This window comes from Chenopodium album, chromosome 3 (assembly GCF_948465745.1).
Source record: "Chenopodium album chromosome 3, dcCheAlbu1.1, whole genome shotgun sequence".
NCBI lineage: Eukaryota > Viridiplantae > Streptophyta > Magnoliopsida > Caryophyllales > Amaranthaceae > Chenopodium > Chenopodium album.
Genome location: NC_137836.1, coordinates 3,986,987 through 4,131,165, shown reverse-complemented (window position 1 = coordinate 4,131,165; position 144,179 = coordinate 3,986,987). Strand labels below are relative to the sequence as shown.

The window sequence follows — 144,179 nt, the reverse complement described above, 5'->3', positions numbered from 1 at the left end:
ATGCCCCGTACTTGAAAAAATTGTTTTGATTCTTGGTATTCGATGATGAATATTGTGGATTCGTTGGTCATGATTTGAAGTCTAATTGTTTGGATTCCTAAACATGCGCCAATTTTGCCCAACTACTTGTGAATATAGTGCTTGACTAGTTGATTTGGTTAGGAAATGTGTGATAGTTCCATAATTCCTGGTATGTCAATGAATTTGAGTATTGATTTGCAACTATGAGTAGTGTTTCATGACTTATTATTATGCACATGAGGAGGACGAAGGCGTTCATTCTTTTATGTAGCCTTCAGAGTATTAGATACATTTGTTCCCTTCTTGTTACCCATGTTATTGCTTGTGCCCTTTTATTGTTTATTTAGCCACATTACAAGCCTACATGAGCCCCATTGGTTACTAGTCCCAAGCTTGGCTTGGGGGAGCTATTAGTGAGTGAGGTGAGGGAGTTTGTAGTGTGCACATTATTTGCACAATTTGGGTGGGTTTTGAGAAGTAATTCATTCTTGATCATATTTTTGTTTTGTTGAGTTTAAAAGTTGTATATTTTTGAGAAAAATAAAAGTGTGATGAAAAAAAAAGAAGTTCAAAATAAAAAAAAGTGAGAAATTTGAAAAAAGGTGAACTTCTAAGAAAGAAAAAAATGTTTGATGTTCAAATGTTCTACTTGAAGGTTGTTCTAAGAAAAAAAAATAAGAAAAAAAAAAGAATGAGTTCAAAGTTTGTTTTTCACTCAAAGTTCTACATTATCATATTTTTATGAGTGATTGTTGTGAGTGTTAGGATTATTTATGATGATTAGAGTTGTATTTGGTGGTTTTTGTTGGAGTTGGTTATGTTTATGGAGATGTATGATCATTATTTTTTATCATGGGTTTATTAGGATTTGGCTCCCTTTTAGCATAGCTTTTCTCTCTCATAATCCCAAATTTATCCTACCTTTACCCTAGCCTTACATTACAAGCTTAAAGGACCTTCCGACCTTGTGCATAGAAGTTATGTAAATATGAAAGTATTGTTTATCAATGCAAGTTATGACTTGGCATATTTCGAGTCGACTAGTAGGATGAGCGTTCAATGTTTTTATACACACAAGAGTGTGAGTTGGGAGGGCATTGTTCACATCAAAGGGGTTGGTTGGAGAGCGATCGAGTACATTCTTTACTCGCCACATAAATGAGAGTTGAGTGTGTGAGCACTAGTCTTGAATTCTATATGCTCTTGTGGTTTGCTCTATTTGATAATTGTTGGGGAGGAAGGGTGATTAGATGAATAAGATTGATTGATGTTGAAGCGTGTTCATTAGATTTGCCTTGAGTTGTTGGTTTTTGATTTGATTATTGGGGTGAAGTATGTTTTATATGTTCATTGATGAGCTCTTTGCTTAGGGACAAGCAAAGGTTTGGCTTGGGGGAGTTTGATATGTCTAGTTTATATAGTGTTTTATCCCCGTCCCTTGGTCGTTATTAGTAGTGTTTTTGGCTCTTTCGGGCCACTTTTATTACTAATTTGTGTTTTCGTAGTTTTAGTTGTATTTTACAGAAAATTGCACTCTTGGAGCATTTTCCCGGGCCTTATTGGATCGACTACGGAAGCTAGAAGGACACGACCACTTTTGGAGCCCAAGATCGGTGAGAGCCGGTGATTAAGGGCTCGGTAATTGGGATCACGAGGCATTTGAACCAAGTATTCGAACCCCGAGAGGAAATATGGATTGGGTCGAGAAATCTAGCCCAATCGAAGTTCAAGCCTCGAAGAAGAAGACCGGGCCCGATCGGGCAAGCATACGCCCGATCGGGCGGATGCGCGCAAAGGCACCCTCAAGGAAGAGGCGCGCCCGATCGGGTGAGCTAAGCTCGATCGGGCGCGGCACGTCAGTAGAGGCACTGTAAAAAAAGGCGGGCCCGATCGGGCGGCCCTTCGCCCGATCGGGCGCGTGTTTTCCTAGAATCTGATTAGTTTAGTTTTAATTCTTGTTTTAGGAGAGGTTTAAATACGATTTGTACGGAATTATTACTTACCTTTTTCCTTAGACTTTCTCTCTCTACTTAGTATTTTTCTCTCTCTAAAATTCTCTCTAAACTCTTGTTCTTAATACTTCCTTTAATTCCAGATTTATTTTTGGTACAATTTCTTCCCTTTTTAATTTCATCTATTTTAATTGTTTTCTTGATTATGCTTTTAATTATTTACTTGATTAGCTTAGTTATGATGATTAGTGAGTAGTTCCATTCTAGGGTTTATGGGGATCCATAATTAATATGAAGGGATAGTTTGTTATTGTTGATTATTGATATTGCTTGATAATTTCCTATTGAATTGTTTTAATTCTTTGCAATTAGATTATGAATCGAGCAGATGTAATTTGATTGTGAATGTTTAGCAATATTGAATTGATGAATCGAGCAGATGTTGATTTAATATTAAAGGCTATTTTTAATAGGAACTTAGGTCTAGTAAATTGCGAGAGCCTGTTAGATCTATGTTGATTAATAAATTTCGAGAGCCTGTTAATCATGTTATCTATGCATTGTTAATTATTAATTACTTCGTTCTATCCCGGAATATTAATTATTGGTGAACCTGTGACCCTAGGTTTCCTTATTATTGATTCTTTTCTCCCTAAACTTATTCTTCGTAGTATAGAATTCTTACCTAAAAATATTGGTTACTTAGATAATTTAGAGTATAATAATTAATTAGAATTAAAAAGACCTGTTTCCCTGTGGAGTTCGACCCTACTTCCCTATCTACCTTAGTTAGTGATTTAGGTAATTATTTTTGATTAGGGGATACGACTTTACCCTGTCACCGAGTGTTGAGCCAGATTTAAAAAATGAAAAGTAAAAATAATAATGATACAAGTAAAGGGAAAGAAAGCAGGCGTCCTACCTCTGTACGTGTAGAAAACTTAAAAAGTCTTGAGGGCTAACCGGAAAACTCAAAAATGTACCCAGAAAACTCAAAGGCACGGCGGAGCTCTTGAAGATTCAAAGAAAATGGCACTTTCTCTCTCTAAAAGCTCTGACTTCTCTCTAGAAAATGCAAAGTTCCAAAGTGTGAGAATGAGGTCAAACCCTTTGTATATATAGGCAAAATTTATGGGGGTAAGATGGTAAATTCATCTTTCACGCCTAAAAAAGTTGAACGGTTATAATTGAAAATTTTAACCTAGAATTTGAAGGGGCAAAGGACAACGCCGTTAGAATAAGCGGAAAAGAAGACAACCTAATAACAGCACGTCAAAAAATAAACAGACGAGAAGACGGAGCTAACGCTCCCTTCTCAAAAGATAGACGTCCGCTTTTCTCCCAAAAATGAGACAGCCTACCGTTGTCCGCTCCCTCCGCAAAGATAGGCATTCGCTTGAAATTTTTAGGCCGACAAAAGCCGTCCGTCAAAATCATAATGCACCCGTACGCACTAAAGCCAGTAAAAGTCAGAGGAGGCGACCGATATCGTTTGAGACACCCCTTTTGAGGGGCAAATGTTTAGGGTAAAAATACCCCATATACGTGGACCAGTCCTGTAGCGACACGTGGCCCAGTGAGAGGGTGACACATGTCACTATGAGAAGGTGCCACACATTCAGGTTAAAAGCACTCAAGAGCACGGGCCAATCCTGTAGCGACACGTGGCCCAATGAGAGGGTGACACGTGTCACTACAAGAAGATGCCACGTGTTTAGGGCATATAAAACCCATGAAATCAGCACAAAAAGGGGCCTCATTGCATCATGGCCCAAATCCCGAGAGATATCCCTAAAAGCCGTAAAACGGCGCCCCCATGTTACACGTGGCATCGCGTGATTGCGCAGCCAATCACGTCACGTAATTTTAGGATACAAACCCTAAAAGGGGCACAAGTTTCCACCCCTATAAATACCCCAATCATTTATGATGGGAGGGGTGGATTACGACATTACAAAGAAAAGAGCATTAAATAGCTCCAACTTCTCTCTACTTTCTCTCTCTAGCCTTTTCCGTTTCCAATCACTAACTTGATCGTCGGAGGCGAATATTCCGACAAAGGAATATTCGTTGTTTTGCAGTTGTCTCAGTCTCGTAGCCAGGAGAACACGACCAGTATCCGAGGAAATCTAAAAAACACCCGAAATAATAATAATTTTGAAAACTGACAACTAAAAAGTGGAAACACTTTTTTCTTGTTTCTTTTTTTGGGTTTTCGTTTTCAAAAATACAAAAAACTGAAAACAAAAAACGATATAAAACAAGCCCTTAGGTGTCAAAATTAAAGGCATATTCATTCTCAAAACCAAATTAAATACAAGAAATTACGTATTGATTTTCCATCCATAATCCATATTACCTTCATACCTTGGTATTTATTTCGATATAAAGGCAATACGGAGTATCAATTAGCAAATTAAACTCCCACGAAGTAAAATTAAAATACTTCATTATACGTATATATATCAACTGTAAAAAAATTTAGATTTATATTCCTTTGCTTTTTATTAGTTGCAACACTTTTTATTGATAGAGTATAAAACATATTTTTGGGCTTCAACCATTAGTTTAATCTTTTGGTTGACTTGGTCCTTTAATATGGTGTCGGCGCCAGCGTGGCACAAAGTTTATGGGTTCAAATCTTATTCACCCCACACTTACAAGTGTAATAATTTGCGCAAAGTATGTGGATGACTCCTGTTGCATCCACATTTCAAGCCAAAGGGCTCTCATGTGAAAGGACGTGATAGAATGAAAAAATGTATGGTACAATATATTTTAGTAAGCTTAAATAACTTTCGCTTTCCTCTGTTCTATTTTCCTTGTTTCTTTCTCCTGTTTAGAACCTTCATTGGTAGATATGTCTCAGTTCATTAATTCAGTCACCTTCGTTTATCCGCACTATATAGGGGCAGAAGTTGAGTCCCCTCCTCCTTTACGAGACGACTCGTTTATCAATTGGGATTGTTGTGTCATAGGTCGCTTTTGGGATGAACGAGTATTTTCTGTTACTTTGGTTCAGAGGCTAGTTTCCAGGTTTTGGTACTTACGAGCTCCGGTTTTCGTTTTCCCATATGGTCAGCAAGAGATAGTGTTTTGCTGTGGAACTCTTGAGGATGCGGAGGAGTTAGCGGCTCGCGCCTGGGTTCACTTTAAAGGCAGTTTGGTGGTACTTCAACGCCTACTTCCTCACTCGGTTCCCCTGAATATGAATTTGCACCTAGCAGAATTATGGGTGTAGGTGGAAGGCCTCCCAATAAGAGCTTCCACATCTCGTACTACAGCCGGAGTTCTCTCACATGTCGGTGAAATAATCATGGAAGAAGATACGAATGGTCAGTTTCATGTTCCTTACCCTCGTGTTAAAATTTTGGTTGATTTGTCGTTACCTTTAATTCCTGGTTGTTATTTCCCCACGAGGGAAAATCAAGTCACGTGGGTTCGTTTTAAATACGAGGGTATATTTAGATTTTGTAAAAAGTGTGGTTTTGTCGGACTTGGTCGGGAAACGTGTACTCATTCTCAAAAATTTGTTAATTATCATTTGGAGAATCGTTTCCGACGTTTTCATGATCGAGGTTTACGTGTGTTATATGGCCCTACCGATACCAATTTATATTCTAATGCTATTCGTGGCATACGACCATATCCTACAAATTGGAATTTAGAATTGTGGTTTGGGTATCATGACGAGGATAATCCTTCGGAGTACTCGGCAGACTCCCACCCGTCTGACTATGACAGTGATGGCATGGGTTTGCCTCGATCTCGGATGTGCGTTCTGGTTCCTCGGGCTACAGTGGTCATGATCCTCCTATAGCAATTCCTGGGTTGTTTCCTCCATCATCTCCTGCGGCGTACTGGAGTACGGCTAATGAGGTTTTACGCCGAGATTTAGGAATTAATCGTGCAATTAGGGAGCAATTAGAGGTTCCTTCTCAACAAAAAAGAACTATGCCACGTGTCACACATGCAAGTGACACCGAACCCCCCTGGCAATTTATGGGGGGATGGAATGTTAATTCGTCAAATGCTATTAATGCTCCACGTGACTATCATAAGCCGGGTTAGCGGTCGTATTTGGCAGGTAATGCTTTTAGGGAAGGTGATCCTTATCGAGTTTTCTAGCAATTATCCAGAGACTCGGTGGATCAGAGTCAAGTGGGCCGAAATTCTGAAACTTGGGCCTTAAGTTCTAGAATTGTTTCTGAGGATCTTAACTCCGCCTCCTTCCCACATATCAATGAATATGGGTCGGCATATATTTCTGGACTGGGCCAACCCAATGTTCCTCAAGTTCAGCCTTACTTGTTTGATTTGAATATTTCGAATACTTCAGAACAGAGGGTGCCAGCTATTCCGTCGTCGATGCCATTCTTCTCTCCACCTCCGCTCGGGCCTCAGGGACCAATATTTGCAGACCCTTTTGGTGCCGGACCGAGCAACTGGGGTTCGTCGGCGGTTAATTCTCCCTCTCCGATTCAGTTTCTGTCGGAATCTTTCCCGGTAGATCAGTCTGAAGAATCGGGCTGTGTAGCCGACTCTTCTTTAGAGGCTTTCTCTTTTCACTCGCTGGAGGTGGTAGTGACAGCTGAGCAGCAGAATTCGGGTGTTCAGGAAATGACAGATGGTGCGGATTCGATGGAGGTTGTTCCCATGGATTGTTTGCCGCCTTATTCTCCGCCGACTTTGGACATCTTAGTCAATCATTCAGATTCTTCTGATCGAACTAGAAGTGATTTGGATTTTCAGAAAAAGGATTCTGGCTGTTCCCAGGGTTTGATAGGCAAAGGTAAGAACAAAGTATGTCAATGGATCAAGAATTCGTGCCCTGGAAAGCGTTCTTCAGGGGCTTTGGAACCGTCTGCTCCACCTCTTCCACCTTTACACATTGCTTCTTCTAGTGATATAGGGTGCCTATCATGTTTGCTTTCATATAAGAACAGGCGCAGGTCTTCTAGCATGGATTCGGTTTCTTCTTCGACTGAGGGTTCGGTGGCTGCCCGTGATAAGCCACCAGGTTCGGGATGAGAGTTGGTGCTTGGAATTGTAGGGGATTAGGACAGGCGGACACCCCTAAAATTCCTTACATTTTGTCACTAGTCCGCTCTTTCGGCTTGGATGTTGTTTTTCTTATGGAAACTTTACTTCCTGTAGATATTGTAGCTAGGAAGTTAGCATCTTTATCATTTTTGGGTAGTGTTGGTATATATGCAGTAGGTTCAAGTGGTAGTCTGTTTGTTTTTTGGTTTGCTCCGATGGCGTTGGTTCCTGTGTACATTTCCTCCAGTGTCATACTTTGTAAAAACGTAGTAGGTGATGCAATAAAATATTATATATTTGTGTATGGTGCACCTCACATTGCTGATAGATTAGAGGTTTGGATGTTAATTTCGAATTTGTTAACTGATTATCCAACCGCAGTTTAGTTGGTGACTTTAATCAAGTTGAATATCTGTCGGATAAGATCGGAGGAAGTTTGGATATTCCGGGGAGATGGGATTTTTTACAATGGAAAATGGACGTAGGTTTGATAGATGTTCCCTTTTCTGGACCTAGGTTTACTTGGACAAATAATATATCTGAGTCCGATCCAATTCTTGAAAGATTGGATAAGGCCTATGCCACGTCCTCTTGGTATGACATACATCCTCAAGCAACTGTTTTCCACCAGCCCATTTTATTTTCAGATCATGCAGCAATCATTCTATCAGACACACATTTCAAGAAGAAGTCTAAGCGACCGTATCGAGTTGAAAACTGGTGTTTGACAGCACCAGAAGTCTCTTCTCTGGTTTTCTCAGCCTTCTCGTTGTTCTTTGCGGGCTCACCTTTGTTTTCGTTGTCCAAAAAGCTTCTTTGGCTTAGGGATCGTTTGTTAGTCTGGTGTACTACTAATAAGAAACTCTGGGGAATTAATTGGAAGTCCTTGGTCATGGAGGTTAATCAGGAGACTTTTAGTCTAGATAGTAGGCTAGATCGTTGTCTCTTTATTTCAACTAAAAATGAGAAGCTTGCAGCGGCTCAGATAGCGTTTCAATTAGGGTTGTGCGCGGTGCGGTTTCGATCTCAAACCGCACCAAACCGCAAAATTACGGTTTGTGATTTTTTCAAACCGCACCAAACCGCAATTCTATACAAACCGCACCAAACCGCACCACAAAATACGGTTTGGTGCGGTGCGGTTTGCGGTTTTTCCATAATATCTTCAAAACTTGCATCTTCATAACTTCGATTCTTTTTCGGGAGAAAGTCGGTACCCTCCACAAAAATGACGGAAAATTTTTGCTTTTCTGCATTTTCGAGTCGCACGATCACATTACAATGCACACACGAGTCATGAGTCACACGTGTCATTTCACTTCGAGTCGAGTCAACCTCGAGTCAATCACATCGAGTCAAGTTTATACCTTGAGTCGTGTTAAGTTATTGAGTCAAGCAACATTAAACCTTAGGTCAACCCTAAGATAATTAAGCCTTAGGTCAACCCTAAGATAATTAAAGAGATTGGCAAAGTTTTATAATCAAAATAAATACAGGTGCAGCAGAACAGGGAAGACCCTATCACAGCGTTCGGCGACAGAATCAATTCTTTGCGCCAGAGATATTTCAGCAACGACAGAGCTCGAAGCCTCTCAGAAAGGTGATTTCGACTTCATACAGCAATTTTGGGTTCCTTGGTACGCCAGTTAGCCCCTATAAGCAATTTGACATGATTAAGTAGTCAGTTTGATTACAATTGCAATAAGTGATCGACCTGATGAAAGATCGTCTCGCTTAGCTTAAAGCGCCTAAGATATGGTTCATTACGGAAACACCGACATACTGGTTTTAGCGGAATAAAGTTCAGGCGAGCTTTAGAGATCGACAAACGTTGGCCTTCGGAAATTTTTTCTTCAAGACGTTATCGCAACAAACGTTCAAGTACTGAAGCTCTATTGTTCAGAGACGCGTGGACATTTCCTATTTTCAAGCTCTTCGTTCAGAGACGCGTGGACATTTCATTCAAGCTCTTTTGTTCAGAGACGCGTGGACATTTCCTTTTCAAGCTCTTTTGTTCAGAGACGCGTGGACATTTCCTATTTTCAAGCTCTTTTGCTCAGAGACGCGTGGGCATCCTATTATCAAGCTCTTCGTTCAGAGACGCGTGGACACATCATTCAGAAGATCATATCTCAAAGAAGCTCTTTGTTCAGAGACGAGTGAACATCGAAACAGCAAGGTGGCGTTCCCTGGATTATGGAGAGTTGTCACAAACAGCTGAGGATTGTTTCAAGAGAAGCAATCTTCGAAAGTATTCCCTTGGACGCGGAATATTATCAATGCGGATGGAGATTGTTTCAAGAGAAGCAATCTTCGAAGGTATTCCCTTGGACGTGGAATGTTATCATAGCGGGGAGTATAGTTTCAGGAGAAGCAATCTTCTATATTTGGAAGCAGTTACAGGCGTAGCGGTTTTCAAGCGGGATGGCATTCTCTAGCTTGCAGGAGGTCATCAAAACAAAAAGCAGCAACAATCGGTTACTTTCAGAGACGTGTGCTCGACGGTGCAAGATACGCGTTTCTTAACTCTCTTATCTGTTCAACTAACATTGGTTTGCAGGTATCGGCGTTACAAGATTGATTTAGGATCGCAGAACGCCCTAAATCATTCTCCGTCCCTATCGATACTTTGGCTTTCGTTTTTTCGAAACTTGCGTTTCTCCAAACTCAGTCAAAGTGGGGGCTTCTGTAGACACCCATTTGTGTCTCCCCAAAACCAAACCCGGTGATGAGTGCCTTTCACGTCGAATCATAATCGAATGAAACGAAAGTGTGGAAAGGTCTAGTGTTGCGGAAAGTTTTATTTCTTTTCTCTTCTCCCTGTTTTTGAAAACTTTATTTTAAGAAAACAGTCAATCCAGTTTGGTTGGTCCATGATATGGGTCCAATAGTGGTGTAGTTGGATAGGACTTTCAAAGACCTTTCCAACGATATATTATAAGCCCAATTCCGATGAATATTGAGGAAGTTATGGCCAATTTACTAAACTGGGCCTGGTTTGAGCTTTAAGTACGGCCCAATGATCTAGGGGAGGGCCTAATATAATTTATCATTCCTAATGTAATTAGGAATGGTTTTAGTCTTCTAGAAAATTCTAGAAGGTTCTTTTCATTCCTAATTCAATTAGGACTCTTCAGAGTTTTAATCAAGATCAAATAGCATTTTCGTTTGGAATTATATTATTTTATCTTCCAGTACAGGAAATTTATCAGATTTTCGAAAACGCGTGGAAAATCAGTTTGGCGTCCAACCCCAGGCCTTGGCGCCTGGAACCAAGATTGGCGCCAGGCGCTAGCCATTGGCGCCTGGCGCTAGCCATTGGTCCTGGCGCCAACTAGCCAGGGCTGGCGCCAAAGTGTTTTTGCGATCTCCAGACTCTGTTTTGTTAAATTATCTTTTTTGGATGATTTTCTCTATAAATATCGTATCTAAAACTCCGTTTTCATGGACCAAGAATCACCAGCTATCTTCATCATTCATCAACAAGCATCATCGATCACCAACTCTCTTCAAGATTTTCTTGATTATTTATTCAACTCTTTTCTAAACTTTGCTTCACATACAAAATTCCGCATTCGCAAGATCTAGAAACACCTAGCCATATTCGAAGTTGCCTTCGCCCTAGACGTGAAAGGTTTTAATTTCTGAGGGTTTGGTCCCAAACCTCTATTTCAATTATTTAATTTAATTGCTTTGATTATTATTTTCCTTGAAGTTACTAACGTGTGTATTTTGTTATTAGAAAGAGGTACGAGGCATCCAAGTAAGTACTTTAATTGATTTATTGATTTTATGATGTAGACATCATGTTTATATTGTTATTATGATTCCTAGTATCATGTCTAGGGTATTTTTAATATTGAATATGATTGTTATGATGCTTCCTATATTCTTTCTAATGTTAATTCATGTTAGTATCATGTTAGGGTTAAAGATTTGATTTTTATTTCTTAGTGACATGCTAGGGTTTGTTATTAATCTTGTTAGTATCATGCCTAGGATCTTGCTATTTTTATTATGCTTTAACATGGTCATGAATATTGTTATGATTATTATTTATGATGATTATTATTGATTATTTATTATGTTGCTTGATATGCATATTATTTATATTTATTGCTTGATCACCTTTTATTGCATGTTAAAAGGGAATTGGTATCTGCAATCACGCTTAATAAGATAATTAATAATCTTGTTAGGGTTAATGTGATTATAATTCAAGTGATCGCCAATAATAGATTTGTTTGTGCATTAAATTCAACCAACATAGATTAAACAGGTTTAGGGTTAATCTATTGATTGTATGTTAATTAAAAAGCGCACATGAATACGAGCAGAATAAAGTAGAGGCCTATTATTAGGGCAGGTTCAATCTCTTTTAGGTTGGATTTGTACCATCATCCCCGGACCCTTATTTGGTTCATGACCTTATGGAGTTGACGATCTCTTGGATCGTTAAGGGGTGTAACCTTCACCTCGTGATGGTTTACAAGTTCCTCAAAAAACTTGTTGGCGACTCTTTTGCTCTATCTTCTTCCCTTTTGGACGCCACCGTACTTTAGTGTATGATCACAGTGGGGTTCAAGCTAGTGGGATTTTAAAGGCTTGAAACTATTCCCTACACTAATCTTTCGGTTGATTTGCCTGATGATTCTTGGTGGGATCGACTTAATCTCCCTTCTCTGTCGGTTTCTCAGCGGCAGTTTCTTTTGGTTCCTTTTTCAGCAGAAGAAATACGGGTTGCCATGTTTTCGATCGCTGATAATAAAACTCCAGGTCCTGGCGGTTTTTATTCTGCTTTCTTTAAATTGCATTGGCCAGTGGTTGGGCCATTTGTGATCCAGGCAGTCCAGTATTTCTTTGCTCATGGCTACATGTTGAAGGACTGGAACCGCACATTTCTAGTTCTTCTTTCTAAGGTGGATAGTTCGGAGTTAGTCTCTCAATTCCGTCCTATATATTGTCTTGTGCAATGTTATTTATAAGTGTATAGCCAAATGTCTTACAGGACGCCTTCGTCAGATTTTGCCCTGTTTGGTCTCAGATTATCAGAATGCCTTTGCTCCAGGTAGATTGATTACAGATAACGGTTTTCTAGCCCACGAGGTTCTTTCTTACATGAATGCTTCAAAGGCTAAGAAACGCTGCTTTGCTGCTCTTAAGCTGGACATGAATAAGGCCTATGACAGAGTAAACTGGTCTTTCTTGTTACGCGCTCTCCAGGCTTTCGGGTTTCCTGCATACTGGGTTCATATAATTCATCAGTGCATCTCCACTGTTTCGTTTCAAGTTTTGGTGAATGGCAGTCCATCCCCGACTTTTCATCCTCAGTGTGGTTTGAGCCAAGGGGATCCTTTGTCGTCGTATCTATTTGTCCTTTGTATGGAAATTTTCTCGGCTATGTTACGGCAGGGTGAGAACTTGGATTTGTTCCGGGGTATCCAAATCTCAAGAGGTGACCCCTCCATTTCTCATTTGTTTTTTGCGGATGACTCTTTATTATTCTTCTAGGTGTCTCCGACAGCTTGTGATAATCTACGACAGGTTGTGCATCAGTTCTGTTCGGTGTCAGGTCAGATGATTAATCTCCAGAAATCTTTTATTAACTTTAGTCCCAGTACTCCTCCGGATTATAAGGATTTCTTGGCCCATAGTATGCGTCTGCAGCCTCACTCGACCCTTGGTACCTATTTGGGTCTTCCAGTGGACTTGGGTCGTAGTAAGGTGTTGGAGTTTGGTTTTTTGCTCGACAAGGTTTCGGCCCGTCTTTCCCAGTTTGCTTCTCTGGGCCTTTCAGCCGCCACTAAGTTGGTCCTTATTAATTCAGTGTTGGTGGCTTCTTTCAACCATGTTCTGTCGGTTTTTAAGGTCCCGTCTTCTATCTGCAGCCGCATTGACAGGTTACTTGCCAGCTTCTGGTGGCGCTCTTCCTCCTCGGTTAAGGGCATGGCGTTTCGGTCTGCAACTCTGTTGCATCTTCCGAAAGGTCTGGGGGGTCTTGGCCTTCGTAGCTTTTCTCATGTGAATACGGCTCTTCTGGCAAAGCAAAGTTGGAGAACTATTCATCACCCTCAACTCCTTCTTTCGAGGGTTCTTAATGCCAAGTACCCTTTCTTGGGTTCTGCTACAGTTCGTTCTTCTCGGATGTCCTGGGGTTGTAGGAGTTTATTGGAAGGGAGGGATGTTTTGAAGAAGGGTTTGGTTTGGAAGGTTGGCTCGAGTTCCCGGATCCGTATCCTGGAGGATGATTGGGTTCTTGGGGGAGTTCGGTTTAAGTCTTCGATTTCTGAGTCGGAAGTTCCGACTCAAGTTTCTTCTATTATTATTCCGCGCTCAGGCGTGTGGGACACTTCCAAGATTCATAGGCTCTTTGATAGTGTTTCGGCTCAGCGTATTCTTGCGTTGGAAAGGCCGCACAGACCTATGGATGACTTTGTTTACTGGAAGTTTTCGCGAGATGGCCGGTTTTCAACAAAGTCCGCGTATTCCTTGTTGGTCTAGCAGTCAGTCATCTCGATTGCTGGTACACCAGATACGGAGTAGTGGTGGAAGAAATTATGGGGTCTCTCCCTTCTTCCACGTTTCAAACTGTTTCTACGGAAGTTGCTTCATGATGCTCTGCCGCTTAAGGATCACTTGAATTCCCGCGGCATTCCAGTGGATCCAACATGTATTTTCTGTCGTCGGTCGGCCGAGACAACCTCTCATCTTTTTCGTGATTGTCAGGTCATTGAGTCTATCTGGCCTCCTCACTTGTTATCTCTGACTGGGGCTCAAGGAGGCCACATTCCTTGCAAGGACTGGATGATAAATGTGGTTTCCTATTACAGGCATTCCAAGGATTTGGTGGGTCTTGTTTCGTTTGTCTCGTTCCTTTGGGCAATCTGGATGGTTCAAAACAGTTGTGTTTTTCGGCAAGCGGTGTGGTCTCCTGCTTTGATTCACCATCTTGCTCAGGAATGGACGACTCGTGCCTCTCAAGCTCATGCTTATCCGCAGTCTCTGGTTTCAGCTTCGAGCCGTTCATATTTGCCTAAGCTTGATTGTACGCAGGTTGTTCTTCGGGGTGATGGTGCAGCCTGCCTGGATCACTGTCTTATTTTTTATGGCGTTTGGCTGTCTCATGATAACAGCGCTGGTGTTGGGTGGATTTTCCGAGAGATATCATCTGCATTGGTTCTCGGCGGAGGTGCGAAGGCTGCACATGCCACTTCCGCGTTTCAGGCAAAGTTGCAGGCTTGTTTAAGTGCTCTTCGTAATGCCAATCATCTGGGGTATCGTAGTCTCCTTATCTACACGGACTGCGCAGATTTAGTTTCGGCTTTCCGCCATCCTGGGACTATTGATATATCTTGTTTATATCTATTTACAGAGATTCAAGAAATGCTCCACAGTTTTTTGGCTTGCCGTCTGTGTAAGGTTCCGCGTGGTTGGGTCACACCTGCGCATTGGCTTGCAATTCGGGCTCGGAAGCGTGATTGTCTTTGTTGGTCTTTTTAGTTAGTTTTCGTTTTGATTCCTTGTTTGTTTGTTTGTGTTGCTTTTGTAGTGCTCTTTGTTAAAAAAAAAAAAAAAGGTTAAATAACTGACAATAAGCTAGAGTTACACAAATTGAATCACAGTTACAAACTTACACTAGGTTCATATAAATCCAGTAAATTTGTATAAATAAATTATGTAGGTTAGGTACTTAGGTAGGTGATAACATATTGTTTAAAAATCAATAATTTATGTAATTTATTGTTGAACTATTTTGATAGCGAAAATGTTTTCAAGATTGTAGCTTTGAAGATGAATGAAGATTGCGTATATTCTACTACTTGATTGATTTCTCATTTGCGAGCTCAAATTATAAGTCTTAAAACTATGCATTATTTGATTATACAGAGTAATATAATCAAATTAAACTAGTAATCTACGCACTTTGTGTACTCCATATATATATACTTCCTCCGTTGTCTTTTAGATACAACACACACTTTTTCACGGTATTTAAGAAATGTGAGGTTCACATGATATAATACACTTTAAAATGGGATGAGTGGTTGTTAGGAGTGTAATTTAGTGGGCCATGTGCTTTAAATAAGGAAAATAGTATAGTTTTTCCCTAAAGTAACTTTCCTTTTATAGTGTGTTGCAAGTATTGTGACATTTCCTTTTTAGGGAAGTGTTGCAAGTAAAAGAAAACGGAGGAAGTATAAAAAAAAAAATAAAAAAAAAAAACCTCTAAAATCATCTGGTGGACTTTGATCCCACAATCTTGTGGGTTTGACCAAGCCATTTTGGCATTTTGCAATCTTGCTTGATATCACAATTATTTGTTGACCATTCATACTATGAAGTACGAAGTATTTTTTTTCAATTAGCAGCCTAAATAAATCATAACCAATTTTGGAGAAAAACACCATTTATTTCCCAAAAAAATAAAAAAAATACAATTACACCATTTTGGTCTTTTATGTTTTTTATTGAGCATTAGTACGTGGAGGCAATTTTTAAGATTTGATGAATATGAGATTATCATTCCCCTTAAAGCGAAAATGAAAGTTTTAATATAACTGGCGCATCTAATGAGTGTGTTAAAACAATTAAAGTATGAAAATATTGAGAGTGAGGAAGAACTCAAGTGGTTAAAACTTCCCTTCTGATTGCAGGAGATTCTGGGATCATTTCTCATCCCCGTCCTTATGGCTCTCTAAACACCAAAAAAGTATAAAAATATTTAAATTATTTAGTTATTTATCATATTTTTCTTACTTATAAAGTACTCGGTATGATTATTAAATCGAAAATTTTGTGTCATAACGGAAAATTATGGTGCATCACCAATAATCTCTTGCAAAATCTCTAATTGTTTACAAAACTCAGCCAAGAAACATGATTGGAAAGCTATAAAACATTAAAATAACAAATAGGAGCATTAAATTTGATTATTTTTCTTTAGATTCTTCAGACCTTTCTCTGAATCTTCCACGGTTCCACATGTTGTCTCATTATCTTTTTTGTATATTTGTATAACGTAATATGATATGCCAAAGATATTTTGTTCTAATCTTAATACTAATATACTTCATATAATGTTGTCGTATAAAGAAAATGGACAGAACGATAGATATGTAACCTCGTGGTGCACGAGCTCCATTTGCGCATATGTTACTCGAGTAAGGCCTGGACTATTAAACCCAAACCATGAATTAATAATCCTATCATTTCATAAAGTCAACTTTTAATTTAAGGAAGAACATGGTCACTTGTTGGCTGGGATATATGTTTACAATAGTATTCTCTCGATTTCACAATGATTGTTCCATTTAAAAGTTAGCATGATTTACAAACTTCTCTTTGACCTATGCTTATACGAGTTTTATGGGCGTTTGTATCAGTGAAATGTTAATTTTAAATTGCAATTATAGACAAAGTAAATTATGCCGGATATATATTTCATTATTAGAGGGCGTTTTTTGTTTTAGTTACAAGTGATTATTCTATTTGACACATTATTATAAATGTCTATTTCATGTTAGAATTTTTTTTCTATTATTAATAAGAATAACTGATCAATTATGAAGATTCAAGAAAAAATTCAGTTATTATAGCATACATTTAAAAGAGCAATACCCAGTCAATTCCCCAAATAAACAAAATAAACAAAATTTGTTTATCTGGGGGTATAATTGTCTTTTCAAGTAACAGTAGAGGGGTATATGCGTCTTTTCATGTACTAATTGAGGGGTACATGTGTAATTTCCTTACCAAACAGTAAAAGCAAAAGGCAAATAGTAATTGGACAGCTCACCAAAAGTACTGAATAAATGACTCTGTTTTTTCAATATATTTACAAAAATGCCATCAAATTAACAAAAAATCGTTTATTTGGCATATTAACTTGTATTTTCCCCATTTCTAAAATACATTGTGTGCAACGGATTACTTTTACGTTTATATTTGGTTGCATCATTGGTTCTAATAACACTATCAATGTCTTTAACATTGGGTGAGTCCGTTTTCACCCATCCATTACATATAATTCTAAAAATTGATATAATATAAATGCTCAGTATTAATAACTTATATAAATTTTAAAAACTTATATGCAACATCCAAAAACTTATATTTAAATTTTATAAATCAAAACGTTCAAAATAAATTTATATCCGTCTCATCATAAGTCCGAACTCATACGATATACTCTTACAAACATTTTAATTTTGAATAGTACTTTCTCTATAATATGACTATTATCAACTTCAAAAAGAACATGTAATTTTAAATAGACTTCCATACCGTCAAATCTTACCAATTTTTAAAAGTTGTCTAATTGTCTTCCTTCTCTTGGTCGTGCTACGCCACTCAGTTTATAGAGTTTAATTTTCTTGGAAAATGCTATACATAGCCCTAAGGGCTACATATAAGCATTTAATTTACTCTTGAAAATTGTTTAAATTTAGAAAATCATGATAAAAACACACTAATTGCACCGATCTGCGCGTGTTTTTGTCATGAATTCCTAACTTTATACATTTTTCAAGAGTAAATTCAATGCTTATATATAGCCCTAAGGGCTATGTATAGCATTACCCTAATTTCTTTAATACCAGCCGTACTTCTAAAAAATTTTATAGGTGCACATTAAACCATGTGAGATTTGCTTGCTTATTAAAGTGTTGATTAGCTTAGAGAAATTCCAAAACAAATAAAGGAGCTTTATGTTGAGTTGGATACTCAATCCAATCATCAATAAGTTAAATTATAGGCACAAATTACAATAAGTTAGTATAAAGAAAATACATAATCCGTGCCTAATAAAAGATTTTTCATGGTATTTTTTTTTTTTTTAATTTTATTAATGTGGATATATATATTACGGAGTTGTAAAAAAGTAAAACAATGAATTGAAATACATCCGTCAAATAAAAAACTATAATATACATAATAGTAGAATAGTAAGAGTTGGATGAAATCGTAAAAGTTATTTATTATCGTTTTCTAAAGGAAATTTTGCATATAACCACCTTTTAAATTTTTTTTTTTTTTTTTTTTGCAAAAAATCATCTTTTACAAAAAATGTTGTTAAAGACCATCAATTTATAAAAAAAAATGTTGCAATTACCACCAACTGCCGAAAAGTGAATGTTGACCACTTTTTCCGGCGTTGACCCAGTCATGTGCCACCCCTCCCCCCCCCCCCCCTTCTTCTTTCCTTTTCTCTTCTGATTCCCCCTTTCTCCTTCAATGGTTCTCCTTTTTTTTTCCTGTTCTTTAGATTTCCCTCTTCTCCTCTGTTTCTTTTTCTTTTTATTCCTCCATTGTTGATTGTTGTTGTTGCTGCTTCAACTCTTATTGTTAGAAACCCTAATTATGGTTAATTGTTGCCGCTTCAATTCTTCTACCAACCATGAGTCACCCCCCACCCACAATCTCATCTCATAGGTCGCCCACCACTCATCACCCACTTACCCCGCCTCCGTAGCAAAACCCACCCACCCAACCGCAAGAACCATCCATTAAGAACAACCCACCATCATAACACACCCCCTTCTGAAACCCCAGATCTAAGCGGCGATTCAATGAGGGAGAAAAGGGGCGTTGACTTAAGGGAAGGAAGGGAATTAGAACTAAGGAGGAAAAGAGGGAAATTGAAAGATAAATTGTCATTCTTTGGGGGAGAATTAGGGTTCATTAAGGAGAAAATTGAATTCGTTTTCAATTACACGAATTCAATTACCAGAGAAGAGATCGATAAAGAAGAAGATGAACAGAGAAGAAAGAGAAAGAGAGAAAAAAAAAACTTTCTTGAGCTGTTAAGACGTAGCAGCAATAATCTACCATGGAGGAGGAACAAAGAAGAGAAAGAAAAAGGAACCACAAGAGGAGAAAGGGGAAATCATAAGAGAAAAGGAATAAAAAGATCGAAGGCGGGGGGGGGGGGGGGGGGGGGGGTTCATGTGCCACACACATGACTAGGTCAACGCCAAAATAGTTGGTCAAACATCCACTTTCCGGTAGTTGGTGGTAAGTTGCAACAATTTTTATAAAAAATGGTGGTTTTTAACAACAATTTTTTTAAAAGATGGTTTTTTTACAAAAAAAAAACAAGATTTAAAAGGTGGTTAAATGCAAAATTTCCTTTTTTTTAAAAAGTAACTATTGAAAGTTAAAAGTAAATGGTATGGAGTGATGGAGTAGTATCATTTTAGGTAGCTGTCTAATAAGAGAAGATAAAACTTAACTTATTTGTGTATGTTTTAATCAATAAAAAATAATTGAATTGTTATACTTTAGTTTTCAGTTGATAATCTATGAAAAACTTTTGAAATTATTAGGCGTGATTTATATTAATATATTTTCTCAATTTCCACAGATTTTCCATTTGAAGGGAAAACTATGAAAAGACTATTAAATGACAAAATTACTGTTGAAGCTTAAAGGTTTTGATGATGATTGACTTAAACTCAAGCCAACTTAACTAAAGATTTCTTTAAGTGTTTAACTAAGAACAGGTGAAGTGGACCTTGGTGGTGGAAGAGTAACCATGACTAAGAAGAACATGAAGGGAATACTTTAAGAAGGTCAAACAAGATAAAAGAAGAGTTCCCTACAGGAACTTAGTTCTCTAACAAGAACTATTTAAGTTCCCTAACAGGAATGTTTCTTAACAAGAACTTGAAGACAGCAGGAACTTGATCCTGGCATGCGTGAAGCCCAAACAATCTTCGAGTGCAGAATAAAACGGCGCAACAACTTATTTTAGTTAAGATTTTATCTTCTAGATTTGTTGTTAATTAAATATGTTAAGTAGGGTTTACACGAAACTTATTAGAAGCGTGACAAAGAGCTTGACAAATCTAATAAAAAGGGAAAATATAAAAAAATAGATTTTAGGAAAAGATTTTCTAAAAAGATAGTATTTCTTAAAATCAGAATATTAAAAAGATATTATTCTTTTTAATAATCTTTCTTTATCTTATATTTTCGAAAAGATTTTCTTTAAATAAAATTTACATAAAACCGTGTTTTTGAGATTTAGTTGAATTTAACATAATTATCTTTTTGAAAACCCTACTTGCTATACAAGTTAATCTTGTATAAATAGTAGAGATCTCATTCCATAGTTTTTGTGAGTTTATGCTTGAAGAAATCATTCGTACTTAATTGTGTAAGTTTGCCAAGCTTATCATTTTGTCATATTAGTTTCGGGTTTCGTGCATAACTTGCCTAGCATATTATAGGGTCATATATATTGTACTGCTTGGGTTCTTGGGTGAGTGTGTAATTTATATTTTGCATACAGTGTGTAAGCTTCTAGTGTAAGGATGAGAGTGTACTTTGGGAGTACAAGTGAATCTGAGTTTGGGACTTAGATTGGGTAGGATAGGGTCCTACTGTGTAGCAAGTTCATTGTGGAACTTGTGAGTAAAGGTCCGTGCATAATAGGTTGTAATTCGGTATTGCCCTATTTAGTGGAGTAACTTGGTTTTTGAAATCCCTTAGAAAGGGTCGAAATTTTACTTCCTGTTGGGCCCTGGAAGGTTTCCTCGTAAAATCAGTGTGCATTTATAAGTTCCTTTAAAGTTTATTTATATTCCGCAAAAATTAGCAGTAGAAACTCACATACAATTCACCCCCCTCTTGTAGTGTTCGTCTCAACTAACAACTACAATTACATAATATGGAGTATAAAGGATTTCCTTACACGTACAATTTTATGTTTAATTTGAGGATATATACAATTTTACACTTTTACTTACTTTTGCTAATTAGTGTTAACAAATCTTAACATGTTAAGTTAGCAAACACGTTCAATGTTTGTTATTAGGGAGCTGAGCAAGGAGCCTACATAGACACATAATATAATACATTGAATTTAAACCTAATCAAAACTACAATGATAGTTTAATTAGAATTTCAAGCTCAATAACTCCACATTTTTTGTTCTATACGTACACTTACGTTTAATGATTTAAATAGATTAAGAGATCGAGTACGAGATAACATAAAATAATTACTCATATTAGCCCCTAGTACGTACTTGCCTTGGACCAAGCAAATACATAACCTCAAGACATTGAAGAACATTGGACAATCATATTTGTTTATGTACACCTTTTCCAAGCCATTTGCTATTGTTTGTTTGTAAAAAGCTTGATTAAGCTTAAAATAAATTAAAGATGACATAAATGGTAACGGCCTTAGCCGACCCTTAGCTTTGCATTAACGTAATTAAACCTAATTTAGAGCAATTAGCCAATTATATACTAGTGTTATATTATAGTTATATTTTAAGTTTTAGGTAAACAATTAAGTCATTTATGTTGAAAAAGGGAGTTAACTAGTGGATCATACACTAGCTAGCTAGTAGCTAGAAACAACTTGGTACAAAATTACGCTCTAATTAAACAATTAGTTACTTAATTTTCAACATAGATAAGATATTATAAGTATGTTAGTCAATAGTTAGTATGTAGTATTGTGCATGATTATAAAAATACCAAGCAATGTGACGTGATTTTTAATCTGTCTGAAAAGGACTTAGCATGGTGATGACGGTGCTAAGATGTGATGTTAGTTGTCATTTGTTAATTTGGTGATGACGGTGCTGAAGTGCATTTTTGAGTATGCAAGAAAACTTAATCGGATTGTGGCATGGGATGTTGTCTCACGTAGATATATTTTTTTTTAATAGCAAAAATATTTCATTAATTAAAAGTCATACATCTACAATATAGATTCGACGTTAACAAATACATATAATATTGAATCAAATATAAGTTTCTTTCATAAAAACTACGATCGTCGAGTAGATCTTGCACTGTGGAACATCTCCCGTTTATATCGCTGGAAAATATAGCCTTGTTGAATAGACAATCTAACGATTCTTTGTAGCCGTGAGGATGTTTTTCTACTGATTCATCTGTCTGCATTCGAAAACTTGATAACTTTTTCACCAACGAAATAATTTCACGACAATCCATTAGATCTAATATCATGGATTCAAAACTAAGAAATTTATGGATTCAAAACTAAGAAATTTCTCGCGAAAAGAGGAGATAAACCTTGTCTTTCGAAGGAGGTTGAATAACCCTTGTCTTTCGAAGGAGGTCGGAAACCCTTTCTTTCGAGGGAGAAAAGTTCCTCCCAAAAGGAGGAATCATTATTATAAAACCTAAAAAAGCTTTAAAAAAAATAGGATTGGGGCTTTCCACCGGTTAAAACCGATGGAAGCCCCTTTAAAATTCAACAATAATGGAGGCTAGGATTTTGGAGAGAGGAAGGAGGATAGAGGAGAGAACGACTTTTTAATTTAAGAAATAAATTACTACTTCCTTGATTAAATCAAACAAACACCATGTCTCACATTGATATTAGGATGACATTTTATTGGGAAAAAAAAATTGTCAGAAACTACTCGTTTAACAGGTCAATTTGTAAACAACTTCTCGCTAAAAAAATTTTATCTTAAAACTCCAAATTTAAAAAGTTTGTATATAGCACTACCTGACCTATTTCATTTTCCAGCAACTAATTTCGGTGAGTGAGACCCATTTGTTATTTTCCTTAAAAATATATCACCGTCCTCGTATATATTAACCAATCTTCTTCCTCTTTACAAAAACTCAATCCAAAAAACCAAATATTTGTGAAAATAATTCAAATAAACCAACTATATGCTTTGTTTCGATAGAAAAATAAGTAAGGAGAGAAAGAGGAGGGAAAGAGGAGGAAGGGAGAAAAGAAAGGGAGGGGGATGTGAGCTCCATTTTCCCTCCAAATTTGCTTATTAAAGAGAAAGGGAAAATGGATCTCTCTCTTTCCTTCCCCCAATCCTTTACTCAAACAAGAGATTTTGTCCCAACTTCTTTTTTTCTTCTCTTCTTTTTCTTCTATTTCCTTCTTAAATGTTAGGTTAAAAAATAATTACAAAAACACAAGCTGATGATCCACATTATTATTAGAAAAAATGAAAACTAATAATCCCACATTTGCTCCATTTTCCATAAACAATCCCACCTTTTGAAATTTCAGAAACAATCCCACCTTTAATAGCGATCTTCCATTAACTCCTTGATCGTTTGGGTTGTTTTGTTAACCTATTTTCTTAGGTTGTTTGCCACGTGTCGGATTTTAATAGGTTTATTATAATTTTTAATAATAATAAAAATAAAAAACCCCGCCACCCCCACTGCCTTCCCGGCTCTTCCCCATCTTCACTTCTGCTTTCCCCGGCAACCTATCCCAACCTCTACTTTCCCCGGCAACCCATCCCAACCCCAGTCTTTCTCTCCCATCTCCAATCTTCAATATTAAGCTCACTTTCTCAAACATTATTTATCTCAATTTTGCTGAAAAATCATCACAATTACTAATATTAGTAACACCAAAATCAACGTGAACTTTCTGAGTTTAATTCAACTTCTGACGCTTTAACAATTATTAAAACACTAGAATTTGAAGATTGTTCTCCCAAAATGTCCGATGATTTAAATAGTTTTATTTTCAACTTTCTAAACGAAGCACCACTAGTATCATTCGTCCAAGTTATCGCGGTTTCAGGTGGGGTTTGTGTTTCGTTGATGGGATTGGGTGGTGTTAGGTATGTGGTGCTAGTTCAGGTGAGGGTGATGTTCATTTCAGGCGGGGTTAGGGGGTTTGATTTCGCTGATGGAGGTTGGGTGATGTCAGGTCTGTGGTGGAGCATTGGGTGAGGGAGGTTTAGGTGAGGGTGGTGTTTGGTTTAGGTGGGGTTGGGGGCTTTGGTTCGTTGATGGAGGTTTGCAGGCGTCAGGTCTTGGTGGAGATTTTGGGTGATAGTTTCGAGTTGGAGTGAAGGTGAGGGGGTGGTGGCGTGGTTTAATTTGGTGAGAGGGTGGTGGCGTGATTTAATTTGGTGGGTTTGTAGTTCGGTGGTGCTATGGTGCCATGGAAGTGAGGTGGGAGGAGATGAATTCAATTAAAAAAATTGATCGGTTTAACTGGTTACAGGTAAAAGGGATTGTTAGAAAAAGATTAGGGAAAAGGTGGAATTAAATCTGGAATTTTAAAAAGTTGGGTTGTTTATGGAAGATGGAGCAAAGCTAAGGTGTGATTATTAGTTTCCATTTTTCCTTATTATTATCCACATGCCTTTTTATGAACGTTTACTGTAACACTTTTCTAAATAATTTCATTTGAATTTTTTTTACACAAACTTTTAAAAAAATCCGTGATATTATTGTGGTTAGCAATGCATACTATGATAGCCAAGTCAACAGAAGAAATCAAGTTAAATAATCCAGATTTCATGAAATATTCTAATGCTTACTTTTAAACAAACCAAATCCATAGGATTTTAAGCTCTTATTAGATTCTTTAAAGCCTGATGGTTACATGGTAGAATTTAATGAATTTTGTGAGAGATTAGGGTATTTTTAGCTAATTTTATTACACATTCTAAAGATTATGTTATTATTTAGTTTATTTTAAATAATACAATCTCTAAGGGCCTGTTCTCTTCCGTAGAAATTCAGTTTAGTTCAGTTCAGTTCAGTTCAGCTCTTAATTTATGTCTAATGATATTGCTAATGATATAAAGCCAAATTTCATTCTTTTAAGCTCTTATTACAACGGCAACAACAACAACAACGACAACAACAACAACAACAACAACAACAACAACAACAACAACAACAACAACAACAACAACAACAACAACAACAACAACAACAACAACAACAATAACAATAATAATAATAATAATAATAATAATAATAATAATAATAATAATAATCAATAAGTAATAAATAATAATAATAATCATCAATAAATAATAATAACAATAACAATAATAATTGAAATAATAATACTAATAATAATAATCAATGAATAATAATAATAATAATCAATAAATAATAATAATAATCATCAATAAATAATAATAATAACAATAATAATAATAATACTAATAATAATAATCAATAAATAATTATAATAATAATAATCAACAATAATTAATTAATTAATTAATAATAATAATAATAATAATAATAATAATAATAATAATAATAATATTGATACAATTCATTGTTAAAGTATATTTTTCGTAAATATTTTAATATGTACATTTGTATATACACATATGTATAGTAATAAATAATCAATAAATAATCAAAGATCACTAATCCGTAGTTAAAAATCACTAATTAATAAGTTCAGTTCAGTTCAGCTCACTTCAGTCAATCGGAACAGGCCCTAAATCAATTTAAATATTGTGATTTATGCTCTACAGTTTGTTTGTTTTGCGTGCAGAATGACGACTAAAATTTTTGATAGAGCTAAGAAATGCATTTTGACATATTTTGTGAATAATGATGATTCATATGGAGTATATAATTTAAATACAATTATAAAAATTGATGGTCTAATTGTTTACCCTACTTTTTACAATACATCCGATTCATATTATTTGCAACTTTGAAATTTTTTATATTTCGCAAATATTACACCAAAGTTGCATAAAATAATACGAACCAGAGTTAGTAAATTGGATAAACATAGTTAGTTGAAGACATAGTAAACTCTTTCTTGATTATTATTGTTTCAATTTCAATCTTGATGAGTGCAATTAAATTAACCAATATGAATGATGAGAAGCAATGGTGGATTTTCAAAGGTCTTCTACCTAGTCTTGAAACTTAGAATAATTAGAAGTAGTGGTGGGAAAAAGAGCTAGATAAAATGTTTAGTTTGAGCTTTGGTGATTTACCAATAGTTTTATATCTATGATCCTCTCCTCTCTTTCCTCTTATCATCTTGTGCAAGTTGGGAGCAAGAAGATTATTAGCAACTAACAAGGAGACTTGAGCTAATGTTTTTTTTTTGTTTTTGTTTTGTTTTTTTTTTTTTTTTTTTTGACAGGGAGCTAATCTCAATGAGAAAGCCCCAGTTAATCAATTTGATATACAAATTTGTTTATCAAATGGCAAAATGGTAAATAAAATAACATAAATGCCCAGTCATCATGGCATTTCAGTAAATATATCAACAACAGTGGGGCCCATATTTAATAAAAACTAGATAAGCCTCGTGCGATGCACGACATAAAAAATTCTTTGAAATAAATATTTATTTTACATATGTCCCTCGTATGAGATAAAGTATTAAAACATAACCATTAATTGCTATGCTATTTAGATCTAACTAATCTTGAATAAGAGTATAAATTTAAGTAAATTATGCAATACAAATTAAAGTACTCTTTAACCGAGAGTAATTATATTTTGAAACCAATATATATATATATATATATATATATATATATATATATATATATATATATATATATATATATATATATATATATATATATATATATATATATATATATATATATATATATATTTTGAAACCATATAGTAACTCATAAATTCATCATAATATAATATATGGAATATAATATAATATATTAATTATTTTTTTTTAAAAAATATTATAATAATTTAAGGTAAAAAATAAAAATAAAAATATGATGTCAGCAATTAATTTAGACGGGAAAATTTATAACCACAACTTGACATGTGTACAATTTGAACAAATGATGATGTCAGCGGTTGTAGTTTTAGTTTATTTATAGATTTGTTGATTTATTTACAATTTTTCCATTTGATGAACAAATTTTGTTTATCATATTGATAAACTCGTATTTTCTCAATGTTAATAAGCAACCAATGAGATATTGTGATCATAATGAGCAAGCATTAATTTGCATGTATTGCAAATACTAGGACAATTCGTGAAGGTTGGTATGAAACTATGAACTATATAATTGTGTTTGGTAGTGGATGGAAACTATGTAATTGATCAATTCTCTCCAACAAACGAAATAGATCAATGTGATTATATCATAGATAATTAGATATCCCACGATCTCCTAAGGAAAATATACTACCTATATGATAATATCAACCACCAAGCCACATACACCGAATCAACTATAACAACATAAACTTATAACCACATATCATTATTGACTTCAAAGGTAATATAGCTTGGGCCTTTTGTGTCTTTGGGTTTTAAGTAAGTGCTTCGGTTTCCCTAACTCAATTCTGAGCATATAGAGATCTCAACCTTGATTACATTTAAACAAAGTGTGATACTCCCTATGTTCTTTTATTATCTTCCTATTTATTATTCATGTGTTCAAACTTATAAAATTTCATAAGCCAAGAGGGAAACAACCCAGATCGTGCGTTTAGGTCTCTAACCTCTTAGGTTTGAAAAAAAGACTCGATTATTAATGCTTAAAGTTGTACATGAAAAACCACTCAAATTCAAATGGTAAGATAAAATAGAATGAAGAGAGTATAAACTGTTTTATAGCAGCGTTGATCCCTTTTCTACTCTACTCCATCATTAGATTCATCACTATCCTTTGTAGTTCGTCTCGATCCACAATTCCATACACACACAAAAAAAAAAAAAGGGTACAAATGGAACATCCACATTTCCAAGGCCCAATCCATTGGCTTAACATACAATATTCCAATTCAAGGGGCATAATAAGAAAAGAAGTTCCTTATTCTAAGAGCCCAAATAAAGCAATCTAACATCTACCCAAAAAAAAAAAAAAAAAGGCTTAAACTTGACAAAACTCATCAAATTTACTGCTTTACAAAAATGAAGACATGTCAATTGCCTCGCCACTCAGCCAAAATTCCTGATTTTTAGGCTTCATCTTCATCTTCTCGAACACGCCATTTATTGTATTACAACCTCATCTTCTTCTTCACTGCTGTCACTTCGCGCGCTTACTCACTCACTCCATGTCTCTACTTCTCCCAAGGTTAGTCTCTTTGTTATGTACTTGATTAATCTTTTGTTTTGATTAGCTTTTCCTTTAATTTTTTATAATTCCATTATTTTTGGGGATTAATGATTTTGAATTTTGGTTTAATTTTTGTGAATTTTGGTAAAAATGATGATGATTTTGGGATATTTCGATGTTTATATTTTGTGGTTGTGTTTCGCAATTTGTTATGTAGAATTGTGGAGTTAATAATTTCGAATTTAGTGCTGTTGTATGATTTTTTCTGAATTTAAAAGAGAATTTGAAAATTTGTACTGTATTTCATTTTAATTGTTATCTTCGTGTTTGGCTGGTTTAAGTTGTTGTCGGATTTCTGAAAAAAAAAAAAAAGGAAAAAAAAAAAAGCGGAGTAATCAGTAATTTGTTGTCGGATTTCTGGAAAAAAAAAAAAGATAATCAATAAGTTATTGTCGGATGTCTCGAGCTTATTTTTTGGGTTCGGGCCTTGGAAACGAGCGGTTAAATTAGAAGAGGTGAATAGGTGATTGAAAGATCAGAGAATGTTAAAGCATTTCTGGATCATTGTTTAGTTATATCATATACTTATATTGTTTAGCTACTTAGATAGTTAGATCATATATTCTTTTTGATCATTATTTGGTGACATGAATGAGGATGCATTGATAGTACTAGTTAGTCTTTTAGTTCGTTACTTTACTGGATAGAAAAATGTATGTTGTGCTTGTTATGGCTTTGGTCGGAATCAAGACTTTGAGGCTTGATTGTGATAGACGAAAACAAATAAATTAGGGGTTGGCTTTTCCTAGTTGTTTGTTTATAATTGGCAATTATAATAATGACCACTTACTTAGAGTCAAAGTACAGGTGAAGATACTGATATAACATGTTTATATGATAATGTTTGCACTCACATAGTCACGTACTCACGTGTGCAAAGATGTGTACAGTCCATATGATGGTGGGTGTACTTAGTAATGGGTGCATAATATAATTTTTAAAAGATAAGGTAACCTTGGATTTTGCAAGTAGTACCATGCACAGGCTGGTAGGCAAACACACTTTTGCGCGCGGGGGGTGGGGGGTGGGGGGGGGGGGGGAGGGGTAGAAGCTGAGAAATTATATCAACTTTTTGATAACTTGTTTTTCCATTTAGGCTCCGTTTGTTTTGAAGGAAAACAATTGTCAGGGAAAATCACTTTTCAAGGAAAATAATTTTCAATGGAAAACATGATTTGAAAGAAAGTTTTCCTTTATTTGTCTGATTAGAGGAAAAATGAAGTAAAAGGAAAGGAAGGATGGGAGGAGAGTATAAGGAGAAGTAATGAGTGAAGAGGAAAATGTGGCATACCTTATTTTTCAAAGGAAAATGGTTTTCCTTTGCTAAAGTGCAATTTTCCACCTTTAGAAAATTTGTTTTCCATCTCTTATCAAAACAAACGAAGGAAAATGAAAAGATGAAGGAAAATAATTTTCCATGAAAATGTTTTCGACCAAAACAAACTGGGCCTTAATGAGTTTTGGTTGTGGAACATAAACTTCATTTTTTTTTCATTAGAGAAAGAGGAGTAAAAGAAACAAATAATATTTACAAAACTAGCAAGAGAACTAGTATTCACAAGATAATAGATTTAGATTAAGAGCATGACTCCCCCTATGCTATCATAAACATTGTCTCCAATGTTAAAAACAATAAAAGCGCATAAGAGGGGGAGAAAGAAAACAAACTCATGGAGGGTCACCTTGGGAGCTTGAATCTCATTTTCGGAAGTCAACTAACTCTGTATGAAGACTTTCGAATAAGTGTTCATTGTGGTGAAGGTCTCCGTTATGTCCTCATAAGACTTTTGGACGATGAGTCGGAGTTGAGTTGACCAAAGCCGGTTTGCAAACTGGCTATTTGTTGCTCAAAGGTGATGTATCTTTCACCTTTGTTCTTCTTGATGAGGTTGTGGTCGAGGATGAAGGTCTCCTTCTTCTTCTTGCCAACCATAAGTACGTGAGAAAGAGGAGTAAAGAAGCAAACAATATTCACAAAACTAGCATAAGGTGAACTAATATTCACAAGATAAGAGGTTTGGATTGCAAAAGGAGCAAACTTGGATTCAAGGGTTTTGGATATTAGGGAAGCACAAACAATGGAACATAGCATGTGAAATGACTCCCTTATGTCTCACTCAATTGTACAATTTCATATCTGATGCTCCGTGTAATGTGGTGGTTCTCTGAGTGCCTGTAGAGGATAGTGATATAGTAATTGTGCAGGCCAGAGGATTTGGGCTATGTTGCAGGGTGATGACATTGGGAAGCCGGGAGCAGGTTTGAATGAGTTATTAATATATTGGGTTGAGTTTATTTTTCGACGCAGTTATGTGAAAACTTCTTACAATAGGGATTGGACTAGAGTGGAAAAAGGATTAACACTGCTTCTTACCTTTGCTCTTGTATGATTTGCATAAATTCACATAACAAGTTTCTTGTATGATTTGCATAAGTTCACATAACAAGTTGGAGAGAGAGAGAGAGGGAGGGGGAGAGGGAGGGGGGGGGGGAGGGAGAGGGAGGGAGGGAGGGAGGGAGAGGGAGAGAGAGAGAGAGAGAGAGAGAGAGAGAGAGGTGATCGGAGCAAAGATTTTTAGGAGAGTTGATGAGAAAGAGGCTTTAAGGTAAAACAATTTTATCTCAATTTCACAAATGATACAATGAGAGCAAAAGTAATAAACAATTTCTAATAAGAAATACAAGGGGCTAAAACTCTAGAAAATATAATTTGTACAATCCTGAAACAGTATAGTACTGTTTTTGTTTCTCAAAACAGCAAAAGTGCATCCAAACCTATAGGCCAAAGCCATTCATAATTTCTCATGAAATGATATATGGAAAAGTATTTCTAGGAAACAAAAAACGATCTTCATTAGTGCCTAACTGTATAACATTCTTTTGGATTTTGCAAGTTGTGTCGTTTTGATTTCCTTTGTTATCTAGTGCTTATTAGTATTGTGTAGGCAGGTCACTTTATGTGGGAGCTCTATTATATAGTATTTGAAATGATGATGATTATTAATTAGTATGTCATTCCATATACATTCGTTTGTGATTTAAGTATGGCCCTTTTAACTGTTTCTCATTATTGAAAACCTACCGAATTTCTACTGTCAAAGATCATTAACATTTGGTAGCAACTTTAGTGGTTCCTTGAGTAAGAGCATCTCTTTCTTCCAAATATTTATTTAGAATCTTGGTCCACTTGAACCGAGAGTAATGTGTCGTGTCACCCTTGAAATAAATAATGCTTAACTTTGCATGTGTTCTTCATGAATTTACTGAATTTTGCCAATGGAAAAACAAGTAGAAGAGAGAGGGGGGATATTCAAGTATATGACGAAAAAAGTATCATGTCATGACCTCATGAGTCATAAACAAGTCTTTTGTCTAAGAGTGAACTAATGGAAATATAAAGGAAACTTTTACTCATTGGTAGGAATAATGGGATACATATACCTACCTGATAATTTAAGTGCCACTCATGAACAAATTATTGGTGATTGTAGATGACGTAATCAGAACTCTAAAGGATTGTTGACTGTGGAGGATTTTTTTTTCCTTAACATTTTTCTCATATATATCCATTGTTTCAATCAAGAAAGGAAACTGTTCTTTCTTGGAAATTTCCTGCACGTGACTCCCTTAAGAGTGAGAGTTAGGCGAGGATGTGAGGTGACTAATTGGTTATGGTTATAAGAGAGGTTTTTCTTTTTGAATTTTGTTGATAGGTTGGTGTGAGTGACATGATTTTCACTGTAACTTCTTTGCAAAAGGTTTTGAGCTTATTTTGACTGAGATAGAGGCCAGAATAACTGCAACCCATCTGCGTTGGTTGTGAATGCGGTTTTGCATTGTTACTGTATCCTGGATTTTATACCATGGGGAGTGGAGGATACATGTCTATTTCCGCTACTGCATTTCCTCTGTCTTTCTTTAGTTAGATAGCCAAGGCCCCGTAGATGAATATGACAAACCCTTTTTCCTAGATAGCATGTTTGTGTACGGTAAATACTAATGATAGTTTGCAATCTTTGACGACCAGTTTAGTGTATTGCCCTTGATAATTATTATTATATGTATTGTAGACGAGCTATTATCTCCTTTTGCAATATGAGGTACCTTGTTATGAAATTATTTGTTTCTATATATGGTAATTTAGTGGGGTTCTTCATCATTTCTTTCGGTATAATAATTTCTTGTACAAACTAATTCTTTCCAGATCTTACAACTGCAGGAGGGATTCTTGGTTGTTGTTACCATGTTCATTTTGCAATCTTATTGATACTATTGGATACAGTTGAATCTTTCTCATTTTCTTTCAGTGTTATTTCTATGTTCTGTAAATTAAAAACACATGCCCAGATGTGGAACTGGTTATGAATGATAATTTATATTAGTAGGTGTTAATCTCCTATATAAACGTATTGGACCTGTTGGCTAACTGTTGCCTTTTTTCAAGTTGTCATTCTATTTAAAGATCAACCAAAAAAGTTCTTTGTTTCTTTTCAAATTTAGGTTGGAAACTCATGCTTTTTTGTTCCTCTTACAATTGCAGCACTTCAGCTCAATGGGCTGCAAACAAATCAAGTAAAGTTCAATGTTTGTACAGAGTGGTAGACACAGATCACACAATATCTGAATGGGCTGGTTTTAGGAAGACTTTTTTGCAATGTACAGAGTTTGAAAATAGAAATAGTAGTCATAGTTGTAGGTATTTAAAGGTTCGAAACCATAGTTTATTTTCTCATAAACCAAAAAAGGCTCGGAACATCTTTCTATTCGCATCTGCTGATGATGGTGTGACAGTTAATGGGAGCCCTAAAGCTAGCACAAGTAAAGATGTCGAGGCAATGAGAATTAGTCTAGATCAAGCCCTAAAGAATGAGGACTACAAAGATGGGCTTGTCCAATCTTTATACGATGCAGCAAGATTTTTTGAGCTATCAATCAAGGAGCAAAGCTCACTATCTAAAATGTCCTGGTTTTCAGCAGCCTGGCTTGGTGTTGACAAAAATGCTTGGGCAAAGACACTATCATATCAGGTTATAATGAAATCTTCTTTAGATGCTAATTTCTTCTGCATTCTTAACATCTTTTAAGGTGATAGATTAGAACACATTACACACATTGGTTTTGAGCCTTATATCATGTTTAATTGACTTTGCCCTTGCTATGATCATTGTTGTTGCTGAAGTGATATACTCTTGTTTACGCCCCAAGATAGGCATAAGGATGCTTATTTCACTATTTTTGTTGTGAATATACAACAATACCAAAGCCTTAGTCCCAAATTAATTTGGGGTCGGCTAACAAGAATCTTTAGAAGGAACCATTCATGAAATAGAAAGGAACATAAGTACATAACAAGATAACCTTCTTGTTATGAATATACAGAGAAAGGAACATAACAAGATAAACTTCTTGTTATGAATATACTCAAGTAAATTGTGAGAGTGATGACAGTGTTATAATTTCTTCACCAATTGTTTCAGCTACATTTCTTATGAGAAAGTAACTGACCATACTTGTTTAGATGATACGGCTGGGATATGGAACTTGCTGTTGAACTCATGTTCTGTTTTATTTTTTTAGGCTATAACTTGCCAAATCAATTACTACCTCCGGTTTGTATTATATGCAACTTTGGTGTATTATTTGTGAGACATAAAAAAATCCAAAGTTGCATATAATACGAACCGGAGGTAACACTTTTTTCTGATCCAATGTTGTCCCTAAGTCCTTTCTTGCTTCTATGCTCTCTCTTATGCACTGGCTTTTCCACAACAAAGTTTAAAAAAAAAATAAAAATGTTGCTGAATCTGTATATCTATTGCCGCTGAATCATGTGACTTTTGCTAGAATGCCTAGTAAAGTAGCAATAAAGGTTTCTGAAGTACATGTGAACTTTAAGCAATATAGTTTAGAATTAACTATATTTAGTCTTATTAATTTTATTGATTACACATCTTTTACTTAAGTGTTCCCAAAACTTTCAAGGTCGCGTAGAATATAATCAATCATTTAATTTTCTCCGTAATTTCCCCAGGCTTCTGTATATGCTTTGCTGCAAGCTGCTAATGAGATCTCATCACGCAGGGATGGGAGGGACAGGGAAATAAATGCTGCTGTTCAGAGAAGGTAGATGTCTTTTGGCATAAAATGTTTGATGGTCGAAGTTGTATGTTCCCATTTGTTTTCAGCAAATCCTTTAAAAGTAAATATGCAATTATTGCAACAATAGTCTTTCCTGCACTATTTGGGCTCTATGTGGTTTAACTTTTCTGAGTATCACCAATGTGCATAAGTAAAACTTGTTATTGACTTTATTTTTATTCTCCTATCAGAGGAGAACGGTTACCTATTTTAGTTTTGCATTTTTCCCCATCTTCAAATCCTCTAGTTATAATTGCTGTCTTGTATTTTGTTTATTCTTGGTACTTTTTTTTTTTGGTAAGTTATTCTTGGTACATTATGCAAAAAGGGTAAAATTCAAATTTGTAAATTGTCAAAGATTGATCTACTCCCGTGTGATTTTATTGTATCTCAACTTGATTTTTTATCAATGAAGAGGAGAAAATACTTGTCAGATGAATATCCAAGGGCTTGCAGCACCATTCTTATTAGACGCTTTCATAAGTTATCACTTTCATCTAACTAAGACCTTGCTCTCTTCATCTTTTTTTGGCTGAAGTGAAATTATTTTTGCCAAATTTAAATTATTTTCTCTGTTGAAAAATTACTTTTATTGAACTTATTTTAACTGAACTTAACTTATTTTTACTGAATTGATATTATTTTTATTGATTATTATTATTATTTGATAAGGTTAAGAGAACTAGGCCTTAGTTGAATTTAGTTTTGGATACTGCCGCAATACTCAAAATGATATGGCATTGACATTTGTTGTAGAATTATATGTCATGTGTCTGAAACGCGCCATCCTGCCTTGAACCATCTTAATGTGTGGTAATTTCCAAGGACTCCATATGTAGCAACATCCTTTATGAGATATCTTGTTCATTTTATTGATTTTTTTTTTTTTGTTCATTTCCTTTTTTATTTATTTATTTTTTAATATATACTTTGGAGTTTGGACACTGTGTCAGCTGATGAAAATTGCCTGAACCTTTTTATGGAGTGTAAAAGGTACTTTGTACAATGTACACTTGATGTCAAAATGACAATCTTGCTTGGCACTTGCAATATGTGCTTGTTCCTAGCTAATTGAAGGCCTATCATATTTCTAATTGAAAAATCATGTTTGATTAAAAGGAATAGAAGTCTGTTCAATATGATCTCACCTAGGGAGAACTTAGCCCCTCCTCTCTTCTGGGAGAGGAATTCAGATAGCTCTGTGGTCAATGTGACTACAGTAGTGAATCTAAGGTCAAAGTGACTACTGTAGTGAAACTGTGGGTCAAAGACAGGTAGAATCTAAATCGGGTGATCTAGGTCACCAGGATCAGAGGGGATCAAAGAGAAAAAGGCTCAAGAAGATGAGGTCAGCCTCAATTCATTTTTTTCTGATCAGACTTCCATTGCAACAGATCTGTATCTGTTACAATCATGTAAAACTGAATGATCTTATTTGAGCATCAATATTACCATAGGGAACAATAGTCACCATTCTCATGATCTTATCACTCACCTGGTGACCCGGGGGATTGGCTCTCACCACTAATTTTTTGGTTTTATGTCTTTGAATGTTTAACTTAATCAAAATTGGGTGAACCGGTGAACCCTCAAAGATTTCTGATGTTGTGACTGGCCAGCATCCATTTTAAAAGTGGAGCTATATCACAGAGCCAAATAAAATTAATCCTAAAGAGCTACTGCCTTAGTTTGTTGAAGAAATCTTTCTTGAAGATCTCCATTATTGAATTTGCTATTCACTCTCCTAGTTTCGTTGTTAAATGTTCAATAAACCATTGATTTGAAACAGGTTTCTTGTAAAGCTGGTTTCATTACCCCGTGAGGTACTAAACAGCCACCAATTTCTAATTATTTCTAGTTGGATTTACCTCAATGTTCTGGTCACTGACATCTATAACAGAAAACGTCTAAACTCCTGTACAAGCTTTTATAGCTGTTTGCTGTCATAATTGCATCATTCATACGGAATAACTTCATATTTTAAGAATCCTACTGTTTTTTTTTTGTTTTTTGTTTTTTTTTTTTTTTTTTTTTTTTTTGGGAGAAAGAGGGGTGGGGTGGGGGGGGGGGTTCCCATCCCTATACCAGTGTTCAAGTAAAACACTTTGTTCTTATTTTATTGCTGCACTTAACTGTTTGCTTTCTGGTGATGCAGTTTGTTACGTCTTTCAGCTCCTTTGGAGAGTGCAATCAGGGAGAAGTTATCTGGCAAGCAGTCTGTACTTTTTGAATGGTTTTGGTCTCAAAAAATTCCTGTTGTGGTAGCAACTTTTGTCGATCATTTTGAGAGGGACCCACGCTTTAGAGCTGTTACCTTGTATGTATTTGTAATATTTTGGATGCTAATTTATTTGTCTATAACTACTTTTGTGTTCTAATCAAAACCCTAAATAAAATAAGTTCTCTTTTATTTCAGGTCTGGCGATAGAACGACACCAGGATCAGGTAATGCCAGTGATATATCACTCCTTGTGTTGGCTTTGGTATGTACTGCTGCAATATTAAAGCTTGGACCAGCCAAGATTTCTTGCTCACCGTTCTACTCCATGATCCCTGATATAACTGGTAGTTTGATGGATGTGCTAGTTGGTACCATTTCTATACATGAAGCTTACCATGCAGTAAAGGAAATTGGTCTGCCTAAAGAATTCTTGGTGCATTTTGGACCTCGAGCCGCATTCTGTGGAGTAACAGATGATTGCGAAACAGATGAAATGGTGTTTTGGGTGGATCTTGTGCAGAAGAAGTTACAAAGAGCTATAAGTAGAGAAAAACTGTGGTCAAGACTCACCACATCCGAAAGCATTGAGGTGAGAACTAATCAGACTCGTAATTATCTTTGAGTTTTGACCTCACTTAAAGTATATTTAATTGCTGCACATCTGGTCGAACGGTTTATATCTTCCTTTCAATCCTGTGGAGGAATAGTTTCATATTTTCCTTTCGTATATTTCCTTATGGGATGGAAAAAAAGGGCATGGAGTGTGGTAAAGAAGTAAACACAGTGCAGAAATAGGAGTAGAGAATGTTGAATTCTCTGTTTGTTTGGTTTTTGCATTTGCATCTAGTACACTGAAGGACATCAAAGATAACAGGAAAGCTATTTGTTTGTGTTCATTTTATATGTTTATCTTTTTACTCTCAAAACACTTGCAACAAAGACCTTGTTAAGATGGGATTTGTGAGGGTAAATGTTTTGCTGCTTGCTACTTTCCCTTCTTTATTTTGCTTCTGAAGACCCTTTGCAGATTTACTTTTTTTTTGGTAAGAAGCAAAAAGTATGAGTGAAGGGATGCAAGGAATCACTATTAAGAAGAGGGCATGTTAGTCATAGTCTATTATTAGTGACTTGGGGAATAAGTTAGAGGTTTGTTAGGAGAAATTTTCTACAAATAAGCCTCATTAGGAGGAATAAGGAAATGTGGAATGTTGTGAGGATTGTTATTGGGAGAGAGTGAGCCTCTCGAAAGCTCATACTTGGGAGAGAATCCACCTCTCGAAAGTGGAATTATCATCCAAACTAGTGTAATTCTCATGTTATCAATATCATTATCATTTTTATCCCCTAATTTCTACCATTGTTAGAGCTTTAATGATGTCAGTTCCTAGCAAGGGAGTAGTTTGCACACAGAAAATAGCAATAATATGTCGTGTTCAAAGCAATGTTTATGAATTAATAGAATATGAGCATTGCATCTGCACTCTATTTGTTTGATCTTTGATTGATAAATAACTATTTAATTAATTATTGTCTAAAACAAATTAATGATTAATACTGTACCAAACAGCTAATAGAAAAGTCCTGATGATTACATGAATCACAAATGTAATAAGTGAGGCAAATTTTCACAATGGGCTCTTAATGACTAAAATAAATAGAAATATTGGGTGTACTTTGCTGCAATATTCGTTGAGAAAATGGTTCTGGCCAGGGTTGCTGACAATGGCTCATGAGCAAGTGATTTAGTACAGGGATCCATGAATCTAATTGAAGCACCATTATTCCAGCTATTTTTGCAAATTTAATAGATTATTTTACTTGGTTCAAACAAAATTAAATTTTTATAAAAAATAATTCACAGTTGTAGCTGCAATCATGATGAACAGTCACATTGTCATGAAAGCAGTATCAGATGGGTGTTACATTTCACTTAATGTCATGTTAAGTCACATGGTTGTATCTGCAAAATGACTTAGCTTAAGCTTGACTTAAAATGTTGACGAGTCAAATTGAGCTACCCCAAACGCAGACTTGACTCGTATCATAATGCAAGGAATCGATATTTAGGGAGGGGCATGTTAGTCATAATCTTTTAGTAGTAACTTGGGAAATAAGCTAGAGGTTTTTTAGGGGGGATTTTCTATAAAAAGGCCTCATTAGGAAGAATAAGGAAATGTTGAATATTGTGAGGCTTGTTATTGGGAGAGAGTGAGCCTCTCGAAAGCTCATACTTGGAGAGCATCCACCTCTCGAAAGTGGAATTATCATTCAGTCTAGTGTGATCTTCATTTTAATGTATAATCGTCATTGTACTTGGTTGTGCTGATGTATCAATGTCCATGGTTACATTCATATATCATGGGGCATGGAACATAAGGATTGAGACATTAGTTTTGTAAGGGTAGGCTTCCAGAGGTAGATGATATGTAAAGCTCTCTGTTATAGGGAGACTAGGCAGCACTAGATGAGGGATTGTGATTGGCATTGTCAATTGTACATGCATGGTTGAATGTATGCGTAAGTGCAGAGAACTTAGGCTGGTTATTGAGGAGGAAACAGTCACTCACTTGTGGAGATTTAAGTTAACAACCTGTAGACGTAGTGAAAAGTGAAATTTAACATAGGAATATTGTGTCTTTTAAACAGAAATGAAAACCATATAACTTTATGTTAGATTTAAGCAGAAACTTGTATGCTTTAATTTTTTAGTACTCTTAAGAGTATACGGTTTGTTATTATTTTGAAATTCCAGTGCACTCAAGTGTAACACTGCTCAAGTCTTTGGCATAAATAAGCATCTTTTGCAATTCTCATACTTGATGGAGACAAACTAATAATATAAAAAAGGAAAGAGCTATTTGTGACGAAGTTGGTGGAAATGTTATTTATTGGGAAAGATGGTGCAAAGGTTTCTATATGATATTTAAGAGTATAAATGAAAAGAAGTGGATTCATAAGCAATTTTAACTAATTCAAAGAGGACTTGATAGATATTGAGATTTTATCAAATATTTTTGCTGAAGTAGTTTAGATTTGTTGATTGGTTTATTTATTTTCATTGTTGCAACATTGCAGGTATTGGAGAAGGACCTAGCAATTTTTGGATTTTTTGTTGCCCTAGGTAGAAGTACAAAATCTTTCCTGGCAGCAAATGGTTTTGATAAAATTCCTGTACCAATTGAGGGCTTCATCAGGTAGTTCTTTTAAAATACGTAGTGTGTTGCATGAATCTCTACCAGTTTCTTTTTGTGGTTAACTTTTCCTCTGTACTTAGTATCTATTAATTTCTTGCTCACATATGTAGATACCTTGTTGGGGGTTGTGTGCTGTATTATCCACAGTTCTCTTCAATAAGCTCTTATGAACTTTTTGTTGAGGTAAGAACGTTGTGATCTTATAAAATATATATATCTAGTGAGTAAAAGTTGTATTTATGTAGGTAATGATTTGACAGGTAGTCTGTGAAGAGTTGGATTGGCTTCCTTTCTATCCTGGTTACAGTAACACCATCAAAGGCTCACTTGGGCATAATAACAAGTCTGAATTGCCTCCAAATCCAGAGGCTGTACCACAAGCACTAGATGTTTGCTCACGTTGGATCCGAGTGTTTATTAAACACAGTAAGTGGGTTGAGAACCCTTCCAATGTGAAAGCAGCATGGTTTCTTTCAAAAGGGTAAGCATTGTTTGGCCTTTTTTTGGAGGCCTTCCTGCTGTATTGCTATACTTCTTCATTTCTGCTCGCTAGTGTTGACATATCAGTTTTCTAACAGACTTCACAAGCTTGGGAGTTCCATGGAGGAACTGGGGCTGCTAAAGTAAGTTCTCTCTTTTTTCTTGAATATACAAAAAGGTTGCAAGGGTTCATGGGAAGTTAAAATGAACTGATATAAATCTAGAGTACCTTTGCATGGCCTGGAATCTTCTAATTCCATTGTGGGTTTCCTATGCTGAAACATCATTTAGGTCTTACTGTTTCTGTAGAGTAATAAAAGTAAGCGTGCAAGAGTTGTCCCTGTGGCTTGATATTAAATGTGCATTTAGGATGTCCATATCAAAGATACCAATCAAGATTTAAAGAGCTTGTGCTTTTGTCAAGCCAAAACTGGTCTAAAATTCACCAAAATTACAAAGCGCAGACTTGTATCTACTAGGGTGATTTGTTGATGTGTGGTCAATGTGTTGATGTAACTTGAATGGTTCAAATTTCCAGTATGATCCCCTGCACCCCTGAAATTACTTATTAAATTAATTTGTTTCATACTTTGACTCAGGGATGAATTATCCAGGAGTAAGATTAAGAGATCTGTTGAGAGAGTTGAAGCTAATTCTAGCTTTAATTCTAGGGAGGACCCCTATTCTTTTGACCAGGTATTCATTTTTGTTTTTCTTTTTTTTTTTTTGTGTGTATATATTTTGCATAAAGAAACCATGATTACAAAGGCCACTGGAAATTTCTGTCTCTCTTCATGGAAAGGTTGTCTTTTCAATTACATACTCAGCTCCATAATAATGGCAACACTTCTCTTTTATAAAAGTTTGAACTATATCACAAATTCACAACAGTACTTTGTTTGGTAACTGACTCTCTCTCTCTCTCTCTCCTCATCAATCAATCAAAGCCTTAATCCCATAAGTGGGGTTGGCTACATGAACCCAAAAATTATTATTCCGTATAGTCATCCACAAAAATGTTCCTCCTCCATCCCTTACGATCAAATGCCTCGTGCTCATGTTAATCCATGTTCTTCATAACTCCTTTCAACCATGACATTTTTCGATCTCCCTCTCCCTCGTTTAACCCCTCCATGGTCCCACTCCTCCACTCCTCGTACCGGTGCACCCTTGGGTCTCCGTGTTACATGTTTGAACCAACGTAGGCGGCTTTCCCTTAGTTTGTCTGCAATGCCTGCCACACCCACTTTCTTGCGAATAACCTCATTTCTAATTGTCTCTTACCGTGTTCTTGCACATCCATCTTAACATGCGCATTTTCGTAACCTCCATCTTTTTAATGTGCTCCTACTTAGAAGTCACCATAGAGCAACACTGGTCTTATGGCAATCCTGTAGAATTTCCCTTTCAATTGTAGGGGAATGCTTCGGTCACATAATACTCCCGTGGCCCCTCTCCATTTAAGCCAACCCGATTTAATCTTGTGGGCTATGTCTTGATCAATCTCTCCTGGTCAAATGAGTCCTATTTAATTTCTCTTCTCATCACGTGAGTTCCTGAAGTTTTGGCCTCCCTTCATCTTGCAATTAATATGGGATGAAGTATTATTATTTCATTTTCGTCGATAAGAAAATTTAGTTGCTTTCTTCGGATGGCTGATATTGGGGGTTTGTGTCAGGCACTGGAAAATGTTGAAGAGGCTTTAGTCAGATTGGAAACATTGATCCAAGAGATGCATGTATCCAGTTCTGGTTCCGGAAAAGAACACCTAAAAGCCGCTTGCTCTGATCTTGAAAAAATTAGGAAACTTAAGAAAGAAGCGGAATTTCTTGAGGCATCTTTTAGAGCTAAGGCGGCTTCTCTCCAGGAGGTATCTTTTATTATCTTTCTTATATCCTTATCTCCTTCCTTTCATTTTGTCTTGAAATGATCTATGTAACAATGGACATCAATCTAAGATTCCTTTAATGGGTCACAGAATTTTTCTGCCATATTCTTACTGAATAGTATAATTGTCCTCTCATGTGATTAAGTGGAAATTATATCATAACTAACCCCTACATCTACACCTCTGTACTTGGTATAGAAGTATATAAGGGTCACCTACTCAGGGAACGGGATAAGTCAGTCAAATCAAGAACTGAAGTTTCACAAGCTCAAAAATAAGCTAGTTCTAAGAGAATGATTGGTGATTAGCTATTAGATTACTAAACTACCAATATAACAATTAAAACAAGTTTGTTGATTTAGATCTCAACAATAAAAAGGCACTAGGGAGCTAGAAATTAGACTTTAACAGCACACAAATGAGTAACAACAGGGATTAAGGAAATTAAGGGGATGAAATTAAATTGGGACTTAGGTTTTTACCTCTATCAAGCATGCAAATTCAAGCAATAACATATTATCCAAAGCGAGTAGGATTTTTATCTTGATTTTGTTTCCTAACTACTCTCAAGATTAATAAGCACCTACTAACGGGATCTCTCTCCTAGTCAAGATTCAGATAGTCTCACTTGAAATAGGCTCAAGAGATAGGTAGAGAGGCAACAAAGCAGCCATTCATGTGGCCACAGTATATGCAAACAGTTTTCCAACCTGCAATGAATCAATCATCAATCTTATTCTACCTTAGGCCTTCAACATTAGGTCAAATAGAGCATTGATCTAGTTTTTAACCAAGCCCCCTAGCTAACAAGACTACTCATGATGCATGTTATCAATTTCTGCTAATAATTGAATAAAATCAAGCTTGATGGCCTTAAACATATTAATCATGGAAGGTTTAACACGATTACTTTAACCAAAAATATGAAGTTTTATGTTCAAAATATGAAAATCTACAAACCTGAAGTAAGAAATGAATAGATGAAAATGATAAATTTACAAACCCATATCAAACTCCTTACAACTAATAAGAACATAATTAAACTAAAAATAAAATCTAAAAACAAGTTACCACTTACCAAGTAAAATTAAAAATAATAACCAAATCAAAAAAGCTTGTAATTGCTTGCTGATCTGTGTAGTCTAGAGGGCTAAAATAATTTTAAAAAAAATTAAAGACTCGGAGTAAAACAACACTGTCAGGAAAAAATTCTGAAGCTGTAATTGAATTGAAGTGTAACAATGACTTCTTAAACCCTGAAGCTCAAATAAGAAAAATTGAAAAAAAAAAAAAAAAAATGAAGTGCAACAATGACTTCTTAAACCCTGAAGCTGAAATAAGAAAACTCAGAGTAAAACAACACTGTCAGGAAAAAAATCCAGGTTGCAGGACCATGCAAGGATTGCACTACCGGTCATGCAACCTGTAATTGCTTGCTGATCTGTAGTCTAGAGGGCCAGAACAACCTTTCGCATTTTGCCCGACAATATCGCTTGCTGGGGAAGGGCTCTGGAACTACTGCATGACAGTGCTAATTGCTAAAAGCTGCACAGTTGGACATGCAACAGTTGTTCAGAACAACCCTTGGGTATACATGGTCCAAAAACTTGAAAAAAGTATATGGGAGGTCTACATGACCGTGCAGAATGTTGCACAGCCAGTCGTGCCTAGTACAGACCTTTTGTTAATTTTAAATTTTAAGCTCCAATGTTTTTTCGAGGTGCTGCTACCTTCCCCAGGCTTTTCAAATCTTTCTTTGGAAACTCCATTTCTTTAAGCTTTTGCACCTTGTCTTCATTTCACTCAATATAGGAGCCATCCAACATGACTCTAAGGCCTTGAACCGGAAATTAAAAGACAAAACACAACCCATCCACCCAACAAAACGCACACAAAAAAGTGCAAAACTAAGCTAAAAAACGCCAAGTTTTGAGGTGATTTTGAATAATATTATTATGAGAAGTCAAATGTGTTGAGCTTTTAAATGATAAATATAGGGTGGAAGGACCCTACTTATACCTGAGTTAAGAATTTATTGGACATAAATGTTACTCATTATTATGCAGGTTGGTTCCTTGTATTTGACTTCTAAGAAAGGGTAGATATGCATGCTTATTGCTCGATCTCCACTTTAGAGTCTCTGCCCCTAGTCTCATGAGTTCATCTCTTATTTTATTTTTATACAATTAATTTGAGTCCATTGAAGCAGACGACTACTTTAAGTTACATGGATTGATTACAAAGTCAAATGAGCAATATTGTATCCTTTGGTGTTTCGATGCCTCAACTTATATACTCTTTGTTGTGTAGTCCCTCTGCTCCATTATGATGGTTCCAATTTTTTCACAATTTCCAGTGCACATCTTTAACTATCAATATCTTTAGTTACATATGAGTATTGATTATGAAAGTCGATTATTTGAAATTACACACTATGGTGAATCTAACAAGATCCCACATGATAATATTTTTTCTTGTATATTGATTAGAATGCATGGTCTATGTTTTGTCTCTATGACCAAGACATTCCAAATGGAAACATTAAAAGGTAACAGAGGGAGCATCCTACCAAAGGGGGGGGGGGGGGTTATTGAATCGAAACAAAATAGTAACCCAGTATTGAACTCTATGAGGGATTGGGAACATTTTGGGCCTTTTTGAATAATTCAATATTTCTCTTTCTTTACACTAAAATGCCATGCTCATCAATCAGGAAAACGATGATGTTAAATCAACTTCCACTGGCGATGGAAGCAGATCTATGAAAGGCAAAGATGGTGCTCTTGTGCTGGACAAGAACAACAGGTATGCATATAAACAGTTGGGAAAGCTTCCTGTTGCCAAATGTTTCATTATGATACTTATTGCTGTCATCAAATTTCTCCAACATATATGATGTGAGACTAATCTGCAAAACTACAGTTTTGGAGCTTTCAGTAATCTTCTTGGTTTATGGAACAGTTTATGGAACTTCCTGTTCCCACCTTCGGTGAAGAAGCCTGGCCTTGAATCTTCCAAGACTGCTGATACTACTGTATGCATCATCTTTACATAATTTTTCATCTGGAATTTCTTATGCTATTTCTTCATTCTTCTGTATACCAAGCTATGTTTCTTTGTGAGGAATTAAATACTGAGAGATAATTTGTTTATCTGTAGAGCTGTGTTTTACTAATTATGAATACGTCCCAGTATTGTATGCTATTAATTTAAGTCAATATCTACATGAACATTTGAAACATTAGAAACAAGTCATGATCTGGGCTGTTAAATTATTTTTATCAAAAAGACTGAAATTGTAGGTTGTGGCCATATCTTCTAGCTTTGGGGTCTATCTTTTGTTTTTTTTTTTGAGAAAATTGGGCTCTGTCTATCTAGCTAATGATCAGATGTAAAAATTGAGTAAAGTGCTAAACTAGGGTCTATCATTACATTCTCGATTTTGGTTATCAATCGTAATTAGGAAGACAGGGAAAACTCTGTTGCTATTGAGAAGAGCACATAGCGTGCCTCAAGCCTTCTAGGCGTTGTCATCTTAGCACCTCGGTAAGGTGGCTCGTGACTTGAGTTATGAAGGAGTGGGTCTTAAGAAGGGTTTTCTCGATAGGATTTGATTTATTGGTTAGTCATTAATTGTCAATCGTGTGGACATGTCTGCTGATTGTATTCTTTTTTCTTTTATGAAATTTCTTTTTTTTTATCTAAAAAAACCCAAAGTGTCCATGAAGTAATTTGTATCTTTCTATATTCTTCTTTATCTGAGCCTCAGGATGTTATCTTTGTTGTCTTGATTCTTATTTACCTTAGAAAATGCAGGGTAACAGATCCTTGGGTTTATCCAGCTTGTCAAGTGCAGACACTGGAAAGTCAGATTCTAATGAAATTTATCGTTTTGAAATCTTGAGGAGTGAACTCATGGAGCTAGAAAAACGAGTTCAAAGCAGCACTACAGACTCTGAAAGTGAAGAGGTACTATTATTTTCCCTTATTTTTGTGTGTGGTTGGGAAAAGAGGGGGGGTGGGTTTACAAAATAATATCTCAGATCCATATCTCTCGTGATTGGTGTTTAAAGCTATAAACAGACTTCATGTCTTTTTCCAGTAATACTGTTGCTTCAATGCCCTGTGATATCTCAGATCCATATTTTTTAAGAATGCTTTTTTTTTAAGTTTACTATATGTGATCTCTGGAGCGGTTTCTAGTATGTTTTGTCAGGAATATACTGAGGAGTTCATTCTTTGGCCAAACAAGAGAAGAGGCAAAAATCCAAAACCCCATTCTATCCATCAGTCTACCCAAATACCTGTCACAAAACCTTTTAGAATAGAGAGGATAAATCTAGCTTTTGTTACCCTTCCAAGCTCTAGCATATTCAGCATACATATAGTTTTCCATTATATAGTTTTCAAGAAGTTGTATTTACGTGCTAAATTAATTTGGCTTTAACATACTTTCTAGTTTTTGGGGTAGGTATAGAAATATAAAGCCAGAGGGAGAAGGAATAGCACCTTGAAGTTTAAATGTGCTACAGCAATCACATTTGTCTTTGACTCTTTGTAAACAAAATTAACTTGCTAAAGCAGTTATTTTATATACTTCTTAGTGCTTTTCCATAAGTAAGAATTACATCAAAAAATAATGAAGCTTTGTTTCAATTATCTCTATTCAGGAAACTGAGTATCCCATTGCAATAAGAGGTACTGAATTAATACAAGTGCAAAAGGATGAGAGCTTAATTGGAAAGTCATTTGAAAAGCTGAAAGAGACGAGCACGGTATGCACACTTACCCTATTAATGTATGTTTTGTCATTGTGAATAGTACAGTGATCCTGCATTAAAGTTGATGGTGTTAAGAGAAATGAAGACTAAGGCCCTGTTCTCTTCACCTTAAAAAAATAATTTCAATTCGGTAAAAAGAAAAAAAATCAGTTCAGTAAAAACAAGTTAAGTTTAGTAAAAAATAATTTCAGTTCAGTAAAAATCATTAACTATAAAGAAGAAATATAACAAAGAGTCGGTAAAAATAATTTCATTTCAACAAAAATAATTTCATTTCAGTAAAAATAATTTAAGTCTAACAAAAATAATTTCAATTTAGTAAAATTAATTTCAGTTCAGCAAAAATAAGGTGAAGTGAACAGGGCTAAGTGATTAATATAACACTGACTTGTTATATTCCATTGTTCTTTTTTGGAATTTATATTTATAGATCTGTTCTGCCCATAGAAATTGCATTAGGTGGTAAGATGTAATTGAAACTTTTACTTTCTCTGACTTAAGTTGATGCAAATTATTTTCACGATATGGTTTAATACATGGTTGGCCACTTTAAGTTCTGTGTGTAAACTGAGAATGATAGCTGGTAATACTGATCATTGAGCTTTCTTTTGATAAATCAACAAGACTACTGTTCTTTTCAGTAGTTGGGGCAAAATTTTTACTTTCCATTATTCCCTCTGCTAAGAAAAAATTTTGCATTTAAAATTGTGTGTCTACAGCCTTTTCCAAAAGGAAAATTTGTAAATAATAATCTCAACTTTGCTCCATTTTCATTTAATAATCCCAACTTTGGATTATTCTAGAATAATCCCAACTTATGAGGGTATTAACTTTCTTCAATCCCATTGACCGGTTACCTGTTGAATGGTTTTTTTTTCCTTTAACTGCCACGTGGCGCAATTTTATTGGATTAAAAAAATTCAAAAACAAAAAAGAAATTAAAAAAAGAGCAAAACAAACAAAAAAAACCCACCCAAACTTCACGCCCAACCAGAACCTTGACGCCACCAGAATCTTGATGCTGGCTGGCTGCCGCCATTCCCCCTTCCCTACGCTGGTTCCTCTCTCCGCGCCAATTTCCCCTTTCCCTCCGTGCTGGTGAGTCGATTCACCCACTCACCGGTGCCTTTCTTCCCTCGTTTCCGCCCTCCCCCCCCCCCACCACCAAATCTCCCTTGAAACACTCAAAACGCATAAAAACCACCTTCCTCACTTTCAAAAACCCCCATACACCCTTCCCCAGACCCCCACCATCGAAAACTCTAGCCACTAAGGTTTCGGGAGTGGAGGGGCAGATTGGAGTTTTTGGGAGTGGAGGGGTTTGCTTGGTGTTGCGTGGGAGAATAGGAGGGAGTTTCGGGGAAGGGGGAAATCGCCGGCGACGCCGGCAAGGGATGCAGTGGCCGCCGGAGGACTGGGCACTGGTGGGATTAAGGTGGGCCTGTGGGGGAAAGGGAGGAGTGTAGGTGGACGTGGTGGTTTTTTTTTTCTTTTTTTCTTTTTTTTTTTTTTTTTAAAAAAAAATGGACCAATTAGGACTTGACACGTGTCAAGTTACCTATATAATAGGTCATTGACTTTTATTGATTGGTTTGGGATTGAAGAAAGAAAACAACCCCCAAAGTTGGGATTATTAAAAGAAAATGGAACAAAGTTAGGATTATTATTTACAAATTTTCCTTTCTAAATAGGGGAAGCATATTTAATTAGTTATATGGCTGTCTTTGATTGCCTTCCATATTGGTCTTGTCTTTTTTTCTTTTCTTTTTTTTTTTTTTTTTTTTTTCAAAGGAGGTACAAACTGAAAGAAAGAAAAAGCAAAATAAAACCAAACAAATACCTACGGATGGACTAAATGTGGTATAGCCACACCCCTAGAATCCTCCTTTAAAATATGACTAAGCTCAACTGGAACATTATAAATATACTCTAAAGGAGAGTCATGATTCATGAACAACTTTGCGGTTGGCCAAACAATCCGCCGCTCTATTTTCTTCTTTAAACACATGTGCTACCTTAGTTGACCAGCTTGGATCATTGAGCAGCTTCTGACAGTAGGTGATATCATCGATGTTTTCTCCCCTTGGTACTTCCTTCTTGCTTAAGGCCTGAACACACGCAATATTGTCCATCTGGACTTCTAGCTTATCAATCTGCAGATTACAAGCTAACTCCAATCCTCTAGTCAAGGCCAGTACTTCAGCTCTGAATGCTGTGCTGTAGCCAAAATTCGAATGAAATGCTGCAACAAATTGCCATTATAATCTCGAATAATAGCACCTCCTACCGCTGGACCTGGCAACCTTTCACAGCACCATCACAATTTAGCGTATACCAGCCATAATCAGGAGCTTGCCAAGCCACAAATATATGTTTCTTCCTAATACCAGCCACCTGCTCTTCACCTAGCACCCCTCTTAGCGCTCTTTTGGCCTCTTCATATCGAACTTGTAAGAAAGCTACAAAATCGATGGGAAATTCATCCCGCTTGTTAAAGGTGAAACAATTTCTCCACCTCCAAATCCACCAAATGGCAATCCCAAAATAAGTGACCCAACGTTCTTCCTCATCTTGGTCCGGATTTTTCATATTTTGTACAATCCATTCCTATGTTGCCTTGAAAAATTTGTAGGCTTATCGAAGGGGTGAGGGTCTTCCTCCAAACTAATCTCGCGGTTGGGCAAGTCTTGGAGAATATTCAGTGCGCCACATATGTAGCACTTTGGATCGTCTGTGAGCTTCCTCTTGAACCTATTTAAATTCCCAAGCACCCTATCATGGCATGCCAACCATAAAAATGCTCGGATTCGTTCGTTGTTGGACCGGAGCTTTCCAAACTATATCCCGGCACTCATCATCATGATACAAAGTGGCTGATCGAATGGTGAATTTCCCTTTATTTCCATCTTTCCAATACACCAAATCACCCAAACTTGAATCTTTTCTTACCTCGTGGTTTTGGATTTTCTTGAGAGAAATCTCATCAAGGTACAGGCTGAAGATGTTCCATCTCTAGCCAATATCTTCTTCCCATATCACTTGGACCGTAACCTTTACAATCTCTTCTCGTGTGACAAGGTCTCTTAGGGGTTCGTCAGTGCACCATCTATGCTCCCAAAATAAGGTGTTCATGCCATCCCTTATTGTTGTTCGAACTCCTTCTTCTATAAACTTGGCATTTTCAGCTATACCACTCCAAACGTTGGACATTCCAGCCTTTGGTTTGAACATCTCTACATCGTAACGGCCTTTACAATACTTAGCTCGAAGCACTCTAGCCCAAAGGCGGATAGGACTCGCCACCCTAGCTTTGTGAGAAAGGCAGCATTCGCTTGCATAGCCGAATAAATCCCAATTCCACCTTGATCTCTAGGCCTTTGTAGAGTTTCCCAAGCTAGCAAATGCTTCTTTGTTCATCATTGCCACCCCAAATAAATTGGCAGGTTTTTTTATCAATGGACTCGCAAATGGACTTGGGTATCTTGGCCATCTGCATTGAATACATCGCCATCGTCGATAGAGTAGAAGTAGCAAGAGTTATTCTCCCACCAAGAGATAAATACTTTGACTTCTATCTCGACAATCTCCTATCTATATTTTCACAAAGATGTTGAAACGTTTCCTTTGTGGCCCTGCTTGTAAATGTTGGCATCCCCAAGTACATCCCAAGGTCTTCGGTGGGTTCCATTTGTAAAGCCGAGCTAATGCCAATTGGCTGCCAAATCCACATTCTTCGAAAAATAAACTCGTGACTTGGCTAAGCTCACTTTTTGACCCAAGGCATCACAAAATCTACGAAGACAATCATGAATTGCTTCGGGTTGATAGACACATGCCTCCGCAAATAATATGATATCATCCGCAAAGAAAAGATTAGAAAGCAATGGTCCATCCCTACTAGCTTCGATGGGCTTCCACTTCTTGAGAATGATTGCTTCTTCAATCGTTTGATAGAACCTTTCCATGCACATAACAAACAAATAAGGTGAAAGTGGATCCCCTTGTCTCACCCCTCTTAAAGGTTTTGAAACTTTGGGATGGGTCTCTGTTCCATAGCACTTGGAGTGAAGCCAAAGGGATACACTCCATAATTAATTCTGCCATAAAAATAGGTAGATTCATTTAAACCATCGTATCTCGGATGAAAGACCATCTCAACCTATCATAGGCTTTTTCAAAATCGATTTCAATTGCCATGTATCCTTTCTCTCCTTGTTTTCTTCTCATGGTATGGATGACTTCCTGGACAATTACAATGTTGTCTGTAATTTGACGCCCCGGAACAAAACTTGCTTGCGTATTTGATATTAGATGAGGGACAGAGGGAGGACAAGTTTCAACCGATTCACAATCACTTTTGTGATTACTTTGTATGCCACATTACATAACCCAATGGGTCGGAATTGGGATGCTAGTTCTGGATTTTCAGTTTTCGGAATCAAGGAAATGAATGTGTCATTTAGGTGTTCAGGCAACCCTTTTCCTTCAAGAATACATATTGAAGACCATGAAAAGTTTAATTGGTCTTGTCCTTGATTGGCTTCCATATTGGTCTTGTCTTTGATTGGCTTCTATATTGCTCTGCGATAAAATAGTATTCCATCCACAAATAACAGCCATATTAAACTTTTTATGGTCTTCAATATGTATTTTTTTACCTTACCTAGGTCTGATTGTAAGTGTTTTCAATTTACAGACTTAACTACTTTCTGAAATATATGTAATAATTTCTATTTTAAGTTTTATACCAATATATATTACGGAGTTGTTCCAAGTATGGCTAATTTTACAAAGCTTAATTCCAAAAGTCAAACATGAACTATATGTGGACAACATATTGTCCAATTGTTTTTGTTCCAATTAATGATCTGCTGAATTCTACTCAGCAACTGTGGTACTTCAAAAAAAAGTATTATGTTAATTATAATTATTACTTTTCGGTAGGATGTTTGGCAAGGCACTCAACTTCTAGCTATTGATGTTGCTGCTGCTGCGGGGCTCCTTAGAAGAGCAATAATAGGCGATGAACTAACTGAAAAGGAGAAGAAGTATCTTCGTAGAACCTGTACTGACATGGCGTCAGTGGTTCCAATTGGAGTTCTCATGCTTCTTCCTGTGAGTTTCTTAGCCCAATGTTATGCATGTTTCTCATGCTTCGTTTGACAGATTACAATGACTTGGGATCAAAATTTTGGCCCATATAGTATAAAAGACAAATAGTAATCATGTCTTTTACTTCCCATAATTGACAGGTCACTGCAGTTGGACATGCAGCAATGTTGGCAGCCATCCAAAGATATGTTCCAGCCTTGGTGTGTTTTCTGGATCTGTACTCCCAAATTTGAATTTTGTGTTGCAAAAAACCTTAATTATCGGTGTCCACTAAACTACATATATCTTGCAGATACCGTCACCATATGGGTCAGAACGGCTGGATCTACTAAGGCAGCTTGATAAAGTGAAGCAGACCAGTGCTGAGGATTCAAAGCTGGAGAACAATAATGTTGAGGATTCAACCTGAAGCTGAATTAGATCAATTCATCCTTCTGACTGCTGATACAAAAGGCAACTACATATGATTGACCTTAGTTTCTCTTGGTTCTAAAATCTTTTGCCAGCAGCTGCGAGTAAAGAAGTTCATTCCATATGTCTGGAACCCCGGGAAGACACCAATGGCTACAGTCTTCTATGAAGTGCTGTTCAGAAAGTGGCTCGCGATGGATCGATGGGTGGCCATCCATTCTAAACTCAGACAGATATGTAATATTCAAAAAATTGACCTTCATCTCATTGCCTTCCATTTCTTTGACCACATCTAGAACATATTGGTTGAATGGCGGATCTGCCTGCAGATTCTTTTTGCTCGTCTCAGGTGCCAGGCTATCTCTACAAGTACCTCCTGTATACCATGTTCCATTCCTGAGACACACATTCTTGTAAATTCAGAAACATAGCTTCATTATATTTATTCATGATAGTGTTGTCAAAAGTGTTACAGTAACAATAAAGAATTAAGTGCAGTGCCTGTAATGAACTGGAGCATAGCTTCGGAAAAAAATGTGGCTTCTTTGTGAATTTAACTTCTCTTCTGCCCATGACTTTAGTGTCCTCATCGACCTTCGAAAAGCTTCCGTGTAATCCATTGTCATATTTACAACCCCTCCTTCCTGAAAGTAAATGCCCCTGAAAATGAAGAATAGGTAACATGATCTTGTTTGCCAGTTTGTTTTTGTGTTTTTTTTTTTTTTTTAGTTTTATTAAAACAGATTAGTTATGAAAAAGAATGTTAGTGACTGCAATTATAGTGAAAAACAAATATATCAGTACATACGACCCAATAGTTTTCGCCTCATTCCACCAGTGACCATTATTGAAGACGAAAACATCTGCTCCTGGCCATTTCTCCGACCACCAGTGGAGCTTGTCAACCTTAATAGCTCCATGTACTTGTCCTGGCGAGTTAGGTGGTGGACGGCTTAGTCGTACAAGGAAGGGGACACGGTAATACTCAACACTCAAGTTGAAGTCTTGAAATATCATTGAGAAATAGCCTTTGTGCTTGGTTATAGGAACTCCATTTGCTTCATATATTAATGATTTGTTTGAAACTCCGGTTGATAGCATGCATAATAGTGACTCCCATTGGTTTCTACCTATCGAATCTCCGGCGAATATTATCCTTCCATTCCTGCTTCTCTCTAGAAAATCACTTGCATTGAATCTGAGACGCATAAATTTTAAGCACCTTAGCATACATATGCTTCATACATTGAATGACATAGCATGTTTTTTGTCAAAAAAAAAAAAAACATCATTTATTAGTGGATTAGAGGTACTTCTAATTGACCTTTACAAGAATAATGTGACATTCATAAACGTAATAGAGCTAAAGGATAAACTTCCGTCCTGAAAGAATTTTTATTTGTTCGTCTGAATGAGCCACAAGGACAATCCGGGCACATATCAAAATCGAACTAGTAAAAAAAAAATGGGAGAAAAAATCATTGATAATAAAAATAAGGAAAATTTGCGAGGAAGGTCCTTTTAAGTGGTCGACCTTATGAGAAAGACCCTTTTATAAAAAAGGTGGCACAAAAGGTCCTTATATCATGTTTGGATTGTGAGAAGGGTCCTTTGACCATTTTTCGGCATTGACTTTTTTATTTTCCGGCCAAAAAAAGCCACGTGTAAAGTACGTGACTCACGTGTAAAGCACGTACGTGACTTATTAAATTCCCTTTTTTCCCTATTTTCTCTCATTGTGGGGAGGATTAGCCTTGAATTACTTTGAATAGCCTTCAATTTTAATTTACGGGATTACAATTGAAGTTTTGGTGTTAATTGTTTTCACAAATTAGGGTTTAATAGGGAAAAAAGGGGAAAACGAGGGAAAAGAGGAGGGAGAAAAAAGAGAACTTAGATGTGACTTTTTTTGGCCGGAAAATAAAAAAGTCAACGCCGAAAAATGGTCAAAGGACCCTCCTCACAACCCAAACATGATATAAGGACCTTTTGTGCCACCTTTTTTATAAAAGGGCCTTTCTTATAAGGTCGGCCACTTAAAAGACCCTCCTCGCAAATTTTCCTAAAAATAAAGAGTACGTACCTAGGAAGATCACACCCATGAGGTTGCCATCGCCAATGACGGAAGCTTGTATTAGCACGTCCATTCTGATGACACCGGAACCCAGGATCGAGAAACCGGCAACTCTCGTCGTAGCTATCAAAAGGGTAGTTCTCATCCCACACCCATTCTCCATTGGAATAGTCACAAGTTTGTAGTTTTTGTTGAAAAGGAGAATAGTAACGAAGGTATTGGAGATCAAAAGGGTTTATGATATTTGATATTGCAAAAATTATTATGGCAATTAAAGTGAAAAATGACAAAATATAGGCATGTTTTTTTATGGTGATAGAATTAGTTGGTGTATATAGGCTTATGATTCTCTGTGTTTGAGTTTGGAGATCCATATCAAAAGGAGCAAATTATTCTAACTGTTTTTTTGGAGAGCTCACGTCGGTTAGGTTATTAACGAAAATAAAAAAAAATAAAAAATATTTTGGGAGAAAGATGAATTGTTTAATATTTAGCTGGTTAAATTCATATTCATCTGTATCAAAAATTAAAATTAAAAAAATTAAAATAAAATAAAAACAGCTTATTAATTTCATTAAAACTACTAGTAATAATTTTTGATAAGTAATGCCGTGGATTATCGGGCAGAAATTAAGCCATGAATAGTTTAATGATTTATGTATTTAATAATAGTTTGATCCAATGCATTTTTATCTTTATATGCACTCAATAATAAAGATGAACCAATATCTATTTTTATAAAATGCATGTTGGTTGTGCCCGCACTATCTCTATCATTGGTTGATTAATTCGTAAGTTAGGAAATAAAGAATGAGTTAATTGAATTGAAATGGTCTTGCATAGTTGCATGCACGCGTTTTGAGATTAAGCAAAATTTGGATCTAATTAATTGAAAATTTGGATCTAATTAACAAGATAGATCCTAAAAAAAAAAAAAAAAAAAAAAAAAAAAAACCAAAGGGTATTAATAAGAAATTATTTTTTCTTTTTTTTTTAAATAGAACTAGTATAAAAATGGGGGATGTTAAATACCGCCAACATTATTTATCAAAACCGCCAACATTTGATGTAAAGAGACAATAGTACCCTTACTATTTCTTTTTTTTTCCCTCCCTTTGACCATCCACGACCAACATTACTGTCACCAACTACCCACACAACCACATTGGGCAGAGGTGAAGGACAGCGGCAGCACAACAATGTAGGGAGGCGGTGGCGGTGGTTAAAGTTTTGTGACAGTGAAGGGGTTGGCGAGTACAAGACAGCGACGACCGCCAATACGATGGTGAATGTATTGACGTGATGGTGGGAAAGGGGATACTTTTTTTTTAATTATTCCGGCGTCATCAATCGGTAGTCAAAACTGGTGGACATCGCCGGTAACCGTGTAGGTTGTCCGGTTTTGGCCTTCGGTTGACCACAGTTACCGGCGTCCAAAACTAGTCAACCAGTACAGTAACCGGTTTTGAACGCCGATTACCATGTCGGTTGATCGGTTTTGCGCGCCGGTTGTGTTGGTCACCGGATTTAAAAAAACACCACCTTCCTGCCGACGAAGGAAGGTGGTGGGTCGTCGTTTTATTGATGGATGTTGACTACTTCTCTTGGGTAATATAAAAAAATATAAGACAATACCTCTTTGTGGTTGTGGACCTTGATGGTGGGTGCTGGTGGTGGACTGGTGGTCATGGACTTTTTTTTTTTTATTGATGGATGTTGACTACTTCTATTGGGCAATATAAAAAAAATAATAAAAATTAAAAAAAAAAAAAAAAAAAATACAATACTCAAGGAGGGGGCTTTTTTTTTTGGAAAAATAATCGGTACATAATACTAGTACTCCCTAAGGGAGTAAAAGATACATTTTCTTTTTAAATTTTTTGTGTTGTAATTATCGTTTAGATTTTTCAGTTAATATGATACAATCGGTACATATACTAATTTTTCCAATATCCAAAATCATCCATTGCATAACGGTTAAAATAATTATATATGCCCTACACTTGACTTGGATTTCTTTTTTTGAAAGAAACTTGACTTGGATTTCTTATTTTCCAATAAATTGATCTTAGAGCAAAAAAAATGAGAAACTTGAAAGGAACTTGCTGCAATCAGGGCCGTTTATGAAATTTCATTCGGAGGCCCTTGGGCGAACTAATATGTTAGGGCCAAATTTAATTTTTAGATTTTGTAATATAGGAAATCATTCTTTCTATTATATGGTAATTAAGGACAATATTTTATTATAGCTTCTGTGAAATAATTTAACAAAAAATCAAATTGCATGCAATGTAAAATTAATAAATAATATATTATACGATAGCATATAACATTAGTAAAAAAAATACTGAAATACTATTTCATACTTAATATAGAACTTTGGAAAATTTGTCAGAAACAACCTTTTAAAGTGTCCAATTATTTAAAACAACCTTTTAATTTTTTTTTTACAATTTCAGACCACATTATAAAAAAAAATTTATCAAAGACAACCAAATGCTACTTTCCGGCGTTGACTCTATTTTTCCCGATGTTGACCACAAGTGTGCAACGCACATGAACTCGTATATTGCTTAATACACCAATTTTCCCTCCAATTCACTCGTACTAAAAGAGGGATGAAAGAGAAGCAGGGGTTTTAATTGGAGGGAAAAGGGGTGCATTAAGCAATATAGGAGGTCACGTGACTCGCACACTCGTAGTCAACATCGAAAAAATAGAGTCAACGCCGGAAAGTAACATTTGGTTGTCTTTGATAAAAAAAATTATAATGTGGTCTGAAATTGCAAAAAAAAAAATTTAAAAGGTTGTTTTAAATAAAGTGGACACTTTAAAAAGTTCTTTTTCACAAATTTTCCTAGAACTTTTAAAAATTATGTATAAAAGATAATAACAATGACTCTATGTAGATCCAAATGTCTCATCTACCAAAACTAAAACAATACTATGATTAATTCTCTCCAACAAATGAAATTGATCACTAAGTTGCCCATAATCTATTACATCATTTTTACTATATTATGAAAAAAATTTGGATGCAACTATATTATTTTATAATATGAATATAATTACATATTGATCGAAATATGAATTAAGATTTCTTCCAATTGGATAAAAGTTCAAATACTTCGTAGCTAGATAGTATGTTGTACCCATTTTTTCTTTTTTTTTTTTTTTTTTTTAATAGATGTATCTAATTTCAATGGGTTGTTTTGTAGATTGGGATTTTAATTACAGTAAATAATGGAAGGAAATCTAATGGAGGGATATCATCATGAACTTCATATCTTTTTTAAGATATTGAAAAAAAAAATTATTAACAAAAATCCTATTTTAAGATACTGATCAAGAACCTGTCAGAAACGGTCTTGAGTCAAAACGGGTTTTGGGTCACAACTTGACAACAACTCTAGCCCCCCGGAATATTTGGTCGCATATCAGTCGTTCTTTTCACACAAAAAAATCAATCGTTCTCCCCACACACATACACAAAAAAAAAACAAAAAAAAAAAAAAAAAAAAAACTAAACTAATCTTTCTTCTCATCAAAAACTCAGTCGTTCTTCTCCCATTGCGAAACTAACCCAGCGTAAAAAAGTTTTTGAGAAATTAGAACCTGCATGCGTTAAGATTGATGTACCTTCTTCGGCAAACCATCAACTTGGTTCTGGAACGATCTGTAAAATCCGGGCTTTACTTCTTGATTTTGACATGTGGGCATGTCGTGATTTCTAGGTCTATTGAGCAGAAAAAAGGAAGTGGGATTGGTTTTGGTTATGACGAATTATTGGGAGACATGGCTTTTAGTTAAATAAATTCATTTTCAAAATCCGAAGAATTTGGGAAAGTTTATAGTTGTTCGTTTCCGTATGGGGTGGACCATACATTCATGATGGATGGAGCTATATCCAATTACAAAGTTATCAGTGTTGTTTCTGATTATGACATTGTTTATTATTTATAGATAGCGGAAGGATCTCGTGGGACATCCATTGTAAATGACAATTGAAATTGTAGGTATACATATTTCTGAGGATAAATTAGCGGTAACAAAGGATGACGTACTTGTATAATATATGACAACTTGTAGGGTTTGATATTTATTTAGTGGCATAGTAGGCTTTGTTATTAATCCGTTTAGTATCATACCTAGGATCTTTCTAATATCATACTTTGAGGATTTTATTATGATGATTATTGTGTCAATATATATATTCCCTCCGTATTTTTTTTTAGTGTTACAGTTTGACCGGCACATAGTTTTAGGCAATTGACTTAAATAAAATAAGAGGTAAGTGGGGTAGTTAGAGTATTAAAAAATTGTAAAATAAAGACAGTGATGTTAATAATTTATTGAAAAATAATGAATGTGAGAAGAAAGATATATTAAAAAAAAAGATACTAATGGGTTTGGGTGGGGACCATGAGAGGAGAGAGATACAAAATTTTATTGTAATTTTTTTTCCAAAAAAGGAAGTGTAACACTTATTAAAACACGACCCGGATTTGATAAGTGTAACATTTATTAAAACACGGAGGGAGTATAGTTTTACGCAGGCCCATATTTGACCCAGGACAGCCGGGGTGGCCGCCCAAGGCCCACGGACAGAAGGCCCTGATTCTGTTAGTACATTAGGCCTCTTTCATCTTTATAGAATGATTATTGGGAAATGTGAGCAATTGCTTACCATTATTTCGTGTGGCTTAGTGTGGTTTGTTACGTCGGATAATTTTTACCTCCTTAATGGGAGGGAATCGTACCTTAAAATAAGATTTTTGTTAATAATTTTTTTCCAATATCTTAAAAAAATATGAAGTTCATGATATCCCTCCATTATTTACTGTAATTAAAATCCCAATCTACAAAACAGCCCATTGAAATTAGATACATCTATTAAAAAATACAATAAAATAAAATAAAAATGGGTACAGCATACTATCTAGCTACGAAATATTTGAACTTTTATCCATTTGGAAGAAATCTTAATCCATTTTACATATTATAAAATAACTGAATAATCATCCTTTTAATGAACCATAATCATTTTTCATTTTTCTGTTTTTATGTAATATAATTGCATTCAAATTTTTTTCATAATATAGTAAAAATGATATAATAAATTACGAGTAACTTAGTGATCAATTTCATTTGTTAGAAACAATTGATCATAGTATTGTTTTAGTTTTGGCAGATGAGACATTTGGATCTAGAGTCATTGTTATTATCTTTTATACATAATTTTTAAAAGTTCTATATTAAGTATGGAGTAGTATTTCAGTATTTTTTTTTTTTTACTAATGTTATATGTTATCATATAATATATTATTTATTAATTTTACATTTTATGCAATTTGATTTTTTTGTTAAATTATTTCACAGAAGTTATAATCAAATATTGTCTATACCATATAATAAAAAGAATGGTTTCCTATATTACAAAATCTAAAAATTAAATTTTGGGTCCCAACATATTAGTTCGCCCAAGGGTCTCCGAAATCTCATAAACGGTCCTGGTTTTACGTATTTGTTAATTTACAAAGAATTTATATATAATTTGTTAATATGTCATTTTACTCTTATATGTGCTTGATTATTCACGATTTATTGCTATTGCGTGCTTGATCACGCCCTTTTTTGCAGGTTTAATGGGAATTTGTACTTGAAATCATACTTAATAAGATAATTAATAATTTGATTTAGGTTAATATGCAGGGCCGTATCTGGGGTGGGGAAGGTGGGGCAACCGCCCTGGGCCCATCTTTGTAAAGCCCAAAATTTGTTCAAAAAGGGCCTTAAAATTACAGAAAAATAATACCCATAATATGAAATAAGTTGATTAGTGCAATTTGACAGTTTTCAATGCAAATTAAATAAGTCAATTCCCTTGATTTTCGCTTCCCCTTTTGATGATGTATAAAAGTTAATTATCTCTTTTAATTTTTCCAAAGTCTATCCAAATTCTATTATTCCATATTTATCAAAAGAAATCTCTGGTAAAATCAATTAAAGATGGAAATTATTTTAAACGTTTATATACCTTTTTAGTTTTCAACGCTTGGCATATTAACTGTATCAAATACGAGTATTAATTATATTTAATCACCGGTGAAGTCCATAATTCATCGAGCCCTTTCCCTAAATAATGCTAGCAAAACACCCAATTCCCAAATTACGGTCTCTTTTACAAATATTCCCACTTTACCGTCCACGTCACAGGTTCAAGGGAATTTTATTATTTAATTGGAAAGTCGCTACTTGAAGTAGCGGTTTATAGTAACTAAAAACCGCTACCTCAAGTAGCGGTTTCTTGTTTAATAAAAATCCACTACCATAGTACCCTTTCTGGTGGTGCTCCTCCCCTACCGCCGCTGGCTTCTTGCCACCCTAATGCCGTCGTTTTAGCCCCCCCCCCCCCCCCCAACCCCGTATTGGTGCTGCTGTAAATTAGGGGTCATATGAAGACTTATTTTATATACCCTAATTTTGTTTTCACCTAATTAACTTGTTAATTTTGTTCTTATTTTCATTTTACATATAATAAATTTGACAAATAATAAGCATTGATTTTGGAGATTGTATATAATGGTGAGCTTATAAGAACAACAAGAATAAAGCTTGCGAGTTGCGACTGGTTTTCTTGTTGAAACCCACTACTTTGTTTTGACATAAACCGCTACTTCAAGTAGCGGTTTCTATTTTGAAAACCGCTACTTCAAGTGGCGGTTTTCTAATATATACCGCTACTTCAAGTAGCGGTTTATAGCTGAACCAACAAAAAAAAAGGTTAATTTATTTTTTCTTACGTGGACGGTATAATGGGAATTAATAAAAGATTGGCCGTAATTTGGGAATTGGGTGTTTTGCTAGCATTATTTAGGGAAAAGGCTCTAATTCATCTATATAATTTTCTTCTTCTTATTTATTTTACAAAATCTACTTAATTTATTGAATTTGAGTAGTTCTGCTCAACCATGACATTGTCTAATATTGCAAGGTTTGTAATCTTCTTCATATTATGTATTAAATTTTATTTATTTATTTTTTTTTTTTAAAAAAATAGATGTAAAACAAACTGAATTTATTACGGAGTAAGGTTTATGCTCTACGGTCTAAACTTTGATTAAGATTTTAACAATGAAACAAGAAAAGCATTTTTTTTAATAGACAAAAGCATTTAATTAAGATAAATGTGATGTTGCACTTATTTAGAAGTTGATTACACAAATTAAGGGTTTATTTTACTAGTAATTTTTTGAGCTTATCATACTCACGGTGTAATGAGTACCGCGTAGTAAATTAGTAGTTCGTTGTAATTTAGATATTTTTAAAAATTTAATTATTTTTGTAGTTAAACAAGCAATCTGATTTTTTGATTATTTTTTATTTTTCATATCGTTTACAACTAAATACTTTTTCGTAATTTAAAGATCGAAATATAGGCGAATTTTGTTTAAGATTAACAACATATAACTAATATGTTTTCATATTTGAAATGTAAACTTGAATTTAGAATTGCGGAAGCGAATATTTCATTTGCATACCCTTGAAACTAATAAAACAAAATTTGTGTCATTCATTAGGGCCCCAATCTATATGTTTGCCCTAGGCCACCAAAATCTCAAAAACGGCCCTGTTAATATGATTTTAATTCAAGTGATCACAAATAATATATTTATTTGTGCATTAACTTATTTTATTTGCAAGTGGGGTGTTTGGCTAAACTTGCCCCATGCTAAGTTTGTACCTGTATTTCATTACAAACTCTTTAATCTTCTTTCCAACAAAAAGTAGCAGAGTAAATAGGTCTTTACCAATTACTATATTTTTTGTTTTAAGGTGTTTCATGAACTAAATTCCTTAGTGTTTAAATGTTTCTTGACAACGATCGTGCAATATTGTGTGTAATGTACATCAATATTGTACGTAGAAATTCAAATGTTTATATTTGTAAAAAAAAAACGATAATACATGCAAAATTGTGTCTAATGTACAGCAACGATTTGAATTATCGGGTGCGCACAAGATTGTGTGTCTAGAATAGTTGTCCAAGCTCCAAAACACAAGGACAAGAACATTTTTTTTTTTTTTTTGGTATTTTTGGTGTTTAAAGAGCACACAGGCGGGGTGGGAATCGATCTTGAATCTTCGAAAATCGGAAGAGAAACTCTAACCACTTGAGCTATTGTAACAAGTTAATAACGACATTATATAGTTCGCTTTCGTAAGTGTTCTTAAACTTCTTACTCATGATAGATTGCTACTCATGCTTAAATTAAATTGCTATTCACAGAATATAAAGAAAAAATTATCAGGAATAATTCGACCTTTGGCTCATCCGCCCAAAATAATCCCCTTTAGAATATTTTTTAATAATCCGATCTTATTACTCAAACCGCTCCCAATGGTCCTAAGTGACTGGTTACCTTTAAAAAAAGGTTTTTTTTAAAAAAGTACACGTGTCATCAACTCACCATACAATTTGTCTGTAATTAAAAATCAAAAAATAAATTTTAAAAAAAAAATAAAAGAAATGGCAGGCAGCCGCCACCTCCTACACAGGTCCCAGCCACCTTGTCATTATCGTCCACCAGCCCCAACTATCAGATCGAAGCTCACGTCGTTATCGTCGTTAATATGGGTGGTATGGGCGACCGAAAGCGACGCAGGGGTGATTGAGGGAGGCCGAAATCGTGGCGGAGGAATGTGAGGAAGGTCGAACGCGAGCCGGGGAAAAGGGTGGAGGCTGAAATCGGGACGGGGGAAAGGGTTATCTACCGAAATCGGAACGGGGGAAGGGGAAGGAGCCGGGATCGGGGCGGAGCTGGGGTTTTCGAGGGTTTGGAATGGTTTTAATGGATGTTCGTGGGTTGATGGGTGATTTAATGGAGAAGGGGTTGAAATCGTGACGGTGGGAGGGGGGTTAGTGGTTCGGTGGAGGATGAAGGAGGGTGTTGGCGTTGAGGGAGGGAGTTTGGGCAGGGGAGTCCGTCACCTTGGCCGACGAGAACGGGCGGCGAGGAGGTGGCATGGGCTGGTGGGGGGCTTTTTCAATAATCAATTTTTTTTAAAAAAAAAACTTATTTGACTAATCACATGCCAACACGTGTCAAGTAACTTATAATAACCAGTCAGTTGACCGGTTGGGACCATTGGGAGCCGATAGGGTATAAAGGAATGATTAATCAAAAGTAATCGAAAGGTAAGTTTATTTTGGGCGGATGAGCCGATGATTGGATTATTTCCGACAATTTTTACAAATCTTAAACCCTCGACTATGCAAAATTATTAAGTGAACCCCTCTTTGTTTATCCTTCGTAATCATTTTTTTTTTTTAAGATCGCCATTAACTAATTCTTGCAAGAGTTGCAACAAGAGTAGAAATAAGTCAGATTATTGGGTCGGTCTTAATTACCATTTATCCATAATCATGGTTGAGCGTGAGTGATGAACATCATTTCTCCCAGAATTCATCCTTTTGCGCCTCAATTTGATAATTCAAAGAGGAATTTTACAAGGTTAAACCCATTTTATTTTATTTTGACTATTTCTTACTTTCCAGTTTTAATTTCAGTGATTATTCTGTTAGTAATCTAAATGGGGCTTCAATGATTTGATCTCACTTAGTTAGAGTAAAACCCAGTAATCATATTGTGGTTTGTATGTCTTCTGTGAACGATTGCATGCTAAATTGTTGTCTATATTATCAAGATTATGAAATGCCCACCACCTGTTTGTTGAAATGCTTGTCACAGTATCTATATATTTTTGTGCTGCTTTCATTCTGTGGCCTTTTTGGTTTGATGGTAGGTAGGGTAGATAATTTTTAGAAGATACAAATATATAGTTAATTGCGTTGCAATTGGAAAAACAAACAAGCAAAAGATTATATAGTAATTGAATTTGGTCAATAGCTAATAAGTACTCAATAGTCAATATTGTTATATTGATCCGGGTGTATCGTACACCCATGAGTATTTGTACTCATTTTGATGATGGTTTTTCATTTTATCATCAAATGAAGAGCAAAAACTAACCTTAGGTTAGTTGGGTGTATGATACACCCGAGTGTATATAACAAATTCTAACTCAATATCATGAATGGTCAAGATTGAGTATATTAAGAATAAATTGTATTAGTACCATGGCTACAAATTTTCACTAGATATTTTAAAAGTAGTCAATTACATGGATTAATCTTTATATCTTAAAAAAACCAATTACATGTTACATCGAGTTGATATAAAATGAAGTTAATTCGATGTTATGGTTAATGACTCAGTGATTGATGTAAGAAAGTGCTTGAATATCTTGGGAAGCTCTTTGATACTCAAGTTATGCTACTGTTTTCATTAGCATTACTGTAGAGTGTAATTACATATTGTGCTCTACTTCAGCTTAACAAAAGCTTGCAAATTCATGAGAACTGTACCTAATGGTGTGGTAGATAAAAAGTTGAATGTTAAGTTTTTGAAGAAATTATGTGTCTTTTTGTTTTTTGAAGAACTCATATGGTAACTTTCTATTCTTTTCAGGTCAATGTGTTAATATTCTTCAAATTTGAATATGAAGTTCAAGGTCGTGTGCAGGAAAATTAAAGATTATGTTCGTTATGATTTGAAAGAAATAGCATTTCCTTCCTCATTACCTGATCCGCCTCACATTAAAAAGCGGCGTAAATTGACTTGGAAGGAATCATATTATGTAAGATTTCTGTTGCTTCATATAGATCCTACTTTCATTATGGTGTCACTTATCTAATTGTTTCTTTAGCCGCTGCTAAATTCACAGAGAATGTGAGTATTCTCAGACACAATCTGTGAGTTTCAACTTCCAGTTTTCTTTCTGAAAATCGTTATTCAACTCCGTTTTACCTTGCTTTTTTATTTCTCTGAACTGTTTGATATTGACATATTGTCACCATGCGTAATTCAACTTTAAACCCTCTCTCTCCTATATATGTCTCCGCCCTCTTTTGTAGATAAACACTTTTAATTAGTTTGACTGCCAGAGAGTGTTGATCTATTCAATTTTGTACTGATTTGTACAATAAAATTTTACTAGAAATTGTCACCATGAATTAGCGTTAGATGTCTGAACATCTTAAGTTTGACACATCTGCAATATCTAAGACTTAAAATTACAAATTACTAGTACGTTAGCTTATTCTCTCAATCAAGTGCTATATATTATTATGCAACTCACTAGGTGGTTCAAAATTCTGAGCTGCTTCATAGCTTTTCATGAAATGTTTTGCAAATAGTATTATAGAAGTACTCGAACTGTCACCATTTTCACTTTCCTCCATCCCAAATCAGAATTCTTAAATCTATTAACTTCTGAATTTCCTATGCAGTTGTAATTAATATCAAATCATATGCTGGATAGACCATGTACACTGTACAGTGTATATATTTGATCTCCTACTTTCATTTTTTCGTATGGTTGGGAAGGTGGGGTTGGGGGTTTGAGTTCCTAATTGCTGGAACTAGCCTATTCCAGAAATTCAAATACACTTATGTAATTTTGTGTCCTCTCTCTCATGAGTAGCTAAGTAGCTTCCTCTTTATCGTCAATTTTTATGAATCTTTTTTAATAGCTACTGAGAAATGGTAGAGTAACTCTGTCTTAAAGACAAGTTTCTGCTATTCATCCTACCCTTGATCTTTCTTGTAAATTCTCCAGGTCCTGAAGGAGGCCTCCCGTCTTTATGCAGCAAGCTGGGTACGAGACATTGGTCCTGAACTCCGCCCAAATGATTACAAGAAGGAAGAAAGTGCAGATAAGAATGGATCAAATGAAAATAAGGAGAAAGAACCAACAACATTAGAGGATCTTGGTAATAAACCTTGTCTAAAAATAGATCATTTGGATATAGTAGTAGTGATGATCCTAGATCTGCCATTACATGCTCTATGGTATAAATTAGTTTTTTCTGCAATTTTGATTCACTGTGCATATCACTTTATGATTTAAAAATAATTGATGAGTAGTTTCTATTTGGTATGGTCTTTGTCTAAGCACAATTTTTCATGATAGGAAGAATTACTGCAATACAATAAATATATGTTATGGGCTTTATGGCTGTCGTTCATATAGTTTAGCACTTACTAAGTACTAACTTCATCACTTTGTAGGTTGTCAACTGTCTTTGACTGGAAAATTATACATAATACTTGAGCAAGTAACATCTATCTTTATAAAACTGCCTTGGAACTTTGGAAGTGCTTTGGTAACTAATTACAGAAGCTGGCAAATGCTTTGTTTATTCATATCAATTTGTAAAATGTCACTCTAGTTTAGAGCACTACCTTATTGTTGCATTCTCTATTGCTAAGTGTTAATAACTGAAGCAAACCATTCTATCAACACAAGAGTACATATTGTTTGCTAGAGTCGAAGTACTTGATAATGTTTGGAATAATGTCACTTTTATTTAAAATTGTTGGCAAATGTATATTTTTATCTTATCCATTTGTACTAATTTCTAAACAAAATATGGTAAGATTCTAACTGACTTTTCATCTAAAGGAAGAATATAGAATCCAAATGATAGGAAGCATGCTATGCTACTAATAATTTGGAAGCAATATTAGTCTTTTTTGTTTTTGCTATACACTAGCATAAGAGCTAATTATATAGTATACAAGTTCTTCAAATAAACCAGCATATACCCTATCTTTTAGTTCTGTTCTGATGTACTTTGCTTCTGGATTTCGTTGTCTTGATCTTGGAATTTGGTGGAAATAGCGGTTGCTGCTAGAGGAGGGATGGAGACTTTAAGACCTGCTCTGCAACGGTTGTACATGACCAGAGCTTCTGCCTACAAGGATGCTATGAAGAGTTTCATCGCTGGGTACCAAGAGGGTATCCAACAAGTTGTGGACAAGAAAGAAAAGTACGAATCTCAAAATCCCGAAGATGATTCAAAAAAGCCGTTCTAACCACAATGAATGTGAGTTCTGGTGCCGTTCTCCAATTTTGATGTTTTCTTGTACAGCATTTATATAGTTTAGACTCTTATCACTTATACAAAGTATACATATCTCAAGCATTAGTACTGCTAGTTGTTGATTTGATCTTTTTTTTTGGGACAACGAAATTGACCTTCTTGAAAAGAAATACTTGTTGCATTTTTCGAATTGCCAGGGACCCAGGGTTGAATGGATGCTCACACCCAGCACCCCAACTTCATAGCCTTATCATGTTCTGATTTGAACCCTTCAGAAATAAAATTATGAGGCTTAATACTTTTAGCAAACATGTACCCATTATATAAATTGTTCAGTGCCCTCGTTAGTTAAAAGACTACATATGACTTTGCTGTGATTTCCAACGAAAGCTCAATATACTAATTTTTTTTGTCTTAGCTGTTAATTCCTATATGAATAAAAAAAGAGTTTTCATTTTTTATTCTTGCTCGTTTTAATTACAGTAACCATCACTTAGCTTCTCTTTTCAAATTAGTAACGCAACATTCATTATATTTTTTACATGAAATTTTTTCACTCGATTTGATTCTAGTAACTCGCACCAATTAAAATCCTCGGCTCTCTCTACAAAGTTTTCCTAATAAAAGCCCCATTTCTAATTTAGAAGGATTCATCATTTGGAAACTTCTTTCACATTTGATGAACATGTTCCTTGAATCAGATGGTATTTGTTATTTAGGCTATGGGATTCTGTTTGGGACTAATTTTCAGCTTATTTTGTTTCAGTTTCCTCGGTGCTATATAAACACCCTATGTTTTATAGTAGCCATTCCCATTATTTTGTAATCTGTAATATCCTCGAGGTCAATAAAACTCTCATCTTACTTCATCATTAGCTAACCATGTAAAATATGGGTTCCTTTTATTTTTTTATTTTTTTTTTTGGTTGATTTCACTTATTTATCTTGTGTCTGTCATAACCTAACAAAACCATTTTTAAGCCCATTATTTTATCTTAGTTTTCCTATTAACAATTAACTGTTGCCGGGGCTTCTTTCTTTCTTTTTTTCTTTTTTTTTTTTTTTACCTAAATCAACACTACCCTACTACAAAACCTCTCAAAAAACTGTGTGCATACAAGAAGTAGGGCTTATTTTAATTAGGGACTGGGGAAGTTTTTTAAAAAAATCTAAACTCTACAGTTAGCTAGATTTATGGTTGTCTTGTGTAGATAACATGCCTGTTGTGATAAGTGACTTACTGCTTCGCATCAAATATTAACTGATCTATAGATCTGGGTTATTGTACAGAAATAGTGAGTGACTGAGAACAATGACTACTGATGTAATGGAACTGCTCTATATACGAAGACTGGAAACAACTCGAGGTATCATGTTTACAATTTTGTATCGCGGGAGTCAGCTGTCGGAACATAGTTCTAGACTTCTAGTGATTATTATTATCAAGTTTTCTAAGGCAGAAAAGAGTAGACATGTAGAAAGCAGAACCTAAGGTAGCATGCTTTGATGATTTTACTTGTTGGATATAGATACTAAGATGACACTTGAGGAAGGAAATGATATTTGAAGTTATTTTTTTAGGTTGGGCTGTATTAGTTATTGGGCCTTCAATCGGTTGAGCTATATGAGTATTGGGCTTTTGGTTATCAGGTACATTAAATTTTGATAGTATTGGGCTTTGCATTTGCCAAAAAAAAAAAAGGGGAAGGGGGGGGGGGGGCATACCGCATACTAGATGTAACAGACATGTAGCTATTTTTTTTTTTTTTTTTCGAAAAAACAATACGGAGTATGAAGTAATAATGATTAGTAAAAATGAAAAAGAAAAAATAAAGGTAATAATGATAATTAAAAGTCTTTACAATTTTTATTACAGTACGTAGTAAAATGTTTTTTTTTTTTTAAAAAATATGTAAAGACAATTTTACAAACATTAATACTTATTGATTTACTTAAATATTGTACTTTGTATATAGTAATTGATGATTTAAGACTTGACAACTTTTTACTATTCTCTAAACCTCACTATTACCGAATGTATCCGTCTCATTAATCTTCCTCCTATAGTCCTATATATGCTTACAAAATTTCACCTAGCAAGCCTTTGGTGGAATGGTTTATATCTCACAAGAGTCACAACTAAGGGCGAAACCAAGAATAAAAATCTATGGGGGTTAAGAAACGATAAAGTTAACCCAAATAAAAAAAAAAACAAAAATGAATAAACACTTAAAGTGGGGAATTGTACTTGAGACCTCTTCTGACCCAGCAAAGCTCCAACAAACCAATTGGGCTATCACTAACAACATGATATGTAGGACAAATATTAGCTATTTATTAGTTATTCTAGGGGGGGGCAAACTATATTTACATATATTACCAGTTGGGCCACGGGAGGCCGGGCCTCCACCAAGCCCCTGGCTCCGCCACTGGTCACAACCATAAAATTGTGAGATCTTGAGACCAAAATCTATAAGGGGAGTATTAGGTACTTATTGTTTTCCCTCACTCCCAAGTCCCAAGGGCTAACTCAAGCTAGGTTCATCTTACCTACCAAAAAAAACAAATCTCAAACCCTCACTATGAATAAAGGCAAAATTGATTATTTCTTTTTTAATTTCATTGAAAAAAAAATTGTCCTAGATAAATGGTATTGGTGTGAGTTCATTAATGTAGATGTCCATTCCATCAACACAATTCTAGCAAATTGTTAATGTAGATGACTCTCCATATGACAACATTTATGTCTCTAAAAAAAATTCTTTTCTACCACAAAAGTTATTAAATGGACTAATTTTCCACTTATTCTCTTATTTCTTGGTTTATGATAGACATACTCTGTAATAAATAGTGTGATATTTAAATAATGGAGGTAGTTATCATCTGGATGGTTTGAAATTAGTTGACTTGACAAGTCCTTTATTTTTCATAAATATTGATCTTCCTCACATTTCAAAATTAAACAAAATAATTCCTCATCCTCCCATTTGTCTTGTCATGCTAACCAGTCAAGTCAGCTAAATTTAAAACATCAAATTGATGGTTTAAAATTCATTGAGTTCTAAAAAGGGAATGCTATATATTAGACTTATTATTCCCTTGTGAAATCAATCAAATTTTTAGAAAAACATTGTTCAGTGAGAAGACCCTTGACCCCATCATCTTAGTTAATGGTCTACTTGAGTAGTAACATTACTGTGAGGATTGAGAAGATCAGATGGTGGCCTTGTGGAGAGGATATCTTGCTCAAATTGCTGATACAAACAGTGTCTTAAATCGATTAAGCGGAACATGACTACTCAACTTTTTAAGTAAATACTCCGTATTATTTAAGACTTGGAATCAAATACCGCGTAGGGTGTACATTAATGTCTTTTGTGGCTCTCTACTTCTCCAAATTGAAAAAAGGAAGCTTTTTTAATACAATGGTGTACAATAATAGTCCAGAGTCTTGAACTTTTAAGTGCTCTATCCAATGAATTTAATGGAGAATAGGGTAAAGTGAACTTACTTTATCCTATTACTCTCTAGGCCCTTTATTTATTCTTCCAACCCATTAAACTTTAGCTTCCCTAAATAGACAATCACCCATCTTTTTTCAACCTTATTCTACTTCACCCATTTTCACCCTTTCAAGAAAATCAGATAAGCTCAGTATGAATGAGTATACTATACACTCGGGCATGCCTAACTTTCAATGATCCTTAAAACGATTTTCTGCTCCATTGTGCAGTTAGAGCTCGTCAATAAGCAAATGAGCCAAAATATAATTTCAGGCGTACTTAAAACTTAGTTAAAACGGTGAATGGTATGCTTATGTCTGAATTTCATAGTCACATTATTAGTTCAATTACGCTGTTATTGAACTACAACGATTACATTCGAACGGGAGTACAAAATAATTACTGTTCTCCATATCCATATAATAATCCAAGATAAAGTAATCTCAGGAGAGGGGTGAAAAAAAAGAACTAAGAGTGAGACTGTGTTCACAAGTCAGTGTAAAACTAAATCAGGAGAATGCTAGTATACCCCTACAAAAAGTACTGCACATATTTACTTACCTAGTTACTTGATCAGATGATCAACATTGTACTGCTAAAGTATCCTAGTAACTGCACAAAATTGATGGAAAAACTTTGTATTTTACCTCAAAACTCTCAGTCTAACTCACAGTAAAATACAGAGTACTTTCCTCTTTTTACCCCACTTTTTTTACTTTGTTTGTGGAAGGGGGCAAAACAGGTTTACTATGATAACAAATGATACACTTCCTTAAAGATACTGAGAGTTTTTCATGTATTTCAGCTAACTGCATATTTTTACTTTTCTGACTATCAATCTTTGTTTGGTCATCATAGTATAAAAATAACTGTTCATTTTTGTCTAAACTTGTACAACAAATTCCTGCATATTTCTAAGTTACTTGAACAAACAGTTAACTGTACCAGAATTCAGGTAAAATAGATTTTTTTTTTTTTTTTTTTTTTTTTTGGGGGGGGGGGGGGGGTAATATTGTGAGGAGATTTTGTTGTAGTAGTAGTACAGTAGTGGCAGTTTAAGTGGGTGTTTTAGAAGTGCTAGTGCAGAACCGCAGCTGCTTTACTTGTGATCAGAATTTCTCCAAAGTCTTTTCAAAATCACAAGAAATTCAGTCTTTTTCTTTTAAATAAAAGTATATTATCTTCAGATTCCCCTTCAACAGTGACTCAGATCCTGTTTGTTACAATTACTACCCATCCCATGTTGATTTTCTACATTTCGTTTACCCTGGTCTATTAAATTGTTACTCCATCCGTCTGTTCTCGGCTGAACTGATGAGCTGAGCTGAACTGAACTGAACTGAATATCTTATAAGAGAAGGAAATTATGAGCTGAATTGAACTGAATTGAACTAAAAATAAATGTATGAGAACAGGTCTTAAGTCTTATACGACATTGGTTTTTATTTACGCCTTTAACACATTAGATCATTAGTTCGAATAATGGTATTTTTAACAAAAGAATCATTTGATGATTGAAGTATAGTGTGGACTGTGGTGTATATTTAGCATTTTGGTCATAGTTTGCAAGTTAAGTTTGACAACTAAAAGTCAAATTAGACAAACTTCTTTTGATTGAGGAGTATATAATATGGAGTCAACAAACATAAAAAGTGAAATTTGACTTTCTTGATGAAGCACTGGGAATTGTAAGGCAGATGTCTAAAACAAGGACAAACAAAAACTTTGATTCATTCAAAAGTCCAATTAGCACTTTATAAACAAAAAATTCATTTTGAATTGCTTTGTCAAAACATTTATTTCATAGTACTAATGTTATCAGCTGTCTCACTTTAGATACTATGAATTTTTTAATAGTAAATAACTAAATATAGGTTAATTTGAAAAAGCTTTAAATTTGAATACCAAGTTATAGCCAATAGATCATGATAAAAACATCCTATAATAATTTGAAGAACAATTATTTATTATGCTATTTGCACAAAAACATAACATGAGAAACTAAGACCATGCGTCCACGCTCTTTTGAATTGAATTATCTGATTAAATTTTAATTGTCTAAACTAAACTATAAACATAGGTCCAAAAAAGAGGGCTTAAGTAATTGTTTGTTCCCCTTTTAAAGTGTCCCTTAGCTTCGAAAAAAAAAAAAAAATCCGGACAAGTTTTTTGCAAATTTAAAATTGAACTTATTTAACATAAATCAAACATTAATAACCATGACTGATGTACATTTTTGTCATGCATCGTACTAATTAGGAAATATATTTAATTTTTATTGACGAAATATTTAAGCATTAGACATGTTGCATTATTCAATCCATACACATTTAAGGCTAAATTTTTTTTCCCCTATCTTATCCAATACAGTACTTACATTATTAATTATATCCAATCAAATTATAAAGTGTACAAATAATCAAGATATTAGGATAAAATGTACTACTAAATTAAACAAAATACACGTTTGTGAAGTGTAGACAAAATTAAAGGACAAAAAAGTCCATGTTGTTTGCGTCTAGGTTGAAATTGAGTAACGTGAAAGGACACCAGAAAACTAATTAAGCAATAAGAAGAAATCTATTTGTCTGAAACTATATAAAGTACTAAAGCCCTATTCTGATACAATTATTTTCAGTTCAGTTCAGCTCTAATAAGTACAGTTCAGTTCAACTCCTAATTTCCTTCTCTTATAAAATATTCAGTTTAGTTCAGTTCAGGTCAGCTCAGTTCAGTTCAGCTTGACTCTAATAAGTTCAGTTCAGGTGAGTCAATAAGAACAGGCCCTAAGAAATGGTGAAGACAGTAATCAATGAGTCATATTGTAAATTACCCTATTTATGCATTAGTGCTTGGGACATTGCACATAATTTATGAGGCCTTTGGCTTAGGTAGAAGAAAGCAAAATTAAAGGGCATCAATCTATACTTAGTATTTAAAAAAACAAACCATAAACTTTTCATATGACACATGGTATCACAATTCACAAGTCACTCATCACCCCATATGCCACATATTATTTCTCTTAATATTTATATTTAAGTCTTTATGCATTATACAACTAAGAAAATGAAGTGTTTAATTTCCACCATAATAAAAAAATATTTTAATTAATACATATTACATAAACATATAAATTATAATAAAAATTGTTTTTTCAACTCCTAGACTTTAAATATAATTTAAAATAATACTTCCTCCGTTATTTTTTTTATTGCACCATGAGGGATTTCACACTTCCCAACGCATTACTTTAGCTATTAATATCTTCAATTTTACTTTTGTAAAAATTATAAAAAATTGATATTTGAAAAGTAAATTTCGAGACGAATCTAACTAGATCCCATATGATTATGTTTTTCCTAATGAATAAATCACAAATGATGGTCAAAGAAATTAAGTGAATAGTGTAAAAGTTCTTATGGTGCAATAAAAGAAAAACGGAGGAAGTATGTCATTTTATATCCCACAATTTTTCACGTGTATATATCTAATAACGAACTAAATTCCTTCATCTTCTTTCACGGTTCTACCCTCTCTCTTTTTTTCTTTTAAGTTTTAGAAATGAAACAATCTTCCTACATATGAAAATAATTAATCCAAGTATTAACCCGTGCATTGAACGGGCCAAAAAGCTAGTTTTATTTTAAGCACCCCACCAACGGCTCCAACTTGTATGAACAGCATTTTTAGTTTCATGTAAATATGTAATTACACTCCGTTTCAAGTTAAATGCAACAATATCTTCTAGGTTCTAGGTTGTTGTCACTAATTTTTTTTTTTTTTTTAAATATCGCATTTAATTATTAACACATTCAGATTATGGAGTATAATTCAAATTATGAAGTATTTGATTAAGCAATGAGTATATATTTCATTTCATTTCAGTCTACTTTAGTTTAGTTCAACTCCTAATTTCGCTATCTCATAAAATATTCATTTCAGCTTTATTCAGTTCATCTCCAATCAGTTCAGTTTGGTTCAACTCCAATCAGTTTAACTCAGTTCATTAAATGTGAACAAATCCTTAGAGTCTGTTCACATTTACTGAACTGAGCTGAACTGAACTGAGTTGAAATGAATATTTTATGAGAGAGGGAAATTAGGAGGTTAACTGAACTGAACTGGTTTAAGCTGAACTAAACTAAACTAAACTGAACTGAAATTACGCTGAAGTGAACAGGCCCTTAATTGGCATCATAGTAGTTATACCATGTACTTTGTATTAATTTTGCCAACTCAAGGTCAAAATAACGTTTTTAATTCACCACTGTAAATGGCATCCTTAATCAAAATGGGCCCTCGTAATCACATGGCACTTTGGTTGTTGAACATTACCAACCAAGACACTAACTCAACACAGCTCAGGTTGTATGTGATTTAATGATTTTACAAGGAATTGACGTCTCTTTTTTATGACAAGATTATATATTACATGAAAATGACAATACCTATGGTTTTTCAAGTTTAACTTTGTTATTCATAGGACTTGAATGATTATCTTAAACTACTAGAACTACCATTTTTGTTATCACTACCAACTTGGTTTTTGTTTCCTCTTACTCCATTCACATCATTGCAGGTACATTTTTAGCCATCGACAAAAAGAAGGGAGGTGGAGGGTTTTGAAGGGGATACTACGTATCAATTATTAGTTGGTTCAAAACTAGTACGACATTTACGGTTTATGACACGTATATATACGTGATTGATATTTTGGGATCTCAGTAATAGCAATTGTCACCTGACACATCCAAGTAAATTATAATATACGGCAATAATTTTATTAATGGTCAAGGTTATTAATGATACAATGAATTAATTTCTTTTTTTTAATCATTGTCTATTTCAAAAATATATTGATAATCATAACTCAATACACAAGAGTTAAAAAAAAAAAAAAAAAAAAAAAAAGTCAATACACAATAATTTAGTACTTTTTGGGTGGTTAAAATGACATGCATAAGAATTGAATCAGAGTTTAAGATAAGTTTCTAAGTGATAGAATGGCTTTTAAGATAAGTTTCTAACTTTTCTTGTTTACGCAACATAACCAAATGATTGATAGGATAGAAGAACTCGCCAATTATCTGTAAAAGATAGCTTTTGGATTTAGAAGTATTTGTTTGAAAAGTACAATGCCCCACAGATTAAGAAATTGAAGTTTATAATACCATTGATCACGTTTTAGTTTTAATTTTGATAATTCAAACCATATTAAAAATTATGTAAAACATAATAATAAGATCATCAAATAGGATCAGACAACCAAACTTTAATTAAAAGGTCTAATCATGTTATTTCAAGTTTAGATATACCTCAATACATATCCCATTAAAATCCGATTCATTTAAGATAGTAACAATTTAAATAACGTAAATAATCCCGATCTGGTCAAACATTAGACAATCATCAACATAAATATATGTACACAAGTTACTTCTCCTGCAAAAACCATTGGTTTAGGATTCTTAAATCTTACAAATAACTTACAAAAAATGAATAAATCAACAAAAATTAATAAAAACATTGGTATTATAAAAACAAGAACAAAGTGAATCTACAAGATTACATCTCTTCTCAGTTCTGACTTCTCACTAACTAGATCAAGTTAGAAACTAAATAAAGGGCCTTGTAACAATTTTTTTTGGGCCTGAAATATTCTCTCCATTTTTTTTTCATCTCCTTAATAAAAAAAAATAATACAAGTAATAATAATTTGGAGAGCATAGAATATGTAAATATCTGACTTTTCTGTCATCAGCCAAATAGATTCTTTGGAAGGTATTGACCCAAAATGCCACGTGTTGGAAATGGGCAAATTGTACTTATAACAGCCCAAATACCCAAAAAACACAAAAGTAGGGCCCACATTTGGGTTGCCATACCTCTTCACCTCACCTGTGCTGTCCAGTCTATTTCTCCTCCATTCCTTTGCCTTTGGGACTCTCTTTTTCAGACTTAAATCATGAGCACTACTACCAATTGTACATCATTTTTAATTGATTTTTGGTAAAATATAAATATAATACTGTATGAGAGAATAATGCCTGAACTTATGGGATTTTCTACTCCCTCATTTAGTTTCATCATACAGTAATTAAACATGTCATCACCCTTCCTCAGTTTTGGGGTGCTTTTCAAAATCCCGGGATTAAATTTTGTTTACATCAGTGCCTTGTAAGGATCTACGACTCTCTTTACACCAAAAAAAATAAATTATCGCCCCGGATCTTTTTGGGTTTAATGTAATGTTGGTGTAGTAAGTTTGACCTCTAACAAGTTGGGGGGGGTTGGATAGAGGGCACGTCACATCTTGTGATCTTATCTTAGCCGATTATTACTCATTTGGTTGACATCTTGAGGGAAATTCATGTCCTGTTACAGCCCACATGGTGCAATTATTATTATTAGTGCCAAAAAATAGTAAAAAATAAATACATATAGCAATTAAAAAATTTCACATCATATAGTATATTAGTAGAAATTTTAATAAAGTATAAACAGGGAAAAACAGAGTGAAGCATAACATTTTGTCTATTCCAAAAGTTATGGCAAATCCAATCAAATATCATTTCAAAGTGTTAAAATATATACCCCCACTTGTATGCATGTATGAATATTCACCACTCCTAATTTTCAACTCTATATATATTTAAACAAGTCATGCATGTGCCAAACAATTCTCATAGGTCCACAAAGAAATTATAGGTATCTCATCTTGGTGCAATTCGAAATTTCAACTATCATTTAGGTAGTCCATTTCAAAATATTAGGCCACTTTCTATTAATAAGCCGAATGGCCTGAGTCGATATTATGATCATATCATTTCGTTAGACAAGACTAGTACACCGGAGTACGATGAAGTTAAACCTTCAAAACTAAGATCCGTGGAGTACTATAGTCGGAAAAGGACTAGGTTTTATCATGACAAACAACATGGTTTTCACAAAGGTTATCAAAGTTTCGAAGTTAAAGTAAGAAATTTTATTTGGCAAAGGAGTGGAAAATTCAAAGAATAAGCTAGAGAGAAAGATGTTGGGGCAATTTGGTGTTATATTAAGGTGTTAAAGTGACGTATCAACGAAAACAATCCCATAGATAATTACAGATGAGGTATGGAACATGTATAACCTACACAAATGTAGTTAGTGGACCACCTGGGACCAAGATGCTATACACACAAAAGTTGAAAACAATAATAATGATAATAATTTTAAATACTTCCTCCGTTTCTTAATATACGCAACAAGTTGACTTTTAATGAGCGTATTAAAAAAGTCAACTTGTTACATATAAAGTCAACTTGTTGCGTGTATTAAGAAACGGAGGCAGTATTATACAAATAGGACGTCAAATTAAATGAAATAATATTATCATTAATTGTGTAATAAACCAACCCCACTACATAAACTAGGGGCCATCTATGTATATGGTTCGTGGTCCATGGCTAAGCTGTACAAAAGAGGCACATGATTATGTAACCCCGCCATTGGTACGCGTGAATTTATAATGTCAACATTATCGCACCTCCCATTTTACTTGGAATTTCACATGCTTACAAAACTAATCCCCCTCACCTCCCTTACAACAAAACAAATGTTTTTAATTTGTTTTGTTTTCCCTCTATCAAGGGAAATTTGGCCCATCATCTATAACTACTAACAACTTGGATGCAAGAAAATAAAATATCACCTGAGATGTCATGCGAATGCAACCCTACAAGAATCCTATACAATTCATGGTTACATGTCTTTTTACTGCGTCTCGTTAATCTCTCAAAATTCTAATCGTGTTCTAATGTCATGAAGTATGAGTACTTGGCGAGGGTCAAGGTCAGAGAAAGATGAGAAGTTTATTATTAGATCCCTCTTTAAATACTACTCTAATGTTTACAAGGATAAAGATTGAGCGTTCAATTCACACTGATTGCCCTAAAAATCTTAAAAGGATCCCGAAAGATCCAACCCACCTCTTAACGGAATAATAGTACACTCTTAGATACCCAACAAAAAAAATAAAAGAGGGTAGGAAAATGCAAAAAAAAAAGCCAAGAAATGGAAAACATTAATTTCCTATCCCAAAAACACACTACACTCACTCCCATCCAATCTTAATCCTGTAATCTGAGGATGGACCCTGTAAAATGAGAGGCAAAGCCCCACAACCCTGACCATTCCCCCATCTCACCCATTGAAAATGACACCCCTCGATTCTTCCTTAATGTAGGAAACTCATACACGGCAGATATAATTGACACTTTCAAGTCCAACCAATGACTCACTATATACCCCCTTTCATACAAAAAACAAAATGTAAAATTAAACTCCATTTACTCCTTTGGTCCATCCCACACAAATCTCCTTATTCCGGCAAAAAAATACATAAAAAGTTGATATTTTAAAAACTTACATTCAATACTCAATACTATTCGTGTCAATAGAAGTAATCCGGTCAAAATAAACACACAGATTATACGAAAATTCAATAATACGAAATTTTCTTAAGGAACAGAAGGAGTATTTAATTTCGAGCGTGTATAGTAATAGTAAGATTAGTACTAGTAGTTGTATTCAAAGTTGAAAACCCTTGAAAACATTTGTGGCAAAATTCTCCTCGTTCAACGTGATAGCTCACCGTCCTTGACCCCTCCTTCCTTTCCCTTTTTCTTTTCCTACCTCTAATTTTATTCTATTTATATTTATTTTCTCTTTATCTCTCTAGAAAATACATATATTTGGTCCGCAAAGCAAGACAATGACAAATCCTCGTGCTAATCATACTAGTCCTAATCTTCAATCACGTATTCACGTTCTACCTTTGTTATTTGCAAAAATCTTTGCATGTAAGTCCATCCTTTTCAATTTGGGACCCTTTAAACTCACACTGCTATACTATTCTTCTACTCTAATCAATTAGTATCTTAACCATTTGTTTAATCAAATCATAACCACCTCGATAATTATTAATTAAATCTCCTTAATTTTCCGTTAACACGAGGATACGTACAAACACCCTTGCCCGCCCAGCATGTGGGATTAGATTTGGCTACGTACGTATACCTAACAACTCATGATTAAATAACTAGTAAGAGTAGTAATTTTCTTTTTCTTATTATCTGTCGACTTAAATTATGAGAATATTGTATTGACACGGAATATTTATTTCTGAGTCCAGAAAGGATATATTATTAAAACTATACTTGTCTAGAGTCTGAACAGTGATTGTATATTATTTAATGATTTCGCGATATTCAAGAGATTACGTAGACAGGTGCAGAGATAATGAAGACAGCAATACAACATTAGTCTACGAATAAAGTCAATAAATACATCCCCTAATGCACAGTATTAGTATTAGCAGTATTAGATTCTACATTATAGTAATACCATCTGGATTTTGTCTCATTAGTGGAAGCAAATAAATAGGGATTTGGGTGGGAAGATTCCAGGTTAATCAACATTATTTAAAATGACAGATTAATTAATTAATTAAATTAGAAAGCAACGTACCATGTGAGAAGGGTAATGTTGATTAGGTTGATAACCCATGTAGTCAAAGTAATTGTAGGTTGTAGGGCCCGTCGCCCCATAACCTGAACCGAAACCGGAACCTGGGTGAAGTTGAGCTTGACCTTGGCTAGATAAAGATGAGCCATCAGAAGTTTGAGGCTCTTCATCTTCTTCTAAATCATCATCAATTTGGCATTCCAAATTAACTCCAAATAATCTCACCCTTTTTGAATTACCACCGCCTGATTTTCTTCCCTTTTGCCTAACTTCTGTCCCTACAAAATCATCATCATTATTTATACTATAATTATATTTAATTAATGGCTTTAACTAACTTTTTGAAACTTAGACAAAATCATATTATTATTATTATTATTATTATTATTATTATAATCGTGTAACTGAATTTAATTCATTAATTAATGTTATCCCACGTGCCTGATTAATTAGTCCTTTTTTTCCCTGATATAATTATGTAGGTGCGTAGTACTTTAATAATTATACGTCACCATCTAACTATAAAAGTCTCATAGTATCATATAATTATGATTAAGATTAAGAGTATTATTAGAGTGATTATTATCTAGATTATTATACTTGTCAAACGAATTAGTTAGGCTGATTTCAGTGATTGAGTTTAGTCAAAAACAACTTTTCAGATATTTTTAACAAATAAAAATACATATAACTAATTTATCAGATCAGATTATTTTTGCCTGACTTTCAACATAACAAGTCAGAAAAATGTCAAGAATTTGTACTCTTTGACAGTACAACAACAGCAAAGTGGTTTACTCTTTCTCATTTACTCACTATCAATTTTTCCACATAATCTCTAATGAACAAATAGTTTAAACAAAACTCCGGAATAAATCGTTTAAAAGACGTGGAATGAACCACATTCCTCCTAAGTAATTGGATGGTGTCAGTCACGCACTCCAATGAGCGTAACCGTACATCTTCTTCTCATTTACTTCATAGTATTATTTTATTTAATTCAGAAAATATTTGGATATAAACGGATTTTTCGGGAAATAAACATAAAAGGGAAGAAATCATGATTTTATTTTATTTTTAAATAAAAATAAAAGGAAACACATGAAACAAAAATAAGGGAACAAAGAAACAAAAGAAGTCGAAACATCAACTTGATGATGAGTTTACGATTACGAGACGATATTTTTCTTTTTCAATTTTATTTTCATTTAAAATTGAGATTTTTTTATTTTTTATTTGGGGTGTTTATTTTGTTAATAACGAAAAAGTAAAGGAATAGTTTGTTTACCTGCATGAAGAGAGTCAGGACGGTAAGACGGAAATGAAGCAATTTGGTGTTGATGAGTCGCACCATTATTATAACCGTGCGACGGCGCAACGCTATAATTACTCTGATGATTGTTGTAACGAATTGGATTATTAGTTTGGGCCGGATGATGGTGATGAGGCGACGGGGCGGAACCGCGCCGTCGCCAACCGATAAAAAAGCGGTCGGATTCAAAGCGATGACGCTGAAACAAAACGACGTCGCCGGCGTCAAGTTTCTTCTCTTTAACGTAACGACTCCAACCTTTAGTCAACACATAGCTTTGACTACTATTCCAGTAAGAGTACCGAAACTTCCAGCACTTTCCAGACTCATCTTCGAACCCTAGTAGGACACCGCCGCCGCCTGCGACGGCGCCGGTGGTTTTATCTCCGGAAGAATCTGCGACGGCGGTGGCGGTGGCGTTGGCGAGGGGGAAGTATTTTTCAGCGTGCTGTTTCGGGATGACGAGACGGTTTAATTTACCGACGTCGGAAGGGGTTAAGGGTTTTTCGAACATGTATTCTTGGTCGGCGGAGGATGGGGAGGAGGAAGTTGTTTCGGATCGATCAATGGCGGCGGTGGCGGTGGAGGTGCTGTTGTTATCGGAATCGACATCGTCGAGTTTTGATGAGAGTGAAAGGGAGGAATGGTAGAAGAAGGGGAGGGGTTTTTGGTGGTGGTGGTCCATTGTAGTTGGGGTGTACCAGAGTGTATCGGATGAAGGGAGGTTTAAGGAGAAATGGCTCATTTGGGATTTGGGATTTGAGAGAGAGAGAGAGAGTGAAAATGAATGTGTTTAGGAGTTGAAAATGAATGAGTGTTTTTTGTGGGATGAGAAGGGGAGAATATATCTAAGGGGTGAGGAGAGAGAAAGTGAGAGAGATCAAATGGTGATTTTGTGTTTGATTTTGATTTTGAAAGGAAATGGGTGAAAATAAAGAACGATTTCTCATAATATTGTTGAAATAAAAATCAATTCCCATAATACATTGATTTAAAAATAAATTCCCTACATAGTGTCCATGTAGGATCGTTTTTTTTTTGCTTTTGGTTCAACTTAAAACCACTAATGGTAATAGCGGTTTTAAAAAAGAGACCGCCTCTAACAATAACAGGTCTCTTTGCGTCCTTGGTTAATTCACAAGGCATAGTCTACAGGAAAATTATTTCAAAGAGACCGCCTTTCAAAACGACAGGTCTCTTTGTGTCCTTGTTAATTCTTAACCCACAACAAGAAAAGAGAGCGCTGACAATTACACTTATAACTTCAAAGAGACCGCCTTTCAATAAAAACAGGTCTCTTTGACTTTATTTTACAAAAATTGCAAAACCGCTAATACCGTTAGCGGTTTTAAGTTGAACCGAAAACCAATCCTACGTGGACACTACTTTGGAAATTTGTTTTTAAAACGAAGCATAATGGGAATTAATTTCTATTTTAACAATATTAAGGGAAATCGTTCGAAAATAAATGTTAATTCAAGAGAGAGAGAATGAGTAAGAAAGAGAAACAATTTAAGGTTTTGGTGTAATCATCTCAAGTATCCTCCCTTTCCTTTTTTTTTTTTTTATAAAGTGTTTTATTGGGACTTTTTACGCTATTTATTTAACCAACGTTTGTAAATTATACACTTATGAATACATGTGGAAATTATTTCAATGAAATAGATTATTAATATTCCATTGTTATACTCTATATTATTTTTAGTAGTTAAACGTATTATTGGCCAAGGTTTCTGCATCTGCGCGTGTCTAAACTCTAATAAAAACACTTAAAAAAAGCGGAGGGGTTAATTTTTTTATTAAGAAGAATTGGCCTGATCTGACTAATTTTTATTTACTCACTAGCATTAGGTTTTTTTTGTTTGTTTTTTTTTTTTTTACGTTTTTTGTTTTTTTTTTAACGTTTTTTGTTTTTTTTTTTAAAAAAATTTGGTGATGTTATAGGATCTTTAGTAGGGTTGCGAAGAAGGTTGGAGTGATCTAAAATGAAGAAGTTGGTTAGAGTCAGATCTGTACAGATAAGAGTTATAACATAAGATATGATTAATTTGTTATATAAACATGCAATCGGATGAGATGATTTGCGATTTGTGGAGAATCCTTGGTGATACAAAATATTACTCTGATATGTTACATAATTTTAAATGTATCATTTTAGATCAGATTATATATTATAAATAAATAGGAGATTCGAGGTTTTTGAATAATCATCTCAAATCTTCCTTTTCTTTATGTATTTATCTTTAATTATGATTGTGTGGATAACTTATGTAAATATGTAATGATAAAGTTAGACAGTTGAGCTTGGTACCCTAACTAACAATGTAGATTGTATGAGTTTGATTGACAGTAGTTCGTGTCGACATATGAACATCATTACTAATGCGGAACAATATCAAATTTACTAATATACAATCATAATTTAAATTAATAATTTATGAAAGATAATAATTTTAATTGTATAAATTCGATGAAAATTACATAATTATGTTTTAATTGATCGATTTCATAGACAAAATAAATAATGTACTACTTATTTATTTCGGACTTAATTCAATTAATTGATATTTAATTTATGTAATTCTTTGCTGATTGATTAATTTTTTATTTTTCTTAGTTGATTGATTGATTTTTTTTTTATTATTTTTTATTTTTTACAAAAATTATCTTTATTTCAATTTCAAATGAAGAGGGGTGTTGTAATCTTTTATAGTGGACATTACAATCTCTCCCCTTTACTTATATAATAGAGATATGTATTACACATAGTCATGTTGAATAATTATTTTTATTAATAATAAGATGTTATATTATTTTTTAAATTAATATAGAGCTAAAGATAATTATGGTCAAAATTATGCATTTTTGACAAATTTGCACAGCCAAAATTGGAAGAACAAATAGGATCGAGTGGGGAAGTATTAATGAAAAATGGTTCAGCCTTAGTCTGTATTTAGTTCACCTTATTTTTCCTTTTATTTTTCTGACCCGAGATTTTATTTTTTAAAAAAATTTGATTTAATCTAAAATTTTTTGGATCTAATCTGATGGATTTGACTAAACTTTAATCTTATATCCACGCTAATCCATAACAAAATTAAAACATATACCACACAAAGTCTTATTAGATTTATATGAATGTGTATTTTCAAATTTATCATTTTTTCATTACGAAATTAAAGATATTAAATGATAAAAAAATTGCACATATACAATAAAGAATAATATGATTTTTTTTTTTTTCTGATATGATCTGAAATAAAAGTTTTAAGATGTTTAGATAATAAGATGAAGTAAACATATATGCCCTAAGTAAGAAGTTCGAGAGTCGATATAATTAACAGTATACTACCTCCGTTTTTTTTTTTAAAAAAAATTTATCATGCTTGTCAACGCACAATTTTAACGATTAATATCTCTTTTTGACATTGTAAAATTATAAAAAGTGGATATTAATAAAATATACATTTAGACAGTTCAAACACGATCTCACTTGACTATGTTTCGCTGTAGCTATAAATCACAAAAGCTAGTCAAAGTATAGTTTGTGAATAGTGTAAAAGTCAAATGGTGTCAACTAAAAAAAACGGAGGAATGATTCATTTTGAATTTTATTCATGTGTTAGGAGTAAACATTCAAATCTTGATTTAAATTTAAGAGGTTATCATGATTATTGATTGATTACTTAGATTAGGAGCTACACCCTCTGTCCTTAATTTTATGCCCCATTTGAGTATTTGACTTTTCACCGTCTATAAGATGGACGGAGAAAGTAGTTATCTAAGGAGTCAAAACCCTAATCAAATCACCAGTAGCGAGTGTTTGATTGGTTTTCTATCGAGGCATATTCATCATATATACTATGTGAGTAACCTTTGATATTACTTTCTCAGTTTTAGAGCTTCAAATCTTAAATTTTGATCGAGCTACAACTAAGGGCCTGTTCTGATCATTGACTGAACTCAGCTGAACTGAACTGAACTGAACTGAATTGAGCTGAACTAAACTGAACTGAACTGAAATGAATATTTTATAAGAGAAGGAAATTAAGAGTTGAACTGAATTGAACTGAACTGAGCTGAACTGAACTAAACTGAATTTCAACATAAGAGAACATGCCTTAATTTATCATGGACTCATGGTGAGACTCATGCTCATGTTATTTCCATTTTTTGTCTTCTCTCGTTTATGCTACGTTATCTTTCGAACATAATAGCCACAAAATTTAATCAATTAATTAAAAAAGTGAGAATGGCATTGCATTATCTTAAACAACTTATAAAATGGATTTTTCAAGATCAAGTGCACATTCCCCATAATAACATGAATATCAACTAGTTAGGTTGATTTAAAACGTAAATGCACATCAAAGCAATTAAATGGTTGCTATAAACGGCTAAACATGTATGCTCCTCTAGTATATATCATATTAAAAGAAATTAAAAAGATTGTTCATGAAATTTAAAGGGGTTAAAATTTGCTTTATCCTATCTAGGAAGCAACCCATGTTACTTCAAAAAGATCCTCACCTTCTTAAGCTAAGCTAAGGTCATTATTTTTAAGATCATTATTTATGTGATTGGTATTGTATTATATCAATGTATCTTGTCCATTCGTTTCGCATTGTTACATTAATTAATATTTTAACTTGATGTCATCCAACCGTTTGATATTTCCATGTAGTTAGATAAACCTATTATTAAATCCTAAAAGTTTTTTTTTTCTTTTCATTTATTTATTTTTTTAAGGAAAATGTTATACATAGTTTTAGGGCTACATATAAACATTATAAAGACTCTTGAAAATTGTTAAAATTTAGAAAATCATTACAAAAACACACTAATTACACTGATCTATGCGTGTTTTGTCATGAATTTCTAATTTTATACAATTTTCAAGACTGTTTTTTTTTTTTTTTTTTTAATGCTAATAGCCTTTTTTGGAAAATATAAGTATATAACTCATGTTGCATGTAATAATTAAGGTGAAGGAGAATTCACACATGACAAAAATAATTGCATTTTGTTTGCTCAACATTATTTGATTATTCTTGTGATATTTCAGGTTAGTTTTCCCTAATAGAAATTTCCTACCAAAAAATGAGCTAAATTAAGATAAAGGGACAATTTCATTATTCCATAATACATGCAAAATAAGCAAAATTGTAGAGAATTCATTACATTCATAATCCAAATGGTAGGTAGTAATTAATGTGATGATATTCTGTATATGTTTCTATATGTAGGTTCCATGTGAACTTGTTTATATCAGTATATGACATTGTAATTATATGTGGATTAGACCACTAAATTTGTCATATGTAAGTTCTTTTAATCAAACCCTATCTATTTTTTTACATTTGAGTCATATTTAAGTGTAATTAGGAAAAAAAAAAATTGCAACTTTCTCGTCAATATTGGACTTATTTGGTCAACATGAGGTCAAATGACCACTTCAGGAAACAATTATTACCATGGCTCTTTCATGCTCAATATAGTTATTTTCATTCCCTACCTATATAAGCAATATTCAAATTTATGAAATTTGCAACTAATAATGAGCCAAGAGCTTAAGAACTTCAATTGCTTTGTTACAATGTTTGAGTAATTGCAACTCTTTAATCAGTAAGATACGAAAGAGGGGGGTCCCCCACCCTATCACAGGAATGGAAGAGATCGATGGGGATCGAACCCCAACCATTTCGGAAGATATGGAGGAATTAACCATCTCTCCATAACCTTGCGAGGAAATTTATAAACAATCAAACCTATTTATCTTTACCTATAATAAAAGGTTTTCAATTTAATTAACTTTTATTCCAAAAAGTTATAATAAAAATAAACTCAATAATTCTATGTAAATCGCAAATGCATGCAATAGTCTAGTAAACCAGTATAACTAAGTTTCAATTAGAAAAAATAAATTTGAATTTGAATTTGAAAAATATTTGTAAATGTTATTTATTTCAGTTCAACAAAAGTCTATCAGATGTAAAGGACATGACCTACCGTAATCACTTAGCTTTAAAAAAATTTAATAAATTTAGCATATGCACAATATCATTATTCAAATTACTATTTACTTGTTCCTAGGATATTATAATTGACATGAAAATGTACTATCAATAAGCATATAATTTCTTTCATATTGAAATTTGAAGAAAGGTGGGATCACAATAATTATTGGTAGAAACTTAACTTAAAGGTCTACCAAAATATATTAGAAAATAGAATTAATTTCTCATAGCTAAGAGGTAGTAGCATTATTGTTGTTTGTCCATTTGTAGATGAAAAATGAATTAAACAAAATGGGTAGTATTGAATTATAATTTAATTTTTATCCCACACGTTATGGAATCACTCCCACCTCTTTCCCCCTTTCCCATAAGCAAATGTAATATAGAGAAAGAGATGAGATAAGATTTGTCCAATTGAGGGCTTTTTTTTTGGGGGGTCCAAACTTCAATCTGTCGTGTTTGAATTTCATCCCTATAAATAAATAAAACTATATACTTGTATTATAATTTATACTTCATATAATTATATATATATATATATATATATATATATATATATATATATATATATATATATATATATATATATATATATATATATATATATATATATATTTTCCAATTTGTTGGCCCTTTTTTAATCACTTGGAAGTCTTATCCCCTGCCTCATCTGGGTTATTTATGTCTCAAGGGCATATTCTTTTTATAAATGTAACTTAGAAATAAAATTGAATAAAAAATTCTAGATATTTTTACTATTTTATTACATAATGTATTTTTTTATGAGTATGATATGATCATGTTGTTTGCTATGAAGTTTGAATTGGGGACAAAAGCCCACCTCAAATTTTTTATTTTTTAATTATATATTATTTTTTTTCTTTTATCCAGGTAGATTCAGATACCCTTTTTTCCATGCAAAAAGGTGGACTAGTAATATTTATCTAAATAAATATCAGGTTGATAAAAAAAATGAAGAATAACATGCAAGTAGTATATATAATTGTAGGTTGTTCAATGTTGGATGCTTAATGTCATAACTCAAATAAGCTAAGGCACAAATGTACGGAAGAGTATTTGATTATGTCATCTATTTTAGTATCCTTCTAGATAGATCCTCCATTTGCACTAGTTTCTATGATAACTTTCTATAGATTATGTAAATTAAATGAGTTAAATATCTTGTTAGTTGAGTTGATCATTGATGGATTATGACAACAACGGTCTTATTAATTTGAACCTCAAACCACATCTACAAGCACATAATAAAATCATATCTAAATATGAAATACATGTTTTCAGTCTTTAAATTTAGTTTTATTTTCACATAGAATACAATTTAGTTACTTTGTTGTTTTAAAGAGACCTTTACACTAACTTTATTGTTCAATAAGCACATAGTGTAATTTTGGAGATTTGTAAAGCCGCCCTAGCCCTATAATCTCACATTGGTGCCTCAAATATGTTTGATTATGGTAAAATAAAGAATCTAATTATCAATTATCACAATTTGAGTTTAATGATTTGCGACTTCATGAGGCCATTATTATTCCGGCCTCTTGTAACAACTTGGTACATCATATCACATTGCATAGATTCAAAGCTCACTAATAGCTAAATTGTCACGCAATATATATATCAACGTAACAACTAATTTTGAAGAGAATACTTATTGCGAGGAGCCACATATGTATATAAGAGCATGCTTAATAACAGGGTAAGAGCTGAAAATTTCTAAAATCTGATCTTCTGCAAGGATGTTTTTGGGAGGGTGGGACTAGGATCAGAATTGCTTGAGTATTAAATAATTACTTAATCAGGTTAGATGAACAATCTGACAGGGGGTAATATAATTTGGATGTGTAAAATTCAGTGAAGAAAAATTGGTGACTTCTTGTTATTTATTGACCAATTCAAATACATATACATGTGGTAGATTGTAGGGGACCAATTGTATGTATGTATGTATGACTCTATTACTAGCCTGCCAGAAATTAAACAACTTTTATTTAATTAAAATAATAATTACATTAAATATAGGGGAGTATATGTATGTAATGCTTTGCATTATCAAACAACTTGGATTAGGTTTTTTTTTTAATTTTTATTTTTTTTGAAAGGAACTTGGATTAGGTTATTGTAGTTTATTTCAAGTAGGTTGTTTTTTTTTTTTTTTTTTTTTTTTTTTTTTTTTTTTTTTTTTTTTTAAATTTTTAGTAGAGTAAATTGTTGGAAATGAATTTATGATATCAAAATGTTTTAAATTCGATTAACTTTGTGATTGTTTTTATATACGTATTGGGTAGTTTCGGAATTCTATAATGACTTTCAAATTTTTTCAAAGGAATTGATTAAAGTTAAAGTAAACTAGTTTCTAGATATTTATGATTTTTTTTTTCTATCAACAAAAAATTAAATATTTAGAGTGATGATTTTACTCAAATTATTGAGTATGATCATTGTATATTGTTAACATAAACATGTAGTTGCTTCTTATATCCAAATCAAGCTTGGTTCAAGAGTAGTTATGCATGTACACTTCAACAAATAAAAATCAGTACATAATATAAATAATTAAATTATTCTTCATACAATACACTAGAAGATAAAATGCACCTATTGAAGGTCTAAAATAGAACATGGATAGGCTTTGAGTATCAATATATTTTTTTTTTTTGACATCAGCATATATAACACAATAAAATTACAAGTCTAAAGTAAAGCTAATTAAACTAGTCCTATTGTTGTTGGCCAGAAGTGTGCATAAAATGTCGATAATGAATCTTATCACTGTTTATTCCTTAAAATGCGCGATTTAATTCTACTTATGATGAATAATTTGTTTAGATCTAACACAATTTTAATAAGTTAGGTACAATGAATTGTTAGGTAAAGATTTGATTCAATTTTGCTCAATTTCAAACTAAGGTCATGTTCAGATTTGTCGTCAATTAGTTTATCTATCCATAATCATTATTTAATACAGAGTATTATGATTAATAAATAATCATATAACTTTTAATGTCTAAATCGATATTTAAATTAGTTTGAGTCGGTCCAGTTTAATTTAGTTGATTATTCGATATTTATTTTATATTTCTTCTGATAAAGTATATGAATACAATAATAAAAGAAAAGTGGGTCTTTTTTTGCTCTGATCATTAGATTCATATCTGGATTTTGCTCATTTCCCAAGTTAAAAAGGCCACACCTGGTATTTGTATGACCAAAAATCATGAAACGGATCACCATTTTAGTCCACAAATTCCATTTAAAAAACCCATTATTATAATTATAAAATAATTATTCAACAATCAACATTCAAAGCAATTAAAAAGATGAGGAGACAAGAAAGATTAAATAATCATATCATGACCAGATTAATTATTAATAACAGGTAAAAGTTCCCAAGAATGATCGTATTATATGATTGGAGGTATAAAAACATTGGGAAATTGCAAAACACCCTAAAATTAAAATGATTTTAGGCATTATATCTGAATTGTGATGCAGTGCAATGAAAGGGGTCCAATCAAAGAGAAGACCTGATCTGATAAACATTGTTAAGCGGTGGACCAAAAACAATGCACCCCTACCAATCTCAAAATGTGTTTTGATACGGCATCTAATTATAAAGTTATAAACTTACTCCCTCTTTTTCACATTAGTTCAATTTGGTGTCAGATATATTATTTTTTTTTTGAGATTTAACGATAAAAGCTAAAACCTTACAATAATACATAGAGTTTTTCTAAATAAAAAGTTAAATTCTTGTAATAGCATAGAGAATTTTCCATATAAATCACTCAATCAATTATTATAGTTTTAAAATATTATTCTCTTCATTTCATAATATTAGTAATATACATTTTTATTTTGTAACTATTTTTGCAATAGTTTTAACGAATTTAACATGATATGATAGACATATGAATCAATCATTTATTACACTCCGTAATTAAGAATTCATTCGTCATATAAAACAAAAGATTACATAATCATATAAAGTAAGGAATAAGGTTTCACTTAAGGTATTTTTTAACCTATTCAAAGTTGACACAAACACATTGAAATGATTATCATACATAGACTTACAGTCATCAAATTCAATCAAAAGTAAAAGAGGACCTTCACACCTCCCAAGTGGTTAGGGATTCGATCCTCATCCCTCAATTTCTGTGATAGGATGGGAGAACCCGTATCTTGCCGTATTAAATCAAAAATAAAATAAAGTAAAAAGTAAAAATTGAATAGATTAAACATTTCAAGTAAATGGGGGATTATGTTTAGAAGTTGATGGGTAATCAAATCAAAAACATTAAAAGTGAGGTGGGTATTTGTTAAACTTGTTCAATATACTGTATAAATTCAGGTAGAAAAGTAAAATAAAGATATTTTTAATTTATTTAAAAAAAAAAAAAAAAAAAAAAAAAAAAAAAAAAGGAGGTACTGAAAGAAAGATACAGCAGTACTAGACAGACAGATAGAGAAGAGAGAGAAAATTAAATAAAAATATATAAGTAAAAGAAGAAGGTAATGAAAGAGTAGAATAGTGTATGATTGAAAGAAAGGGTGACAATGCAAAGCTAAGGTTCACTGAATTTCCTGAAATATATTTGCATTTTGTAATTGGAGTTTGCACAAGCGGCACCTTTCTAAAATCTTTCTCGTTAGTCACGCCGTATCGTGTTTCATTTGCTTACTCTTTTTTTCCTTTACCCGCAAATAGTCACACATTTCGCTAACTTTGCTCCTCTATTTTATCTTTCCTCTTTTATCTTTGTTTTTCCAATTATTGTGCCCGACTCACCGGCCAAATATATTTTTGATCTTTACGGATTCATAAGGGTAGCTGATGAGATACGATCTCAAAATTCTCTAAAATTAAAAGTACAGCTTTAATTATTCGAATTATTCTTTATGGGTGTGATAGTATATGAGAAAAGTTTGTAAGAGGATGTGATTTCACTAAAATATTTAGGGTTTAAGTTTTTGTAAACTCAATTAGTTACAGTAAATCCGTACCTTAAAAAATGCTCTCTTGATTGGATTCAAAACTTAGATTAAGGCCCTAATCTTTAGAGCTGCTCTGTTCCGCTATGTCCTGCCATGCTCTGCTCTGTTGAAATCTGCTCTGCCCTGCTCTGCTCCACAATGTGTGGAAGCTTAGTCCTGCTTTGCTCTGCTCTGTCCTGTTCTGATCTGCTTTGCTCTGCCCAAAAACTCAAAAGAATAAGGTCTAAGTGAGTAAACACTTTGTTGATTTTCGAATAGTGTATCATACAAAGTATATAATTGTTAAAGTAGTCGATCGTATATTCGTATACCATGCAAACTAGCTAGTCAAAGTTCTACGACTACTGTAACCGGTGGCGGAGCCACAGTATGTCCTGGTAGGGCACGTGCCCTGCCAGGTTTTTTCAAAAAAAAAAAAATTGTCTAAATTTTGTTTAAATAGAATATAAAATGCAATATTATGTTACAACTTACTAGTAGCCTAGTGGTTAGAGCTTTACCTTTTCAATCAAAGGTCATGGGTTCTAATCTCTTGCCCAACATTTTTGTTATTTTTTATAATATGCTTTCAAAACTTGAAAACTAGTCAAGTTTAGTTTTAACATTTCTTTTTACATATACGAGTATACTTGAATTATTAGTTATAAATCCTTATAATTAGTATTTTGGATAATCCTATTTGATACGAAAGATCTATCTGATTCCAAAACTATTATAAAAAATCTTAAAAATATATGAGCGAGGTTATTGTTTAAAGCCTTGAATAGGGGTAATATTTTATGTATTTTTGAATAATAAAGGTTTGACAAATACGATTGCTAGGTAATTTTGAGTCTTGATATTATGAACATTCTTTGATAAAAGGGTTTTAGATGATACAGTGCCCCACCATCGTAAAAATCCTGGCTCCGCCACTGACTGTAACGGATAAAACTAAACTTACAAAATATTAGGTATGTTGAATTTTATATTTTAGTAGTATGTAGATCAAACTATATTCTTCTAATGGAAAGGAATTATATTAAATAGGTAACTTGGAAGGTACATACTAGTTCTTACAACGCATGTTACTCTAGGTAATTCAATTCAATTTGACACTTTCATAGTTTGATACTTTCATAGTATCTATTGCACTTTCAGAGAGTGAGGGGTAGCTCAAGTGGTTAGAGCTTCGCTCCTGATTTCAAGAGATCTTGGGATCGATTTTCACCCCCACCCTTGTGGCTTTCTAAACACCAAAATCTATTGCACTTTCAAATGTTATTAAAACTTAAATCGCATACTTATACAAGCCATCTATATGTAAGCCTGTAGTATCGTACCCATTCATCCTATTAAGATTGTCTCATACTTTGCAATTCTCAATTTTTTATTTTTTTAAGAGATGGTTCAATTATTATTGAAAGTAAATTTGATCTTTTTTTACAAAAAAATAAAATAAAATAATAAATAAATAAATAAATAAAAATAAATAAATGTAACATGAGTCTTTAAAAATTAAGCACAGAAAATATATCATTCTTAAAATACAACATATACTTAATTATTAGTACAATCAAAATTAGAATATGGGGCAATTTTACTATAGTAGTATCATATTCGTTTAATGATGTGAATGTGTTAGGGCTGAGCAAAACTACCCGAAAAACCCGATCCGTAACCATTCCAAAAATTAGGGTACCCGATCCGATAACCATAACGCTTCGTGTACCCGTTCCGATAATTTGTTATCGGGTATGGTTATTGGGTATCATTTTAAAATTAACGGTTACCCGATCCGATCCGCTAAACAATTTTTAGTTTTTTTTCCTACTTAAATCTATCTTTCCAAACTCTAAACTCTTACTTTAATTTATAACCACTTTATAATATCAAGGAAAATTTGCCAATTGCATCCATTTAAAGTTGTATTTTGTAAATTGCAGTCAATTAAAAAAAAAATCCAAATTGTAGCAAAAAGTTCTTATAAATTATAAATTGCAACTCAATTTAACTTTTTCATCGATTTGCATATCAAAAAAAATTGCAAATGGCTGCTAAAATCTTAATCGAACATTTTTTGACAAGCAAATCGATGAAAAAATTGAATTAGGTTGCAATTTACAATTTATAACAACTTTTGGGTTGTAATTTGCATTTTTTTTAAATAGCTGCAATTTGCAAATTTTCCAAATATCAATGATTAGTAATATATTATTAATAATTAGGTTAAGATCATGTGATATTATTGTTAATTAGTGTTAAATGATATTATAATAACTACGATATTTAGTTTAATTATCATTATTGGATATCTTAGGGCCTGTTCTCTTACGTTGAAATTCAGTTCAGTTCAGTTCAGCTCCGTTCAGTTCAGTTCAGTTCAATTCAGTTCAGCTCAGCTCCTAATTTCCTTCTCTTATAAAATATTCAGTTCAGTTCAGTTCAGCTCAGCTCAGTTCTGTTCAATTCAGTTCAGCTCAGTTCACTTCAGTTCAGTTCAGTTCAGTTCAGCTGAGTTCAGTCAATGAGAACAGACCCTTATTGTGTATCCGATAACCGATCCGAAAATCCGAGTACCTCAAGTCCGGTTACCTGACCTTATTGGTTTGGTTTATAAATATCAGTTTTAGTGATATTGGTTATTGATTAGCCGAATCATTAATACTAACGGTAACATCATTAGTACTCATCCCATGCTCACCCCTAGAAATGTGTAACTTCACCAAACGATAACATTATTATAAAAGTACGAATATTGGACCACCTTTTAGTCTAATTTTATGTTGCTAATCTCATGATCTGGTAATTAATTATATTGATGGCCTATTAGCTATAGCTAGCGATCACTACTAGCAGCTAACAAGTTTCTAAGCCGCTAAACATGCAATCCGTTAGGCCATTACATCGTGCTCTATATAAGCTGCCAAACTCATATTAATTTATTCCATAATAATGTACTTTTAGCATATTATCCTAATTCAAAAAAAAAAAAAAAAAAAAACATATTACATGTGCAATGATTTGACATAAAGTAAAGAGGAAAAAACCATATTACTATCTCCGTTACAAGTTATCTGTAACGGAGGTACGTAGTATTAATTTATGTATACTATCTATGTAAAAACGTAGCAACAAAAATTCAACCTTTTTCCATGATATGTGAAAGTTTTTGTTTTTCCTCTTCGGCCTGTTCACATTTACTAAAATGAGTTGAACTGAACTGATTGGAGTTAACTGAACTGAGCTGAAATGAATATTTTATGAGAGAGAAAAATTAGAAGCTGAACTGAACTGATTGGAGCTGAACTGAACTGGAATTAGGTAAATGTGAACATGCCCTTATTTGGCTAAATTAGGATAGAAAATCCAATATAATCATAGTTACATGTTACAACGTGTGCATGCTAATTACCTCTAGCATACCTCCTTTCTAACATGTCAATCACAACCAAAAGACTCTAGGATTTAGAAAATAGATTCCACAAATCCATCTTTACTTCTTAAAGTATAAGGATACTTAAGATAAGTTTTGGTATGGCTTAATAAAGGATATAAAGTGATACAATAACCATAATATCAAGCTAAATTGAAATGAAGCCAACCTAAGACACCAAAATATAATTTCATTAGCTAGATTGCCACACTACTCAATAGTACCGACTACCGAGTAAAAACAATGTCACACTAGGGATGTCAGTGGGGCGGGTCAAGTAGGAGACCCGCCCCATCCCCGCCCCAGTGGGGCGGGGATGGGTCTTGGTTTGGTGGGTGGTGGGGCGGGGATGGGGATGAAAACGATACCCGCCATGGGTGATGGGGCGGGGGTGGATTTTAAGTTGTACCCGCCCCACCCGCCCCACTTCGTACCCGCCCCATCCCCACCTCATACCCACATATACTTTTATATTATTTTATAAAAATAATTACGTGAAATAAATATTAATTATAATATTTTGTACTACACTTATGTTATAAACAAAAATGTGTGTAATATTAAGAATATTTTTTTTAATATTATAATCCGTATTAATTATGTAGGATTGTGTATTTGAGACACGGAAATTTGGTGGGTCTTGGGTGGGGATTAGGCGGGTATTTGGTGGGGATTAGGCGGGGATGGATATCCAAGTGGGGGGTGGGGCGGGGATGGTTTTGGAGTTGTACCCGCCGGGGCGGGGATGGGGATGAATATTAGACCCGCCGCGGGGATGGGGATGGGGATGGGGATGAAAATGATAGGTGGGGATGGGGATGGGAAGGCCAACATCCGCCCCGCCCCGCCCCATTGACATCCCTATGTCACACTACCAATTATCATACAATAAAAGTCTACTAAATTGCATAAAACTTCAAACTAGTCAAAATATGTCAATTATCGAATATATATATATATATATATATATATATATATATATATATATATATATATATATATATATATATATATATATATATATATATATATATATATATATGTGGAGGACTTCGTAGTATTTATTTAAATTTTATATTTAATGGGAGGGAGAATTTCTTTAATTTGCTTTCCATCGATTAGGATTTAGGACCATTATATGCAGGCGTGCTCTATTGATGAGTTGGGCTATTGGGGTCCATAAAGAATAAATCCTGTGGATCAATTGGGGCCCAGTCAACCTTCCCAAAATTCGCCCACAACAATATTTCTGGTAAACTTGCCCTTTTCATACTAAACACTGACCAAATTTCCTAATATACCCTTCATATTATCCCTAATTTGCTTACTAATATAAAATATATGGATTATGAAACGCCTTAATTAAATTGGGTTAATCTCCAAATTTCACATGTGATTGTTATTTTTGTAATTTAACAATTATTGGGCCGACTTGTCATGTGTTAATGTACCTTTTATACACTGTTAAATTAGTGTTAATTTTCCAAAAAATGAGCACAAACATGGAGATCCTTCTAATAAAAATTGCTATGTTTATTTGGTAATGAAACAATAATCTATACCTAGTCTATACCTACTCTAACCACAAATTCATACTAAGCCACATGTCACCAATCACTCATATGCCACATGCCACCTCCCTTAATCTTTCAATAGAGTAAAATAAATAATGTTTTAAGTCTTTATGCATTCCAAGACTTGCAAATTTAAGTAATAAGAAAATGAAGAGTTTCATTTCTACCATGATAAACTAAAGTTAAACTAATTACATAGACAATAAAATAAAATTTTCATCTCCTAAACTTAAAATATAACTTAAATCAATAAGTCATTTCATACCACGCAATATCTATGTATATATATACCTAACTAAAATCCAAAACAACATCGACACATATAACACAAATATATATGCAACACATTTCAACAAAAATAACCAGCCCGTGCATCGAACGGGCTAAAATACTAGTTCAATTGAATTTAACAAACAAACTTCTTGTTTCTTCCTGGATTATTTGACATTAAATTAGATCACATACAAATGGATGCCGACTACATTAATTGAATAAATTAATAAGCGTGACACTTAATAAATGAGATGAAATCTCATTTATATATAATTAGATCATTCAACAAAAATTATTACGAAATTGGAGAATAAACGTACTTGTCCAGGAGGTTATATGCTAAGAATAAATCTCAACTTCAAAATTATTGCCCTGGTAATTAAGCCATTTGTAAAATTGCTTAAACATTATTGATACTTCATAGGGACATGGATAACTCAAATACATTAATTAAAGTACGTAACATTCTCTCAAACGAAATATTCAAATATATATATCCTTGATCCTTCTCTACGTGTTTTGAGCATTATTTTGATCGAGCTTCAGTGAATATTGAAAAGATAGATTGCGATAGAACATGAAAATATAAGTGAAAACTACATAATATATAGGCTATGACAACGAAGAATAATTCAAAGAAAAACCTTTTTTCAAGTTATAGATCGATGTTCCTCACCTTGAAATATCCAAATCTACGAACTTCGATAAAAAGAAGTCAAAGTAAAACAATCGTTAGTGCACATATACTATCTATGAAGTATTTTTTAAAACAATTCTTATGATATATGGATCTATGGTGATTGAAATGCCATGGGTGACAACTTTACGAGTAAATTGAATAATTTGAAAAAGGAAAGTGCACAACTTTTGCCGTCTTATGATACCAAGACCTTATCATACTAGAATTTGATACTTAAAAATGTGTACCATCATACAAATTAAAGCAAACTATCTGAAATTCTCAATTTCTCACACTTGGAAACCAAATAGAGTAATAGAATCTTGGTTGCACAAAATGGTGAGAAATTAGAATTTTTAAAGTCAAAAAGCGTGATTCAATTATATGAAGCCCATTTGAGAAATAATGGGCAAACTTAGCTTAAAAGGGACTAGTGGACCGACCTCGATCACTTGTCATATTCTTTGCCTAACTTTGAAAAATAAAAATTAGACTTTAATAAATATAAATAAATATAATTATAATGATTAATACTCGTAATACGTATATAAATAAATTCTCCAAAGTTATTGCCAATTTGACAATGTTTACAAGTAATAAGACATACCTCCTAAGCGCCAACAAAATACGAATTCATTACGCTATCCTTATCTTCATATCTTCCATACTTCTATTGTCTTTTTTCTGTGTAATTTTGACATTGATCTAACATTGCATTCTTGTTGAAATGTATTTTCAATTGATTTTGACAATCGAGTTTTGATATTTTTATGTAAACAAAATATCTCCTTTTCCCATCATTTTGTTTTTCTAATTATACAATATTTAATAGAGTAACAAGAAAAGCGACAACAAGAAGAATACCAATAGAGATTAAATATTAGTGGATATTTATTGATTAGCTTGAAAAGCTAATAAGATATCGTGATATAATATATATGTACATCTGTAACAATTAGCTATTACCTCTTTTCAAACCTAGAAAAAAATAAGCTAGAAAGTACATATCTTTAATTAATTTCCCTATCTTGCATGATTGTTAATTCCATGAATATGCAATTTTACATGGCATAACACAAGTGTTTACATAATAAAAATAAAAAATACGAGTACTACTTATGCATAGTGTGTTTTTATACTTTATCACTGATGAATTTCGAAACAATATGAAATGGGCCTGGGCAACCCGAATAAGGAGGAGGAGAGTTTGGTCCACAAACAAGGCTTTGGAGCTTCCATACTAAAACCAATTGGCAATAGTAGGAATAACTCCTCTACCTTATAAAGTGGAACCACCTCTCCTTTTTCTCCAATGTGGGACACTCACAAGTGGATTACAATGGGTTTCAACAATCACTAATGAATTAAATGGATATGATTAAAATCATAGTAATTTTGAGAAAGCCACTTATTGATGTAGCCAATCTCCGTTTTCCTTACTTCTTTCAACCAATTTGGATCTTCCTTCGTCGAGAATCTCAAGTCCACATGATGGGCACCTAATTTTATTATAAGAATGCAAAAGAATTAAATGGTTACAATATAATTAGCATGTATCTCTAGCCTCGAATCTTAACTGTAAGTGTAATTTATAAAGTGATGCATGTTATGTATTCGGGTGTTTCAATTCACCTTATTTGAACTTATTGAAACTTAACTGAACTTATTTAGTTGTAATTTGAATTTAGATAACTTTTATCATATCTTAATTTAACTAAGTGAAAATAAGGTGAACGGCCCGTGCTACTCTGTGTTAGTTAAATTTTTGCAACAAAATCACATATCGATCCGTGTCATTAATCATTAATACTTTTTATTTAAATTATTTATCACGTAATAAATCTTATACATTTATGCGTAACATTAGGAGTTGTACTTGCTTGCTATGTGTTTCATGGTACTGCTAATGCACAAGTTTAATCATAATAATTAAATATATGCAATTAAGTATTAGTAAAACTATTATTGATATTTGTATTAAAAAATTGATATTTGTAAAATGCACATGAAGAATAATCTAACAATATATTATTGCACAATAACATTCAATTATTATATATAGTCCTTTTGTCACATTCACTTCTTATTTATTTTTATTTATTTTTAAGAAAAACAAGTCCAATTCTAACCCTTTTTAGTACTATGTATAACCAAAGTCCTTTTAATTTTCTTGTTTATATTTAATATTACGTACGGATTATAAAACATAAGTGATCTGAATTGGTCACATCTCTTCACTTAACACAATTTGCATTTTAAAGAGCTAAAAGTCAACAAATTTACATCAAATTTAAATTTAAAAACATATTAAAATGGTTTAATGGTAATTAAGATGAAGTTACCAACCTTCTTTTGCAATAATGGCTACCAAACTGTTTGAGATACTCTTCAAAACTCTGCAATTACACAGAGAGACGTTAGAAATGGGATTATTATGTTTGGAGCAGAGAAGTAAATTTTAGTATTGGTGGAGTTGAGTGTTGGTTATTTAAAGGTATGTTTTAAGGTTGCTCCAATTTCAACCATTGAATCAAGAGTAGTAATAATTCTCTTCATTAGATTAAGAGTAAAAATAGACATTTAAGATTCAAATGTTTATTAATATGTATTGATACATTAGACAGCTAGACCTGGTATTCCAGTAAGCCCGACTCATATTGTGATTGAATTGTGTTAATACTTTCTTTGTTTCTTTTAAATGTAACACAACTTTAAAACATTTTTAATTAAAGAGTTGATAAGAGTAACATAGGTAAACGAGCAACTTTATTAAAATAATTTTAGCATCAGGAATAGAGAAGGGCTAGATATCATGTGTATAAATATACGGAGTATTGATTAATTTGTCCATTTACAATACCTACGGAGTAATATTTTTCTTAATGTTTGTATCATGAAAGTGTGTTAGGAATAAAATAAAAAGGAAAAAAGAAAATTAGAAATTGGTTTATGAGACCTCTGTCTTCATATTTCTGGAGTTGAAAACTCCACCACGCCAACCAAAATTATATTAAAAATTACAATTAGGAGAAAAGTTGTACGGAGTACCAAGTATTTTTTAAAACATAGTTTAAATACTGTAGTACTTACCAATCTATACCAATGTATTTAAAATATAATCTAAATAGATATAGCCCATATAGTGATATAGGTGTTATGTGACACACTCTCACTCATCTATGCATATTTGCTCACTAAATGCGGATACATTTAGATAAGATAAGTTAAAATAAGTTATGATAAATATAATGTTTTGAGCTCGAGTTTATAACAAATGAAGATATATTAAGTCCAAGGCAACACTCGATTTAATAAATAATTAATTTTATTAATAAGGTTAATTGAAGATGGAGCTAATAAAACTAGATATTTCAGAATGTCAAGAATAAGATGAAGTGTATGAGTAATGACTAATGATAGAGCGAAAAAAAGGGACGTACCCTCCACCACTCCATGGGTCTCTGATGCCATTAAAAAACAGGATGTTGCTGCCGTACCTTCTTAACACCCTGTGTATATCCTGTTTCCAACAATGTTTTCATTCATTCATTCATTCATTATTATTATTATTATTATTATTATTATTATTATTATTATGCTACAATTCTTAAAATGTTATACGGAGTACTTGTATATCATATACCATACCAATAATGACAAATTTTATATAGTCATAATAATGACTTATAAATAGAGGTGACGACGTATAAAGACCTGGTGTATAACAATGTTAAATAGATCACTTTTTAAATTTTGGATATTCAATTATAAATTCCTCCATATTATAGTTAAGGACATGGACAATTGACCAAATTGGTAAATAAAAAAGACCCTTAGCGACAATTTGGTAAAAAAAATAATTTCGGCGACAATTTGGTAAAAAAAATTAACCCTAAGTGACAATTTGGTAAATAAAATTATCTCAAGCGACATTTTACCCAAAAAATACAAAAATTTCCAACAAATTACTCGTGAATACCTAATTTAGTTCGTTTTTCGTGGTTATTTATCAATCCTTTTTTTTTTTTTATAGATATAACAATTTCAAGAAATTACATGTTTAGTATCAATTTTCACTTAAGTTTCATACCTCCTATTAACGAAATGTTTTTAAAAAGGGGTAGGAAATAAATTTGGTATCAAGATTTAGCAAAATAAAAAAGAAATGGCATAGGTATTCAAAATTTATAAAAGGAAAAATAAATTTAAAATCACAAAAACAAATTAAATTATGATTTTTAAAGAGTTTGTCGAAAAAAATAGATTTTTTTGGTCTAAATGTCGCCGGAGTTTATTGTTTTTACCAAATTGTCGCATATGGTTAGATTTTTTTACCAAATTGTCGTCGGATCAAGTTTTTTTACCAAATTGTCGCTAGGGGTCTTTTTTATTTACCAATTTGGTCAATTGGCCTTAAGGACATTTTGTAAGAAACTACCTTTTAAAGCATTTTTTTTTGCGAGAAACTACCTTATAAAAAAAAATGTTGTAAAAACTACCTTATAAAAGCTAAATGTTGTAAGATACTACCCTTGGTCGGAAAGTGAGAGTTGACTTAATTTTTCCGGCGTTGACCTAGTCATGTGCCGGTCACGTGACGTTTAATTCATCTTTCCCTATTTTTTCCCCTAATTTTCCCCGAGCCTATCCATATAATACCCAAGATGAATTAAATGTCATGTGACCGGCACATGACTTGGTCAACGCCGGAAAAATTTAGTCAACTCTTACTTTCCGACCAAGGGTAGTATCTTACAACATTTAGCTTTTATAAGGTAGTTTTTTACAACATTTTTTATATAAGGTAGTTTCTCGCAAAAAAATTGCTTTAAAAAGTAGTTTCTTACAAAATTTTAATGATACCGTACAAGGTTGCATACATTTGTATGGTGCATGTGTGAAACTTTGTTTAGAGACGGACTATACTTATGTACCTTAAAATGCACCACAATCAATGGTACGTGGCTCTTTAAATACCAAATATCAATTGTTATAGGCTTATTATTACTAGTGTGAGTTAGGAACGAAGGGAGTATTAACTACATATTGGCTGATACTTCATATATTACGGCCGGAATTTAAGGAGTTAGAGATTATTGTACTTTATGTATAAAGTACTACCTTTGTTTCTTATTTATGCAACATTGAAGTATTATTTGTGAAAAAAGTAAAATATTTCTGTAAAATATTTCTTTGTTGCACATATTACAAAACAGAGGTAGTACTCGTATATAAGTAGAAGGTGGTAGACTCACAGTTCCACCAAATTCAGTAGTGATCCAGTGAGGGCGAGGTTGAACACCATAAAGAGAGGTGCAGTAGGATTCTCGGTCATTGTAGCTGTAGTTGGAAGCGGGGAATATGCTCTCTTTGTTGTTTCCGTCTGTTGGCAGTATCATCTCTGTACATGCCTGAATGTAACATTGTTATAGATTAGAGTGACCAATGAAAATAGTATAGTGCACCCGGGTGCACCATGCGCATGGTGCATCCGGAAAGAACATTAGACATATTTTAAAGAACATGGGCAAAAAAAAGAACATGGTAGTGTTAGAAAAAGAACATACCTATGTTTGACTTAAGAACATGTTTGTGTTTGACAAGAACATGACATTACAAAGAACATAAAGTCTTTACAAAAAAAAATGTTATTTTTCATGGTTATTTAGGTGTTGAACGTGTTTGAAAAAGAACATTATATTTGACAAAAAAGAACATGTTTGTGTTTGACAAAGATGTAGATGATCATTGGGTGGGCCGGGCCAAGGTTAAAAAGTCAGCTCACTTCTCGGGTCGGGCCAAATTTTGGGACGAAGTTTATGTGCCCAAAATTGTCCGGCCATGCGGGCTTTTCGGGTCGAGTAAAAAAATCAATTAAAATGTATAAAACGCATTCCCAAACCTGCCCAACAAATTAAATTTAAGGGCCGGGTCCGACTCGATTTTGGGGGCGAAAAAATTCCGCCTAAAACCCGTCCAAAATCGGGTCAGGCCGTTCTAACTTTGATCACCTCTAGCCAAAGAACATAAAGTCTTTACAAAAAGAACATGATAATACATTAAAGAACATGTTCTTTTTTCTGGTTACTCGAGTGATTGATTTTTTTTTTTTTTTTTTTTAATGTACATACATTAAAGAATATATTGTATAATATAAAGAACATATTGTATAATATAAAAAACATATAGTTCAAACTCAAAGAACATAATCATCAAACTTAAAGAACATATTATGCTCATGTTCTTTATAAATATATATAATGTTCTTTTTTTGCCCATGTTCTTTTAAATATACCTTATGTTCTTTTCGGGTGCACCATGCGCATGGTGCACCCGGGTGCACCATGCGCATGGTGCACCCGGGTGCACCAACCATGCATTGAGTGACCAACGAGAAGATTCTACTTCCTTCGTCTCTTTTATTTGCAACACTTTAGCTTATGTACTATTCACATAAGTTACTTTGCCTAATTATGAGTCTATGATAATTAATATTTAAGAAAAAATGTAGTCATATGAAATCTTGATTCAACTTTTTTCTAAAAATTTTACTTAGTACAGAGTAATTAAGATATTTGTAATTGTAATTTTTTAATTTATCACTACAAGAAAAATCACTTTTCGTAACGATTATTTCGTAGCGATTGTACATTCGCTACAATATGCAAGTATGTTTGTGAAATAACTAAGAATGTCGTATCATTTTTACAATCGCCATGGTTTTCCCATATAAAATCGATACGGAAAACATAATAATACATATCCACACTATTTTTACACATTTATATAATTTTGAGAAATCGTATCATTTACAATCGCCACTAAATCCTAAAAATCGATACGAAAATCCTTTTCAACACTCGATATATAAATATTGTTTGACAAAGAATACATAAAATATGTCATAGCTTATTGGTGAAACATTTAATATAAGAGTTTGAGGTTGCATGTTCGAATCTTGTAAAGATCATACGCATGTTTTTTTTTTTTTGAAGAAAATTAGTTAAACATTTATAGCGATTGTAATCGCTACAATAATCACCACGATTGGATGTAGTTTTTCGTATCAATTATTGAGGCCAACCCCAGCGATATTGAAAACCACTACTAAAGGCTAAGACAACGGGGGATATTGTATCGAATGACTATTCGTTGGGAAAGCTTTTTGTTGCAATTACAATCGATACTAAAGATTAAAATAATCGCTACGAAAAGGTTATTTTCTTGTAGTAAGCATAAAATGAGAAGTTGTTGTAGCTATTTAAACAAAAGAGTAAGTATATGCAACAATTTGTAAAATATTGTCCACTTTATAAATGATAGATAGACTTGACAAAACCAACCAAAATCGCCATGAAATAACTTGATCCAACATTGAATTTTTCCAATAATGGATGACCCAAACTAAATTAAATTGATCCGACCAAAATAAAACAAAGGGAACATGAGCTTTTTTTTTGCTTCACTATTTTTGGATTGTGTGGCATCTTAGCCTCTTAGGAGACTCAATGGGCTGACGCTTTGAGCGCTGGAATGCTAGATGTTGGTGGGCTTCATTGTGTCTTTTGTTTATGCTGGGCTTATATTCTTGTATCATGAGAGTTGTGGCGATTACTTATTACAGGGTATCCATTTATCCAAGGTATATTAACGACCCACAATATATGCTAACTTAAGGCTTGTTTCGATTTACTGAAAATAACTGAGTTGAACTGAACTAAATTGATTGGGACTAAACTGAATTGAACTGAAATGAATTATATACGAGAGAAAGAAATTATGAAGTAAAGTTAACTGAATTAATCAGAGTTGAACTGAACTAAAATTAAGTTGAACAGAACAGACCTTTAGAATCAAATCTTGTTTATTATTTACAGAATATTATTTATGACTCTCTACACATAATCAAGACATAAGTAATGGGTATGCATCATATTGCCGGTAAGTTCACCCAATCGTTAAAATACATGTTATTTAGCCAACATATTATGAACACCTAAATCCTTTTTTTTTTCTTTCTTTTGTACATGAAAAAACAATCAACTTTTAGTTTGTTTTACTATAAAAGCTACATCAACCTTTTGGTGCAGCAGGAGTTACTCGAGTTATTTTGTTAGAAGTTATCCGAGGTATTCAGTCGGGGCTTATTCGAGTTACTCGATCATGGGTTATTTGAGGAGTTCGGACAGGGGTTACTCGAGGGGTTCACTCGGTCAAGGGTTACTTGAGGGGTTACTCGGTTAGGGGTTACTAAGTCATGGGTTACTCGAGTTACCTTGGTTAGGGGTTATTTAAGGAGTTCGGTTAGAGATTGTTCGAGTAATTAGTTAAGGGGTTGCTTAAGGAGTTCGGTCAAGGTTATTTGAGGGTTCAATTAGGGGTTACTTAAGGGGTTACTCGATCAGGGTTACTCAGTCAGGGGTTACTCGAGGGGTTCGGCCCGATCATGGATTACTCGAGGGGTTTCTCGGTCAAGGAAGAGTAACTCAAGTAACCCCTGACCGAGTAACGCAACTTGAGTAACCCTGGCAACTCGAGTAACCTCAACAACTCGAGAACCCATGACCAAGTAGCTCAATTAACCTGTGTCGCACGGTACAACATATCGCACACAAAAAATTGTGTAAAAGCTTATGAATTACATTTGAAATTAGTTATCATGAAAAAAACATAGGAGTTATTCCCCATTTCCTCTTATGCAACTTTTAGGAATTATCTTGACATAATTTGGTTGAAAATCTTTATTTTCCATAAAGTTTTAATTTCTTTATTTTAGTCTTTTACTCCCTCCATCTCCAAATCTTCGACCCTTTTGGGTTGATTTTGCGGTTATTAAGAAACTTTAATACCCGAGTAAAAAATAAATAAAAATATATTGAAAAGATAAATTTACACGGGGTTTATGAAAGAGTAGAGAGATAAATTTCCTACTTTAATAATTGAGTTGTAGCTTTCTATATATGGTCATTCTCAACTTCTCATGATCATCAGCATTCAGCACAAACTTTATGTTGATTTCATCACTTAGACAAGCTTTGATTGGGTTGTTCTACTGAATAATTTGAATAATTTGTGTTATTTTTCTATTAAAAGACACTAAAATGGAATTTGTTATACAATGAATGAACAATAAATAAGCATGATAATTTTTTGGGCCCATACTTTTTCTAAAAATTGTATGATAACCTGGCCCATTTCATGCAATCTTTGCATGATTTATAAAATTGCATCATGTCAACCGAAAAATTTCCCACTTTATGAGGTTACGAATTTATGATGGATTGAGGACCTAGAACGATTATTTTTTCCTTTGAATCATTTTGTTTTATTTTTGTGAAAGACCTTCATACTTTATTCATGAGAATGACAACATTTTATTCAAGACGGTGGATGTCTTACATTTAATCATAGGTAGAAATAGAAAAAATAAATGCTTTTTTTATGGCACATTCTTAATTCTTATATCAAGCAAAGAGTGTTTATTTTATTTTATTTTTATTTTTATTATTTTTTTTTAATAATAAATGAGTAAAAGGGTAACCTTACACTTCTAACTAGTTATTCCCTCCTTAGGGTGTTTCTTTCTTTTTTCGCTTTGTTTTTTTGTCCGGTCGACCTAGCAATTTGCGCCGCTCCCCCTTTTCGACCGCCGCTATTCCTCACCGGCCTTGTTGCCGGCTTGCCGCCACTCTTATTTTCCGCTTCCCCGCCGTGTCTCTGCTCCACCGCCTTGGCCGTCGTTGCGACGTTTTGCAGGAGAACGAGGAGGGAGAGTTATCTCCTTCTGAGTCCCTCGCGTAGGGCCGTTCTCAGTCTGGTGTTTCCAGCCGTCGTTGCCGCGGTTCAGGGGTGTGTGGGGTTTGGGCTTCTCGGGCGGGTCCCTGCAAGTCGGGCTTTCCTGTACGGTGGTATGTGGGTTGGGTTGGGTTGGTGAACCTCGGTGCTTGGATGGTGGTACTCGGATTGGCTGCGGAGTCGTTTGCTACGGTTTCGTTTGTAGTTCTCGTTTCTAACTTTCTTTCTGTTTTTTATTTTAGTCGTTGTGTGTGTTGTTCTTTCGGGTTTGTTATTTTTTCTTCTTGTGTGGTGCGTTTGTGTGCTATGGGGTGTGCAGATCGGTGTGCCGATCTTCTGGTGCAGGATTTGAATCGGGTTTTTTGGCTATGGGGCTTTGGTTTGATCTTCTTTTGGTTTGGGCTGAAGGGTTATGCTTCCAAGTTGGAGTCCGTGTTTGAATCGGAGATTGTATTGTCAATGGTGAAGTGTACGACGCCAAGTTTGATTTCTGGTCGAGGAGTACAGGATTCTGAGTCAATGAAGGTTCACGTCAGAAACTACAGCTTATTGCCAGACCCCCTTGCAAGAGGCTGCATAGGACAACGTTATATGAGTCAAGGGTATTTAAGAAAGTCATTTTGTGTGTGCAATTGTAGTTTATTTTATTCCGAACTTGAAATTGTTTCATTGGTCTTTGTATTGTTCGATTACGATTTCTCATGTAAGTGCCGTATGGCTTATTATTAATGAATTTTAATCTCCCCCCCTCAAAAAAAAAAAAAAAAACTAGTTATTCCCTCTTCCTTAAAAAAAAAAAAAAAAAAAAAAAACTAGTTTTTCCCTCTGTCTCTATTTTTTTGTCCCATTGCAAATAAATAGGTCAAATTTCAAAAATTTTAACCATAAATTCTCATTAATCAATAAAGATAATATAATCGTATAGGGTATTGTTAGATTCGTCTTGTTGTATATTTTATTAATATCAAGTTTTTATAATCTTTACCCGTATGAAATTGGAGTTATATACGTTTTAAGAGGAATCTTTGAGATCGTGAAATGTCAAAAAGAGCAAATAATTAATTAGGGACAGATGGAGTATTTAGAAATAACTCTTAAAATCTTAATTAGTTAAAAATATAATCACAAGTAAAGAAAAAGATTTAAAATTAATAAACCTAATAAAAAATCTAATCAATAAAAATAATAGGGAAATTATCATTGATACACCTGTGGTTTTGGCTTTTATCAATGATACACTTACTTATGTTTTAGTTATCAACGGTACCTTATAGTTTGTACTAATTAACAGTTGTGACATTTCCGTTAAATAAAAGTTAAATTTTTTTTATAATAGTATTATTTAAAAAAAACTAAAAGTAAAAAAATTACTTAAATCTATTAAAAAAATACTTAAATCTATTTTTAAAAAAATCTATTGAATTAAAACTAATTTTTTTTATAAAAAAACCTCCCCTACCCATCCCATGGCTGCCGGTAGCTACCCCCATCCACCACCCCTCCCCGTCCCCCTCCCCCACCCTAGCAGCAACGCCCTTTCCTCCTCCCCACCAACGGCCGACACCCCAAACACCTTCACTTCCGTCGGACGATCCACCCCAGCTCACCCTCGCCACCCCTATACCCTCCCTTTCCCCAAACCCACGTTGTCTCCACCGCCGCCGCAACAACTCTTCGCGTACTCTGATATCACTACCGGTAAAGCTTATCCCAACGCGAAGCTATTCCTTGCGACCAATTCGAAGTCGCTTTTCAAGCGATCGAGCTTTGGATCGCTAATCATTCTGTTCTTCCGGTGGAAAACTCTCTCGGTAGTTCGAATCATCAAACTATGACCTTTTGCTCCGACATCGGCTTTATATAGTAGGTGAGCGATGTTCAGCTTTCAGTTTGCAGGGGTGCGCAGGGTTAGGTCGGCCGGAGCGAGTTAGGGTGTTCGGGCACCGGTCGAGGGGAGGGAGGGGATGGTGGGAGGGGTGGCTACCGGCAGCCAAGGGTGAGAAAGGGAGTTATTTTTTTAATTTTACTTTTATTTTAACATATTTAAGGTTAATATTAGTTTTTCTTTTTAAATAAAACTATTAAAAATTAAATTTAACATTTATTTAACAGAGTGATTACAACAGTTTATTTGTACAAACTACAAGGGTATCATTGATAAGTAAAACTAGATTGAGTGTATCAATGAGAAAAGTCAAAACCATAGGTGTATCATTGATAATATCCCAAAATAATATTATTTCTTAAGTGATGAAAACAAGGTTAAATATAATTTTCAATTACTTGAGATAAGAGTTTAGAGCAGTTGACTAGCTCTATGACTTTCAGAAGGTAAGACCTAAGGTCCTAAGGTCAACTCTCATGGTCTCACCTAACTTATTATACAACCTCCGGTCCAAATTACTCGCAACTTTGGGGTATTATTTGTGAGATATAAAATATTCCAAAGTTGCGAGTAATTTGGACCGGAGGTAGTAATATACTTGTAGGACAAATTTCCCTAAAGGCTAAAACCTCCCCTCCAAGGAATTGGCCCTAATAATTATTAGTCGATCTCTTGTATCATGGTAGTTTGGTTTAAGCCCTGAATATTCTAGGCAAGTCATAAGATTAACCTAATAGTATTTATTATAATACGTCCTACTAATTGTATAATATGATTATGTGTAGAGATGATAATTCAGCAAGTGAGATGCAACTACGTTACCCAATATCCAATGAAGCCAACTCTACCCATACTAATTGTTGTACCAATACTAATTGCTTTAACTAACTAAAACAAGTACGGTATAAAGTCCACCAAAAATTACACCCATTTGTCACCCCTAATTTAACGTGCTGATTGATATGTAGATCGATGCTATTCTTATTAAGAATAAATCTTTTTTTGTTTTTTATAACATAATAAGAATAAATCTATAATATTGTATAAGTCTTGCTAAGAAAGACCACCATTACTCGGATATGCGCAACATATCCTAATCACTTTTGTTGATTTAAGGAGCCCACCACCTACCACATTAGTTGATTATTCATTTCAATGGTGTAGTTCCTTTCACAAATCCTAATCCTAGAATGAAGCCCAAATTTCTAAACTTAACAAAAGTACAAATAGGCCAAAGTTTTATAGTTGTATAGGTATTTATATATCGGCCTACCAGAAAAGATACCTTAGCCTTTGTTTACTTCTTTATTTGGAATCTTTGATGTGATTGGATACCTTATCATCTACATTCTATACCCTACTTCCTACTAAATTATCTTGGCCTTACAATGCATATACCTCCATAATCAAGATGATATGAGAGAATTTGTACCTCATAACATCTATCATGTCCACTTTAATTTTGGGAAAATTCCAAAACTATCTTATGACAGTTTTATTTTATTTATTAAGAATATATATATATATATATATATATATATATATATATATATATATATATATATATATATATATATATATATATATATATATATAAATAAAACTTGTAAACCATATGCCACAAGCCTACAATCATATACTTTCTCCATTCTTTTATTATTGCATAATAAGGGTGACACAAATTTTTTGGTAGTGGAAAAAAGAATGAGAGAGAAAGGTAGAAATACCAAGTTGCTCATGTGATTGTATGCACAAAATAAAAGTAAGGGTTGAAAAGCAAGGGTATATTAGGTATTTATAGTGTGAACACAAAAAATTCTTTTCCTAAAATTGATATGGTGCAATAAATGTGAAACTTCCTTAAAAGGTAAGTGGTGCAATATTAAAAAAAACGGAGGAAGTACTATACTTTGATCTGAGAGTGAGGGATAACTCAAGTGGTTAGAGCTCCCCTCCTAGTCTCAGGTGATCTTGAGATCGATTCTCATCACTTGCCTTTGTGGCTCTTTAAACACCAAAATAAAAAAATATACTATACTTTGATCTAGTAATTAAATTTTAAATTGACACATAGTTGATGAGTTAATTCAACTAATTTTATAACTTGGATTGGTTGTATTTAAAACATTAATAACTCTAGTCCTGGTAATACCAAAATAATAGACTCAAATTAGATCTGATAGATTTAAACATCTTTTGTTTCTTCACCATATTAAACGTATCCTATTTAGATTGTACTTAGCTTGTATATGAAATTAAGGAATATGCTTGAGTACAATTGTTTTAAACAAGTGAATGATAAAAGGTTCAAAACTTGGTCCCTTCAATTTGATTTAAATACAAGATTTTTTACTCACCTCTAAATTGTACATGAATTAATCGATTATATTTATTTATTATACAAAGTATGTTGGGGACCTATCGATGTATTAAGTAATAAATAGTTAATAAAATGTTTCTCAAAAATAAAAGTAAAAAAAGTTTATAAAATGAGGAGATTAGAGGAAAAAATATTAAACCTGCCATGTCCATTCTTGAAGACCATGCTTATCATTATCACCTGCTATATCAAAGCAATTCAAGTTTCCTGAGTAATTGTAGTAAATGTTGGCTGCTCCATATAACTTGGCAAATGTATCATTCCCTAATAATGGGTTGTCGATTGCTTTACACATCTGCAATGTTAAGAAATTAGAAAGCATGCCAAAATAATACCAAGTTTAAAATAAGGGGAAAAAAAAATTAATTATGCAACAAACATGTCATGTTGGACAAAAAAACATAACATATGGTTTGAACTAGAGTTGTTAAGTTCAAATAGAGTCTCAACGAAATATTACTTGTTTAACAGGAAATGCAGGTAAGGGGTTGAGAAAGTTAGAGGGAGTAGGATAGTCCGTCATAGCAGTATAAATATAAGCCGTGCTCAACCAACTCTCAATATCATCTGCAGAAATAGTAATGTTCCTGTATATAATCAAAATTATTAATTAAATAGTGAATTTTCTCAAGATATTATTTCGTCGTAAATTTTAATGGTTCTTTCAAAGTCATCTTACTTGCAAATGTTGAATGAAGACCTAAGCTTTTCCAACCCTCCGTTTTGCTTCGCGGTTTCTTCAATTTGTGTCCATGATTCTTTGATCACTTCATAACAATTTTCACTTTCACTCTGAAATTTGTGCAAGAACAATGTTACTTATAGTTACTAGTCAAAGCAAAATCTAATTAGCATACTACGGAGTAATTAATTATCATTCTAACCTTTCTGTTCTTATAAATATAAAAAAGAAAATGAATTATTCTAGATTCTCATATAAGTAAAAAAAAAAAAAAAAAAACACAATAATACAAAATTCCATATATTATGCAAGATTCCTCACAAATTTAAGCATACTTTTTTAGAAGAATAATTCTACCAAATGATTAGCCAATTGAATGCTTTTGACGTATGGGTCCAATGGGACCATTGTACCAATAGATTCATGTCAAATGTTTTTGTTTTTGCCTTTATTAGGTGGCTTTCACTAACTTGATGTAATTACCATTTTCTCGTATCATATAATAATAATAATATAAAAATATCAAACAATAATAATTGTAATGTACTAATATTGCTTGGTGATTTATTCTATCATTTGAGACGGAAGATTCCTTAGTTTGTATCATTATATCATTATATGTGCATTTGTGAAGCAAATGTTGATTTATATAATTTTCTCTCTATTATTTCCTTTCACCATTGTTAACGTGACTTATTTTATGATTGACATAAATTACAACAATCATATTCTATTGTATAAATTTGTGGTATTATATTATTTTCTTTAATCATTCGTAAGGATATGAGTTAGGTTGGTCCATTGCTAGGAATTAACTTAGTTAATTACTTTATAAAACTTGTATGCTTACATACACTTTATTTTTTATTGTTACCTAACCATATATCTAGCTATTTTTAAATATCATTTCAAATTATATGCTATACATATTACCTAAACCATGTATGTGGTAATTTAAAAATAGCACGTAATGTTATATAATTTGTCAGTTGACGAATCAATACCAATACATAAATGAATATTATATGGAGAATATAAGACAAGTATAACATTGAAATTTGGAGATGCACTTCTAAGTAATAAGGAGTAATTAATAAAATAATTAGAAGTTATTATATATAGAAAAGGAGAAACCCTGAAATCTTGAGTAACAATGTTGTTGAAGCTGAAAGGAGAAGTGAGGTTTCCAAAATTGAGGATTGGAGAAGAAGAAGCCAATGCTCCAATTGCTACATGTGGGTACTTCAGTCTAAACCAAGCAGCTAGCACTGCAATTAACAACATAACAGAAATTATATTCTTTGAAACCAGAAATTATATTCTTGAATTTATCACAATTTTCAATAATAACTACTCCTTAACTATATTCCTAGATAGTAACAACAACCAGAGGAATAGAGTGTCAAATTACTAACAAACTAACAAAGAAAAAAAAAAACCTTTCTCTTTCACACCTTTTTCCTATTAATTTCAATTTTTTATAAATTATAATAAATGATATAATATGAATGTTTTAAAAGTATATAAGGGTCTGTTCACTTCAGCTTAATTTCAGTTCAGCTAAGCTCCAATCAGTTCATCTCAGTTCAGTAAATGTAAACAGACCCTAAGTCCAAACGTTGTATTATTATAAAAAAAAAAAAAAAAAAAAACAGAGGAAGCATTAAGTACTGACTATCTTTCAAGATTAACTATACATAAGTTTTACAGATATAAATTAGAGTTAGTTATTGAGTTAGAATTTAAAATAATAAGCAAGCATGCATTAATATAAATGTATTTTAAACAAACAAAAACAGTATATCGATATGAGATAAGAAATTTAACAAAAAGTCGTTAAGTGGTAAGATAAGATGAAAGGATGGACGAAAATAGTTGGATCTGAAAAATAGTTGGATCTAAAAAAAAAAAAAGATGTGATTAAAAAAAGAAACATACTTCCTCCATAAGATCCTCCAAAGACTACTACAGGAGACTCAGAAGCAGTGAGATTGTTTTTAAGGTCAAGTATAAGAGTTGCATAATCAGCCAATGCTTGAGTTGAGCTAAGATAGCCTTGTGTAGTTGCATTTTTATATGCAACCTCTTTGTCTCCTCCATATGGTATTGATTTTCCATAGTATCTATGCTACAACCACACCAATAATATATCATTGTTAGTAGCATGCAGATTTTTCATCGATTTAGACTTCATTTCTCTTATCATTTTCTTAAGTTCGCCAGCACATATTGATTATTATTAAAATTTTAAAAAACTTTAATTAATAAAATCTATAAAGAATTATTGAATTAAGACAAATTTAGTAACATTTATATAATACGGAGTATATAATAGTTACGTCTTTATATATTTAGTAAAAAAATATTATCAAGTTATATAATCAAAGAAAGCTAGATTAAAAAAATGGGTTAATGATTTTATAAAAATAAATGAATACTTCTACAAAATATTAAATAATTACTAGTTATACATGTATTTATTAAGCAAACCTTGAAATATAAACACACAAATTGGAAAAAAAAAAAAAAATAGTTATTACATACTAATCTCATCTTCAAGTCATATTTATTTCCTTTCCGAATTCTTGTTTATATTTTACAACTTTACACTTAAAATTTTCTTATATGGAAGAAACATATCATTTATGTTATTAAGACACAATTTTTTTATGTACACCTGGATGTATCTATAACATTTGGTTATGTAGATTTTATTTCGAAAGATCCTCGCTAACTCCGTAAATCCGTAATAACGTAAAAAATATATAGGAAGAAGATTATGTACCTCAATGAAAACAAGAAGAGCATTAAAATGGGGAGCATTCTCATACATAAAACCAGTATTATGCGCAAACCATTCGATATCTCCTTCATTACCCATATAAACAAATATTGGGGCATTCTTTTTAGCTCCACCCCAATATTTTTCATTGATCAAATACCTCTGTTGAAAAGTCTGATAACTTTGTGGATTAAAGTTGAAATGATCAAGTATTTGTGTAAAATACCTTGTTTCATAAGGCTTTGCTTCATCATTAATGTTTGTAATTTGAGCTAGCTGCTCGGGTCGAACGATCGAGGAGGGAAACCTAGGACTAAACTTGGCTAATGCAGGGGAGGTTAACAAGAAAAGAAACAGAACAATGCATTGAAAACCCATGAATATGATTAGTATTATAAAATAAACACAAAATAAATTTGAAGGTTTAATTAAGTTATTGGGTTATTTTGTGTGATAAGAAATTAGGTAGAATGAAGAGTTTTGGAGTTGAGTAGAAGAAGAGTAGTAGGAAACTAATTAAAGATCTTTTCTTGAATTTATGTGATTTTATTTAGGAATTGGGAAACACAAAAATTTTAACAAATTATAAGATTAAATTTTTTCTGGGAAAATGGTGCCGTTTTTTGTGCAAGAATTATAAGTATTTTATACCGGAGATTCTGGCAGTAGACTAAAATTACCAATTTGGCAACATGGATTTGGCTGGTGTGTTTGTTTTGTGGGACATGTCACCTATGAGTTGAATCTTCTGTATTGTGCCACTCTATCTTATTGGTCAATATTATCGTTTTTAAGGATCATTTTACGGATAATTAATTTTTTAAATTACCACTTTTTCTTGAAATGTGATAAATTTGTATAAATTTAATATTAACATCGTTAATCCCAGCTATTAGTGATATTTTACAGAATAAAAATAATAAAAAAAAAACCTAGGTGGAGATAAATGGCCCCTTATATTGTATGATGTTTTATCTACGAGTATATAAAAATTAAATAGAGGTCAATTAGAAAACCGAAAAAAATTTATAATGTGATTAACGGTACTAGGCCAATGGGTTGGGCCTTGCAACAAGTTGAGGCAACTCTTTTTTTTTATTTTTTTTTTATTTTTTAATTATTATTTTTTATTATTTTAACAATGGAAACACAAAACAAACCACAACTAAAACGAAAAACAAAGTAAATCTCTACGCCAAGCCGCTCAGGCAACAACTAACAACTCATATTAAATTGTTAAAGAATGGTTCTGAACTTTTGGTAGACACCTCACCTCATATTTTACTCATAGAGTGAGGACTTGTTCTATTCATCTTTATTTCAATTTAATTCACTTTCTAATTTTCTTCTCTCATAAACAATTTAGTTTCTTTCATTAAAAAAAAAAAAAAAAAAACCAATTCAGTTCAGTTGAGTAAATCAAAACAGGCCCTCATAACCCGTTGTCAATTAATGGTTATTGATAATTTTGTGAAATATATTTGTGACTAGTATAGTTTCCAATTTTTCACTATGATACTCCCTTTAGTAACTCATACTTTTGTATTGATTTAACATTTGAGATTAACTTTCTCCCAAACAAGTTAATTTTTCACTATGATACTTTGTTTTGTTTTACGGCTATTTCACCAAATGTCACTGAGTACTTAAAAAATTCACCAAATGCCATCAAGGTTTTCAAAATTTACCAAATGCCATTATTAATGACTAACGGCAGTTAACTCTGTTAGTTATTAAGATTAAATCTTGACACGTGTCATAATATGATTGGTTTATTTTAATTATTTATTTTAATTAATAAAAATAATATTTTTTTTCTTCATTTTCGTGGAAAAAATTGTTCGGGTATAATTTTGGGGGTCATTTTGATCCTTTATGGAGACAAATTAAGCTTGGAATTGACAAAAAATAACGTAAATAATCCGTTTTGTGTGTTGAAAAATATTTCGCTTTGCGTGTCGTTATTTTTTAACCATCAAAATTGATCGGGTAAGGTTTAGGAGGTCATTTTGAGCCTTTATGGAAACAAATTAAGCTCAGAATTAACAAAAAAAATAACGTAAATGCTACGTTTTGTGTATTAAAAATATTTCGATTAGCGTGTCGTTATTTTTTAACCATCAAAATTGATCGGGTAAAGTTTTGGGGGTCATTTTGATCCTTTATGATAACAAATTAATTAAGCTCGGAAATGACTAAAAAAATAACATATATGCCCCGTTTTGTATGTCGATATCGTAATTTTTTTCGGAAAAAATGCAAAACGGGGTATTTACTTTTTTTTTTTTTGTTGCCAATTTCAAGTTAAATTTGTTCCCATAAAGGATCAAAATGACCCCCAAAACCTTACTCGAATAATATTTGGCACGAAAGTCGAAAATTTTTATTCATTAAAATAAATAATTATTGTGTATTAATTTTAAAAAGTAATGGTATTTGGTGAAATAATTTTCCAAAGCAATGACATTTGGTGAAATAAGAATTGCATTAACGGAAAACTAAGGTCCATATGCTATTAGTGGCACGAGGTGTCATTGTATTGTTTGTCAATAGCATTTGGTGCATTTTGAAAACTTTGATGGCATTTGGTGAATTTTTTAAGTACTCAGTGGCATTTGGTGAAATAGCCGTTTGTTTTAACATTTAAGATTAGCCTTTGAAATATGTACTGTCTTGGATCACACACTCGCAGCAAAGAATGAAGTCCGCTTCTGGCAAGAGTAATACACATTGTCCAAAAGAATGCGTTGTTTATGTCCAATTCGACTATGGATAGGATAACAACATTCGTACTCATATTTGTTGGAAAAAATACCTGTTGATTCCATGAATAAAAATAGACAAATCAAGAACTTCCTTGGAACAAATTCAATCGCCATACTCGAACCAAATACCTGTTCTCCTTCAGTTGTGCCATGGTTTGGAACCCACTGACCACCACCGGTACAAGTATCCTAGTGACGCACGCCCCCCAAGTTTTACACAACGACCTCCATAATTCGTGTACCCGAATTTGAAGGTTGGAATTGCTCAAGAACTGTTCAGATATCAAAGGGGTAGGCTTGTGTTTATGTGTTTAGGGTTCAATAATACTGTGTTATTAATTATTAAAAGAAGTAGACAATACTCGTAATATGTATCCCAAAAATAGGAGATAAATAAACAAACCCACTCAAGCAAATTAGGTGGGCCCAGTCGGGCAATGGCCCACCCAGTCGGCCACGAGTATTCCTTGGAACGTTTAATCCCCCACGAGTGCGGATCGTCAGGCCTTACAATTAACCGATTGCATTACCATTTCCAACAATCCCCCACTAATGCAAGCGGATTAACAACATGAAATCTGAACAGTAAATGAAAGTCTCAGTACTTTAATGCTAGTATCCGAAGATTTGAACTAACACATTAGTGCACAAGGTTTTCAACACTTCACTAGTGAGTATCCAAAGGTTTGAACTCCTAGGAGCGAGGAAGGGACCTTGGGAACACATACCTTGACTTTAGAGCTCGAGCAACTCCGCGATTCTTGGCTACACTTGGGATCTTATAAGTACTTCAAAAGGATCACGCCCAATCCTTCCTAGAAGAGCGCCACTCTTCGTACTCACGCAGGTGTCTCCGTGTGATATTCATCACACACTCCTGCAAATCCAAGAACTATTCATGCAAATATGTGCAACTCACAATACTTTACGAATTCAAGGACTATTCATGCATCGGAATTTCGACATTAAGAACACTTAAGTTCATCCTCTTTCAACATTTAATAGTGCACCATCTAGCCGCAGCTCAACGAGCTTTCGGGCAAGATGCACTCAACACTTCGGTGTCTCTATCGGTCCCTGCTCAAGTAGTATCTGGGCTAATAGTTCCTGATCACTTAAGACCACTATAACTCCCTACTCTTGAGCCATTAAGATCTACGCTCAACCTATCTCTTCGGTACCTCTCACTGCACATTCCCTACTCAAGCAGTCTTAGAGATGACAGTCCAGGTCACTTAAGACCACCATCACTCCTCACTCTTGATTACCGGGATATAGGTATTAAGAATATGCTCAACCTCTACGTCGGCGTCATTATCAGTCCTATTCAAAGAATATCTGGACAAATGACATTGAGAGCCACACTCAGCCTGTCTCTGAATCACCTGGTCAAAAAATCACTCAAAAGAGTTAGATTTAACATACACCAACAGTGTAAAACAACAACGTGTCAACCAAACTAGGCTCCAGACTCAATCTGAACAAAAGTTCAAGTTAGAAGCATATCGGTGCATCTATGTAAGCTGTCTCATCTGACCTCCCAACCTGGGTCATGGACACATTAAGAATACTAAAACTTAACTTGTTAATATCAAGCAATATGTCTAGCAAGACACCTCATAACCATAAAAATTAGAGGGTTCACTACAACAAATTGACCCTTGTGCCACGAGTAAAATCGTGGCACAAGTTTATAATTCCCATGACTGCGCAATTTAGCCACGGGAATTTTGAAATTTACTCCTGTGGCACAAGAGGGCGTGGCTAGAATTTTGCCACAGGAAAATGGATGTCGTGGCTAATTTTGAAATTTATGCCACGAGTATTCACGTGGCAAAAAAATTCTCTTGCTACGAATTTTAACGTGACTAACAAATTATTTGCCACAAACTTTACCATTGCTGCAAACATTGTTGCCACAAGTATTAACGTAACTAATAAGTTTCTTTGCCTACAATTCTTCCGTGTTTAACAAACTTTGTTGTCTTATTACTGTTGCTAATAATGTTCAGAAAAAATTGCATTTTTATAAGCAAAAGTAGTGCAGACACTTAATACGTATACATAAAAGTTGAAAATTTTGTACATCATTTGTGATCATGATACACTATTAAATAGATTATTACAATATACGAAGTATAATTTTGTTGTACTTTATAATAAAAATTATCTGCTGAGTTGAAATCGATAAGGCAAGAACGCATCAGTTTGTTGTTGCTATTCGGAGCGTCAAATCAGTCTAGCATAAATAGGGGATCCTTTCTAACTCTTGACCGACGTCCCAATAAATCATTGATCCCTTCTAACTCTTCACCGATATCCTAAAATATCAAACATAAAAAGTGTTAGCCCATTCGGATAACAATTGTAACTCTTAAATCAACCAACAAATACTATGCAAGGGACCTAGAACAATGACAACAACATTTATAGCAACAATAAAGATGCAGCATCGGCATCGGATGCATTAGCAAAAATAGCTGCAGTGGCCGGCCTTGCTACATTAGCTGTGGAAATGGTATGCATTAGCAACCATTGAATTAGTAATGAAGGGAGAAGGAAAAAAAATCACTAAAATAAGTCTAGCTCAAGTAGCAGCAGGCAGGCAGAAGACTGTAGGGTAGCAAGAAGCAAAGAGAGAAAGGCATCAACAACCAATAACAGAAAGAGAGAGGGGGGAACACTAGGCAGAACTCGCAACAGGAAGGGGAGGAGGAAAGGCAATGGCAGCCAGTAGGGAAGAAAGAAAAAAATGAAAAAAAAGGATTAAAGTTCAAGACTCTAAGTGAAACTAAACTTCATTAATCACAGGGCAACAGACAGGGGAGGGGGAAAGGCAATGGCAGCCAGCAGGGGGGACAGAAAAAATGGAAATAAATAAATAAATAAAATTAAAGATAAAAATTGGTTAAACTAGAATTTGAAAAGTTTCATTACTCATCTATAGTTCATTACCTGATTGATAGGAAAGAAAGTGGGATTAACACCATTTTAACACCAAGGTGCTCTGAAGGGAATGGATAATAATAATTTGCTGGCAGTCCCGGCCCGTTGCTGCTTGAACCAAGTTCTGATCCTAAAAACACAATTCATGGCACCGTTCAAAATAATTAAAAGAAATTTAACACTTATGAAATAAATTGAAATGATCCAATACATGCCATTGCTCTCATCTAATTTAACCTACTATTTTGGCCTTGCAAAAAAGGATAGCTGCCAGCACTATAAGTTTTCTTCTCTCTATCAGCAAAAAAGGGCTAGCTATCCTCAAGTTCAAATGATCGATATTAATTCATATAATTGATCACTAGATAAAAATACATAAATTATGATTTTAAACAGTTACTACCTCCATCATTGGCTCCAGAGATCAACCCTTTTCCATATATGCTTGGATCAAAATAAGTAACAACTTCCTATACCACTTTACCCTAGTAATGTTAATTTACTAATTTAAATTATCATTAGATAGATCATTTGAACAACTAGCTTTACCACTTTACCATTGTAATGTTAATATGTTACAATAACGAGTAATAAATATAAAAAATGATTTATCTAATAATAAATTAAATTAATCACAAATGAGCCAAAACCATGAGATACTACAATCCAATAATTTTAACAAAATGGAGAGAGCTAATTTATCAAGAACTTTACCTCTATCTGTTTTATTCATGGTTTTCCCTTTATTTGAAACTAAATTCCCTTACCCATGCAATATATCGATTCATGAAGCACTCTAAAGTTCAAATCCTAAACAATCATCAAAAGTTAGGGATGATTTTACCGTTGTTATTACTAAGGTATATGTCTATGATGCAACTTGAATATATGAGTGTTGACTATTGAGAGAGATAATTTCATAAGGTACAATCTAAAGAATAATAGATGGATCAATAAAAGTGATAAAATGTACTCTACATCTCCATAGTATAGTTTGATGATATAAAGTCAGGGTATATATTAAATGGAATAAAAGTAAAGGAATAAAGAGCTTCACTTGTCCCTAAATGCATATATTGGTGACATTTCCACCAGTATACTTAGTAGAATACACATACAACCTACAACGACAATCCAAATTTATTATAGGCTTATTATATACAGTATCTTGTTAAATAAACTAACAATTTACATGCATTGATTTTCTAATAAACATCATGCATAATTTCAATAGCTATAACAAACTCGGACCCTACAGTACATACCCCTCCATTTCCAATGAGTTTCATGATTTCTATATCAAATTCGGACCAACAAACAGAAATAATACTCCACATTGTTGCAAAATGTTACCAAAATAATTGAAACCCAAAAAAATTTCAATAAATCTAACAACTAATTCAACTAATCACTTGAAAAATCTAAAACTGATTCAACCATGAATTAGTTAAATAATCCATTAATCCAACGAGTAGATGATCATGATATACAAATTAAAAATTGAAACTTGAAAAAAGTAGAATGATATGGATGAAACATTGAAAAATTAAAATTTTTTACAAAACTAGAACTTATCGTGAAAGGCGTGAAACTGAATAACTGAGACAGGATCGCCAGGTCGTGTGGCGCCGTGCGTTCTCGATTGCTCGGTGTGCCAGCCTGGCGGAGCTATGAACCTTTTTTTTTCCCAATTTCCCCCAAGTTCATCCTGATATAGACCCTAATTTCCCTATTTCAACTCAAAGTATCGAATTTCACTCTGATTCTTCATCGCTTTGAAATAAGGCAACGTGGAGTTGGCCTTGTTACAAGGGACATCAGTGGAGTAGACGACGCGGTGGAGTGGGCGGTGCGGTGGATTGAGAGGTTGTACGTGGTGAAATGAGGGAATTTGGGGATTGCTTATTATTTTGTACTCCGTAAAATATAATCAAGAATTCACAAGCAGGAAACTTGGTTTTTTTTTTCTGGGACAGAAGACTTGGTTTTTTTTTAAAATTTTCTTTATTTTTTTTAAGGTCATTACTTTTTTTTTTTTTTGAGGAACTTTAATGGTCATTACTTAAATAGAGGAAAGACTTGGAAAATAAAATTAGATAAAAAAACATTAACATGTCTCTAATCATATGAGTTTAATGTAATTTTATATCCCCGTCAATAAAAATATAATTTTATATTATAGGAATTGCGATTTTTATATAACTAGTGCAATTCCATAAGAGTTAAAATATTTTAAAAAAAGACAGATAAATAAAAGCACATATTGGCATTGCATTGAACAAAAAAAAAACATAAATTTAGCATTTATATATTAAGAAAAATAAGTGTGTATTAGAAATAGATTATTTGTAAAGCAAATTTTTTTAAAAATATTATTGCACCTCTTATAATGAGATTTTACATTATTTTATTTTTAAAATAGGGACAGAGTAAAACTATTGTAATTTATCGGTGTTTTTTAATATTTTACTTTGTATTAATCAGTGCTTATGGTATTTGAAGTTTAGAAGTAAAGAAAAAAGGAAATAACATGGTTAATTCATGGTATCTAGTTTGATATTCATGTAATTATATATTCTTAATAAAGTTATTGTATGCTATGATTCTTATTCCATTGCATGAGCAGATTTAAGCTAGATACAAATTTATTTGTTGTAGTCAAAACCGTGGCATAAGTGTATGTTTGTCGTGGGAAAATTCTTACATGTGACACTAGTGCAAAGTTTTCACTCAAGGCACAAATATAGGTTTTTCCACGAAAAGACAGATACTCGTGGCACAGATGTAAAGTTTGCCATGGGATATGCACTACTCGTGGCTCAAGTGATACATTTTCCACTGGAAAATAAATACCCGTGGCATAAATAATTCTTCTTATTTAGGTTTTTGTATCATATTCATTTTCTAGTGGCTAGATAAAATTATGCCACGAATTTTGAATTCCCGTGGCATAATTCGTGGCACAAGTAATGATTTGTTGTAGTGGTTACTGAACCAGATAACTTAATTGCGTAGACTCATTATTTGACACTTCGTCACTGGAATGAAACACCACATGAGATTTTTTTTTTAAAATACATTCCCTTAGACGATCAAGCACTTACTTGTGCTCCATCCTTTTGTAAGGAACTGCTTGATTCTTCTTGCTTTTACATACTCTCACCGGAGTACCATTTCCACAAACTTTGTCTTACTTTGTCACTACCTTCGTAATTCCTGACAACACACACAAAGACACTTGAGAAAGTAATGTAGAGAACATGAGGATCAACTTACCCCCACAATGGAAAAACTTCCAGAGTTCACTTTGCAATAACTCATATTCTTGACACTTATCATCCCTAGATAGCAATGATCTTTGCTTCCTACCGGATAGTGTGTCACACTTGCTTTGCAATTAACTCAAACAAAGTACAACCCATCAACTTGTAAATGCATACACTGGCAGGGTAATCATAATATTTGTTGTTTACTTAACTTTAGCATTGTCCACTGCATCACTCCAACTCCAACAACGATTGGACAATGCTATCTAGACAAATTAAGTGAACGAACAAATTCCTGTATGCAAAGCCACATCATGTCAAGAATAAAATGTTAAACCAAATTATTTGTAAATCATTAGCATATTGAATCAAACATCAAAGCTAATCCACACCCATCAACTCTGGTTTTAAGATAATCAGCATATTCACCATATTAAATTCTCTACATAGTGAGAATGAGTTCAAGACATACCTTGGTCGATTCAATGATCTTACCATCTAGAATCACACCACCCATCTCATCATCTCATACTTTCATCTTGGCATAGATAAAAATTAAGACCTTCAATCTCAATCAACCAGTACATGGTAATCAACAACATATGATTAATCTAGCAGCTGACTAACATCAATGTTTATCATAATAAACACACGCATGCATTACATCAATACATTAGAATGCCAAGAATGAAACATTTAACATAGTTTGGGTACTTACACTTGACCCCCCCACATGACTTGTCTAGTCCACTCACCATATTAACTGCAAAAGTTGATTTAATATATGAAGGTTATACCTTATGAAGGTTATACCTTATGAAGGTTATACATCATACCTTGAGTTGTCTCATATGATTGTATCACTAACAAATCCTATGATCATTAGTCAATCATGCTAGGAAGCTTACACAACCTTACTGCAAAACAGACAAACTCATAACACTGGTGAGCAACAAAATTGGGTCAATACCAAACTTACATACATAGCTCATATTTCAACATATATATCACCCACACATTTACATACTGGTTACTCATGCCATATGAGATGTACTTTACAAAATATACTTCAAAGTTAGAAACCCCCATATCAGATCACACACCTTGTGATAATAAAACATGACTCTTGTCAAAGTTTCAGGGAAAGACAACTAACAATTTGGGTGAACAACACTTTAAAAGCATAACAACATGAACTATAAGGCTACCCCCACATAGCAAATATTCACTGAATAAATAATCTACAATTAAGACATAGAAAATTTACTTTCTATTCTTACCTCATGTGGAGTCCATAACATTTAAACTAGTATAACTTTACTAGTCCTTGTCAAATTATACCTTTCACTTCTGCTCTCAAGCATGGAGGAAAGACCGGTCATACCTAGACCTTCAACAAGAAAGGTTAAATGCTAGTCTTCTAGCAATTATGCACAATTCAAGTTCAAAAATAAGCTAAACAAAAACACAAGAATTAATAACAATAATTCTAAATCCCCTTTTCAATTTAAAAGGGAACATCACAAGCTTATCACATACTCCATGCTCAACAAAATAATTTTTCCAAGATTAGGAAAATAACTCAACATTATGACTATCAAAAGATAGAAAAAATAACATCCCTAATCAACTAGGAAAATAACAAAGTTCATAATCATACATGATTAAACAAAGCACACATCAAAAGGCAGAAGTAAGGTACGTGCAACTCATAAAACCAGTAAAAAGCCATAGATAAAATGATCACTCATGGAAAACTTCATCCTCAATACCACTCACTAATATGAGTAAGACCAACTTACTAGTTAGTCACAAACATCTAACTCAAATTACCCCCACATTGCAAAGAAATACTTCAAAAGTACAAACAAATTATGCATACTTGGGGCACATATAATAGACATATTATATTAAGTAGAGTTAGAAATAACCTAAATAAATTGAGAAGGGACTTATCTGGTATCGTGCAAATATTTTGGTCAAGATTGGCATCATATCAATAATCAATGAGATTTCCCTCGACTTGATCATCACTTCTTCCAAATTACCTTTTACTGACTTTGAGCTCCAATGCACTGTTGGTGTCCATTAAATAACTTCCTTCACGTTGCATTGGTTGTTAGCAATAATAATAATATATTTTACACCAAATTGTAGAATATCCGACTTGACGAAGGAACTTCCAGTACATAATATGAATCACTTGTCAATCTTGGAGTACAATTTTGACGCCCATTGTCAAACAACAAGAAACCAGTTGATCACACTCCATGACCATTAATATAATTGCATTACTCAAAAATTTGCAGCAAGCCTTTATACACAATAAAGTTCCCCAATATTGATGCAAGATTTCACTATAAAATTCCACTAGATGTGATTATAGGAGTTGAATGCTTGCAATATTAGTTTCCAGCAAGTGGAATAATCCCAAAACCAAATTAAAGCCACCGACTTCAATCAAATTAATAAAGTCCAACACATATGGACAAATCGAATTCGATCGTGCAAGAAGCTCACAAAGGCTCTGACAATCAAACCCTCAAATTAAAAATAAAGGGATCACAACATGACCGATCTTGATTTATTCAATCGATCAAATATACATAACCCAAATAAAGCTCCAACGTACAAAATATAATTTCTTGCGGCAAACGAAATCCCATATTCGAAACAAGAACGATTCCAAATCATGGCAATAAATGATAATATTTCGCTTCTAAATTGTTGGAAAAAATACCTGTTGATTCCATGAATAAAAATAGACAAATCAAGAATTTCCCTGGAACAAATTCATTCGCCATACTCGAACCAAATACATGTTCTCCTTCAGTTGAACCATGGTTTGGAACCCACTGACTTAGACGCGAAATACGCCACCACCGGTACAAGTATCCTAGTGACGCACGCCCCTCAAGTTTTACACAACGACCTCCATAATTCGTGTACCCGAATTTGAAGGTTGGAATTGCTCAAGAACAGTTCAGATATCAAAGGGGTAGGCTTGTGTTTATGTGTTTAGGGTTCAATAATACTGTGTTATTAATTATTAAAAGAAGTAGACAATACTCGTATTTTATATGTATCCCTAAAATAGAAGACAAATAAACAAACCCACTCAAGCAAATTAGGTGGGCCCAGTCAGGCAATGGCCCACCCAGTCGGCCACGAGTATTCCTTGGAACGTTTAATCCCCCACGAGTGCGGATCGTCAAGCCTTGCAATTAACCGATTGCATTACCATTTCCAACAATATTAAGATAGATTTACACCTCTTACTGTAAAAATTTCTTAAGCAGGTGGATATGAAGAGGGCTGCACGTACTGCTGCAGCTTCTTCCGTTCTTTCTAGGCTATTGTTGCACGATGTTAGCTTCAGTACTTGAATTTGTACTACTATTAAACAAGCAAAATACTAGAAGAATAAGAAAGCAGACAGTACGCAAAATTGAAGTAATCTTGCAGGGGAGGGATTAGTTTTTAACATATAAACATCAAGATGTACTCGTAGTAAATATATATAGTGACATCAATCATCTTGAATTCACCGTGTCTAGGTTATAGTGGTTTAATTCGAGTGAAATTTTTTCCATATATATATATATATATATATATATATATATATATATATATATATATATATATATATATATATATAACTATATGTTCATTCTGCCTTTAAAATATATATATATATATATATATATATATATATATATATATATATATATATATATATATATATATATTATAAAGAACATCAGAACATATAGTTATTTTATAAAAAAAAAAAAATCCAATTTTATATTCTTTATACATATCTAAAGAACATCCGTAATATTAATAAAGAACGTATAATTAGAAGTGATCAAATTCGACCCGACCTAATCCAGCCCGAAAATAGGGCGGGTTTGGACAAACCTAAAAATTAATTTTTTGTTAAAAATCCATACCCCTTTGAAAAACCCGTTACATTTTCCGGGTTTAGGCACGAGATATTATGTTAAGTAGGCTCGGCCCGACCCAAATTTTTTATCACCTCTACTGATAATATAATGTTAGAGGTGGTGGTTTTTGGGATTGGAAGGTGGTTTCGGCTTGGTGAAGGCAATTTTAAATAGGTTGTGTTGGTTTTGGGGTAAGAAGCGGTGGTTTTGGGGTGTTTTGAGGTAGGTCAATGGTGGATTTCCGGCGGAGGTAGTATTTTACAACAATTAACTATTTTATTAGGTATTTTCTTACAATGTTTTACCTTTTATTAGGTAGTTTTTTATAACATTTTTTTATTAGGTAGTTTCTCACTAAATCTGGGCTTTATTAGGTAGTTTTTGACAAAAAAATCCTACCTTTAATTATCAATTACCAAATATTATAAAAAAAATCGATATTTTTAAAATATACATTGTGACGAATCTAACAAGACCCTGCATGACTATAATTTTCATTACATAATTCACAAAACACGATCAAAGGGAAGTGTGTGAATAGTGCTAAAGTCAAAACGTGTCAACTTAAAAAAAGGAAGTAGTATTTTTTGTTTTAATAGTTAATTTCTTACAATATTTTTTATTTTATTTTATTACTTCATAACTAGTTTTCCACAAAAATTGCTTTTAAAAGATAGTTTATGACAAAAAGTCCTTAAATTTCCAATAATAAAGTATATAACTTGGGATTATCCCCTGGCATCCTAATGGCTAATACTAGTACATTAATTTTTCAACCAATTGTTAGAAATAATTTATTTTGGTCATAATTCCTCCTTGTACCTAATCTTCTTTTTTTTTTTTTTTTTTTTTTTTTTTTTTTTTTTTGTTGTTGAAATGAAATATAGATACGTAAGTACGTAGGATAAATTTGTACTATTTAAGCTTTTTTATGAAATTAAGAGCCTGTTCACTTCAGCTTAATTTCAGTTCAATTCAGTTCAGCTCTAATCAGTTCAGATCCTAATTTCCTTATCTTATAAAAAATTCATTTCATTTCTATTTAGTTAAGTTCAGTTTAGTTTAGTTCAGTTCAGTTTTATTCAGTTCAGATCAACTTTTCAATCAGTTCAGTTCATTTCAGCTCAGTTAAGTAAATATGAACATGCCCTAAGTATAGATTTGTAAGTAGGATATAAACTTGCAATTTTATTGGGATTTTTATTTTTTTCATGTAATTAGAAAATTCAATTATGAAAAGTCTAGATACATGAATGTATAAATACTTCATAACTTTCTAGTTTCTACTACTCTATTGCGTTAAAACATGATTCTTTAACCTACTTGGGAAAAATTATCTAATTTAGCAAATTGTATGAAAACATCCTCCTTGACTGTGTCAAGATAGACAAAGTCATTACCTGCTAAGTGAAGAAGTTCATTACATTAATTAACTACTCTTATTGAAAAACTAAACTACATTAGAGAAGAACGTTTCATGATTAACGACCAATTCTACGTATTTACGTACGTCTTTGAACCATATCATAGCTTCCCAAATCTCAACTATATATAGGGATCATTTAGCATGCAAAGATCACAACTTGAATTATTCGAAATAAACATTCACAAACATTAAGTAATACACCAATTTCATAAGAAAAAAAAAAAAAAAAAGAGATGGAAGCTCGTCATTTTCTTGCTTGCCTTATGTTCTTTGCCATGTCCTCCTACGTGGCCTACGCGACAGATCCTACTCAACTACAAGACTTCTGTGTTGCGGTTAATAATCCAAACAAAGAGCGTATGTTTTTTGTCCCAATAGATCCCAAATAATTTTTATATTCATCATTTAGTACTTTAATTTTCAAATTGATATTAACGGTTTTAACTAATTTGCAGTGTTTGTGAATGGATTGTTCTGTAAGAATCCAATGGACGCCAAACCCGAGGATTTCTTTTTTGATGGACTAGACAAGCCAGGATTCACTGGCAACATGTTACGTTCTAATGTCACACTAGTCTCCGCGTTACAACTTCCAGGGCTCAACACCCTCGGCATATCTTTGGCTAGGATAGACTACGCGCCCTATGGCCTAAACCCTCCTCACACTCATCCACGCGCAAGTGAAATCCTTACCGTTATGGAAGGAACCCTCTACGTTGGTTTCGTAACCTCTAACCTTGCAAACGGCGATAACAAGTTGTTCGCTAAGGTGCTTAACAAAGGAGATGTTTTTGTTTTTCCACAAGGCCTCATTCATTTCCAATTTAATGCTGGAAAAACTCCTGCTGTTGCTATTGCCGGATTAAGCAGCCAAAACCCTGGTACGGTCACTATTGCTAAGGCCGTGTTCGGGGCTGAGCCACCTATCTCCGTCGATGTTCTAAGCAAGGCCTTCCAGCTAGATGAATACATGGTAAAGAAGCTCCAATCACAATTTTGGATGAGCACATAATTCTTCCACGACTTTGGAGTTTGAACTAATTATACAAATTGTTTATGTGGTGTTTGATATGTAGAACACTACAATATATATTTATTTTTTTGCTTATATTTTGATTTGAATAATAACCAAGTGATCGATATGGGCTTGGTTCGTCAACGTTGATTGACATCATGTTATAAATATATCCTACTATGTATGGGATATTATTTTATTTCCTTATTTTTACTTGTTACAAAATTGAATTATTATGGAAAAGTTTTATCATTTACTAGTTTGGTCCTAAAATGTGTGATGAACGCATATACATAGTTTTGGTGCGTATTGTGTGCAGCTGGCCACACCATGTGGTCACTTGTAAAAGAAAAAAATAACCCCTATAACACTGATCTAGTAACCCAATAATACTGATCAAGTAACTCTACAATATTGACGAAGTAACCCCTGTAAAACTGAACGAGTAACTCTTATAACACTAACAAAGTAACCTTTATGATGGATGGCCACACCGTATGGCGAGCCACATATAACACTTTGTGATATAGTTTAGAGTATTTATACGAAATAGTAAACATGCATTAGTGTATCGAGGTTAAAAAAAAATGTCTTAACATAGTAGGAGAGTTATGGAGCTTTTAAAAATAAAATAAGAAGAGTCAATGTTCAACATTTCAACTAACATTACAGCGTACATTTGTGGATTTGGGCAAGTAATTAATAACTAAAAAATCATGGTGAATTACAAATGATCGAAGAGTTCAAGTAGTGGATAAGAATTGGAGCATAATTCCCCAATTAAGTAACAAATACATTCAAAGTCCAAGTCCTAACATCTGTGATTGGGCGTCAATGTAGAGTTGGAGATTTTGTGGAAGACATTCGAGTTTTTTTTTTTTTTTTTTTTTTTTTGAGTTGTAAAACTTTCTTTTCACTTGTTGACTTCTTGTTCCTAATGTTAAATTGTTAATTAATTAGACACTTCTTCCTTTCCTACAACACGTTTCTTTTATCACATTTGTCAATGTAAAAGTTTAATCAAATATATATGTTTTTAATTACTTCCTATATTATTGTATGTAACTGATTGGCTGTTGGTGTAGTGGTGATTGGGACTACACTTGGTAGGCAGGACCCATGTTCGATCCCCGCAACAACAATTGGAAGGGACTGAAACCTAACCATCTAGAACTGATCCCCGAATCCGGATTATATTAGCCCAAAGGGTGAACCGGGTGGAACAAAAAAAATATAATTTTGTAAAAAAAAAAAATAAATTTGAATTTTCATTAAATATACATTGAAATAAATCTAAGAATATCTTACATGAATAAATTTCTGTATACCTACAAGTCACAAATGTTAGTTAAAACAAAGTTAGTGAATTGTGACAAAAGTGTGTCAATCGGAAACGGATGAAGTACAAAATTAACATGGGGAAGTTCTGCCTATGAAATATATATTCATTTTTTCACGAACCATTAGATTATAGTAGAATCAGTAAATGACAAAATGAGAGAACTATTGGCTATTTCATTTGCCTTTTGAACCTTCAAAATAATGCAATCTTTAAACTTCATCCCTACCAGTTGATTTCTTGTATATTACAAATTATAGTAATGTCCAAATAAAGGAGTTGGCTTTTAAGGGAATGAATTTGGTTTCAATTGAGTGTTTCTTTTAAGGGAATGAATTTGGTTTCAATTTGGCTTTATATTGGTGAGTTTTCTATTAAGAAAATACAGAGTATTAAAACTTCCTTTATCTAATTGCTTTTAATATTTAAAAAAAATTATGAATCTAATTTAAGCAGTTGTATGTAGCCATAATTTTACTTTATTGTAGGTCGTGTTGGTAACAATAAGTCATAATATATAATCAAGGTTAAACCAAACTTGGGGTTAGGTTTAAAGATGTCGTGTTTGGACCGTGTTTGCATTTGGGGTGAGAGTGGTGGTGATCGAGTACGAGAAATGGGAGTGTGACCTCGTAGAGGTGGAGGTGTGTAAGATACTTTTGTGTTGCTAGAGGGTGAAATGGTGCTTGCGGCTGGGCTGGCTGGGCTGTGATGTGATAGCATGCCAGCACTAGGGGGCTGTGTGGGGAGCCATCAAGTGCTGTGCTCTAGTGGGCAGTGTTGCTCGCACAGTCGCACCTGGGCTCTTCTGGGCAGTTTTGCTCGCTGCGTGGCTGTCAGCCTGCCAACATGGGCTTGGCCTAGCCTTGGCAACATTTCTTGGGGCGATGGCATTCTAGCATTCGATGGGTCTGCCTGCTTGGGTAGTGTGCTCCGCAGGTGGGTTGCGGCTGCTTGCTGGGTACCGTAGCCTGCCTGCGGCTGCCTAGAGGGTATGTGTGGCGTATGGGGAGAGCAAGGAGTGTGCAAAAATTGTTGATTTGGATCTATGGCGATGGATCATCGTTCCCCAAAAATTATAATCCGAGTGTTTAAAAGCTAAAATATTTCGATAAGGAAGGGTATGCTCATCGAAGGTAATGTGACAGGAAATTATGATATTATTATTGGTGGAGATATCAAGACATTTGTAACCCCTACGCTCGGAAGAATATCCTAAGAACATGTATGGTGTAGATCGCGGAGCTAGCTTATGATCTGAGTAGCAGTCACGGATAGGTTTGGAAAAAAAAAAAACATCCAAAGACTCGGAGATGAGTGTAGGATGCAACAACCCCAAACTTGAGCGGAAGTAATTTGATTGAGTGCTTTTGTAGGTAAAATATTAATGAGGTAGGTTGTCGTAAGGGCATGATGCCAAAAAGATGTTAGGGAGAAGAGAGGCATGATGAAATAATAGTGTATGCTTAACATTGTTAATCGTACAAATCATACGTTCGGTTTTGCCATTTTTGAATGATGTGTGTGGGCAAGAGAAGCGAAAACCTAATCAACAAAATAATTTGAACGTGTCAATGTCGAATTCACGACCATGATCACTTTGAAAAGACTTGAGAGGACGTTCAAAATGAGTGAGAACATATTGTCGAAAATTAAGAAAAGTTTGAAACGCTTGAGACTTTTAAACAAGAGGAATGGTCCACACATGATAAGTGTAATCATCTAACAGAACTAAATAGTATTTATGACATTTTTCACTACGAATGGGAGAACTAAACAAATCACCATGTACAATATCAAACGCAGAAAAGGTTTTACTATTAAAATTATGAAAAGGCAAACAAACATGTTTTCCCAATTAACAACCTACGTAAATATCGGAGTCAAGTTCCTTATTACATTAAATCAAACTTCGACTCTTAAGAAAATTTAAAGTTGGGGCTACGGGATGTCCTAAATGATTGTGACATGTTTATGTAGAGAAAGATGTGAGAGATGTAGCTAGACAAGATGACGGAGTTGTGAGTGGATATAGATCCCCCGTACTATTGCATCTGGTTATTACCTTCCCCGTTCGAAGATCCTTCACAGAATAATCACTAGGATCAAACTCTATGGCCACAGAATTATCAAAAGTAAATTTTCTGACATAAATTAGATTTTTGATGATTTGTGGAGCTAAATAAACACCACACAAATTTAGGGATTTATTAGCAATAGTATATGACCATAACCCATAATTGGAATGAGTTGACCGTTACCCACTTGAATATAACTATATGTACTTAAATATAAAAGGGGTAAAAGGTAGTCATGTGAGAAGTTACACTGAAATCCATGCACCAAGATGGTTCATAATTATGGAAACCCATGGTTGCGTGCAAACACATTGCCTAGCTCCGTCGGAGTCATAGTCGGACCATACTCTAAACCTTGGGACTGGTAGTGTTGTTGCTGTTGCGGGGGCCCCGAGTATAGTTGTAGGCTTGAGCGGCTAGGCGTGCTGCTGTTCTAGATTAGGCCTAGGTGCGGTAGCCCACTGTTACTGTAGGTGCGGGTAAGGTGCGTAGCCCCACTGAAGGGCCTGTTGTTGCGGACCCCGATCACGGCCTCGACCACCTACATGTTGGGAAATTGATTCAAAAGTAGTTATTATTTAGAATTTTTAGTGTACGTGGGTTTATCATATTTCAATAATTTTAGGAGTCTAGTTGAGTGGATTATTATGAATTAGTCAAAGATTACATTGTGGGTGTTAGTGGGTCAGTTTGTTAGTACTTTGTTATTGGAGAATGGCATTAGCCGTTAGTGGAGTATGAGTTCCTATTATTTAGGAGTTTAAGTTATCAATTTGTTAGTATTAGGCCTATATATATCTTTTGTATTTTCCGTGAATTAGTGCGTGTGAAATGAATCATATTTAGTTGCTTTCTATTATCTTCTCTTTATAAAATATGTCTTCGACCTTTTCATATTATTAAGTTTTAGCTTCAACATGGTATCCAAGCTGATGGTTCAATCCTAGGCCTTATTAAAAAAAGTCATGAGTCGTGAGTGAAACAAAGAAGAGTCGTGAGTAAAAAAAATCAGTCGTGAGGAAAAAAAGTGTTGTGAGTTTCAAATAATAGTCGTTCATTTTTTGTGAGTCAGTAATCATGTCAAATGGTGATATAAACTCGTCGTCGCCGGCCTTAATTCCAATGTTTAAGGGTGAGAATTATCACCTATGGAGTCTCAAGATGAAGACCTTGTTTAAGTCTCAAGAGTTATGGGACTTGGTGGAGAACGGTTATAGTGAGCCGAACCCAGCACCGGCTATTCCTGATCAACAATTGCGTGAAAATCGTAAGAAGGACGCAAAGGCTTTATTGTACATCCAATCGGCAATGGATGATAAGGTTTTCCCAAGAATTTCCGTTGCGTCAACATCTAAACAAGCGTGGGATATTTTGAAGAAAGAGTATTTTGGTGATAAGAAGGTAATTGCCGTTAAACTACAAACTTTACATAGTAGTTTTGAGAATATGACAATGCAAGACAAAGAAACAATCCAAAGTTTCTTGTCTAGAGTATCTGATATTGTTAGTCAGATGAGAATCTATGGTGATACTATTACTAACGAGACTATTGTTAGTAAGGTATTAAGATGTCTTCACAAGATGAAAGACTATAAGCATGTTGTTACCGCAATTTTAGAGTCAAAGGATTTATCAACCTATACATTTGATGAGTTGATGAGTTCTTTGATGGCTCATGAAGAGAGGATGGATAAGTCTACGGATGAAGATGTCGAGGAAAAAGCTTTTCAAGTTAAAGGGCAAATGTCGGATGGTCGTTATAATGATGGAGGTCGTGGTCGAGGTCAAGGTCGTGAAGAAAGTGGTGGTCGTGGTAGTGGTCGGGGTCGTTCATCAATGAGTAGTGTTCAATGCTACTATTGCAAGAGGTATGGGCATAAAGAAGACCGTTGTTGGGATAAACAAAGAGATGAGCAAGTTGGTGATCAAAGCAAGCAAAGCAACTATGCTCAAAAGGTCGTAGAGGAAGAGACTAAGCTCTTCTAAACATAGTGTCGTGGTCGGGTTGTGAAAGTCGGGGTTGATCGAGGTACCTTGCAATGTCGAGTTCATTAAAAGTGTCGAGTTAAGATATGTCGAGTTCATTAAAAGTTTCGAGTTCAAGTTATTGTAATGTGTCGTTGGAGTTAGTTGCAATGTTTAACAATTGTCTGCCACTTTTGAATCAAGGGGGAATGTTGGGAAATTGATTCAAAAGTAGTTATTATTTAGAATTGTTAGTGTATGTGGGTTTATCATATTTCAATAATTTTAGGAGTCTAGTTGAGTGGATTATTATGAATTAGTCAAAGATTACATTGTGGGTGTTAGTGGGTCAGTTTGTTAGTACTTTGTTATTGGAGAATGACATTAGCCGTTAGTGGAGTATGAGTTCCTATTATTTAGGAGTTTAAGTTATCAATTTGTTAGTATTAGGCCTATATATATCTTTTGTATTTTCCGTGAATTAGTGCGTGTGAAATGAATCATATTTAGTTACTTTCTATTATCTTCTCTTTATAAAATATGTCTTCGACCTTTTCATATTATTAAGTTTTAGCTTCAACACTGCACCACCACCCTTGCCTGCCGGTGTAGGTAACTGTTGTGCTAGATCCGTGGTGGTGCTAGATGACGAGTCGTTGGATTGAGCAACAAACGATGATCCTAAATCATTAGAGTCATTGTTGCCTCTCAATTCCTTAAGCAATAAGAGAGACCTGGTAGTCTCAAAATTCGGCAAGGGTTTTGTTTGTTGTATCATTGCAGCAACGATGTCGAAATTTGTACTTACAAGACCAGAAACCAAGCGAACAACAAGTTTTTGTTCCGACACAGGATGATCAACATTGGTAAGTTGATCCTTCTTCAATTCCCGACAATATGAGGATCTGTTAAAAAATTTCAAAAGATGCAATTGATTAAATTGATTTTCAAGGTAATATATCGCTTTATTAGTCTTGTTGTCTTGAAAAATCGCTTTGAGTTTATCCCAAATTTGTTGCACCATATCCCATTTGCACAATACGGTTTCTAGTAAATTGGTAGAAATTGTGCCATAGATCTAGTTTTTGAAAACTGAATCAAGTCTATTCCGCATAGCATCAGATAAATCAGCAGGCTTTTTAGTTTTGGAGTCAATGTGATCAAGAACGTTGAACGCATGGACATGACATTCAAATAATTCAACCCAATTGGAGTATTGAACCTTCTCATGATAAAGAGTTAAAGGGATTGAAATTCTGATATTGTTAACTTCGAAAGCAGGATGAAAATCAGTCGAAGAAGAGTCTCCATTCTTAGTCATGGTGGCTGGCTAGGGGGTGTTAGGGAAGTATGATAGTGGCGGCTAGGGTTTAGAAAAACAAAGGAAAAAATATTGCGGAAGCTAGGTTGGATCTAAAACCTAGATTGTGATACCATGTCAGATAATCTCAAACTCCTTGAATTGGAGTGTATTCCATTGATTCATATAGGGTTACAAGAATGAGCCCTAATCACATTAGATTGGTTAGAATATCTCAAAAGATATTTTCTGAATTTTCACAAACTATATCCTTCTATACAGAATAATATCTAGAGAATAATATCTAGAATATTTATCATATATTCTATCAGTACTCATATTTATACTGTACACCTCGTACTATATAAATTTCTTAAGCAAGTGGATATGAAGATGTACGATGTTAGCAAGTGGATACAGCTGCCGCTTCTTCCCTTCTTTCTAAGCTATTGTTGCACGAATGCACGATGTTAGCTTCAGTACTTGAATTTGTACTACGGCTAAACAACCAAAATACTAGAAGAATAAGAAGGCAGACAGTACACAAATGTTTTTAACGTCTAAACATCAAGATGTACTTGTAGTAAATATAGTGACATCATTACATCAATAATCTTGAAATCACGAGGTCTAGGCTATTGTTTTAATCCGAGCCTAGTTAGTACAATATACATTAACAACCTATTTGGTAGCTTGTAAAAAATAACAACACAAGTTTGAATAAAATTTTCAACCATCATCACTGCCACCCCCCGGCCTAATAATACATTAATTTTGCAAGCAAAAACTACTACTCCATAATAACTTGTGATTTAAACTTTCAATAATGAAGTATACTCCGTATAACTTGCTTGGGATTATTGCTCCTCCCTCTTAATGGCTAATGCATTAATTTTTAAATTTTCCATCAAACATTTGTTAGAAAATAATTGTTTTTTTTTTTTAAAACACCAGAAATAATTAATTTTGCTCATAATTACTTCTTGTATAATTGTATTGTTCCAGCTTTTTCATGAAATGAAAAATAGATACGTAAGTAGGACAAACTCGTACTGTTTAAGCTATTTTTTTGAAATGAACTATAGATACGTAAGTAGAATAAACTTGCAACTTTATTGGGGTTTTTTTTAATTTTTTCATATAATTAGAAAATTCAAGTATGAAAAGTCTATTGCATTAAAATGTCATTCTTTAACCTAATTGGAAATAGTTATTTAATTATCCTACTTGACTGTGCCATGATATATAGACAAAGTCATTACCTGTTAAGTGAAGAAGTTCATTACATTAAATTACTACTCTTATTGAAAAACTAAACTATTAGCTAGAGAAGAAAATTTCATGAATAACGACCAATTATACATATTTACGTACGTCTTTGAGCCATATTCGAGCTTCCCTGAGGCCTAGCCCCTCGTGTGCACCAAAAAAAAAAAAAAAAAAAAAAAAAAACTAGCTTCCCCAACAACCTCAATTATATAAAGGGATCATTTAGCATGCAAAGATCACAACTTGAATTTGAAATAAACCTTCACATATATTGAGTGTAATATACAAATTTCATAAGAAATAAAAAAAAAAAAACAAAATGGAAGCTCGTCATTTTCTTGCTTGCCTTGTTTTCTTTGCCATGTCTTCTTATGTGGCCTATGCGACGGATCCTAATCAACTACAAGACTTCTGTGTTGCGATTATTAATCCAAACAAAGAACGTATGTTTTTAGTGTTTTTTTTTTTTTTTTTTTTTTTTTTTTTTGTCACAATAGATCCCAAACGATTTGAATAATTTTTATTTTCATCAATTAGTACTTCTAACAACTTTTTCATTGTTATGCGCTCCACAATTGAATAAAGTTGTTGGTTTATTTACGAAAATGCCATGTGAGAAACAAGTTTTGTACTGTTTCTTACTATGAGAAACTCCCTTTTTTTTCAAATTAATGTTAACGGTTTTAACTAATTTGCAGTGTTTGTGAATGGATTTTTCTGTAAGAATCCAATGGATGCCAAACCCGAAGATTTCTTTTTCGAAGGGCTAGACAAGCCAGGAAACACTAACAACATGCTAGGTTTCAATGTTACACCAGTCTCCGTGTTACAACTTCCAGGGCTCAACACCCTCGGCATATCTTTGGCTAGGATTGACTTCGCGCCCTATGGCCTTAATCCCCCTCACACTCATCCTCGTGCAAGTGAAATCCTTACCGTATTGGAAGGAACCCTCTATGTTGGTTTCGTAACCTCCAACCTCCCAAACGGCGATAACAAGTTGTTCGCTAAGGTGCTTAACAAAGGTGATGTTTTTGTTTTTCCACAAGGGCTCATTCATTTCCAATTCAATGTTGGAAAAACTCCTGCTGTTGCTATTGCCGGGTTAAGCAGCCAAAACCCTGGTGTGGTCACTATTGCTAACGCCGTGTTTGGGGCTGAGCCACCTATCTCCGTCGATGTTCTAAGCAAGGCCTTCCAGCTAGATGAACGCATTGTGAAGAAGCTCCAATCACTGTTTAGCTCCTAATTCTTTCACTAATTTGGAAGATTTATACAAATTGCTAATTATGTGGTGTTTCATATGTAGACACTTCTATATTTACTATTATTTGCTTATCTTTTAACTTTTGAATAAATAACCAAGTGTTCGATATGGCCTTATTGGTTTGTCAACGTTGCTTCATAATGTTATAAATATATCCTACTTTACATGGGATATTAATTTCCATATTTTAATATTTACTTGTTACAAATTTGAATTATTATATGGAAAAGTATTACTACAATTACTACGTTGTTTGGTCCTATAATGTGTGATGAATGCATATACGATGTAACATATAAAAAATTAAAAAAAAAAAAAAAAAAAATTACAAAAAATCACAAAAAAAAAAAAAAAAAAAAAAAAAAAAAAAAAAAAAACTATGTCTTTACCTAGTAGGGGAGATATGGAGCTTATAAAAATAAAATGAGAAGAGTCAATGTTATCAACACTTGAACTAACATTATAATTTTGTGAAATATGTTAGTTAGTAACTCATGTTGTTTAACATTTAAGAATAAAATTTTCCCAAATAAATTAATGAACTGTCCTGGATCACACACTCACAGCAAAGAAGTCTGTTTCTGACTTAGCTTGAGGGGCGATAGGCCTGATGGCTTAGACTTGATACGGTTGCGAACAAAACTAGCACCGCGCCAGGCCACTTATAGAGAGCCCTGTATCATACTGAATGTAGACTCATAGTCCTTGTTAATCTTGACTATCAAGCATGACACGAGCACCAAAGGATTCAAAACCCTACAGTACTTGAATTTGTACTACGATTAAACAAGCAAAATACTACGAGTAGAAGAATAAGAAGGCAAATAGTACGAAAAATTGAACTACGCACTTTTACCAGGGGATCGGAGGGGGTTTTTTAATGTATAAACATCAATAATCTTGAATTCACAAGTTCTAGACTATTGGTTAAATCTTAAATCCGATCCTAGTTATATAGGAAGTACAAAATACATTAACAACGTTACGTAACCCATTTGGTAGCATGTAAAAAATGACAAATAAAATTGAATAAAATTTTCTACCATCACTAATGAAGTATACTCCGTACGTATAACTTGCTTGGGCTTATTGCCCCTGCCCCCCAATGGCTAACACATTAATTTTCCATCCAAGATTTGTTAGAAATAATTGATTTTGCTCATAATTCCTACTTGTATTGTTTCAGCTTTTTTATGAAATGAAATATTGATAGGTAAGTAGGATAATTAACTTGCAACTTTATTTGGGTTTTTAATTTTTTCATATAATTAGAAAATTCACCTATGAAAAGTCTATTGCATTAAAACGTCATTCTTTAACCTAATTGGAAATCTATACTTATCTATACTTCTATACTTATATATTAAAAAGTGTTCCTAAAACAAAATATGTTCTACATGTCAGCAATATGTGCCACATGTCACTATAAACATGACATGTCACCTTCACAACATAATGCTTATGACAAGACTTGAAATCAAGACCAACAAGTCTTAAGTTACAACTTACCATCTTAGCCATTTACTAATTGTGGTTTTTTATCCAACAAAATTATAGTTAATTTAGATAAGTTAATTCGTGTTTTATTATACCATTTGTTTTCATTATGTAATAATGGAATTTGACAACTAAAACATATTTTTAGCAAGAATTAAACTCGAAACCAACAAGTACAAACTAGCAACCCAGGGCATCCGGGCCACACACTCGTAGTTATTTGATTAAGTATCCTACTTGTCTGTGTCAAGATAGACAAAGTCATAACCTGTTAAGTGAAGAAGTTCATTACATTAATTAACTACACTAGTTTCATGATTAACGACCAATTATACGTATTTACGTACGTCTTTGAACCATATTCTAGCTTTCCTGGGGCCTACCCCCCTCGTGTGCACCCAAAAAAAAAAAAAAAAAAAAAAAAAAAAAAAAAAAAACTAGCTTCCCTAACCACAACTATATAACGGGATCACAACTTGAATTTGAATTATATATCGAGTGTATTATACAAATTTCATAAGAAAAAAAAATGATGGAAGCTCGTCATTTTCTTGCTTGCCTTATTTTCTTTGCCATGTCTTCCTATATGGCCTACGCAACGGATCCTACGCAATTACAAGATTTCTGTGTTGCGGTTAATAATCCATACAAAGAACGTATGTTTTTTTTTTTTTTTTTTTTTTTTTTCAATAGATCCAAACGATTTGAATAATTTTTATTTTCATCAATTAATACTTTATTTTTTAAATCGATGTTAACGATTTTTACTAATTTGCAGTGTTTGTGAATGGATTATTTTGTAAGAATCCAATGGATGCCACACCCGAGGATTTCTGTTAGAGATAATATCGAAAAATATATGTGTGATATATTTTCTGTATTGATCTTATTAGGAGAATAATATATTTAGGTTATAAGATATTATTAAAGTATATCTTTTAGGAGATTGTTTCCTATCTTATGTTCTTAGGTTTTGTATAAATACTCTACCCATTGATAATAATAATAATAAAGCCATTCTATTCTCTTCTCCATAATTTGTCATGGTATCAAGACCAGGTTAAAGTTTGGGACCGCTCACAAAAATTTTTCCCCCTGTCGGTGGGTTAGAAAGTTAAACCCACCGGTGGGATTCAAAATTTTGCTTCCGCTATGCAATATTAATACTCTTTAAATTTTTATTTTTTTTTGGGTTGGTACACGTTAATCATATGTGTATGTGAATTTTTTATTTTTTGGGAGAATTTTTTTTTGTGTGGGAGTATGTGAGTGGACTTCCTCCACTATAACACATCTTTGGAGATGAAGACATTAAATAGCATTATGCTTCTTGTGTCGTGAGACAAGATATATTTGGTTCTCTGATGTGTCCGTTTTATATAGTATTTTACCCTCGTCCCTTGGTCATAATTAGTAGTGTTTTTGGCTCTTTAGAGCCACTTTTATTACTAATTGGTGTTTTCCAGTGTTTTCGTAGATTTGGTTGACTTTTGCAGGGATTTATGCTTTTGGAGTATTTTCCCGAGTTATTTTGGAGCAATCACGAGCATTGGAGAAGCACGACCAGAGTTTATAGCCCAGGGCCGGTTAGAGACATCGAACCGGTGATTAAGGGCTCGGTATAAGTGATACCGGGGCATTTGGACCGAGTATTCAAGACCCAAAGAGGAAACCCAGATTGGCCCGAAGAATTGGAGCCCAATCGAAGTCCAAATAGTGGCCCAAATGATCTGCCCGGCCAAAAAGGCTGGCGCCCGGAGGCGCGCCCGGTGACGCGCCCGGCCGGGCGCGAGATTGTTATTAGAGATAAAAAGGCGCGCCCGATCGGGCGGTGCCTCGCCCGATCGGGCGCGTGTATTTTTAGGGGACGATTAGCGTCGTTTTAATTTGTTTTAGTTTAGGATTTTTGTACGGAGTATAAATACTCCTCCGTAATACGTTTTTAGGTCGTCTCTTCTCTGGGACCACTTCTTCTTCTCTCAATCTTCTCTCTTAGACTTTCTCTCTCTACTTAGACTTCTCTCTCTAAACCTTTATTCTTAATTATTTATTTAATTCCAGATTTATTTTGGTAACGATTTCTCTTCCCTTAATCTTAGTTATCTATTTTATTCCTCTCACCATGATTTATTTTATTACTTTGATTAGTTTAGTT

General features: G+C 33.7%; 9 protein-coding genes across 17 annotated transcripts in view; 6 read left to right on the top strand and 3 right to left on the bottom strand.

Moving 5' to 3' along the window:
- The first annotated feature begins 7,491 nt into the window (after nt 1-7,491).
- On the top strand, nt 7,492-14,516 carry LOC145624739 (uncharacterized). The gene is made up of 5 exons (XM_081677832.1): nt 7,492-7,846; nt 11,838-11,942; nt 12,025-12,311; nt 12,528-13,498; nt 13,847-14,516. The coding sequence occupies exons 1-5, from the start codon at nt 7,492-7,494 to the stop codon at nt 14,514-14,516; spliced, it is 2,388 nt and encodes a 795-aa protein (XP_081533958.1).
- A 13,109-nt stretch (nt 14,517-27,625) lies between these two features.
- On the top strand, nt 27,626-52,650 carry LOC145623732 (uncharacterized). 5 transcript variants are annotated; one of them, XM_081676597.1, is made up of 19 exons: nt 27,626-27,831; nt 32,414-32,900; nt 33,905-33,996; nt 36,167-36,328; nt 36,428-36,456; nt 36,598-36,821; nt 39,308-39,426; nt 39,537-39,609; nt 39,687-39,907; nt 40,005-40,049; nt 40,506-40,602; nt 41,585-41,776; nt 44,508-44,599; nt 44,717-44,828; nt 45,602-45,763; nt 46,465-46,569; nt 51,520-51,690; nt 51,828-51,887; nt 51,980-52,650. In XM_081676597.1, the coding sequence occupies exons 1-19, from the start codon at nt 27,812-27,814 to the stop codon at nt 52,094-52,096; spliced, it is 2,580 nt and encodes an 859-aa protein (XP_081532723.1). In that variant the 5' UTR covers nt 27,626-27,811; the 3' UTR covers nt 52,097-52,650. The 5 variants fall into 5 exon arrangements, with proteins under 5 accessions (XP_081532723.1, XP_081532722.1, XP_081532721.1 ...); XM_081676596.1 differs by having other exon boundaries at nt 27,627-27,831; nt 36,428-36,821; nt 44,756-44,828; nt 45,611-45,763; XM_081676595.1 differs by having other exon boundaries at nt 27,627-27,831; nt 36,428-36,821; nt 44,756-44,828.
- On the bottom strand, nt 52,161-54,546 carry LOC145623733 (protein trichome birefringence-like 8). The gene is made up of 4 exons (XM_081676598.1): nt 54,182-54,546; nt 52,907-53,296; nt 52,600-52,758; nt 52,161-52,494 (listed from the first exon to the last, which is right to left on the bottom strand). The coding sequence occupies exons 1-4, from the start codon at nt 54,544-54,546 to the stop codon at nt 52,161-52,163; spliced, it is 1,248 nt and encodes a 415-aa protein (XP_081532724.1).
- Nucleotides 54,547-63,364: 8,818 nt separating this feature from the next.
- Nucleotides 63,365-68,744, top strand: LOC145610715 (uncharacterized). 3 transcript variants are annotated; one of them, XM_081666027.1, is made up of 5 exons: nt 63,365-63,687; nt 64,705-64,873; nt 65,855-66,008; nt 66,920-67,124; nt 68,412-68,744. In XM_081666027.1, exons 2-4 carry the CDS (start codon nt 64,736-64,738, stop codon nt 67,111-67,113), a joined length of 486 nt encoding a protein of 161 aa, XP_081522153.1. In that variant the 5' UTR covers nt 63,365-63,687; nt 64,705-64,735; the 3' UTR covers nt 67,114-67,124; nt 68,412-68,744. The 3 variants fall into 3 exon arrangements, with proteins under 3 accessions (XP_081522153.1, XP_081522150.1, XP_081522143.1); XM_081666024.1 differs by having other exon boundaries at nt 68,394-68,744; XM_081666017.1 differs by lacking the exon at nt 68,412-68,744 and having other exon boundaries at nt 63,366-63,687; nt 66,920-67,538.
- Nucleotides 68,745-76,358: 7,614 nt separating this feature from the next.
- LOC145623731 (B3 domain-containing protein At2g36080-like) lies at nt 76,359-82,313 on the bottom strand. The gene is made up of 3 exons (XM_081676592.1): nt 81,423-82,313; nt 80,138-80,412; nt 76,359-77,002 (listed from the first exon to the last, which is right to left on the bottom strand). The coding sequence occupies exons 1-3, from the start codon at nt 82,189-82,191 to the stop codon at nt 76,949-76,951; spliced, it is 1,098 nt and encodes a 365-aa protein (XP_081532718.1). The 5' UTR covers nt 82,192-82,313; the 3' UTR covers nt 76,359-76,948.
- A 17,096-nt stretch (nt 82,314-99,409) lies between these two features.
- Nucleotides 99,410-116,570, bottom strand: LOC145610699 (uncharacterized). Of its 3 annotated transcripts, none has more exons than XM_081666000.1 (10): nt 115,948-116,570; nt 115,101-115,290; nt 114,297-114,430; nt 113,160-113,272; nt 112,941-113,067; nt 112,620-112,775; nt 103,676-103,831; nt 101,861-101,940; nt 100,767-100,816; nt 99,410-99,919 (listed from the first exon to the last, which is right to left on the bottom strand). In XM_081666000.1, exons 1-10 carry the CDS (start codon nt 116,320-116,322, stop codon nt 99,777-99,779), a joined length of 1,524 nt encoding a protein of 507 aa, XP_081522126.1. In that variant the 5' UTR covers nt 116,323-116,570; the 3' UTR covers nt 99,410-99,776. The 3 variants fall into 3 exon arrangements, with proteins under 3 accessions (XP_081522126.1, XP_081522135.1, XP_081522129.1); XM_081666009.1 differs by having other exon boundaries at nt 115,101-115,285; nt 115,948-116,072; XM_081666003.1 differs by lacking the exon at nt 101,861-101,940.
- A 14,186-nt stretch (nt 116,571-130,756) lies between these two features.
- On the top strand, nt 130,757-131,346 carry LOC145610692 (germin-like protein 12-1). Its single transcript, XM_081665994.1, has one exon. The coding sequence runs from the start codon at nt 130,782-130,784 to the stop codon at nt 131,304-131,306; it is 525 nt and encodes a 174-aa protein (XP_081522120.1). The 5' UTR covers nt 130,757-130,781; the 3' UTR covers nt 131,307-131,346.
- An 8,233-nt stretch (nt 131,347-139,579) lies between these two features.
- Nucleotides 139,580-140,713, top strand: LOC145610685 (germin-like protein). Its single transcript, XM_081665987.1, has 2 exons — nt 139,580-139,703; nt 139,959-140,713. Exons 1-2 carry the CDS (start codon nt 139,580-139,582, stop codon nt 140,507-140,509), a joined length of 675 nt encoding a protein of 224 aa, XP_081522113.1. The 3' UTR covers nt 140,510-140,713.
- Nucleotides 140,714-142,483: 1,770 nt separating this feature from the next.
- The window catches only part of LOC145610677 (germin-like protein 8-2), a 12,256-nt gene continuing 10,560 nt past the window's right edge, over nt 142,484-144,179 (top strand). Inside the window, exons 1-2 of the mRNA XM_081665979.1 lie at nt 142,484-142,680; nt 142,803-142,859. Of these exons, the coding sequence (XP_081522105.1) occupies nt 142,554-142,680; nt 142,803-142,859 (184 nt within the window). The 5' untranslated portion in view covers nt 142,484-142,553. The remainder of the gene's footprint in view (nt 142,681-142,802; nt 142,860-144,179) is intronic.

Coding starts and splice junctions, on each gene's coding strand:
- LOC145624739 (XM_081677832.1), top strand. CDS start 7,492: ATGGACGTAGGTTTGATAGATGTTCCCTTTTCTGGACCTAGGTTTACT. Junction 11,943..12,024: donor TCTTCTTTCTAAGGTGGATA/GTTCGGAGTTAG, acceptor AATGTCTTACAG/GACGCCTTCGTCAGATTTTG. Junction 13,499..13,846: donor CGGTTTTCAACAAAGTCCGC/GTATTCCTTGTT, acceptor TTCCTATTACAG/GCATTCCAAGGATTTGGTGG.
- LOC145610685 (XM_081665987.1), top strand. CDS start 139,580: ATGGAAGCTCGTCATTTTCTTGCTTGCCTTGTTTTCTTTGCCATGTCT. Junction 139,704..139,958: donor TATTAATCCAAACAAAGAAC/GTATGTTTTTAG, acceptor ACTAATTTGCAG/TGTTTGTGAATGGATTTTTC.
- LOC145623733 (XM_081676598.1), bottom strand. CDS start 54,546: ATGGATCTCCAAACTCAAACACAGAGAATCATAAGCCTATATACACCA. Junction 53,297..54,181: donor CATGGGTGTGATCTTCCTAG/GTACGTACTCTT, acceptor TATGCGTCTCAG/ATTCAATGCAAGTGATTTTC. Junction 52,759..52,906: donor GAGGCGAAAACTATTGGGTC/GTATGTACTGAT, acceptor CTTCATTTTCAG/GGGCATTTACTTTCAGGAAG.
- LOC145623731 (XM_081676592.1), bottom strand. CDS start 82,191: ATGAGCCATTTCTCCTTAAACCTCCCTTCATCCGATACACTCTGGTAC. Junction 80,413..81,422: donor TCCTGACTCTCTTCATGCAG/GTAAACAAACTA, acceptor ATGATTTTGTAG/GGACAGAAGTTAGGCAAAAG. Junction 77,003..80,137: donor AACATTACCCTTCTCACATG/GTACGTTGCTTT, acceptor GGGCTGTAACAG/GACATGAATTTCCCTCAAGA.
- LOC145610692 (XM_081665994.1), top strand. CDS start 130,782: ATGGACGCCAAACCCGAGGATTTCTTTTTTGATGGACTAGACAAGCCA.
- LOC145610699 (XM_081666000.1), bottom strand. CDS start 116,322: ATGGGTTTTCAATGCATTGTTCTGTTTCTTTTCTTGTTAACCTCCCCT. Junction 113,273..114,296: donor TTGTTACTCAAGATTTCAGG/GTTTCTCCTTTT, acceptor CACAAATTTCAG/AGTGAAAGTGAAAATTGTTA. Junction 101,941..103,675: donor CTACTGAATTTGGTGGAACT/GTGAGTCTACCA, acceptor TGTTGGAAACAG/GATATACACAGGGTGTTAAG.
- LOC145610715 (XM_081666027.1), top strand. CDS start 64,736: ATGAAGTTCAAGGTCGTGTGCAGGAAAATTAAAGATTATGTTCGTTAT. Junction 64,874..65,854: donor CTTGGAAGGAATCATATTAT/GTAAGATTTCTG, acceptor TAAATTCTCCAG/GTCCTGAAGGAGGCCTCCCG. Junction 66,009..66,919: donor AACAACATTAGAGGATCTTG/GTAATAAACCTT, acceptor TGGTGGAAATAG/CGGTTGCTGCTAGAGGAGGG.
- LOC145623732 (XM_081676593.1), top strand. CDS start 27,812: ATGTCTCTACTTCTCCCAAG. Junction 32,901..33,904: donor CAAAGACACTATCATATCAG/GTTATAATGAAA, acceptor TAATTTCCCCAG/GCTTCTGTATATGCTTTGCT. Junction 44,600..44,716: donor GTGCTGGACAAGAACAACAG/GTATGCATATAA, acceptor GCAAAACTACAG/TTTTGGAGCTTTCAGTAATC.